The sequence below is a fragment of the Dipodomys spectabilis genome, unplaced genomic scaffold (genome assembly GCF_019054845.1).
Source record: "Dipodomys spectabilis isolate Male_0828 unplaced genomic scaffold, ASM1905484v1 ptg000001l, whole genome shotgun sequence".
NCBI lineage: Eukaryota > Metazoa > Chordata > Mammalia > Rodentia > Heteromyidae > Dipodomys > Dipodomys spectabilis.
Genome location: NW_024870678.1, coordinates 2,043,106 through 2,144,799, shown reverse-complemented (window position 1 = coordinate 2,144,799; position 101,694 = coordinate 2,043,106). Strand labels below are relative to the sequence as shown.

The 101,694-nt window shown below is 44.8% G+C and overlaps 1 protein-coding gene across 3 annotated transcripts; it reads left to right on the top strand.

The window, feature by feature from the left end:
• Positions 1-17,929: 17,929 nt before the first annotated feature.
• On the top strand, positions 17,930-92,436 carry Scml4 (Scm polycomb group protein like 4). Of its 3 annotated transcripts, none has more exons than XM_042673879.1 (8): positions 17,930-18,125; positions 56,895-57,106; positions 65,284-65,413; positions 68,517-68,717; positions 69,459-69,653; positions 79,094-79,375; positions 87,083-87,228; positions 90,588-92,436. In XM_042673879.1, exons 2-8 carry the CDS (start codon positions 56,954-56,956, stop codon positions 90,711-90,713), a joined length of 1,233 nt encoding a protein of 410 aa, XP_042529813.1. In that variant the 5' UTR covers positions 17,930-18,125; positions 56,895-56,953; the 3' UTR covers positions 90,714-92,436. The 3 variants fall into 3 exon arrangements, with proteins under 3 accessions (XP_042529813.1, XP_042529806.1, XP_042529821.1); XM_042673872.1 differs by having other exon boundaries at positions 65,272-65,413; XM_042673887.1 differs by lacking the exons at positions 17,930-18,125; positions 56,895-57,106; positions 65,284-65,413; positions 68,517-68,717; positions 69,459-69,653 and adding an exon at positions 75,775-75,991.
• The last annotated feature ends 9,258 nt before the right edge of the window (positions 92,437-101,694 follow it).

The following is a 101,694-nucleotide window of genomic DNA, read 5'->3' as shown; positions in this document are numbered from 1 at the left end:
ATCCTGAGAAATGTGTGGGAGGATGCTTACAATGAATAGAGATGCTTGTTATGACGGAAAGGAGAGAAAGGCCTTGGACCCCAGCCTGGCGCCTCCACGGGATATGCAAGAGTGAATATGGTCTTTGATTCCCATAGCAGGTGGGCGTGGCTTTACCTCTTTCATGCGGACAAACCTAGGCCCCCAGGAAGAGATGACCTTGGGCAAAATGGTTGTGTGCATTGAGGTAGACTGTGGGGGACCCCCGACCAGCTGTTCCTACCCCATTTCTTGAAGGGAGATCTGAGTGCCTTCTTTTTTTTTTTTTTTTTTTTTTGTCGGCCGTGGGGCTTGAACTCTGGGCCTGGGCGCTGTCCCTCAGCTCTTCAGCTCAAGGCGAGCGCTCTACCACTTGAGCTACAGCGCCACTTCCGGTTTTCTGGTGGTTTATTGGAGATAGGAGTCTCACGGTCTCTCCTGCCCGGGCTGGCTTTGAACCGCGATCCTCAGATCTCAGCCTCCTGAGTAGCTAGGATTACAGGCGTGAGCCACCAGCGCCCGGCCTGAGTGCCTTCTTATGCTTGTGAATGGCCAACAGATACCAGCAAGGCTCATCAAGCTCACCATTACTTCCATTAGGGAAGAGTAAGCACACGTCACTATGACCATACAACCATCTCATCAGAGGCTGAATTGGAAGACACTGACCTGGAATACAGAGATTCCAGGACTTTGAAGTAAGCGGAAGTTCTCTCTCTCTCTCTCTCTCTCTCTCTCTCTCTCTCTCTCTCTCTCTCTCTCTCTCCTGGTGGAAGTAGAAACAGGTAGGTCCCTCTGTAAAGCTTGGCGTTGGTCATTATAGGCTTGGTTATGGAACAGACGTGCTGTGTGCACACAGCATCCCCGCCCCCCACTGCACGCCTAAGAAGGTTCACAGATGCAAACTAGAAATAACTCTGATGTCCATCAACAATAGAAAGGAAAGCAGGTGTGGTGGAGCATGTTTGTAAGCTAGCTGGCATTTTGGAGGTAGAGGCAGGAGAAGAGCAAGATAGATCAGGAAAAATAATGCATGGAAAACAGAAGCCTGGAGGTCAGACATTATTTTAATGACTAGCTTGATTACAAGCACAAAGGCACTATTTTGTTGTTATTGTTGTTTGTTGTGGGGCCTGAACTTTGGGCCTTGGCACTGTCCCTGAGCTCTTCAGCTCAAAGCTAGTGCTCTACCACTTGAGCTACAGCGCCACTTCCAGCTTTTTTCTGCTTATGTGGTGCTGAGGAATCGAACCCAAGGCCTCATGCATGCAAGTACTCTACCACTGAGCCACCTTCCCAGCCCCATACACAGGCATTATTTTTCTAAGTTGTACACTCCCTCATAAGCTGCAACATTTAGCTACAAAAAAAATGCAAGGAAATGGAGCAGCTCTTTCCTTCTGACCTTGTCTGCTTGCCCAAATAATTATAATTGGTGTGCTTTTCGGAACTAAGCAAGAGTTTCCTAAAGAAAAACACTTATTCTGGAGAGTGAGAGGGGAACTCTTAGGGGAAATGATTCCTCTGGACAAAGAAAAATCCTTATCTCCTAGATGGATACCTTTCTTGAAAGGAGCATGCACAGAACCCATGCTTTGTTTGAAAGGATATTCATAAGACTATGTCACAATGACCCAAAGTTAATGAGCAGACCAACTTTGAAATCTCTGGGCACAACTGATAAGACAGGGTAACAGCAAGAAAGATTAAACACGCCAGGTGTAGGATCAAAGGGGAAACACTTACCTAAAGATGAATTTGAGCCAAACCCCAGCCTACCTTTGCACCATAAATAGCTCTAATGTTAACGCACTCATTGCACCTGTTATCAGATGGACCCACCCCAGGTCTGGGTTATATACTATCTCTCTTTGCTTTGCTTTGCTTTACTAATACATTTTCTTGGTCCTTACCTTGATGTGTCCTAAAATTGCACCAACACCATGAACTCTATACTTAAGGACCAGGTGGAAGTGTCTTTCCTTGTGGTAACATGAAGATTAAGAGTTTGAGGCCAGCCTGGGCCACATAGCAAGACCCTATCTCAAACAAACCTCAAAACAACCCTCCTCTCCCATGAAGCGAAATAGAATGGATCAATACCATGTTTTGCGTTTGCAGAAAGGTTGTGGCAGGCAGGCTCTGAGCTGGTCACCTGTGAGCCCTGTCCTGGTGCTCACATCCTCTTGCAGCCAGCTCCCCTCCCCGCTCTGAATTGGGTGATAGGTAGCACCTGGGAAGCAATGGAGTGCTGCATCCAGGATTCGGCTGTAAGTGACACTGCCACTATCCACCTTTGAGCATCAGTCTCCCATAGGCTGACCCTGGTCTTGTTGGGGAAGGGGGGGGGCTGTCACAAGCAGTCCCCTGGGGAGGCACATGGAAGCAATTAAAGTCTCCAGGGACCAGCCATGGGCTGAATTTTCAAGTGGCTGCTCCAGCCCTAGTTAAATCCTCAGAGACCATATAGCCCAGGGCACAGTTTGACTCAACAACCCTAGGGACCCAAAACCATATGTGTGGCTAAGCCTCTCCAGATCCGAGACTCAAAGCATGTGGGTGTGCTAGGGTTTTTGTTTTGTCAGTTGTGGGGTTTGAATTCAGGGACTGGACACTGTCCCTGAGCTCTTTTGCTCAGGGCTAGTGCTCTCCTACTTGGAGCACAGCATCTCTTCCAGTGTTCTGGTGGTTAATTGGAGATAAGAGTCTCAGACTTTCCTGCCTGGGCTGGCTTTGAACTGCAATCCTCAGATCTCAGGCTCCTGAGTAGCTAGGATTACAGATGTGAGCCACCAGCAGCCCGCTTATAAATGCTAGTTTTAAACAGCTCTGTTTTGGGGGTAATTTATTATATAGCAATAGATGATCATTGTTGCAGGGAACTCCATAAATAAGGATAGTAAATGCAATGAGGCTATAACCGTCAACCAACAACAGTTGTGCAAGAAACCACACAATTGTATTGTTTTACTAGGTAAAGTTAAACCAAAAACAAAACAGGTCAATCTAAGGTTCAGTGCTTGGGACGCATAACTAGAGGGTAAAATTTAAAAGTCAGGGAAACGATCACCATGAAAGCCAGGTTATTGTCTGCGTTGGAGGTGAGTGTGGGAGGAGGGGGTCTTGGGGCAGGCTCTTGACTGGCCAATGGGCAATTTCCTGCTCTGGTTGCTTAGGAGCAAGAGTATTTGTTTTGGAGGCATCTCATTAAGCTATAGATTTTTAGTTTGATCCCTTCTCCCACCTAAGCAAGAAGAGAATGAGAGCAGACAACTCTTTAGAGGAAGTGTACTGCAAAAAGAAACAGAATTCGAGTAGAAGCTGGAAAGCAGTGGAATCAAGTGTTTTGTGTTGTGTTTGTTTCTTTGATTTAGGATGAGAGAAACACCAATGTGTTTCATATAGAAGGAGATTACTCACTGGAGAGGAAAAAAGAGAAAGAAAAGATAAACTTCATAAGACAGAAGCGAATTGCTAGAGTTGGTGAGGTAGACAGACACCAGGCCCCAGGTACACCTTTACTAAGGGCTCTCCAGAAACAGAACCACTAGACCACACACCTGTAATCCTAGCACTCAGGAGGTAGAGGATTACAGATTTGACACTAGTCTGAGCTACACAGTGAGACTATTACTTTTAAAAGAAAGACGAGAAGGAAGGAAAAAGAAAGAAAGAGAAGAAAGAAAAGGAAAAAGAACCAAACGAAAGATTTACTTATATCTGTTTTTATCTATCTGCCCATTTATTTATAGTACACACAAGAGAACATGTGTGTATATATAATGTGTATATGTTTCCTATTGAACATATTTTTCTCTCTCCTTTTACATAGTATATGAATACATGCATCATTCTATAAAAATGTGTCTCTGTGTATATGTACATGCATATCTCCATAAAAATCCATATATCTACCTATCTCTCTATATCTGTGCATGCATGGGGGGTATTCCAAGACACTGGCTTACCAGGCTGTGGAATAGTGGCCAGCCTGAAGTCTCCAGGGAAAACTGGCATCCTGGAGCCCAGGGAAGAAGTGACCTTCAGTCTCAGGCCCCAGGAGGCAGGATTCTGTCTTCCTCAGGAGAGGTCAATCTTTTTCCATTCAAGGTCTTCACCAGATTGGAGGAGACCTACAGATCCTCTTGATTGGAGGAGACCTACATTATGGAGGAGGATGTGCTTTATTCAGTGTCTATTCTGTTTATTCCCTTTCAATAACATTTTGATCAGTATTTCACCAACAATCTAGAGACCTTAGCTTAGCTAAATTGACAAATCAGCCACTGTGAACACAAAGCTGGCGTGGATGATCTCTGCCCTAACATACCTAGGGTGGAGGAGTAAGCAGGGGCTGGTGGAGGATTAGACCAACTCTTGCCTTTGGTTTGCACTTAGAGCGCCCCCCTCTGGGTTGTCTTGAGAACATCTGTCTGTGCAGTGGGGAAGGAGGCTGAGGGGAAATCGCCCTGGGAATGATGCACAGACCCAGCACCTCCATCTCACCTTAGCAAGCAAAGCCCAAGAATGGTAATTTCCTGGAATGAGGAAGAGGTTTGCTTTAGTGCAGCAATTTGCATATATCATTCTTAACAAATTTTATATTTGAAAAGATGAACTTTCCACATCACAAAGGGGCTAGGACTAGGCTTCTAATGCTGGTTACCCATAGGAGCCAGTGAGCAAAGGTGCTCTACTAGGTGGTCAGGGTCCCCCTTCAGGACATCCAGCCTCAGGTTCCATTTTGCCTCCAGAACTACTGGGCGACTCAGGTGTCGAGTGCAACTCAGCTGCGTTATCTTGCTTTGACTGGCCTCTTTCTGCTGCTGCTTTCTCTTTCCTCCCTCTCGCCCAGTCCTGGGGCTTGAATTTAGGAAATGAGCACTAAGGCCCAATGAGATGGGGCAGGAGAGGGCTTTTCCCTCCATACTGGGCTTTCCTGACCTGAAGAGAAGGTCCCCAAAGCAGAAGCCCATTTGTCTTCTCCAGTAGGAGAAGACATTCAGTATGACATTCAATAGGACATTCTCCCCAGATTCACCCAACTCATATGAATGGGAAGCCAGGCACTGGCCCAGAAAAGATACACAGAGTCAGACATTTGGAGGATTTCATAACCAGTGGCTGATGTGTATATAATAGTGTGGGACTCACAAAACTGTCTTCTCACTTTGTATTCTTTTCTCAGATGATAAAGCTGTAATGCTTTGTCTGTCACTATGTCTGTCACACACAAGTGAAAACTGAGGACTCAAAGAATACACTGGTTTATTTCTATCGAGGACATTAAAATTCACCTCATCAGCCATGTATTTTAATGTTCTGCTAGTAGCAGAGCATTATGCAAATAAGTAAGAGAACCCCTGTTTCTCCATTAGTTTCACAGGGACTAAGGAACCCTGTCAATCGCTCTGTGATCTCCAGTGAACCACCACCTTTCCATTAGTGGCCAGGACCATGGCCAGGGCAGAATAAGCCATCTCCTCCCACTGCCAGTCCCTGGAGCATCTCCAACCTACAGTGTTGTCGCATCAGGACAGACCTTCGGAACCCTAAGTTTAACTTCACACGACCCTCTTTATTTTGCCATAGGGAGATCCTTTGTGACCTTATGTTGGTAATATAATTTTTCAGTCTCCTTACAATATGTAATGAGAACTATAAAAGTTGCCACATGGACAAATGAGATGGAGAAGGGACTGCAGTAAGAGACTCCACACACACCCATGTAACCGCAACTTGGGGCTCCAGAGGTGAATGTTTATAGGAAAGGAATTGAATCCGCCCTTCAGACTAAAGTCACTTGGCCAGGTGAGGAAGCCTTAATCCAGCCAGGGGTCAGAGGAGCAGCTGAGGAATCCTTTCACTGTGCTTTAAGGCCCTGGCTGTTAATAATCTTTGCAAGCTACCTCATCACCACCAGCTCCTTGATCAGCTGGGAGCACATTAGCAATTTCTCTTTGTGTTTAAGGTAAAAGAGTTTTGGGATAGATTGTTTTTATCACTGCCTCACATAGGAGTGAAAGTGAGTGCCTGTCCCTCCTTCCCTCCCTCCCTCCTTCCCTCCTTCCCTCCCTCCCTCCTTCCCTCCTTCCCTCCCTCCCTCCCTCCCTTCCTTCCTTCCTTCCTTCCTTCCTTCCTTCCTTCCTTCCTTCCTTCCTTCCTTCCTTCCTTCCTTCCTTCCTTCCTGGGACTTCTCCCCCTAAGTCATACATCCTTTCTTTCTATCCCATTTCCTTTCTGTTGGTCTTTTTCTTTTCCTCTCCTTTATATTCATTCATGTCTGTTTCCCATCATTTCATTTATTTCTATTGTGGTTTACGTTTCATTTTAAATGCTTTTCTATTTATTACTATTTATTTATCTTTCTATCACTATTTATTGCTATCTTGTTTATTACTATTTATTTTCTATTTACTATCTTACATTTAACTTTTTTTTTTTTGTTGGTCCTGGGGGCTGAACTCTGGGCCTAGGTACTGTCCCTCAGCTCTTCAGCTCAAGGCTACCACTTGAGCCACAGCACCACTTTTGGCTTTTTTTCTGCTTTATGTGGTGCTGAGGAATTGAACGCAAGGCCTCGTGCATGCGAGGCAAGCACTGTACCAATGAGCCACCTTCCCAGCCCACATTTAGCTTTTTTAAAAAGGTAGACACATACTTGTTAAACTCTGTGAAAACTAGATGCTATGACATACATGTTTTAAGAATGTCATACACTGTTTATATCATTTGAAGATAATTTTGTTATAAGTAAGGTGTTGTACAGAGGGGCTACCATTTTATAAGTCAGGTAATGAATATATGTGTTTTTTTTGAGGAGGATAATGTCACCCCATCTTAACTTCCCCTGAGTTCCTCCTCCCATCCCTGCCCACAAGTTGGATAGGTCATTTCCCACATGGTGTTTACTGAATAGCATGATTGCACTTGTTTGCCCTTCCTTCCCTGCTTTCTGTACCCTCCCCTTTACTGCCCCAGAGGGCAGGGGGAAAAAAAAAGCAAAAACAAACACCACTACCACCACCACCACCACCACCAAAAACCATGTTTCCATTTCCTGAAGTGTGTTTCGATAAATAGTTTTTTAAATGTTCAGAGAAGTTCTTCCCCTATGGGTATCCTCCTTTAGTCTGACTGAGTGTGAAGGCCTGGAATTCCTTAAAGGTTATCATTCTTTTCTTCTTTTCTGTTCTTTTCTTTATCTTCTTTTCTTTTTTGTGTGTGCTGGTCCTAAGTCTTGAACTTGGCCTGAGCACTGTCTCTTAGCTGTTTTTGCTCAAGGCTAGTGTTCTACCACTTGAGTTACAACCCCACTTCAGCTTTTCTTTTTTTTTTTTTTTGGTCGGCCGTGGGGCTTGAACTCTGGGCCTGGGCGCTATCCCTCAGCTCTTCAGCTCAAGGCGAGCACTCTACCACTTGAACTACAGCGCCACTTCTGGTTTTCTGGGGGTTTATTGGAGATAGGAGTCTCACGGTCTCTCCTGCCCGGGCTGGCTTTGAACCGTGATCCTCAGATCTCAGCTTCCTGAGTAGCTAGGATTACAGGCGTGAGCCACCAGCGCCCGGCCCCACTTCAGCTTTTCTATGGTAGTTAATTTGAGATATCAATCTCATATATCCTGGCACTGGTGGCTCACACCTGTAATCCTAGCTACTCAGGATTGTGATTCAAAGACTGCTAGGGCAGAAAAATCCCTGTGAGATTCTTGTCTCCAATTAACCATTCAAAAACCAGGAGTGGTGCTGTGGCTCAAGTAGTAGAGTGTTAGGCTTGAGCACAAAGAGACTCAGGGAAGCACCAGGCCCTAAGTTCAAGCCCCACAACCAGCAAAAAAGAAAAGAGTCTCATGTACTTTCCTGCCTATGCTAGCTTCTTACCTCAAGACTCAGATCTCAGCCTCTTGAGTAGCTAGGATTACAGGTGTGAACCACCAGTACCTGGCTGTATCATTTTTTTAAGTGGACATTTATTGGGTGCTTCTGGCACATCAGGTCTTGTCTAAGCATTTCAAATATATTCATTTATTTAACTTGTACAACTAATGTACTTTAAAAAATTGTATTTCTTTTCCAGGACTGGGCTTTGACTCAGGGTATTGTGCTTGCCAGGCAGGCATTCTATAACTTGAGCCATACACTAGCTCTTCATTTTATTTATTTAGTTTTTTGAGACAACCACATATGTAGTCCAAGCTGGCTTAGAACTTGATATATAGCCTCAGGTGGCCTTGAACTCATGATTCTCCTCCTGGGTGTTGGATTACTGGTATGCAACATCCTTGCTTAACCACACTAGTTTTATTTTAACTTTCTTTTTTGTCTTTTCTTTTTTTTGAAAACAAGTATTTTTCTTAATATATTTCAGTTGTATAGGGGAATTTCGTGGTGACAATACAAGAATATAATTCACTTCATTGACTTCAATGAATCATTCTTCATCAACTCTCCTTCTTTATAGCAATTTTTATTGTGATTAAGTGATTACATAAATTTCACAAATTTCTCAGTATTGTGGGATAGTGATAGTTAAAGTCACAAACACTTTCTACCTTTCATGGGGCAAATTGTCTTTATCGTGTTCTATAAAGTTTATGAGTTCTATGAGCTTTGACAATACAGTTATTTCTTCCACATCGGGTGATATGTACATGTCTTTCCCTTTGCTCAGTGTCAGCTGTTTCCTCTTTCCCACTCATTCCCTCCCTCCCATTGCTGCCACTGAGTTGCTTAGTTCGTTTTGATCAATGACCAGTGCAGCTGGTGGGTCCCGCTGTTGTATGTTTATTTATTTTTTGTCTTTTTTTTTGGTACTAAGGATTGAACCCAGGATGTTGCACTTGCTAGGCAAGCACTTTTCCACTGAGCTACATCGCAGCCCAACCACACTCCTTCACTCTCCGCCCCTCTTCCCTATTGACTTTTCCTCCTTGGCACTCATCACCATCTAATATATACCCATTTCATTGATTTACCTTTCTTACCCTCTGTCTTTCTGCAGTAGAAAGAAAGCTCTGTGATGGTTGGTCTGTTTGGTAAGCCAAGCCTAAGCCAGTGGCTGGCTCTCATGGGGCATTCATTGCCTGTTAGTTGAGTAAATAGCTGATAAAGATGTGCAGTTTTTGCCAGCATAGGTAAAACGCATGTCTGGTTCTCAGGATCAGTGAGCATCAAGTATGCCAGATGGCTAAAAAGGGCTTTTGTTATCATGGAATCTGTGTGTAACTGCTGTTCCCCTGGTCATTTATTTTTTTAAATCTCAGATCAGAACCCAGTAATAACTTCAAGAAACTCTTACCTATGGAGTTAGAACATTCTGAATCTAGAATATTGGATGCCTACAAGTATTTTAATGAATTAGTGTTTCTCATTTGTTTCTCATGTCACAAACATTTATTGAGCACCTAGTACAAAACAGGCACTGATTGATACTACACTATTCATTAGGTCAAGAAAAAAAATCCAATATCCAGCTAAAGAATAATTATTTTATAACCCCTACTTTCACTGTATTTGAGGTTGTATAATTTGTGGAGGGGAAGGGAAAAAACAAATCGTTTAAATAGGGATACAGGTGGATCCATTGCAACAATGAGATGTACAAGTCGTTATGTGGAAAAAGGAACTTTACAACTTTGGTGGGGGGGGGGAGGATGGGGTAGTGGGGCGGGAAGAGAATGGGAAGGGATGGGAAGGGGAAACAAAGGAGGAGGCTACAATGCTTGATAAGAAATGTACTCATTATCATGCCCATGTAATTGTAACCCCTCTGTACAGTATTTTCACAATAAAAAAAAGAAACTAAAAAAAGAATAATTATTTTTATAACAAATGTGCAATGTCATGGAAATTTTTTTTATTAGGAGTAAAAACAACAGTGAAGTTGGGTTTAAATATTTTAAAATGTGCTTATTTTTATTTGAATTCATGATTAAATTTTATTATGTTTTAAGGAAATTAAAGTATGGATTGATGGATGTCTTCATCTGTTGGAGAAGTAACCACATCTGTGTGGGAAGTCAAAAGTTACTAGTAGAGGTGGGCACCGGTGGCTCACACCTGTAATCTCAAGAGGCTGAGACCTGAGGATTATGGTTCCGAGCCAGTCTGAGCAGGAAAGTCTGTGAGACTCTTATCTCCTATTAACTACCAGAAAACCGAAAGTGGTGCTGTGGCTCAAAGTGGTAGAGCACTCTCCTTAAGCTAAAGGAGTTCAGGGACAGCACCCAGGCCCAGAGTTCAAGCCTCATGACAGGAAAAAAAAAGTTACTAGTAGAGAATCCAAGTGCCAATGTTGCACATCTGTAATCCCAGCTACTCAGGAGGTGGAGATCTGAGGATCGCAGTTTGAAGCCAGCCTGAAAAGTCTGTCAGAATCTTAGCTCTACTAAACTATCAAAAAAAAAAAAAAAAAAAAAACAACACCCAGGAGTGGAGCTGTGGCTCAAGTGGTAGAGCGCTAGCCTTGAGTGAAAGAAGCTTAGGAACAGCAACCAGGCAGGCCCTGAGTTCAAGCCATAAGACTGGAAAAAAAGAAGTTCACAAAGGTGCAATGCTTATGCTTAGGCGGTCATATAAAATAATATTTATTGCAATGGATTCCAGGGAAAGGAAATGAGATTTTTTTCTTTTTTGCTTTTTAAATTTTCTTTTCTGTTTTTGTCTTGTTTATCCATCTTTGAGTGAGTAAAGGGGGACACAGAAATGGAGGACAAAGAGTGAACAAATACAGCAGTGGTACTCACTAGACACTATGTTGACAATGAACTACACAATTTGTGGGTGGAGACGAGAGGGAAAAATGGGGAGAGAGCGAGGGAAGGGGTGACATTGTCCAAAAAGAAATGGACTCATTACCTGACTTATGTAACTGTAACCCTCTGTATATCACCTTTATAAGAACATTAAAAAGAAAAAAAAATACAGTAGAGAGCTGTCCACTCTCCACCTGAGGAGCCAGGACTGGGAGGTTGGCTACCAGATTGGTTGTCCTGGGCTGGAAAGCTCGTGGGTCTTGAGATGTGGTTAGAGATGCAGTATCTGGAAATGAGATGTAAGGTCTGGATGTTGTGGTAGCTAAGGTGTAGTTTTATCAGTTAAGAGCACAGGAATAGCCTCTGTATTGGTGAGAGATAAAGTTCACTGTGGGAAGGTGGAGATTTGGCATCTTTCTGAGCTGCATGGCATCCCCATGCTATTCCCTAAGTCTGTCCATGTCTTCAGAGCGCCTCTCTTCTCTAGCTCTTCAGATGACAGCAACACAATCCAATTCATACACGTGGCAAAATGGCAGACTGGGGTGCTTGAAGCCCTTGTTTCCTGCAAGGAGCCATCAAAAGGAGCCTTTGCCTTAAAAAAAGGCAAGCATGCCCTGGCAGGAGAAGCAAGCGTCTTACCTCTGTGGACTCCTTGGGGGTGTTCTGACTTGCCTTTGGCCACCTGCACTGATCTAGAGTCTTCTATTATTTTCTCTTTAGCTTCCCCCACCCCCTTGGACTTTTCCTCATCACGATCTTCTGAGCCTTCTACTGAATTTTACACTTCTGTTCTCTTATTTTCAGTTCCAAAAACTCTGGTTTATATTTCAATGTCCCTTTAAATGTAGCAACCCATTTCTCACGCTATTAATGTAGCATATAATATTAGGAATCCCAGGATATTTGTCATAACTTTTCAGAATGTTCCCTCTCTCATGTTTGCCTGTTTTCTCCAGATTCTTTTTCTCTGTTGATTTCAGGCCAGAGGCTCCGCTGTAGTGAAGCACTGAGGTTGTGACTAGAAGCTCTCTGACATGGTCACTAGTGGTCATTGAACCGTCTCACTGTGTCTCTTACCTGGCATATGTGTCCCAACTGTCAATGTAGGTACTTCTCATGACTGGTCATGGGTCCCCAAAGGAATCCTCTAGAGTCCCTCCTGCAAGCAGGCTGGCAGCTTAGAAGGGTGGGTGTTGTGGGACCTCTGCGAAGGGTATGAAGTTTCTCTGAATCCCATTTTCAGTCTAGCACCTTCTTCTTTGGCTGTGCATGATCCTGGAGACAGAGGAAGCCAGCTCCATGGGGCTGAGGAGCCGTCACACCGGCAAGCTGCACAGAGCCGAAGGATATCCTACTGTTCTGGCCTCTCACCTTCACTTTTGGATGCTGTGAGACCCCCTGCTTTCAAAGCCTGTCTGGCCTCCCTGTCAGCTTCCTGCAACCCCACTCCCCTTCAGAATAAAAGGCCACATTTCTCAGGTTCACCTTTTGCCCATCTGCTTTGCTTTTATCCATTTTCCTCCTTCTTCCTGCCTTCTTATTTGTGCGGTTTAAAATTTCTGTAATCCCAGCTATGCAGGAGGGAGAGATAGGAGGATCACTGTCCCACAAGATGTGTACATTTCTGGTTAAATTCTCTTTTACTTTTCAGGGTTTGGTATTCACATTTTTCAGTGTTCAGAGGAGGGTAAGTGTAGATTGAATCCTTTTTTATAAATTAGAATTTGTGAGAATTTGAGGGGACTTGTTCCTCCCAAAGCTCTGGGTTATTGTTGGTCCTCTGCTCTCAGACACTGCCATGATCAAACTGCCCAAAACAAACAATCCAGCTGCAGCCCACGGACTCCTCTGAGCCCCCAAACTGGAAGGAGCCCCTCATCCACTCCATCAGCTCCTCCCTTGCCATTTTCTGTCATTAAAAAAAATTGTCCTTAAGTAATCGTGTAAAGGACTGGCCATTCAACAACGCAGTTTATGAATACAATGCTTCTTGATCAATGTTGCCCCTTTCAACATTCTCACAAATTTTCTCAAGATGTATCTGTGCTTCTATCAGGTTCAAGTGACAGAACTTGCATGGATTCTTTTCAGATCAGGCCTGGTATTTACAGTTCAGGTCCTCCAACACACACCAACCTGAACAGTGCCAGGCACTGCCAGACCAGGCAATCCCAGGATCAAACACATTTTGGCAAGTGTCAGCCAGTCAACTCAGCCAAGTTACCCTGAGAGCACCAAAAGCCATGCCTTCCTTTCCGAATACCATCTTGCTGTCCAAGCTGTGGTTCTGCTAGACATCTTGCCAATGCAGGGCCTCAGTCCCTGCCTACAGGATTGCCTTTCTGCCTAGAATCTTGGCTTTCCCTTCCCGGGGAAGCCCAGCACTCTCCCAGCTATACAGCCTACTTCCCAAGATCCAGTTTCCCAAGTCTTTTGCCTGTTTTTGTGTGTTCTCTCTCTCTGGGATTCACCTGCATCCATGCAGGATACAAACCTGAATCTCTTCACCAGATTCTGCAAGACATTCAATCACATTAAGCATTTCATAATTTCTGTGGTCTTTCCTGAAAGTCGATGTCCGAGAGAGTGGCCAGGGTGGGAGCATCCAGCCCCAACTCTTGTTCATGCTCTTTTCTTCCAGGCCTGTGCAGCCCCATCTTCTATTAGTTATCTCTGGCTGGTTTTGGCTCCTTGACACTCTAAACTTTTCCTCTTCCTACTAGGAGCACCAAGATGCTTTCTCCAGTGTGTCTCTCTCCCAGGCAGCTCCATTGCCTCCGGAAGCAGAGGGCGCAAGCACTCTCTCCAGATTAAAAAAACGGACTGAAGCCAATCAGCATAACCTGGATGGCAGTCGTTGGTTCAAGGATGGGGTGTGGCCCAATTCCAACCAATGAGAGAAAAGAGATGTCAGCCAGTGGTCTAGGAACAAGAGTTCCTTGATACTCTTTGGAGGCTGTGCAAAGAAGCTTCTACACATTCCTTGTCTGGAGGGGAATAGGGGAACAGCTGGTAGCCATACTGTAACCATGAGGGAAACCAGGCTTTAGATCAGATCTTTGGCAGCATCAGCATTGCCTAAAACTCTCTAGACTCTCTCTAGAACAGTGAATGCTGCTTACTTTTAAGGCAAGTTGGATGTTTTTATTGTTTCTTTCCTTTTATCTTTTTCCCCAAGACCTCATCTCTGGGGTCAGATACCACCCAGGGGCTTATTAAAGACATGGCCCACATTTAAGTTGGTTGTCTGTGAGAAGAATTTATGAACCAGTTGCTTTTCATTCACCTCACAGCTGCTTTTTATTAAACAGAACAAAAATTTTCAGACTGCACCATCTGCATTCAGAGTCAAGTTTTGCTCCAAGGATAAGGGTGGTAGGCTTGCTTTTGGTAACTAAGGGATGTGGTCTTGGGGATGTTTCCTCAAACAAAGGGAAATGGAGCCTCAGGTGATCAATGGATTTATTCTAGAAATGGTAGCACCTCTCAAAAAGCTATTTTTTAAAATGAGATTTTAAAGAATGTAGTCTCTTTTAACGTCTATTGTTTCTCCCTCCTTCCTCTTTTTCTCCTTCCTCTCCTCCATCTCTCTCACCCTCCCTTCCTCCCTACTTTCCTCCCTCTGTGTCTGTCTCTTTCTCTTTCTCTCTATTACATACACACACACACACACACATACACGCACGCATGCACGCATGCATGCACGCACGCACGCACGCACACAGCTTTCCATAGCAGCCCAGACGCAGTATTTTTGTTGTAGTTGTTGGTTGTGGGGTCTGAATTCAGGGCCTGGGCACTGTCCCCAAACTCTTTTTTTTTGTTGTTGTTGGTCATGGGGCTTGAACTCTGGGCCTGGGAGCTGTCCCTTAGCTCTTCAGCTCAAGGCTAGCACCCTACCACTTGAGCCACAGCACCACTTCAGATTTTCTAGTGGCTTATTGGAGATAAGAGTCTCATGGACTTTCCTGCCAGGCTGGCTTTGAACCATGATCCTCAGATTTCAGCCTCCTGAGTAGCTAGGATTACAGGCATGAGCCACCAGCTCCCAGCTATGTCCCCAAACTCTTTTGCTCAAAGCTAGCACTTTACCACTTTGAGCCATAATGACACTTGTGGTTTCCTGGTGGTTAATTGGAGGTATGAGTCTCACAGTCTTTCAGGCCTGGGCTGGCTTTTGAACCATGATTCTCAGATCTCAGCCTCCTGAGTAGCTAGGATTACAGGCGTGAGCCACCAGCGCCCGCACAGTATATATACATACATACATATGTATATATATATACACACACACAAAAATATATGTATGTATACACATATATGTAACATACATATATTTACATATGTATATATGTATGTATACATATGTATATATATGTATATATGTAAATATGTATGTATATTATATACACAGACTCATATATGTATATATACATATATATAATCAGCTGAAATTGCATTCACTTGTTATTTTATTTGATATCTTTGTGTTTGGCTCCTGAGAGCACTCATAGGAGTTAGGCTGAATCTTAGCATTTTTCAGTTCTAGAAGTGTCTCAGCACTTCAAGGTTTGTTTCTCATATCTAATATGGGGAAACATCTTAGAGGGAAACCTAGCAAATAACCCAAAGTGCTTGGAAATCATCTATACGACTCTTTAGAGGAACACAAAGCAGAAGAAAGAACACACACACAGTGGAGAAACAACGCAGAAGGGATCCTGGGAATGTTTGTAATGTTTTAGCAGGAAAAGAGAACAATAGTAAAGAGAATGTAATGAATAATGGTAGTGTCTGGATGTGGTGGTACACACCTCTAATCACAGTATTAGAGAGGCTGAGGCAGGAAGATACAAGTGCTTGGGTTACATAGCAAGCCTTTATTTCAACAAATGAACTCACAAAAGATTTTCTTTTTCTTTTTTTCTTGATAGATGTCTAACTTTCAATGTCTAATTTTTCTTTCTTTGTGTGTGTGATATCAAATCTAAAAGTCTTGGCTGACATTGGTTAAGATCAGCATACCCAGCTGGGCACTGGTGGCTCAAACCTATAATCCTAGCTGCTCAGGAGGTTGAGATCTAAGAATTGTGGTTCAAAATCAGCCCAGGCAAGAAATGCCATAAAATTATTATTCCAATTTACTACCAGAAAACTGGAAGTGGAGCGGTGGCTCAGTGGTAGAGTGCTAGCTTTGAACAGAAAAGCTCAAGGACAGATTCCAGGCCCAGTGTTCAAGTCTTACAACTGACCAAAAAAGAAAAAGAAACCACAAAACAAAACAAAACAGAAAGAAACCACAAAACAAAACAAAACAGAAAAACCCACTATAAACTCTGTTTTTGCTTTTTAAACTGTATTTGGTAATACATTATTCATTGACTCTACCACAAGTCATCTTTTCTTTGATGGGAGTGACTTCATTTTATTCCATCACCAACTCTCTATATAAAACTGGAGTTTGTCATCCCTGAGTTGTTAACCCTATTCTCTTGGGGGTATCTGGGTGGGGAAGGACAGGAAGCCCGCCCCTGAGTATGTGATCACTATTCTGTACCCTGCATGGACCCCAAAATAATCCTTATGGTGGAGCACAAAGTGGAGGATCAGGGGTGAAACAAATGAGTGGCAGACAGTCTTTAAATCGGAAGTCTGTCTAACGCAATTAGGATGTAAGCTACCCCCACTAGACAGATATTTTATTTTCCTTTCAGAGACTTCAGGTTTATAAGTAGAATCAACAATTTTTGTTGTTGATAACAAGGAAAAATACTCTAATTCTACCTGCCAAGAATCGTTGCTATTAACATAGCTCCCATAGTTTGCAAATCATTGTTTTTTTTAAAATAAGATCTTATTCTATATATTATTTTGTAACCTGAAAAATTTAGCAACCACCTTGACCATGTCTTTCCAGCTTTCAGAACTGTGTGTGTGTGAGAAGGAAAATGTCTGTGGTTTCAAGTATATCTTTTCTCCTCCTTCCCTCCTCCTCTCTCTGCTGCAATGAAATCAATTTTTGAATGACCAAATTAAAACAGTTTTTTTTAAAAAAATCCAAATGTGAAGTCAAATAGCTGACTAGCTTTTTTTATTCTCAGTAGCTGGCCAAGTTGTGGTCCAGGTCTTTATTTGCCCTAGCTGATGCTTAGTTCTGTCCAAAGATGCGTGCTGCCCATCCCGGAGCCTGCCTGGAGGGGGATGTATTTGTACAAGAGATGCTTCATATAGTAGGAAATAAAAAGGAACACTCCAATATCGTGGAATCAATGAAACGGGCACTGGGGAGCCCTATTCTACTTTACAGGAAAGAAGGAGTGAAAAGTCCCTTACCAGTGGGAACTAATTTGCCATAAAGAGCAGATAGTTGCCATTTTCCTGCCTAAGGACCATCCCAGCCCCCACAGGTCTCAAATGCATTTGGGTGGGTAGAAACACACACAGACCTGAACCAAAGGCGGGGAGTATGGTCATGGCCCTACCTGTGGGTGTCGGTAGTTGCAGTTAATAGGTACAACATGGGTGCTTGTTTACATAGGCACAGTCCTTTGGTCAATAAACAGCAACCTGAACAAAGATGCTGCAGGAACATTGCCCGCCCCCTCCCCCCGCCCCAACTCTCTCCGCATCTTTCTCTCTTTCTTTTTCCTTTTTTTTTGTCCAGAGTGAATGATTTGCTTTGTCAGATCACCACTGTCTTCTAAGTCTGGTGTTGGCCCTCACTGCTGCAGGACTGGGACAAAGAGATGATGTTACAGTCTGGTTTCTATGGCAACAGAGGAGGAGTAATGCAAACTGAAATGTTGGAAACACCCATTCTGACAATTGTGACATAATTCAGGTTATTACAAGGACTAACTACCAAAAGAGCACAAGTGTCATTACCTTGCAGCTCATGTCGACAAAAAGCTACACTGCACATTTCGCTTAGTCGGTCAGCTAAGAGGAAGGAAACAACACACACACACATACACACACACACACACAACACACACACACACACACACACACACACAGAGGCCTCGTTTTCTGCATGTGAAATGTGTGTGTTCTTTAAAAGCCAGTGGTTGGCTGGTTTTCCGGACATGATGTGGTTGAGGCTGTCATCGTAATGGAAATTCATTGCTGTAGCTATGGTAAATCGAGTGTTCTGCCTGTGCTGAATGCATTAGTCTAATGAGATGTTTTCAGCCAGAGAGCAGGGCTGCCGGAGACTAACTGTGAGCTACTAGCACAAGGGTGGAAGATAGCTTTTGCAATACTCGACTCACATGTGCTGAAAGTCATCTGTCTTCAACCCTCTCCTGGTCTGGTCAACACCCTGATCAGGGCTGTGTGAAGGAGCTGTAGGTAAGGGAGATGCACAGCTGGAGGGTGTGTGTGACACGGGTACTTCTCTTCTGGCTGTCAGATTACCTGCTTTAGTTTTTCTGGGTTGCATGCCTACCGCCCTGGCAATGTATGAGTCTCCTGTACTAAAACCCCTGAACCCAGCAGGGAAACTTCAGTTCCTCTAATGCAAAATGCAATCTTTGATTTCTTAGCTAGATCTGAAAGGGAGATATAGTATTGAACAGTACAGTTTATCCATTTTGCATATATACACACTTACTATTCTTTAAAAACCTGTAAAAAAAGATATTATGTTAAAAATATGTAAAAAGAGCTTTTAAAAAATCCAAATATTAGGTTAGATAACTAGCTACTTTCATTTACCACCTTCTGCTTTGTTTTTTTTTAATTTAAAATTATTGTTTATCTGGGATAAAATATTTATTTAAAATTTGATTACTAAAATAAGTGCATTATGAATGTCAGTGTTGTTTCTTAAGTTGAATTTTGAATACTCTAGATGTTATAGTTCATATGTATTTGTATTAGTTTTCTCCTAATTCATCTGTTCTAGATAAGGATACTATTGTAGTTACTGGTATTCATTAGTTTTGCGGGGAGGTGAATGGAACACTGTGGCTATGGAGTATTTGGAGCAGTTTTCCCAAGTTCAAATTCAAAGTCACCTCTTCCTAGATAGTGCTCCGTGTGATCTGAACTAGTTCTTGCATGCTCTTCTGAAGCTTGAAGTATCTCTAGATTCCTTGTTGCTGGGTCAGGACAGGTTGGTGAGGAAACATAGGCTGCAGCGGTAAGTCCTTTTACCCCTCCGTGATGAGCTAAAGGCAAAGTTTGTTCCACTCTCTGTGACAGTACATGAGAGGTGGCTTGTCATGTTGTTTCTGTGACAGTCGTTGATCAGTGGCTTTTGGGGAATGAGGCTTGTTAGCTGATCTCACTGTGCAATCTGAGATGGTTGTTGTGGGCTCTGCTTTTCCATTCTTTTCTATTTGAGGAACAAAATAAAAAATTATTGTTATTATAAAGGTGATGTACAAAGGGGCTACAGTTACATAAGTCAGGTAATGAGTACATTTCTTTTGGGACCATCACTCCTTCCTCCACTCTGTCCTAGTTTTACCCTCCCCTCCCTACCCACAAGTCGAATAGTACATGTTCAACATAGTGTCTAGCGAATATCACATTGTTCACCCTTAGTCCCTCCATTTCTGTGCTTCCCCTTACATGCTCAAAGACAGATAAATGAACAAACAAGACAAAAGGAAAGAAAACAAAAACAGCAACAAAGAAAAACCCTCTTGTTTCCATTTCCTGGAGCTCCTTTCAATAACTATTATTTTGTATGATCAGATGCACGTAGGCATTACACCTTTGTGTTTTGAGGAACAAATTTTGAAGAGTGAAGGACCTAGCTGTTTTTTTTTCTCAGACTATAAAAAATAAAAAAATCTAGAATAAAGCATGAAATATAGAAATAAGAATAAAGGAATTCATAGCACGATAAAGTAAATTATCTAGAAGGTGCAGCATTGTGTGGAACACTTTTTTTGTGTGTGTGGTTTTATTAAAAATCCTTTGAAAACACCAGGGAATATTTGAATAACAGCAGCTGGGTGATGATTACCTAGAAAAAACAGTCCTGAGTATTGTCAAAATTTAAGTCGGTGTTAATATAGGTCTTTTATTCAGGGACATTGTTCAGAGACTAACGTCTACTTTTTAAACATATTCAGGACATAGTTTTTTTAAACAAGAATGTTTCCTTTAGCTCTTCAAATCACGCATGAGGAGGAACTCTGCGATGGTTTGATAAATACATACATCAGTCAGGCTGACTTGTGCAATTAGAAAAGAAAATACAGGTCCCACAAGAGCCCAGTTCTTTTATGCTTAAAATGTTCAACTGTTGCCCCAAGGCCACCTAGATCACGTTTCCTTTACTTCAAAAGAAAAAAGAAAGGAAGGAGTCAATGAGCAGTAGGTAATAGGAAGAAACCAACAGAGGAATGAGTTTGGCTTCCTAGCAGGTCTGTCTGCTTGTCTGGCATGGTGTGTTTTCAGCAAGCGAAACCAGCCACACTTTCACTTTCTGGTTCTGGGTGGGTGAGCGGGTCCCACAGTTGCAGTGGATCAGCTTCCGGCCATCAAGCCAAATCCACCCAGGACACCCCACCTCCCAAACTATCATGGTGAAAATCCCAACACTAATAGTGCCTTTCAAAATGTTCGTTAACGTTCTCTTCTGAAAAGAGACACGGAGACAGAAGTTTAATTTTTTTTTAAAGGCTAAATGATGGGCAACTCATGACCAGATTGTTTTAAATTTTCATAATATATTGACACTTGTTTTTTTTTAATCTACTTACTTAGTTTAATTTAAATCTCAAGTGTTGGCTTTCCAACACTTAACTTTAACAAGGTCCAGGCAAGACAAGAAGGAATATTCAGAGAGGAATAATCTTTACGTGCAAAGTTCACATCTAGAGGGTTTTTGGTTTGATTTTTGTTGTTGTTTTTTAAATTATAGAGTTGTTCTGCAGATCTGTTTACAATTTTGCAGGGACACTCACACACACACACATACACACACACATCCGTGCATCCCTGTGAATTGTGCTTGAGCACATTTGGTCTGGGCAGAGGAGATAACTATCTATGCTCAGCGCTTGCTCTTGGGGTTGCTTTGTTACAGCTCCATAGGACATTTTTTTTCCTTCCCTAAGTTAGTGCTCCTGGAATCCTCTGCTTCACAAGGGACTACAGTGGCACCAGGTAGTGGAGCTCTGCTCTCCCTCCTGGCATTCCACACATCGTCTGGTCTGGTTGAGGTATTAGAATTCTAAGCATCTCCTGCTTCATTCTTCCACCTGCCTCACTTATTGTATTTGTGGATAGGGCTGGAAAGACAAGGAAAGACCTCTTCCAGTTTAATCACCAAGGACTGTAAAGTCTGGCGTAATGTTTCAAGGATGCCATTTGGGAAAGCTGTACTCTTTAGAGTTAGCACACAAAGCTTCATGCTACTTGCACATTTCTAAGAGCACTTTTAAAACATACTTCTTTGGGTATCTTATTTCTTAATCCTGCCATCTCTCCAAAGCCTAATTTGAGATTTATGTGTTTGTTGCTTGCAAAGACAGACAGGTGAGAAGAAGGCTAGGGGGATTGAAAACAACCCCTGGGAGAAAAAAAATCCAATGATTTGGTGCAAATATAAAGTCACAGAGCCACCAGGATATCTGGCAAGCTATTCTAAATTTTAATGAATGAGTCACAAAAGCCATTCCGCAAGCTTTCAAAACTGCTCCTTTATTAATAAGATGCTAATTAACTTTCTTTGGAATTAGCAATTTTGAGTCCTGGGCAGTTTGCAGCCTGGTAGGTTCTCTGGAATGCTGCCAATTTTTAACATTTCTTTTCTTTGTCAACTCTACCAGGTTTTAATTGCATTATTATCGTGGCATTTTCTAGTGTGGTCCAATGACCAAGAAGATCACCCAATGAGGATAAAGTATTTCTGAGGCTGAAAAAGCAGCTTCCAATGTTTGGTTTGCCTTTGAATCGATCACTTTCTCTTTCTTCGGTTTCCCTTTTCTAGCTTTCCACCTCAAAACCCCTGGGTTTGCCAAAGCTCAGGACTCCAGGCTCCACTGTTAAGTGTCTTCCAGACACACTGGCAATCCTCGTAGCAAAGCCTGCATTCGTTGGTGCAGCTAGCCTGGCCCCCAGCAGGTTCTCATTGTTGCACTGAGCAAATCTTGGTTTCAGTTCTGGGGAGGGTGTTCCCTCGCCTTCCTGCAGGCCCTCCCTCTCTGCTTGTCACATGCAGAGATTTCGTTTGAGATTTGAAGCGGAACTGGGACTGGAGAACCATTTGGGACATCCCCAAGAGGTTTAGAATTTCATTTACTGTATTTTACGCAGATAATATCTGTGGAAGCAGAGGAGTGCCCGGCATCTCCGAGCAGCAGCATGTCTCACATGTGCACGCACCCCCCCACCTCCCCTCCCGCTTCCCAGTATATCAGCCTAAGCCAGCGGCGATGGGTGCAATCACCCTTCAGAAGTTATTGGACTCTTCCAGTATTCGCACTGCTGGACTCCTACATGTCAGTCAATACCCTTTGCAAGAGAGGAGCAAGGATCAGGGCTTCCCATTGGGCAAGGAAGCTGTTGGGTCCTCTGATAGAACCAAGAACATTCCTGCTTTAGGTGGGTCAAATGGAGATCAGAAGCAAGCAACCCTCTTACATTCTAGAATAAATCAGCTTCTCACAACCAGGAGGGCTCCTTCCACAGCTCAAAGATAAAACTCCTTCTGCCTCTTGGTCTTCCTGCTACTTTAGGGCAGGAAGGAATTTATCACTCAGAGGCGGTCTTCACTCAGCATTGAGCTCAGGAGTCCCCGTGACACCCTGAAGCTGGGGAGCATATTCTCAGACACTCCCTGTAGGCTTCCCTGGCCTGGCTTGCAGTTTGTACTCTCTACCTACTGTCTGCATGGTTTTACAGACAGAGAATGCAGGGTAATGACCTCTGCTCCTTTCTACCAAGTCTGGCATACCCCACTGAAAGTTTTGTTGGTGGGGGAGTAGGTGGGAAGCAAGTGTGCATTTCTTGTCTGGGCAGCTGCCTTTTATTTATTTATTTATTCAGACTGTCGGTCCTGGAGCTTGACCTCTGGGACTGAGCACTGTCTCTAAGCCTTTTGTGCTCAAGGCTTGGGTTCTGCCACTTGAGCCATAATACCACTTCTGACATTTTAGTGGTAATAGTCTCATGGAATTTTCTGCCCAGGCTGGGTTCAAACTGTGATCCTCAGATCTTAGCCTCTTGAGTAGCTAAGATTACAGACATGAGCCACCAGCACTTGTTGATCAGATAACGAACTTTGTTTCACCGTGGTGGGTATCCCAGACTACAGGCATACTCCTGCAGCCAGGCTAAGCCTTGTGAGAAAGATCGTGCTTTCTGAAGAGAGCACATAACACAGAAGCAGCTACAGAAGCTATCATGAGAACATTCCTGACTATGCCAGTGACAAGCAGCGTCAACCCTGTGCTTTGAAAGGCACATATTTATCTCCCACTTTGGGAGATAAATATTTGATAGCAAGAGCTTTTGCTCCTTTTTTTCCCCCTTGGGCTGATCTTACATAACAAAAGCCCTCATTCCTTCAAAATAGAAACACAATTCATTGAAAGTTGTCCTTAAGACATAGCTAGCAAGATCAATAGAAAGCCCATGGATTGGGAGAGGATCTTCACTAGCCATACAACAGACAAGGGTCTCATATCTAAAATATATCTGGAACTGAAAAAATCAAATCCCCCAACAGCAAATCCTCAAAGAAACAACTGCCCAATAAATAAGTGGGCTAAAGACTTACAGAGATACTTCTCTGAAGAGGAAAGAAGGATGGCCAATAGACACATGAAGAAATGCTCAACCTCTCTAGCCATAAAAGAAATGCAAATCAAAACAACATTGAGCTACCAACTCACCCCAGTTAGGATGGCTATAAGCAAGAGCTCTAATAACAACAGATGCTGGAGGGGATGTGCCAGAAGGGAACCTTACTACATTGTTGGTGGGAGTGTAAACTTGTTCAACTACTTTGGAAAGAAGTATGGAGGTTCCTCAAAAGACTCCACATAGAATTCCCCTATGACCCAGCAATCCCACTTTGGGGCATTTACCCAAATGATCACAAACAAGACCATACTAAAGCTACCAGCACAACTATGTTTATTGCAGTATTATTTACCATAGTTAAGATATGGAACCGACCCAGATGCTCCCCAGAAGATGAATGGATCAAGAAAATGTGGTATATATACACAATGGAATTCTATGCCTCCATCAGAAAGAATGACATTGACCCACTTGTTAGGAAATGAAAAGACTTGGATAATTATATGAAGTGAAGTAAGCCAGGCCCAAAGTAACATAGGTCCCATGGTTTCCCTTATTTGCAATAACTAGTATATGTCTGAGACAAGCAGAAAAGGTCAGATAAGTTGATAAACCCCAAGAGAAGGACTTAGGTGGTTTTTCTTTCTTGCTATTGCTGCTAACATATTCATAAGGTGATTTTTTGTTGCTTTGTATGTCCCTCTCCCCTCCCCTCCATTAACCCCTGTTTTCACCTTATTTGATATTGGTATAATTTGGGGAAGGGAAGAAAACAAATTGTTTAAATAGGGCTACAGGTGGACCCATTGCAACAATGAAATGTACGAGATGCTATGTCAATAAACAAACTTTACAACTTTGGCAGGGAGGATGGGGGAGTGTAGTCATGGAGATGGGAGGGCAGGGATGGTAGGGAAAAAACAAAGGAGGAGGCAACAATGCTTGATAAGAAATGTACTCAGGGCTGGGAAGGTGGCTCAGTGGTAAAGCGCTTGCCTTGCATGCATGAGGCCCTGGGTTCGATTCCTCAGCATCACATAAGCAAAAAAGAAAAAAAGCCGGAAGTGGCGCTGTGGCTCAAGTGGTAGAGCACTAGCTGAGCTAAAGAGCTGAGGGTCAGCGCCCAGGCCCAGAGTTCAGGCCCCATGACCGGACCCCCCTCCCTCCGTCCCCCCAGCCACACACACAAAAAAAGGAAATGTACTCATTACCTTGCTCATGTAATTGTAACCCCTCTGTATGGTATTTTCAAAATAAAACAACCTTATTAATAAATAAAAAAAAGTTGTCCGTAAAAATATATAGCCAGGGCAAGGAAGGGGCTCAGTGGTAGAACACTTATCTTATATGCATGAGGCCCTAGGTTCAATTCCTCAGCACCACATAAGCAGAAAAAAGCCGGAAGTGGCGCTGTGGCTCAAGTGGTAGAGCGCTAGCCTTGAGCTGAAGAGCTGAGGGACAGCGTTCAGGCCCAGAGTTCAGGCCCATGACTGGACCCCTCCCTCCCCCCCCAAAAAATATATGGCCATTCATGAAGACTGGTACTAAACTTGGGGACAGATGCTGAGCTGGACAAAGCAGAGAATTATTGTGAGGGGGCCTAAGTCCAGCTGAGGAAAATGGCACTAAACAAAAAAAGCAGTAAGAACCTGATACTGGTGATTCACGCCTGTAATTCTAGCTACTCAAGAGGCTGAGATCTGAGTATGGAGGTTTGAAATTAGCCCAGGCAGAAAAGTCCATGAAACTCATAATTTCAAGTGACAAGCGAAAAGCTAGAAGTTGAGATGTTCTATAGCTCAAGTGGTGGAGCACCAGCCTGGAGTGAAAAAGCTAAGGGACAGGGCCCAGGCCCTGTGTTCAAACCTCATCCTCATTCAAACCTCTTTTCCAATAAGGACCTGGTCATTACTCTCCTTTTGTCTACAGAGCAAGTTTAGGTATAATAATAGCTAATGGGGGCCCATAGTTCTCAGCTTGTAGATCTTATGCATCCTTTGGGTCAAAGGAAAGATTTTCTTTTCTCCTTGTCCACAGGTCATGTTGGGACATCCCAGCTCTGATGAGAAAACCAGGGCTGAAGTCAGCTTTGTATGTTTCCCTCACACATAGCACCAGGCCCTTCTCTCCCTCCACAGCCTGATGTGTTCTCAGGGTGGCTTCTCCAAGGCTGACTTTGGATTGCAGATGTCAGGCTGGCCTAGGGTGGCCTGAGGGTTTGAATCCTATTTTAACAGGCAGTCTTTTCTTGGTAGAAAGGCAGGAAAGAAGAAGCTAAGAGAAAAGAAAAGTACAAGATGAAAGCCAACTCCAGGATTCATGCTCCTGGTTTTGGAGACAGGATTTGGAAATTGTGTAACTCCTTTGGGGGCTGGCAATGTGGCTTAGTGGTAGAGTGCTTGCCTAGCATGCTTGAAGCCCTGGGTTTGATTCTTCAGTAACACATACACAGAAAAAGCCAAAAGTGGCTCTGTGGCTCAAGTGGTAGAGTATTAGCCTTGAGCAAAAGAAGTTCAAGCTCCTGGACTGGTGGGGGGAAAAACAAAAACAAACAACAACAACAACAAAAACATTCCTTTGAGCCTAACCATGTCTGCAATACTATAGGCCTATAAGCACTTTTTCTATTTCATTATAGTCTTCCACAAAAGGGACTCAACCTGCTCCTGTCTAGTTCTTTAGAATCTGATGTCCTCATTGTTGGGAAATTGGTGTTGTCAAGTCTTTATTCAATAGTCATCTATGAAGACATGCTGCTTATTCTAAAGAAAATAACTCAAAACTTGCATGAGGCATTGAGTGTATTGGTCAGTAGAGAATTCATGGTAGGACTAGATTTCTGTGATTTTTTTCAGTTGTCATTACTGTTTGGAATTAGGGGCAGTTGGTATTGTCTTCCTTGTGGTGGTGGTGATGGCAGGTTGGGGGAAGGAGTTCGTGTTGGGATGTAAGAAGCCAGCTGTGGGCTACCAATATGTTGCCCTTATATTGGGAATACTTTCTTTCAGATGCCAGTATGTGCTCCAGCATATTTGACTAGATCACTTTTTTTTGTTGTTGGTCATCAGACCTGAACTCTGGGCCTGGGCACTGTCCCTCAGCTCTTCAGCTAAAGGCTAGCGCTCTACCTCTTGAGCAACAGTGCCACTTCCAGCTTTTTCTGCTTATGTGGTGTGGAGGAATTAAATCCAGGGCCTCATGCATGCAATGCTAGCACTCTACCACTGAGCCACCTTCGACTAGATAACTTTCAAAATCTCATTTTCCAGGATTACAGGCAATTACCTATAATTCTAGCTACTCAGGAGACTGAGATCATGGTTCAAAGCCAGCCCAGGCAGGAAAGTCTGTGAGACTCTTCTCTCCAATAAACTACCAAAACCAAGAAAACAAGCAAAAAATAGAAGTGGGGCTGTGGCTTTTGTAGTAGAGTTCTAGCCTTGAGCAAAAAGAAGCTTAGGAACAGCACCCAGGTTCTGAGTTTAAGCCCCAGGACTGTCACTTAAAAAAATAAAACAATCAAGTAGAAAGCTAGCTATATGTAAGTGGTTTAAATGCTGGTGTTCAAACTACAGATAAAGCATAGAGACAGTGGGTGAGGGAATGGTTCTGTTGCTCCAAATCACTGCCCATAGTTAGACGACAGCTCTAGTTTCAAGTGTTTGTGACAAGATTTTAAATACTTAACAAAAATAAAATGGGTATATATGGGAAAGTTATATTGGTGCTTGATGTGGAAGTGGTTAATTGGTCCCACAGTGAGCAGCTGTACAAGTATGTGCTGTCTTAATGAGACCAGGTGGGTATGAACTCTCTCTGGGGTTGTGAAGTTAGAAAGTCAGTTTGGGCTGGAATGTGTGTGAAAATGTGCAGGGACCAGTGACACGTGATAATGTGGAGGACTGGTCCTTTCTGATTGGATAGAAGTCCCTAGGCATGGACCAGCAAAGAATGAGTAGCAGAAAGTGCTCTGAGGGTAGAGGAGGAGAAAGAGTTTGTTCCATACAAAAGAGTTTGTTCTACACAAACTGTTTCCCCTAGAAACAGTCCAAATCTTTGTTTCGGTCAAGAACTGAGAAGTTCTAATTTGCTTGGTTCTAGGCTTTTGTGAAATAAACTGGAAGTAAGAAGAAAAAACTTAAAATATATTTCTAGCCATAGGTCAGATCATTTTTATGACTCTATTTGACATTTCCATGTGTGAAGGGGAACATGTTTCCATAGGACACAGGCTCAGCTAGTCCATATAGGTTTCTAGCAGTGGACAGTGTGGATATCCAGAAGGGCCTCCTGAACAAGTTAGGCAAACCCAGGCCTCCTGGAACCAAAGTTTTCTGTATTCTGAGTGTGTTGCTATCAGCTTTCTTTCTTTCTCTTTCTTTGTGCTGGTACTGGACTTGAACTTGGGACCTCACATTCTTACTTGGCTTTTTCATTCAAGGCTAGTGCTCTACCACTTTTATCCATACCTCCACTTCTGGCTTTTAACTGATTAATTGGGGATAAGAATCTCACTTGAATCTGCTTAAGAGGTAGCTTCAGGGGCTAGGAGGTGGCTCAGTGGTAGAGTGCTTGTCTTGCATGCCTGAGGCCCTGGGTTCCATTCCTCAACACCACATAAGCACAAAAAGCAGGAAGTGGTTGTGTCGCTCAAGTGGTAGAGCGCTAACCTTGAGCTGAAGAGCTGAGGGACAGCGCCCAGGCTCAGAGTTCAAGCCCCACCTACCAAAAAAAAAAAAAAAGAGGTGGCTTCAAATCTTTTTTTTGTACATTTCTTATTGTAAAAATGCTGTACAGAGGGGTTACAGTTAAATGAACAAGGTAATGAGTACATTTCCTATAACAAAGGAGGAGGCAACAATGCCTTCAAATCTTAACCCTCAGATCTCAGCCTCCCGAGTAGCTAGAATTACAGACATAAGCCGTCAGTTCTCAGCCTCCAGGAGTTTTCTTTCTCATCCCTGAAAATGCAGGTACAGAACAGGGGTAAGAAGAATTTATATGGGGATGACAGATCCACAGAAACTCCAGGCAGTTGTCCACTCAGCTTGTTCCTCCATGGAAGCTAGAAGGTTAAAATAATAACATAATGAAAATTTAAAAAAACAACAACATCAAACCTTTGCTCTGAAGTGTGGTTCTTTTTGTTTGTTTTTAAATTTAATTTAATTAATTTTTGGTACTGGAAATGGAACACAGGATTTTGCTTATGCTAGGCAAGTGCTCTACCACTTGAGCCATACCCCCAGTTTTTATTTGTTTTTGAGGGTTTCACTATCTTTCACCATCAAACTTGCAATCCTTCCTGCTCCTGACTCCTGAGTAGCTGGGCTCGTAAGTGTGTACCACCATACCTAGAACTTGAATTTTGCTTTCTACACAAACCCCAAATCTCCAGACTGATAATTGGTTTAAAGGCCTCCCTCCAAAACCAAGGCTCAGACTGTTCCATGGTGTCTTAGGGCACATAGCCAGCTTAGCTTCGGGCCTTCCCATCTAGAATGGCCCAGTTGTCTTCTCCAGTGACTTTCCATCTTCTGAGGACCACTTCTGCCCTCAGAACTGCACAGAGTAGATCAGAATGGAGCTATGTGGTTTCCAATTCCAAAAGACAGTTAATGGGCTACTGGTGTGACCCAGGGCTAGTCCCGGCCCATACCTGGCCTCCAGAAACCTCTTGCTATTGCTGGGGATGGTGGTCTTATTAGTCCCCACTGCTAAGTGCTGAAAAGAAAACAGAGTATTGAAATGGGCTCAGTAAGCCCTAGTTACTATAATAAACGATAATGACTCCTTGTTTATGTTCATTGAGCATCACATACTGGAGGAAGGTATGAGAAGCACCAAATTCGCTTATCTTACTGAATGTATTTAATTCACATGGGAAGCTAATATGGAAAGAATTATCTTTATCTCCACCACCCAGGTGGGAAACTAAAGATCCCATTAAATAGCTGGCTATGTGGTTACATGAGCATCTGCCCAGTCTTTTATTCCTCAGGTAGAATGGTGGGCCGTGTGTGTGTGTGGGGGGGGGTCTCACCTGTGTGGGCTGGGGAGAAAGAACTCTTTCATTCCTCAGAGCCAGCTGCTCCTGCTTAGCTAGGCCTGGTAGTTCCAAGGCCATCATGTTCCAGAACGGAAATGATTCCATAGTATATCCACTTGGAAAGACAGTTTTTTGGTCCATAGCAAACTTCTTGTAAAGAAAGAGCACTCAGTACTGTCAGCTTCCACCTTCCTTTTTATTACAAGTATTTTCACACCCTGTTTATGATCCTGAAGTGAAATTCATAAATAATGCAACTCAATACCTGTAATTTAAGAAAAATTACTATGTTGTTCTAGTGGCAGTATAAAGCAGAATGAAGACTGAACAATTTGTAATTCTTAGTGCAAACATGGACTTTGGACAGCAGATCAGTGACACCTGCCTCCAGAGGCTCCATCTAAAGCAGATGTAACACGATCTGGAACTTGTGCTAGGAACAAGATTTTCCATAATGACATGGAACTTTTGGAAGCTGGTCCCTAGGTGGTAGTTTTGAGGTGGTAGAACTGGTGAGAGGTAGGGCCTGTGTGAGGTCATTGGGGACACTGTCTCTGAAATTGATGTGTTCTGTTGTTGATGTTGGTCATGGAGCTTGAACTCAGGGCCTGGGCACTGTCCCTGAGGTTTTGTTCTCAAGACTAGAGCTCTACAACTTTGAGCCACAGTTTCACTTCCACTTTTCTGGTGGTTAATTGAAGAGTCTACAATTGGAGACAGGAGTCTCCAATTAAGAATCTGCTTGGGCTGGCTTTGAACTGTGATCTTCAGATCTCAGCCTCCTGAGTAGCTAGGATTATAGGTATGCGCCTCTAGCATCTAGCTAATGTGTTTTATTTGTTTGTTTTTGTTTTTTGTCCCACAGTCTAAAATGAGTAAGTCATGATAAAACAAGCCTGGTTTCCTGACTCTCTCAGGCTTCCTGTGTTACCCTGTGATTTCTCCCTGTCACTCATAATCCTACCACAATGCCAGTACCCATGATGTGCTACTAGTCAATGGGCCCCCACCAGGGGCTCTATGTGGACAGAGGGCACTAACTGATCAATGTTAGATTTTCAGCCTTCAAACCTGAGAACTAAATAAACTAATTTTCTTTATAAAGTACTCAGCCCTCAGTATGATGAACTTTTATTAAAATATACTTATCTTCATCTTCTGTGGTAGCATGTACCCATTGTCTCAGAACTTAGGAGGCTAAGGCGGGAAGATTCCTCGAGCAGAGGGACTCAAGACCAGCCCAGGCAGCATGATGAGACCCCTGTTTTATGACATACTTAAATAGGTCATATATGATTTGATAAATGTTAAAAAATATGATACAGAAGGTCTAGAAGGTAGGGTTCCCCAAAGAGTCCAAACTAATAGAATATGTGTAAAGAGATCTGCTTTAACCGGCAGGCTTGAGACCCAACAAGAGCTGATGTTTTAGTATAGTCTGCAAAAACACTTGAGGTCCCCTTGTTAATGGAGTTCACTCTGATGTCTTTTTTTCCCCCTTTTCAGGCCTTCAGTGGGTTAGATGATGCCCATCCATGTTAGAAGAACTGTTTCAATCAATCCACCAGTTCACATGTTACTTCCATTCATAACCACTCCCTCAGACACATCAGAATAATGTTTGTTCAAATATCTGGGCACACTGTGACCCAGTCAAGTTGACATAAAATTAACTGTTGCAAGAGGTGTTTAGAATGGAAAATTTGAAAAGGACATATCTAAAGGTCAGAAATTTGGTAAGCATTCTTTGAGTCAAATGAGTCCTCGCCTGTCCCTCTCCTGGATGCTAAAGGACTGGATCTAAAATAGCAGATGGTACATCTCACTCAGCATGGGGATAGAAGCCTCTGGGTCCTTCCCATAATGTATCTGGGAAAGTCAGCCTTTGTTTTCAGAGTCGGTTTTGGAGAATGTCCCTGTCTGTGAATAATTCTGGGGACATTTGAGCCACCCTTCAGATTTCTACTGCTCTCTTGGGAGTGGGAGTTTCCCACAATGTGCAGCTGGCCAGTATGGTTATTGCCAACACTGGAGGCAGCCTACCGCTCTGCAGCCGCAAGATAGGCTCCCTCATAGGATCGAGGTCTCAGCACACTGTTTTCCAGACAGAATGAATGTGTGCTCTACATTTCTCAATTCCAGAAAACCCTGAGCTAAGTCTGGCTTAGTGGTGACACAGTAAAACTGCCAAGCTACTCAGATGTGATTTATATATGATATGACATCACAGGAGCCACGACAGTCCCACATCTCACGGCTATGAAGGATGCAGGACATTTTCATATCTCACCCGGGTCCCCACTGTAAAGACTAGGTCACAGCCTACGCCATGCCTCTGGTCCCTTCTCCCTTTGCTTACTTGATGAGTTGTAGAATAGTATCTTTGAAAGATACATATCTGGTTATTATAGTCTGTTCCTGCTGCTCTGACAAGGTAGAATGGGTGATTTATAAACACTGAAACTTGACTTTTCCCAGTTCTGGAGACTGGGAGGTCCAAGATCAAAGCATCAGCTTTTAGTTTGCTGTGTCCTCCAAAGGAGACAAATGTGTTTCCTCACAGGGCAGTTATAGTACTTTTTTGTTTAAGATCTGAGGATTGAGGTTCAAAGTCACTCAGGCAGGAAAGTCCATGAGACCCTTATTCTCAATTAACCACCAAAAAGCTGGAAGTAAAGCTATAGCTCAAGTGGGTAGAACACTAGCCTTGAGTTAGAGTTCAGGAACAGCACTCCGGCTCTCACTTCAAGCCCCAGGACTGGCACACGTGCACACATACACACACACACACACCCACACACACACACACACAGAATCTCAAATAGACTCCATTACTTACATTTGGTTGCCACATGTTTTGACCATGTTCTCCATTACACCATTCCAATATATCTATCATTCACAGTGATTAATTATAAATAATTTTTGTGCATACATCTCCAGTATATGTATAGTCATAGATTGCATAACACTCAATTATTATACACTTTATAAAACATGCAAAAACTAGAAATGACAAAGGTCACTTGAGTCTTTTGTTCTTCCCTATATAGTCTCAAAACCTATGCATATTTTTACTTTCTTCTCTTACTTCTCCTATGATAAACTCCTGTGTGTCGTTCAGGACACCAGTCCGCCCTTCATTCCTCAGGATGCTGATTCTCCACACTGACTTCGTAATAGCAACACATCTTTCCTTCCTTGTCAATACTCCAAGAGGGACTCCCTGTTCTCCTTTATCCTGTGATTTGGGTGGAACATGCTTCCTCAGAGAAGCAGGCAGCCAGACCTCCAGGAGGGTGGGGAATAATTGAGCAAAATGTGCAAAAGCAAACTTAATTCCAAATATCACACAATTAGGCTAATGCGATTTAGAACAACGTGATGGGTGAAGTTTGTATTTATTTTCCCCGTAGACCGTAATTAATTCATGAAAGTGCTAGAAGCTGTTAAGTTTTTTTAGCAAATGGATAATAGAAGTATTCTTTGGATAAAAGCAAAGACAGCAGCCTAGTCATTTTATACAAAGGCACAAAGAGAAGAGAAGATAATTACAGCTCCAGAGCACTAGTCCTCATCCAGGACCAGAAGGCCCACAATGCCTGGCCAGGAGGGGCTGCGGGCACAGATTACAGAGTTTTCTAGTGCCTCAGGCATGGTGAACTATTTTCCTGATATAGCCGGGGAGATTGCTTCACTCATTCCAGCCAGTGTCCAACAGGGAAGTGCTAATAAATATGACAATAAGATTGTAATGGGACAAGGGAGGCTGACGTGGCGTTTTGTTAATTTGTGTGCAGCATCAGCAGGAGCTTTGTAAGCCTTGGGCAATGAGACAAGTGCATGTTGCTTTGACTGTAGGCATTTTAATTAGCAGTCCTGGGAATATCGCTGGGCTGTGGCAGCTGAGTGTGACCTAGCCCCACAAAGTAGACCCAAGACAGGCCTTCCTCCAGCTCCTGCCTCTCCGTGGCCATTCAGAGGTCTTGACAGACGCAGAGATCCAGGGAGGGAAGTTTCTGAGAGGTGATGGAGGCAGAGCCTCCCTTGATTGGGGGCCAACAACAATTAGCAGCTCAGCATCCAGAGCACTTCATTTAATGAAGTGGTGGCAAAGATGGGAGGAAATGGCTTGATCCCAAGGAACTGGGTGCAGAGGGGTGGGTACTAAAGCCTTCTGCTCTCCCTCAGCTTTTTAGCTCAAGGCTGGCATTCTGTCATTTGAGACTTCTGGCTTTCTGCTACTTAATTGAGGAGAAGACTTTCACAGACTTTCCTGCCTGAGGTTGGCTTTGAACTTGGATCCTCTAATCTCAGCCTCCTGATTGCAGATGTGAGCCAGAGGATCTCCCAAGGATGTTTTAAAGTTTCATTTATTTTCTCTTTGCCTTACAAAGTTTGGCTTACATACCATGCAAGAATAAATCATAACTCAAAATCATAAATAAAAAGTTATGTTTGCAGGCCCAGCCCTTGAAATTTATGAGTATCAAACAGACAAAAATACAGACACATTTCACCTGTCCCCTAAGTGCTATTTTAGTTCCCTCCTCTTTCTCCTCCATTGTGCTACCTACTCTGGCTGCCAGCTACTTCAAACTCAGGAGGACTGCTGAGCCTAGAGAGGGAGCCAGCACCTCCAATGGGTAGGCAGCTTGGTTCTCAGGGGTACTGCCCCAAGCTCTCCCCAGCTACAGGCACCAAGGGGCGAAGAGCCAAGGACTGGCATACGGATAAGCTGTTGGTTGGTCTATGGTGCAGAAATAGCTAAGTCCATCAGTGCTGGGCCTCAGTCCCCAACTTTTTCACTTTGAGTTCTGAGGCTGGGAGATGGGGACATTAAATGGAGCTACTGCAGGCTAGGATGGGGGACTTAATACCCAAAAAAACCCATCTCTGTGAAGGTTCAGGCACTCAAGTGATGGCTCCGGAGGCCCAGTGCAAAATACAGGAGGAACCAGCAGGTTCTTCAGAATCAGCAGTGAGCCCCATCGAGGCTAGAAGTTGCACTCTGGGTGGGGGCTGTTGCATCTCACCAGGTCTGTGCAGAAGAAGAAACCAACTGGTGACATGACTTACTTTTGCTAGTTCATTAGTGGACTTGACATACCATCATTGAGCACTTATGGCAAGCAAGGTCTACCATATAACTCCATCCATATATACAGAGACAAGGGAAAGTAAGAGCCAACCAGGCCAGGAGGTGGGTCTTCTGTCTTTGAAGGACCTCCTGCCCCTCCTGCATCCATGTGCTTATTATTCTTTGTGAGCACTCAGGCCTGCCTTTAGTCTCCTGAACTTCTAGGTTGGGGGTTGACTCTGTGTGTGTGTGTGTGTGTGTGTGTGTGTGTGTTCTCTGTTTACAGTTCAGCTACTGCCTCCCCTGATAGCAGAGGTAAAGCCCTGTGGTATAGCCGTGGGGTTGGGACAGCTTACTTTGCCTAGAGGGCAAGTTACCACAAAGCAAAGAAGAAGATCTCTGTGTTGGGTTATCATGAGGAGCGCAGGGTGTACTGAACCCTATTTGATGCTGGGTCAGCACCTGCCCATTGTGGAGATGCCTCTATTTTGCTTGTCTGTCTGAGTTGAGAAGAAACATTTTTAGTTGGGAGCTGCCTGGACCCTCGTTGGGTGGAGGAAGTTGAGAAGACAGCAGGCACTGGTCCCTCCATGGTGTTACCTGCTTTTGTGACAAATCCTATTCTATTCAATGAGAAAAGAACAGATTGCTTCTTCTATTTCATTGAAGAATGAGGTTGGGATATTGCTAGGTATCTCATTGAATTTGTAGATAGCCTTTGGCATTATTGCCATTTTCACGATGTTAATCCTCCCAATCTAGGAGCATGGGAGGTTTTTCTACTTGCTTAGTTCTGCTTTAATTTCCTTTTTCAGGTTTTTAAAGTTTTCATCATAGAGGTCTTTTACTTCTTTTGTTAACTCCTAAGTATTTTATTTTTTGTGGGGCTATTACAAAAGGGGTTGCTTTCCTAATTTCAGCTGCGCTCTTCTTGTTATTGGCATACTGGAAAGCCATTGATTTCTGAGGGTTAATTTTATACCCTGCTACTTTGCTAAAGTTTCCAATCAACTCAAGTAACTTGGGAGCACTTCACTCCAGTTAGAATGGCTATAATCAAGAAATCTAGTAACAACAGATGCTGGAGGGGATGTGACCAAAGGGAATCCAACTGCACTGTTGGTGGGAGTGTAAACTTGTTCAGCCACTTAGGAAAGTAGTATGGAGGTTCCTCAAAAGGCTCCACATAGAGCTCCCCTATGACCCAGCAATCCCACTTTTGGGTATTTACTCAAATGATCACAAACAAGGTAATACCAGATCTACCAGCATAACCATGTTTTTCACAGCATTATTTACCATAGCTAAGATATGGAACCAACCCCAATGCCCCTCAGTAGATGAATGGATCAAGAAAATGTGGTATATAGATACAATGGAATTCTATGCCTCCATCAGAAAGAATGAAATTGCTCCATTTGTTAGGAAATGGAAAGACTTGGAAAAAATTAATTTAAATGAAGTAAGCCAGGCCCAAAGAAACATAGGTCCCATGGTTGTCATTATTTGCAATGACTAGTTCATGTCTAGGACAAGCAGAGAAGGTCAAAGGTTATGTACATATGAATATATGACATGATGTTAAGTGAAATGAACCCCAAGACAGGAACACAAGTTGTTTTTTCTTTCTTGCTATTGTTTTTAATATAATTAAAATTCACTCTGTGATTCTTTTGTTTCTTTTGTATGTTCTTCCCCCACAGTATAATCCCTGGTTTTACTGTATTTGATTCCTGTGCCCTGAATCTTGTATATACATTTTTTTAATTTGGGGAGGGGAAGGTATATAGCAGAATGCTTAAATGGGGATGCAGGTTGATCCATTGTGACGATGAAATATACAGGACACTATGTTGAAAATGAACTTTACAATGTCAGGCGGGGAGGGAGGAGTTGGGGAAGTGGGGAGGGAAGGGATGGTAGGGGTAAAACAAAGGAGGGTAACAATGCTCGATAAGAAATGGACTCATTGCCCTACTCATGTAACTGTAACCCTTCTGTACAGTATTTTTGCAATAATATCTATACCTATCTATCTATCTATATATGAAAAGAGAAGAAAGGAAGGAAAAACAAAGAAAAGAGTCTCTTGAGACATTCTTCTGAACCAAATGGGAACACTCAGATTAACAACTCATGTAACAGGGCTTTCTTCTCTGTTTTTGTGGCTTCATTGTCTCTGAACTCTCATTAGTCCTGGTTTTCCACAGAGAGAATTCCAGGGCCATTGTCCTATGGAGTAGGGTATTTCAGAACCAGGCTGATTTCTTGTGGTCTCACTGCTAGCGTTAGAGCTGCTGGCTGTATCAGGGGGCCTATAAAATAGTTCACTGCATATGTGAAATTTGACATCATTCTTTGCTGAGCTAAGTCAAGAAATTTATAGCTGAGAATGCAGAGTTAAGTTGAAAATGTAGCTTTGGCTGGGTCTGAACATAATCAGAGTTTTGAGCTATAGTTGACAGCTTTCATGGAATAGAAATACCAAACATCATAAAATCAGCCTACTTGCAGAGTTTGAGATGTGATATGAAGCAGTCCTGAAATGACTGTGTCTCTTGCCTTCATTTAAATGGACATGTTAAATTGCAGGACATGCAGCCTTCAAAAGGCTACAATCTCAATCTTTTTCACTAGGCAAACTGCTGAGTGGATCTGATCACACTCATGTGCTTTGCTTTTGTTTTTGCCAGTCCTGGGACTTTGAACTCAGGGCCTGTGCATTGTCCTTGAACTTCATTTGCTCAAGGCTCTAGCACTTGAGCCACTGGGCCATTCTGGCTTTTTCTGTTTTTGTGGTACTGAGGAAGTGAACACAGGGCTTCATGCATGCTATGTAAGCACTCTACCACTAGGCCACATTCCCAGTCCCTCATGTGTTTTCAACACATCCTGTATTTTAGATATTATCCTGGAACAAAAAATAAATCAGATGTCCAGGAGACAGGTTGGCAAACACTTTACTAAAACTCCTGATTATAAACCTTTATGCAAAAAGGTCTCTAGACTGTCTCTGAATTGAGAAACGACTCTGTGTGTGTGTGTGTGTGTGTGTGTGTGTGTGTGTGTGTGTGTGTGTGTGTGTGTGTGTGCGCTGCTGCTGGGGCTTAAACTCAAGCCCTCGTGCTCTTGCTTAGCTTGTTTCTCAAGGTTGGCCCTCTACCACTTGAGTCATGCCTCTATTTGGAGCTCTCTTGTTGGTTAATTGAGATAAGAGTCTCTCAGATTTGTCTGCTGCAGCTGGCTTTGAACTGTGATCTTTAGATCTCAGCCTCCCGAGTCGCTAAGATTTTAGGCCTGAGCCACAGTGCTCAGCTAAGAAAAAACATGGGGGTTGCCTAAACCCTTATTGTGGGGTGAAAGCCAAAGATAGCTCCATGCCTTCTTGCTTACTTCAACTCCCCAGTTCCCCACCCACCCCAAACCTCTTTTCTCATCCTTTTTTCCCTAGATCATGTAAAACAGACATCAGTGCCTGCTGTACAGACTGGTTGTGAAGATTAGATGAGCTGACTGTAAAGCCAAGCTCAGGTTATAGTTGCTATTTCAATAACCAAAGTCATTCTCCCTCTAGCTCCTTGTAGGAAGACCCATCTCTTATGCCTTAAACTTCCACATCTTCTTCAGGACCTGCTCTTTGTCCCTTTCCCCTTTGCCCATAGTAGGCATTAGATAACAATTCATTGAATGAATGGATGAATGAATGAATGTGTGAATGAATGAGTAAAGATTGCAGTAAAAGAATTTCCCTCTCCACTCTCCCATGTTCTTTTCATATGCAAGAGTACCTAGAAGCTTCTGTTCCAACTTGAAATGATCAGATAACACCTTAAAACTTTATGTGTGCAGGTACGGGGTGCTTGAACTCAGATACTTGTAATTTTGCTCAGCTTTCTTGCTTATGGTTGGCACTCTATGATTTGAACCATACCTCCAGCCCTTAAAACAACTTTTTTTTGCTGGTCCTGGGGGCATGAACTCTGGGCCTAGGTGCTGTCCTTGAGCTTCTTTTGACCAAGGCTAGTGCTCTACCACTTGAGCCACAGCACCTCTTCTGGCTTTTTCTGAGTACTTTATTGGAGATAAGAGTCTCACAGACTTTCCTGCCTGGGCTGGCTTTGAACCATGGTCCTCAGATCTCAGCCTCCTGAGTAACTAGGATTACTGGCATAAGCCACTGGCACCAAGCTAAAACAACTACTTTTTGTTGGTGGTGGTCGTGGTTGTAGGGTCTGAAATCTAGGCCTGGGTACTGTCTCTCAGCTCTTCAGCTCAAGGCTAGCGCTGTACCTCTTGAGCCACAGAGCCACTTCTGTCTTTTTCTGCTTATGTGGTGCTGAGGAATCGAACCCAGGGCCTAATGCGTGCAAGGCAAGCAATCTACCACTGAGCCACCTTCCCAGCTCCTAAAACAACTACTTTTAAAAGATAAACCTGGGGCTGGGAAGGTGGCTCAGTGGTAGAGCGCTTGCCTTGCATGCACGAGGCCCTGGGTTCGATTCCTCAGCACCACGTAAGCAGAAAAAAAAAAAAAAAAAAGATAAACCTTACAGAAGAAAAATGGAAACCCTAAAAATAAAAACAAGCCAGGTGGCGCTGGCTCACACTTGTATTCCTTGCTATTAAGAAGTTTGAATCCTTCAAGCCCCATGACCGACAAAAAAAAAAGAAAAGAAAGAAAAAAAGAAGTTTGAAGCCAGCCTGGGCAGAAAAGTCCTTGAAACTCTATTTCCTATTAACTAGCAAAATATCAGGCTAGTGGTGTGGCTCAAGGGCCTAGCTAGTACAAGATCCTAAGTTCAAAACCTAGTACCATCAAAAACACAGAAATAAAAACAAGTAAAAACCATTGTGATTGTACTATAAAGTATAAGGCATGGACAGCATAGGATGGGGCAGGAGCGGTGGTACATGCTTATACTTCTGGCTACTCCAGGGTAGTCTTGAGGCAGGACAATAAGAAGTTCAAGGCTAACCTCAGCTACAAATCAAGACCCTATCTCAAAAGAAACCAACTAGAAATTTTAAAACATAGGAAAGAAGCATTATGAAAAATTTGCGTTGATATATTAAACAAAAGCTTTGCAAAATAAGACTAGGCCATTATGATACAAGATAAAAGAGAAAGCCAGAAGAGTCTCCTAGCACTAAAATAAACTGAATTCATAACTATAAATGATTCCACAAATAAAACTTTGGGCTCAGATGACTTCACTGGTAAATTCTATTTGAGGAAGAAATTGTGTTTGAGGGGTAAATTATATTTGAGGGAGAAATAATGCTAATCTTACAAAACTTAAGAAAATAGAGGAGGAGGGAACATAATTTGTAGTTTTTTGACTCTGCCATAATAATCCTGTTACTATCCTTGGCAGGATACTAGAAGAAAAGAAAATTGTAAACAGAAATACAAGAATATTTAAGAGATTGTTAACAAAATGTATCTTGGTCAAGTGAAGTTTATGTCAGGAATTAAGGTTACTTCATACTGTTAGGTTTTTAAAAAGAGGTAGCCGAGTAACCATTTATGTTAGGTTTTTAAAAAGAGGTAACCGAGTAAGAACAGCACCAGCACGCACGTGGTATTCAGGTAAGGGGTAGGTTTATTCAGTAGACCTGCTGGGACCAGGCAAGGTTGGCACTCCACGTGGCTGGGAAAGGCCTGGGAAGGAGAGAGCTGGGAAAGAGAGGAAAGAGCTAGAAAAGAGCAGAGAGAGGGGTAAGAACAGTAGCATTCACATGGTATTCGGGTAAGGGGTAGGTTTATCCAGTAGACCTGCTGGGACCAGGCAAGGTTGGCACTCCACGTGGCTGGGAAAGAGAGAGGAAAGAGCTAGAGCAGAGAGAGAGCTAGAAAAGAAGAGCAAGAGCTAGAAAAGAACAGAGCGAGAAAAAGAGAGAGTCTGGGCCTGGGCTAGGCCTTATGTAGGGTATGGGCGGAGAAAGGTGTGGCCACATCAAATTCAGATGTGACCTCAGCGGATGCAGATGTGACCTCTTCCAGGTGTCCCAGTTGCCTAGGTAACGCAGGTACTGGGTGGAGACTTTGCTGCGAGGAGGGTGGAGTCTGCTCACCATCCAGGAGAGGACCTTACATTCCAGCCTTTTAATAATCATGAAATAGGGCACGGATTCTCTCTGGCTACTTCCTGCTGACAAGGGGCGCCGACAATAGGGGTAAAAGGCTGGAATTTGGTCTCCTCCCAGAGAAGGCAGTGAGCAGCAGCTGTCCCTTGGTGGTGTGAGTCCTTAGGTGAAGTCTGGAGAAGTCTCATGAGCATTGAGGGGCTGGAAAAAAAAATACTAGAGAGCAAATAAATGGCAAGCGGAAGGACTCGAGCTGAAAATGTTGTTAGAAACGTCCCTAGCTACTTCTGACATCGGGCGACTAGGTGGAGAAGTCAGGTGACAAAGGCAAGAATATAAATTCCTGTCCAGTTAATAGGTACACTGGTATGGACACTAGATGGGGACGCTTCTTACTTCTACTGACCTCCCAGCTCAGGTTAATTTTGAAAGGGCAGGCACAAAGTAGCTGATGTGACATTATCTCCTCTTACTCTTCTCCATGTTCCCTTGTTCCCCAGACTGGCTGAGTCTAGGTGCTCGTTGCTGGGATGGCTTGTCCCAGTTGGTATTCAAGATTTGAACTCAAGGCCTGGGTACTCTCCCTGAGCACTTCTGCTCAAGGCTAGCACTGAACCACTTTGAGTTATAGTACCACTAATATTCAAGGAGGTTTGAACTCAAGGCCTGGGCACTGTCCCTGAGCACTTCTGCTCAAGGCTAGCACTGAACCACTTTGAGTTATAGTACCACTAATATTCAAGGAGGTTTGAACTCAAGGCCTGGGCACTGTCCCTGAGCACTTCTGCTCAAGGCTAGCACTGAACCACTTTGAGTTATAGTACCACTTGCAGAGTTTAGCTGGGAGATGGAGTCTTAGGGATTTTTCAGCCTGGGCTGGCTTTGAACTGCAGTCTTTGCCTCAAAAGCCCTTTATTATTTCCAATTAAAGCAACAAGGAGATCAAGTAGAATAAGTAGAGCTTACCTGGTCCTTAACAAGAATTGCCAACAAATATTCTGAAATGACAAAACTCATTAGATGTGATGATAATTTTAGCACAGATATGCCCAGTATTTTAGAACCACGTAGTCAGTAGTAGAATACACAACACAAAAACGGCAAAACTTAAAACCTAAAATTTCGACAACGTTTAGACATCTTTGCTAACAAAGCATATCAGCTGGTTGGGCCTCCATTACCAGGGCCTGTGAAAAGAGCAACTTGTTAGCAAGGCACTTTAGAATAGATGGATGGAGTAGTAAACTTAGTGGAAGGTTAAGGGTCAGATGGGGCCAAACCCTTAACCCACCATGTGGCCAAGATGGCGAACTTCTGAAAGAATGCAAAGAAAGCCTGAACAAATAGATCAAGCCTACATTGGCTAGCCTTTGAGAGGGAACCTAGAGGGGGGTCCCTGGGACCCAGCCTGCGTCGCACTCTTCAAGGCACAAGCCAAAAAGTTGTAGAAAAAAAAGGGTAGAAACTTGCCCATGAATGGCAGAGAGAGAGCAAAGAGAGCCCGAAAGTAAACAGACTTCTGATCATTTACCATTGCAGTAGCAAAAACTGTACTTCTGAGAATGGCATAAAAATGAGGCTCTCTGGCTTACCAGGGAGCGCAGGAGACATTTCAAAGGGGTTTCACGGCTCAGGCGTGATTCATAGCACCCCATTAAATGAGTAGAGTCAGTCTGGTGAGTGAAGGAGAGCTGACCAGGCAGAAGCGGCGTCCCGACTTCCCCCAGAGCCCTCTAGAGAGAAATGGCCAAGCCCCCAAAGCCAAGCGTCCTCGGCTTCAGAGGTGACCGGCCTTTCAGCTAAAGGCCGTAGGAGCTCTCTGGCGTGGCGCCACGTCTGGACAGAGACTGAGTGACAGAGAGCCGTAGAGTAGTTTCACTCACCAGAGTAGAGAAGTGGTGTGGACGTGGATGTGAAGACCAGCAATGGTGTCGATGGGCTGTGTCTGCAGCAGACAGACTGGTTCGCAAAAGGCCGTCAGAACTGTGGGTATTCCTCAGAGCAAAAAGGGAAGAACAAAAAAAGAAAAAAGAGGAAAAAAACAGAAATCCCAGCTTTCCTGACTATAAGCCTTTATCCGAGTCACGGCACCATTTATGTTAGGTTTTTAAAAAGAGGTAGCCGAGTAACCATTTATGTTAGGTTTTTAAAGAGGTAACCGAGTAAGAACAGCACCAGCACGCACGTGGTATTCAGGTAAGGGGTAGGTTTATTCAGTAGACCTGCTGGGACCAGGCAAGGTTGGCACTCCACGTGGCTGGGAAAGGCCTGGGAAGGAGAGAGCTGGGAAAGAGAGGAAAGAGCTAGAAAAGAGCAGAGAGAGGGGTAAGAACAGTAGCACTCACGTGGTATTCGGGTAAGGGGTAGGTTTATTCAGTAGACCTGCTGGGACCAGGCAAGGTTGGCACTCCACGTGGCTGGGAAAGAGAGAGGGAAGAGCTAGAGCAGAGAGAGAGCTAGAAAAGAAGAGCAAGAGCAAGAGCTAGAAAAGAAGAGCAAGAGAGCTAGAAGAGCAAGAGCTAGAAACGAACAGAGAGAGAAAAAGAGAGAGTCTGGGCCTGGGCTAGGCCTTATGTAGGGTATGGGCGGGGAAAGGTGTGGCCACATCAAATTCAGATGTGACCTCAGCTGATGCAGATGTGACCTCTTCCAGGTGTCCCAGTTGCCTAGGTAACGCAGGTACTGGGTGGAGACTTTGCTGCGAGGAGGGTGGAGTCTGCTCACCATCCAGGAGCGGACCTTACACATACTTCTTTTTTTTTTTTTGTCAGTCGTGGGGCTTGAACTCTGGGCACTGTCCCTCAGGTCTTCAGCTCAAGGCTAGCATTCTACCACTTGAGCCACAGCACTACCTTCAGTTTTCTGGTAGTTTGTTGGAGATAAGAGTCTCACGACTTTCCTGCCCAGGCTGGCTTTGAGCCTTGATCCTCATATCTCAGTCTCTTGAGTAGCTAGGATTACAGGCATGAGCCACGGGTACCCTGAAAGGTTATTTCATATTCTAAATTGTCAATGTAATTCTCCATAAGAACAGAATAGCAGAGAAATTATACGACCAATTCAAAAGATGTAAACAAAGCACATACAAAATTCAATGTCTCTTTATTCTGGAGTAAAGTCCTTCATCAATATATATCCTGTAAATTTTTACTCCCTATCTGTCTGTGTCTTACTTATTCACTCAATAAATAATGTCGGGTGTGTGTGTGTGTGTGTGTGTGTGTGTGTGTGTGTGTGTGTGTGTGTGTTAGTACTAAGGCTTGGACTCAAGACCTGGATGCTGCCTCTTAGCTTTTGCACAAGGCCAGCACTCTATCATTTGAGCTACACTTCTACTCATAAGAGTCTTACGAACTTTCCTGCCCAGGCTGGCTTGAGCCATGATTCTTAGATCTCAACCTCCTGAGCAGCTTGGATTATTGGCCTGAGCCATTGGTGCCCAGCTCTTCAAGACATTTTAAAAAAAAAAAACATCTTCAGCAGGGCATGGTGGCACACACCTGGGAGTCTCGCACTTGGAAGGCAGAGGTACAAGAACCCCTAGGTTGAGGCCAGTCTGGTCTATAGAGTATCTGTGTCTCACAAAAACAGTGTATTGGGTAGCTAGCTAGCTCCCTGGTAGCATGCACAAGGTTTAATCCTCAGCTCCTCAAACCAACAACCAAAACCCAAACGGAAACTCTTAAAATACCTAGAATAGGAAAAAATTCTTTTTTAAAATTTTAATTTTTTATTTTGTTGTCAAGGTGATGTACAGAGGGGTTACAGTTACATAAGTAAGGTAGTGATTACATTTCTTGTCTAACTTGTTACCTCCTCCCCCATTTTTCTCCCCCCTTTCTCCCTCCCTCCGCAGGAAAACAGTTCTTAAACTGATATAGGGAATTTATAAAAACTCAAATTCAGCACTATACTTACTGACGAAATACCAAGAAATGTTTCCCAAGGCAAAGGAACAAGCGAGACCATCCTTCCTTGTACCCTATATTAGCTAATTGAACACCAAAAAGATTATAAAAAGAAACACAGTTTTTAGAAGAAATACTTTATTTGATTCACAGATAAAGAAATATTCAAAAATCTTACTCTATCTGGTCAACTAGAAGCAGCTTACTAATGGAATGCAAAGTTAATGCTCAAAATCAATTGTTTCTACATTAAAGAAATAATTGGGAAAAATGAAATGTAAGTATTATTTACAATAATATAAAAACATAGTGATAAATTTAACAAAGTATCTGCAAGATGTGTGCAACAAAAACTGTGAAACGATTTCTGTGATAAACTAAGCAATTTCCAAATAGATGGAGAAATATGCCATGTATTCAGATTGTAAAATTCAATATTATAAAACTTTTCAGTTTTTCCCTCAAATTACTTACAGATTCAATGCATCTCCAATTACAATAGATAGAAAGTCAAATGCAAATTGCAAAATATTTTTTTGTGTGATACTAGGGATTGAACCAAGAATTTGTCCACTCACCAATCTTGTAAAAAGGAAATAAAGCTGGAAATGCAAATTACCTGATCTGATGACTAATTATAAATTATAATAATCTATAGAATTTGGTATCAGCATGAAGACAGACACATAGGTCGAGTGGCTAGAATAGAGATTCTAGAAATAGACTCCAATTCATGGCACTCAATTGGTTCTGACAAAGAGGCTGGAACAAATCAACAGTAGAGGAAAGTCTTTTTGAAAAAATCCTGTTGTGATGACTGCATATCTGTATGGGGCAGTACAAATACTGGTCCAGTCATACCATGCACAGTAATTAATCTAAGATAAATTATAAAGCACAATCTGTAGCATATAAAACTGTCCAATCTCAAAATAAGAAGAAAACAGGAATATATTCATAATTTTGGAGTGTGAAAAATTTCTTAGACAGGAATTAGAAATAGGTGGTTATAAAAGAAAAGGTAGCTATATTGGACTTCAACAAAAAGTCGGCATATCTACTCTCCAAAAGACATTACTAATTGAGTGAAGAGGTAAGACAAAGATCAGGGGTGAATTTTTGCATGATATATTTTTGACAAAGGACTTGATTCCAGAAAGTATTCTTTTTTCTTTTCTTTCTTTCTTTTTTTTTTTTTTTTTGTTTGGTCATGGGGCTTGAACTCTGGGCCTGAGCGCTGCCCCTCAGCTCTTCAGCTCAAGGTGAGCACGCTACCACTTGAACTACAGTGCCACTTCCAGTTTTCTGGTGGCTTATTGGAGATAAGAGTTTCACAGAAAGAAGTACAAAATGTCATGTCAAAACCAGCTTTACAATGTCGGTGGGGGGTGGGGGGTGGGGGGGTATGATTGGGTGGGAGGGAGGGGGGAGGCTGGGAAGGGAGGTGAAGGGTAAACAAAGGAGGAGGCTGCAATGCTTGGTAAGAAATGTATGCATTATCCTGCCCATGTAATTGTAACCCCTCTGTACAGTATGTTCTCAAATAAAATAAAATTAAATTAAAAAAAAAAAAAAAAAGAGTTTCACAGACTTTCCTGCCTGGGCTGGCTTTGAACCGCAATCCTCAGATCTCAGACTCCTGAGTAGCTAGGATTACAGGCATGAGCCACTGGCGCCCAGCTCAGAAAATATTCTTATAGCTCAATGATAAAAATAGGTATACCAAATTGTATGGGGAAAAGACTAGAATAGGCACTTTATTATTTATTTATTTATTTATTGCCAGTCCCTGGGCTTGAACTTAGGGCCTGGGCACTGTCCCTGAGTTTCTTTTGGCAGCACTCTACCTTAAGCCACAGCACCACTTCTGGCTTTTTCTGTTTACGTGGTACTGAGGCACTTCATAAATTCTAGGCAAAGATTCTACCACTAAGTCACATTCCCAGTCCATATTTTTTTTAATTTTTTGAGAATTGTTATTATAAAGGTGATATACAGAGAGGTGACAGTTAGGTAAGTCAGGTAATGAGTACATTTCTTTTTGGACAATGTCTCCATTGTTCTCTCCCTCTCATCCCCATTCACAAGTTGTATAGTATAGTTCATTTTTAACATAATGTCCACTGGGTACCATTGCTGCATTTTTTCAATCCTTTGTCCCCCCATTTCTGTGCCTTCCCTTACCCTCCCAAACACAAGACAGAAAAAAACAACAATGAAGAAAAAAACATCTTGTTTCCATTTCCTGGCATTCTATACGTATTATTTTATATCATAAAGGCACATAGGTATTGTGCCTTTGTGCTCCTCTCCTAAGAATATCCTCCTTTTGTCTCACTGTGTGTGAATGCTTAGAGCCCTATATAGTTTATCATCTCCCCATGTATTTAGATCTAGCTTCTACATATGAAAGAAAACATGCATAAAATAGGCACTTTCAACACCCTAAAAGGTGATTGATGGGCTGGGAAGGTGGCTCAGTGGTTGAATGCTTGCCTCGCATGAATGAGGCCCTGTGTTTGATTTCTTAGCACCGTGTCAGCAGAAGTGGCTCTGTGGTTCTAGTGGTAGAGCGCTAGCCTTGAGCTGAAGAGCTGAGGGACAGTGCCCAGGCCCAAGGTTCAGGCCCTACAACTAACAACAACAACAACAAAAAAGTGATTGATATCTCTACCTATCAAAGGAAAACAAATTAAATTCTACCTACAAGAGCTTAACGGGAAAGGCATGGTGCCCCCAGTGGAGAGGATCTGATGAGTCAGCCCTCACATTGGAAAAAAGGAACAACCATTGGAAATTATGTGGCAATTCCTTATTATGTTAGACATCAACCTAGTTGGTGTCAACTGACTGACCCAACAATTCTACTTCAAATACCCCAGGAAATAAAACATAGATCCACAAAAGATTGAACAGGAATATTACTGGCAGACTTTTCCCAGACAGCTGAAAACTGGGAGCAACCCAAATGTGTGGAGGATAAGATTGTGCTACATGCATACATACATACCCAGCAACAAAAGGACCTGAGCCACCAAGGCACTCAGAATATGCTCATAGGCTAACACAGCCAGGAACCAGTGCATAATTCCACATAGATGAAGTTCAAGAACGGCAAGAACTAATCTACAATGGTGAAAATAGAACAGTGGGCTGGACTGCTTCTCCACCAAGTGTGAGTGCCTGAGTTCAATCCCCAGTACTGCGCCTCCCCTCATCTCCCATTCCCTCCCCCACACAAAAAGAAAAATTTCTAGGTGAGTAGTGGCTGCTCAGGAGGAACCAGGTTGACTTAAAGAGGCATAAAGCAATTTGCTAAGGTGATGAAAACATTAATCATTTCAACTGGGATATGAATTACATTAGAGTAAACATTTGTCAAAACTTGTAAGCTTAGCTTTAAAGACCTGGGAATGTCTCTGTATGTAAATCATACCTCAATTCATATGAATGTGTTTTGCTTGGAATATCTAAACTTAAAGGGAAAATTCTATTTGTACAAATTCGCTGAGAGGTAAAAACATGACACTATTACAAGAAAGACCATCAGATCTTTTCTCAGGGGACTTAGCATGGATCATGCATTTAGAGGATTGCAAAAGACTGCAATAGAAATTTATGCTGAGATAATTGACATAGCATAATACCTGATTAAATTAAAGGCATTATCTCCCCCACTCTGCATTTGGCAGGTTGACACATACTAGTTGTACTGGGTGAAATAGTGTCCCCCTTAACATTCATATCTACACAGAACTGCAGAATGTGAATGCCTTTGGAAAGAGAGCCTTTGAAGATGTAATTAGCTAAGATGAGGTCATACTGGGTTACGGTGGGCCATAAATTTCAATGACTAGATTGGTAAGAAGGCTATGTGGAGACACAGGCACCCACAGAGGGGGAAAAAGGCCAGTGGGCACTGCAGGAAGGCTGGAGTGAACCAGCTGCTGGCCAAATGATGCGGAGGCGTGCTAGCAACCACCAGAGAACGAGCAAAGCAGCCTGCAACAGATTTCACATTGTCTTTTGGCCTCTGAGACAGAACCAACTGCTAATACCTTCCTTGCCCACTTCTGGTCTCTTATGTAGGAATCCATTTCTGTGATTCTAAACTACTAACTGTGAAGTAATTAATCAGGATAACATTAGGAAAGGAATATCAAAGAACAGTTGAAGAATTCAAGCATCTGTCTGGTGCATTCAGATAGACTGGAATCAAAAACAAATAAAAATATGTCTAAAATGACATATAGTTTTAAATTTCATGTATGTATTTATACACCTCCAAATATCAAATTCTTCTTATGCACAAGTTGGAAACGTGTAAATGAGATTAATTGAAGATCTTGTTGGCCAGCTTTTATCGTGGTTTTCGAATGCATTCATACAGCCTGTCTGCACCTGGGGTGAGGGAAAGGGGTGCAGAGCATGCTCCTCTGGGTGGCTGTGGGACAGAGAAAACTGTTTCTCAAAGAGCAACTGTGTTCCAGAATATGGAATTCTTGTGATTTATTTTGCTAGTCTGGATCAATTAGATGAAGGCTTATTAAATGCCCCAACCCGAGCATTTCCATTTCAATTGGTTCAATCCAATCCAATCCAGTGCAAACCAAATTCAATAAGCATCTATTGAGCACTGTCTCTGGAACATCTTTCTGCTGTGATCACAGCTCTGGTTCATCTTTATTGACTGCCTCTGCCCCTCGGGTCTCATAGCAAAGATACTGTTTGGAAACCTATTATGAAATATATCAAGCGATTGGTAACAAGACCATCATAAAAGAGATGGATGGCTGGGATGGAGACTTTTCCTGTACTGACCTTCCTATTTTAATAGACTCTAATGTCCACACTTAAATTGAGGTTCTTAGAGTTTGGGGTTTGCTGCCAGGTAGAAAGGTGTCACAGTCCTGCTATTAAAAAAAAGTGACAGGAAGAATGAAAGCATAAAACTAAGACTCCATCAGATTCTGGGAAGATGGGCACATTTGTCCTGTCCCATGGTTCTTCAGTATGCACCAGGCATGTGCTTGGTTTGTTTTCTAGAATGTGTCCCGTGGGTCTGCAGAATGAAGGTCCACTGGTTGTAATACTTGCTTCCCATTCACTTTTTGTTGCTGCTGAGGAAGGAAATCCACAATCTACTGTTTATCCCTCTAGAGTTAGACTAGATCTTCAATAATGAGAATTCTGAGGAATCATCTTTTCAATCATTTAATTTAAATTCCTTTTTTTTTTGCTTGAGATAGGGTCTTGCTAGGTAGTGCATACTTACTTTGAATTTACTCTGTGGCCTAGACTGGCTTCAAACTCATGATCTTCCTGCTTTAGCCTTCTATCTGCTGGGATTACAGGTATGCATCACCATGTCCAGTCAATATTTAGAATCCAGCTATTCTGTGGAACATAGGGTTATTGCTTTGTGCTTTTGTATTGAGCTGGCCATTAGACGGTCTGTTTTCCCATTAGCTTTTCCATATATGACTCATAATCTAAATGAGATGGCGTGCCATTAACTAAAACTCCTAAATTATTCTCACACCAGAAAGCTTTCCTATTGAGGAAATGTGCACGTTTCTGAATAGTATTTTATCGTTTTAAGATTTTATATAATTGATTTGATAGTCTTTATGACTAAAAGTCTTGGCCTCTCTCTTCTGTAGCACTGGTTGGAGACTAGAGTTATCTGCTTACTTAACGGGCCTGCCTTTGAGATCTCTATGTCATCAGGGAGACTATGACGTCACTGGATTCAGTCTGCAGATCCATGTTGTCATTAACCATGCAACTTGCAATCTGCATGCTGTCTCATGAGTTGATTCTACTCAAAAGTACGAGACTGTCAGAGACATGAAGTCATCCCAGGGAACATGTTAAACACTGTGCAGGAATCAAAATAGACCAGGAGTCAAAGCATCCTCTGATTTCCAACCTCATTACCTTACCACCCTACTTCACCCCAGGACATGTAGTTAGATTAAGTGTAGAACTCCAAGAGAATTTGCTCTTTGGCAGTCAACTTCACATTTTATGTACTCACTGGCTTATTTGATCATCAGTTCTGCAGCTCATTATTATGGTTATTCACATCCAAGATCCAACTTGTTTTGAAAACTGGGATAAAATATGTCCCTTCTGCTCTTTTAATAGTTTTCTATTTCGCTGAGTCCCCAGAAGTTTTCCAGGAGCAGCTTAGGGATCCTATTTCCTAGACCCCCAGCTGCCCCTGGGGTGCTCATTATGGAGCCTGAAGAGATCTGAACTTTTTTGGGGGGGAGGGGTCCGGTTGTGGGGCCTGAACTCTGGGCCTGGGCACTGTCGCTCAGGTCTTCAGCTCAAGGCTAGCGCTCTACCACTTGAGCCACAGTGCCACTTCCAGCTTTTTTCTTTTTGTTTATGTGGTGCTGAGGAATCGAACCCAGGACCTCAGGCATGCAAGGCAAGCGCTTTACCACTGAGCCACCTTCCTAGCCCTGAGATCTGAACTTTTTAAAACACATGCTGGAGGCCTTGTCTCCCTATGTCAGGCCTAACTTATCACAGCTCTTGTATTCAGCCACCTCTAATTTGAAATCCCTCCCTCTTTCTATACAAAACAGAACTAAAACTGCTCAGGAGTCCTGTTGGCGTCTCCCTATCCCCTGCTGACTACCCAGTTCAGTTCGAGCGGTGGGTTCATTCCATCCTGGATCTGCTTGCCCTGATGACTAGCAATGTATCCAAGCACCTGCCCTTGTTCTCTTTGCCTTTTGTGACTGTGTTGTTTGGCTCTGTGATGTCCCCTCCTTGCTTCTGCACGAGTACTAGGCTTGTCCTAGACAGCTTATCCTTGTCCCTGGGGCCCGGCACGAATGCCTGCATGCCCAATAAATATTCATAAAGCTATAGATTTCCACCAGGTAAACTCTGAAAGCTAATTAAGAATTGATTTAGCTTTGGTTGCCTGGCCTCAGGAGACCTTTGAGATGGGGAAGACCTGCAAAATGATCCAGGAAGCCCCATTTGCTGGCTGCTAATCCATGACAGAGGACAGAACAAAAAGGTGAGATTCTACTCCCTCCCTCCCCTTTTTTGACCTTTACTTTGGCAACTAAAAAGTGAATATCTGCCATCGTGTCAGGGTATTCCTCTCCCTCCTTTCATTTCATGAGTCAATCAAATATTGTCTGAGGATCTCTGTAAGCCAGACCCAGTGAGGTCACAGACACCTCCACCCTGCCAGACACAGGGTGTGTGTCTCAGGCTAAGTATAGGCTCCCAGTCTTTTTGAGGAGTATGACAGATTAATTAACTAATTATCTTGAAGTAGCTGTACAAAGGGGTTTCAATTCAACATGTCAATTTATGAGTACAAAGCATCTTGATTCATGTCAGCCCTTCCACCATTCTTCTCTGTTTCCTAATCCCATCCATCTGCTCAGGTCACCCTGTGCTCTGTTCACATATGTATGTTGTATATTATGGAGAAGTTAGCTGTTAAGGTCTAATATCTCCAAGTGGAGGCAGAAGCCATGGGTAATGGCACTCCTTGAAGTGGCAGAGGCTGAGAGGGAACTACCTGGTGACTTGTGGCAAGACTGGGAGCCTTCTAGACTGTTATCTGCACAGGTTTGACAGTTCTCCCCCCCTCCTCCTTGGCACATTACAATACTTGCCTTAAATGTTTGAACAGAAACTTAGCAAAGTGATATGAGTGCATGATTCATTCATTCATTCATCCATTCATTCATTTATTCATGCTCTTGTTGTGACTTGGTACTATGAGCTGGGTGTGCATGTAACAGTGGGCACCAGGAACAGTGCTCACAGTTTGGGGACATGGGTGTGAGCCAAGAATGGACATAGGCTAGGGGACTAGGATTCCTGCCTTTCAGCACTAGTGTTCTCTGAGGGAAAAGAAGAGGGGCTTGTTCCAGGAAGAGTCTTTGGGCTGCAGACTCTGTCTTTGTGGTTATTGTCCCTGTCCCTGTATGCCTTGAATGTTTGCAGTGTCTACCTCCTCTGCAGGGGTGACCAGCAGCAGACTGAGAATGATCTGTGACATGGGATTGGACAGTGCTGCATGCCAACAAGACCCACAACATGCTGGGGGACTCGTGGCAGGGGAAGAGAGAGTGGAGGTGGCTGCAGCTTTGCCTCTCCTTCCCCTGACTCCTGACAGTGCCTGCGTTCATCTTCACATCCCCAGTGTTTAGAATAGCACCTGAATAGTAGGTGTGCAGATAGATAAATAAGGAGAGAATGAGAATAGTCTGTTTCTAACCAATATTTTCCCTTTTGACTGATAAGAATTATGTAAGTTTATCTGTTTTGGGGAGGGCAAGGGGGAAGCACAGAAATGGTAGGACCAAGGGTGGACAAATGTAGCAGTGACGCTTACTAGACACTATGCTGAAAATGAATTACACAACTTGTAGTGAGATGGATGAGAGGGAAAAACTGGGAGAGAGTGAGGGAAGGGGTGACGCTGAGCAAAAAGAGATGTACTCATTATGTGACTTATGTAACTGTAACCCCTTTTAATGTCCCCTTTGCAATCATAATTAAAAAATAATAATAATAAATTGTGTTTTGAGCCTGGTCTTGTAGCAGCTGTTAACTGTGGGCGATCAAAAGGTGATCAGTATGGGAAAACTGCTCACAGAGGTATTGACCTCTTCACCTGTCTGACATCACTCAGAGACAGCTGAGACGCCTTAGTGGCCAGAAGTGAGTTCAAGTCAGGTGGCTCACACCTGTAATCCTAACTTACCCAAGAGGCTGAGATCTGAGGATCACAAGTCAAAGTCATTCTGGGTAGCAAAGTCCATGAGACTCTTAAGCTCCAATTAATTACCAAAAATCTGTAAGTGGAGCTGTGGCTCAAGTGGTAGAGCACTAGCCTTGAGCCAAAGAAGTTCAGAGATAGTGGCCAGCCCCTGAGTTCAAGCCCCAGACCAGCACCAAATAAACAAACAAATAAATAACTTCAGTGGCATTTAGTTTTCTTTCCTGGAAGATGGAGGAAAAGTTTCCTGGGTGTCTTGCTTCCGCCTGTTCTCTTCACCCCTTCTTTTGTCATATTCAGTGACAGCTTGACTTTCCTAATATGGAAAGATCCTGGGGTGCTCTTGGTGAAATGAAAGTGGAAGTCAACCAGTGAGCTATGACCATGTCCAGCCAGCATGTGAGGACGGAGACCCACCGCCTGCCTTTCCTCCTAGCCTCCCAGCTTTGCAGAGAGCAGAGCCCTTTCTGATATCAGGGTGCTGTTGGAAGGTTCACCTCTCCTAAAGTGGACGCTGCCTAGATGAGAGGCAGGTGCCATACTGTAGACACACCAGCCCAGGAGCCTACTATTGTTTAAATGCATGCTTTTGCTCAGAAATCAAATGAGCCAGCACTGGTGGCTCATTCCTGTAATCTTAGCTACTTAGGAGGCTGAGATCGGAGCATCACGATTTGAAGTCAGCCCTGGCAGAAAAGTCCATAAGACTTTTATCTCCAATTAACCACCACAAAACTGGAATTGAATCTGTGGTTTCAAGTTGTAAAGTGCCAGCCTTGAGCACAAACACCAAGCAAGAAAAGAAAGGCACTGTTTCAACCCCCAGTACTGACAAACAAAATGAAATAATCCTGTGTGATGTCTTTGAGATGTGACAAGATGGTAAAAAATAGAGCTCCTATTGTCTCTGCAAGAACAAACAAACAAATAACCAAACACTATCACATAGGGATGTATAAATTATAAAGGGCTCTCATGGGCATTCTCCCATGGGAATCTCCATGTCTGGTAAAGTGTACCTGGTCAATTCTGGTATTTCCATTTGGCAGCTCAGGACACTAAGACCCCAGGGTCTACTTACTCCCCTCACAAACCAGCCTTCCTGATCCTTGCACACCTATGGTCCTTGTCTATTGGAGAGGCAAAACTTTCAGCTACCAATCACTGAGGTCCAAAATCAATGTCAAGATCACTATGCACAAGGGATAGTAGGAGAAAAACAAAGGAGGGGTAATAATGTTCCATAGGAAATGTACTCATTACCATACTCATGTGAGTGTAACCCCTCTGTACAGTATCTTTACAAACAAAAAGATCACTATGCACTTGCTCTTGACTTTCACTTCTAAAATGTGTCTGTCCTCAATGTCCACCAAGGTGTGGGCATTGGTTCCAATGTTGTTTCATATGAATTTTCTGTTGACTGCTGTCTGGTGCTCATGTGGCTTGGGAGACATGGTGGCTCTTTCAGAGGCAGTGAGTTCTTCCAGGGAAAACACTGAGTCTCTAGCACTAAATGACTCAGATACTTTTTTTTCCCCCAAAGGGTATCATAATGAAGACATCAGAGTTATACTTGTCTATACTTCAGGGAGAATGACTATGTGCCTGAAAATCCAGGGAATGTTTGTGTTGGAAAGGTTGTTGCCTTGGGAATTCACATGGACCCCAAGACTGGTGACTGGTTCCCCCTGATGAGCAGTTTTGTGATTGGTGTTATTTGACTCTTGTCTTCTTCTTGTTTGAGTTTTAAGGATTTTTCTTGGCAAAATCCTCGAAGGAATTTAGGTCTGCAGTTGTTTCCCCCCCCCCCCCCCCCCCCCTCACACACACACATACACAATCATCTTGAAAGTTTGCTTTATAGATAAAGGCTGAGCAAGGAGCAACCCAAACACCAAACCACGAGGGCTTTCGCAAAACTAAACATAAAGTAAAAATAGAGAACAAAACAGGAAACAGTGGTTTGCTAAAAAAGAAAAGCAATACTTGTAGTTGCCTGGCAAAGTCCCTTCCCTTGCTTGGCAGAATGCAAGTTCAGAGACGTCCCCTGCCAGCACTGCCCTGGTGCTGGCTGCACTGATTTTTTTTTCTTTTTCTTTTTGGCTGGTCCTGAGACTTGAACTCTGAGCCCAGGCTCTGTCCCTGAGCTTCTTTTGCTCAAGCTAAGCACTCTACCACTTGAGCCACAGTGCCACTTCCAGCTATTTCAAAGTAGTTTATTGGAGATGAGTTTCATGGATTTTCCTGCCCAGGCTGGCTTTGAACTGTGATCCTTAGACCTCAGCCTCCTGAGTAACTAGGATGACAGGCATGAGCCACTGGCACCAGCCTGCATTAATTATAAATGATAGACATTTGCATAGGTTCTGGAGGACATTACACTGTCCTAGCCAACCAGGCATCTCCAACTCCTCCCACGTCAGCTATCACTTAGCATCAGTACCATCTCTTTGCAGCCACCAGAGCTGTGGAGACGTGGCCTGAGAGATCAAATTTCCCCTTTTCCCAAAACCTGCTCCACTGCTAGCTCTCTGCCTTTTCTCCTGGCAACCCAGAATGAGAATTTAGGGGTTTATGCAAAGAACCCTGGGGTGTGATCTGCACTCAGCCCACTAATAAATGATCTCATATATATAGCTCTTCCTTGTCTGCCCATCTAGATCCAAGGACAGCTACGCTCATCTCAGAACCATTGTGAAAAATACAAGAGGTGGAGTAGGTAAATTTTGGCAGACTTGTTTGGCTACATGTGATGCCCTTATACTTTGCTGGGGTGACCTTCTTTGTGGAAAGTGGCTACTGACCCATGTTCGGGGATACTCGGATCAAAGCATAGTGTTGGATGTGGTGGCTCATACCTGTAATCCCAGCTATTTGGAAGGTGAGATTGGGGGTAGGACAGTTTGAGTAAAGCTAGGGATAAGGTTAGGAGAGCCACTAACAACCAGTAAGCTGAGTGTGGCTGTAACAAGGTATCAGTAGGAAGATCATGGTCTGAAGTCAGCCTCTGGCAAGAACATGAGATCCTACTTAACAAAAATAACTAAAGGGGGAAAATGTCATGATTGTTTATAACCCAGCCACAGAGACAGGAGTGAATGGCTGTGTATTTTTATTACCATTTAAAAAATAATCATCCAAAGCGAAACTGAGACACTGAGTTGCAGGCAGCAGCATCTTGTGGTTGGTGACGTTGCTTCAGTTGTGTTTGGAGCCGGATTCCATTATCTTCTTTGCTGTTTCCTCCCTTATTGTCATCTCCTGTCAAAGATAATGATCTTTGAAATGGCACTAGGGAGCCAGGATAGCGACCCCAGGGGCCCAGTGCATGGTAAATGCCCTAGGGGTGCCCTCCCAACTGCTTCTCAAACTGATCTGATCTGGGTTGTCCTTGCAAACCAAGTAAATGCTCTGTTTGTTTTGTTTTGCTTTGTTTCGTGTCTGGACTAATGGTTAGCATCTCTTCTGCTTGTGAGTGATTTGCCACCTCATTCCGTAAGACTGGCACCTGCCGAGATGCAGACTCCGAGGACCCCAGGGAAGCGAGGCCGGCCCCCCCTGCACGCCACGCCTGGGAAGATGGCTGTTCATAATCTTTATTCTGTTTCCACTGCTCCTTTACCAGCCCTGAAGATGCCAAAGAAAAGAGGGCGGAAACCTGGGTACAAGGTACGACTCCATCCTCTCCTTCTCCACAATGGTACAGGGCTGGGTTCCCCAGGAACTCGGGCAGAACTGGACTCCAAAATGCCATGAAGGAGAAGTTGGTAAACCCAGGATCACAAAGAAATATGTCTCAGTAAAGCATGGGACAGACAAGGCCGCATGCTTAGCACAGGGCAAGCTCTTGTGTGCGTTTTTATAAGAGGAGAAAGCAAACTAACCAGCTGGGGAATTATAAGGAGAGAAGATTTTAGGGGAATAGCTGGATTCATGTGGTTAAACGTCACTGTGTGTCAGAGCCTGAGCTGTTCCCTTTTGGTTCTGGCTGGAGTGGTTCTTGGAGCCACTTTCCGGAACTCATTCACCATTTCTTTTAGTGGAAGCAGATGATGTTCCTGAGACATTGAAATGAGTACTGTGAGCAGACCAGTATCAAAGGATGTAGAAATGTCTTCTGGAACATGGGGAGCCAGTCATGAGAAGAATCTAGGGTGCTAATCAGAGTTTCCTGCTTAGAAATGGGTGTTGATGTCACGTTTGGCTACAAAGAGGCATATGAGGGAAGATTAAAATCATAGGACTCTTTTTATCTTTTTGTGCTGGCACTAGAGCTTGAACTTAGGCCTCATGCTCTCATTTGGCTTTATTCACTCACTTGAGCCACAGTTCTACTTCCAACATTTTGCCTGTTATTTGGAAATTAAGATGGAAATTAAGATTCTCAAAGACTTTTCTCTCCTGAGCTGGCTTCAAATCACGATCCTCAGATCTCAGCCTCCTGAGTAGCTTGAATTACAGGGTGAGCCACTCATGCGTGGTTCTGGTAATTCTTTTAAGAATGAATGATTTGGAGAATAAATAAGGATATGGGCAAAATTGCATAAACCAACAGAATCCAAGTGCATGGCTCCTCCCCTCTTGTTTTTTTTTTTTTTTTTGGTGCTGGTCCTGGTGCTTGATTCAGGGCCTGGACCCTGGGCATTGTCTCTGAGCTCTTTTTACACGGGGCTTCTCCTCTCATTTTTTTTAAAATAAGTTTTTTATTGTGAAAATACTGTACAGAGAGGTTACAATCACATGAGCAAGGTAATGAGTACATTTCTTATCCAGCATTGTTGCCTTCTCCTTTGTTTTTCCCCTACCATCCCTGCCCTCACACCTCCACAACTACATCTCCCCCCCCCCCCCACCCGCGTAAATTGTAAAGTTCTTTTTTTTTGACATAGCATCTTATACATTTCATTGTTGCAATGGGTCAACCTATTTAAACAATTTGTTTTTTCCCTTCCCCTCCACAAATTATACCGACATGAAATACAGTGGAAATGGGTTATACTGTGGGGGAGGGACATACAAAGCAACAAAAAAATCACGTGGTACCTTATAAATACATTAGAAACAACAGCAAGAAAGAAAAAAAAACACTGTGTCCTTATCTTCGGTTTCATTTCACTTAACATCACATTATCTGACCTTTTCTGCTTGACTCAGACATATACTAATTATTGCAAATAAGGGAAACCATGGGACCTATGTTTCTTTGCGCCTGGCTTACTTCACTTAATATAATTTTTACTAAGTCTTTCCATTTCCTAACAAATGGGCAATGTCATTCTTTCTGATGGAGGCATAGAATTCCTCCTCTCATTTTTTGAAGGGCTTAATGGAGAAGAAAGAACACTAAACATGGCCTCCATGAGCATTTCGGGCATTAGAAAATGAGTTGTGGAAGTTTCTTCCCATTTATTTTTTCCTGAAATCAAGGCTTATGTTTCCATCTTGAGACCTGAATACTGAAACCAAAATGCAAATTGGCAATTAACTTTCATATATTTAGAAAAATGTATGGAAATTATTTCAGGTCAGCAGGAAGAACTTCTGGAAGAGTTGGTAATGAGTTCAACCTTTATTCCTTTCATTCTCCTAGTTCTTCCAAATGTTGGAGAATAAAAGCAGCAGGTTGGGGAAAGGAGGGGGTTATCCCAAGCTATTTTGGGGTCATTCATTTTAGTTTAGTTTGTTTTTAGTGTCTTTGTTTGGCTCTCAAAAGATAATGTTTTCTTCACTGGTTATTTTTCTAACAAAAGGAACCTCCTTTGTTCATGATACCCATCCCCCAGCTTTTGAATTATGTCTCTTACTGAAACTGGCCCAGGACAGGTGTCATCCAGATAGGTCCCATACCCTTACCAACATCTGGGAATTATATCTGGTGGCTGAAGCAGGGAAGCCTTTCTGTTTATAGAGCCAGGGAGCAGGTCCAGTCTCTGAAGAAAACACATTGAAACGTTCTCTCTCCTATTTGGCCTTCTTCCTGATCCCTTGGGGGCTGTGACCCAAGAATGAGAATTAACAACAGACTGAGAATTTCTGGGGCCAGCATGAATGGAAATTCACTCCATGGAAGGAACCTGATTTTGCAATTTTCCTGTCTCCTCAAATGGGCAGTTTCCAATGTTCTTGACACTCAGAACAAAAGCTTTTGGGCTGGCTGGCTAATGGTATGGAGCCCTTGTAACACAGAAATGTCTAGGCTTTTTAAGTCCACTTCCCAAAAAATTACGGAAATGGATGGAAATCATTTCAGTTGGAGAGTCCCAGATAACTTCTCAAGCCATGATATTAATGTTCTAGAATAGTTCCAAATCAGCGCCTATCTGCGATGACATCCCTGCTGGTAGAGCATGAGGACAGTCTGCGTAAAGCGAAAGAGATTCCACATAAAAGAGCGTTCATTATTCTCAACTCTATTTTACTAGCACGCATGAGTCGTCCAACTGGGGTTTCACTGTGACTTTTCCCCACATGTAAACGACATATCCCCATCAACTTCACAGCCCCTATGGCTCTCCACCCTCACACTCCCCCTTCTTAAAACAATTTCAACAGATTTTATTGTTCCATTCTCAAAACTACACAGACCATAGTCATCCCCATTCAACTTCTGTTAGCCCCTCCCTGCTTTGGTACCCAACTCCCCATTGGAGTCTATTTACTTTCTTGTCATTCATTTCTTCTTGTGGAAAAGCCACCAAGGAAATGGAGCATTCTCACTCCACTTTCCAAATGACCTCTGATTTGTTCATTTTAACTATGTGGGACACAGTTGGAGAGCCAGAATTTCTTTTGGTTTTGTTTGTTTGTTTACCCAGGTCTTTCTTCCCTTAAAGAACTTGTATTTATTATTATTATTATTACTATTATTATTATTAGTGTGTGTGTGTTTGTGTGTGTATGGGGGCTTGAATTCAGGGCCTGAGCACTATCCCTGAGCTTCTGTATTCAAGGCTAGCACTCTACCACTTGAACCACAGCTCAACTTCAGGCTGGTTAACTTTGGTGATTAATTGGAGATGAGTGTCTCATAAACTTTTCTGCCCAGGCTGGTTTTGAACTGTGATCCTCAGATATCTGCCTGTTGAGTAATCAAAGTTGGGATTGTTTACAGGCATGAGCTACCATCACCTGGACCAAACACATTTCTTTTTTGGGGGGGTCCGGTCATGGGGCCTGGGCGCTGTCCCTCAGCTCTTCAGCTCAAGGCTAGAGCTCTACCACTTGAGACACAGCGCCACTTCTGGCTTTTTTCTTTTTGCCTGTGTGGTGCTGAGAAGTCAAACTTAGGGCCTCATGCATGCAAGGCAAGCGCTCTACCACTGAGTCACCTTCCCAGCCCCAAACACATTTCTTATAAGCTCAGTTCTCAATGTTACAGTCTTGCATTTGAAGGGGAAAGCACTACAGGATAAAAGGACAATAATTTATTTTTATTTTTATTTTTGTCAGTAGTGGGGCTTGAACTCTGAGCTTGGGTGCTGTCGCTGCACTCTTCAGCTCAAGGTGAGTGCTCTACTGCTTGAGCCACAACGCCACTTCCAGTTTTCTGGTGGCTTATTGGAAATAAGAGTCTCATGGACTTTTCTGCCTGGGCTGTCTTTGAACCTTGATCCTCAGATCTCAGCCTCTTGAGTAGCTAGGATTACAGGCGTGAGCCACCGATGCCCGGCACAATAATTATTTTCTAATAGGATAATAATATATGAACATTGCAGAACAATATAATGATGTAACACCACTCATAAAATAACTAAAATTCATTACATAAATAAAATGATCATAGTGATATATTCACATTAATAATATTACATAATGAAAGAATATGATTTGAGCCTTTATCAGGCTCATCTCTAGGAGTCTGAGGATGCCTTTGTGCGCACTCGATCTTGCTGGGTGGTATTTGTTACTTCGGTCTGGTCCAAGAATGGACCAGGCTTCTCCCTTGCAGACCAGACCCAAGCAATGAGCCAGCAGTGGCCTCGAGCTGCTTCTGAGTGTTGAGGATGACATGGGTGAATTGCAGGCAGTAAAAGAAGGTCAGAGCTGCAGCAAGATGTCAGGCCCTGGAGTTCAGAGGTCAGGCCCCTCCCAGGGCCCATCTGTGCACCACATTGCTGGGGGGGGATTACCACTGTGAGAATGACACTTTTTATGGCCTCGCTGGCCTTTTGTTACCCTCCACAAAGGAAACAAAACCCTCTTAATCGTATTTTCTACCAAGAGATGCTCCACCATTCCAGGAAGCCCTCTTTATTTTCAAATAGAACACTTACCAGCAAGCATCTTGTGTTAGGTCATTAGTTAAGAAACTCTCCCCAGATCAACAAGGGACTTTTCCTTACATCTCATGATTGAAGAGCCCACCAAGGTCTCTTTAAGGAGGCCAGAAGGGCCTGCTCCAAAGATTTACTCTGGTTTCTATATTGTATGTGCTATAGATTCTAATGACTTCAGGTGGTAGTATTTCAATCTATGTGGGTGCATGTGTGTATGTGTGTGTCCATGTGTCCGTGTGTGTATGTCCGTGTGTGTGTGTGTGTGTGTGTGTGTGTGTGTGTATGCATGCATATGCATGCCAGTGCTAGGGTTTGAATGGGCATTGCCCCTTAACTTTTTTCACTCAAGGCTGTTGCTTCACCACTTGAACCATAGCTCCATTTCTGGCTTTTTAGTGATCAATTGGAGATAAAAGTCTCATAGACTTCCTTGCCTTAACTGGCTTCAAACAGAGATCCTCAAATCTCAGCCTCTTGAGTAGCCAAGATTAAAAGCATGAGCCTCCTGCATCTAGCTGGGGTTTTATCTTGTTTGCTAAGGCTATGAACTGAATAATAGTTCTTGAAGAAGACAAAAAAGAATTAGTTTCTTAGGGCACATACTAGTTCTACAAATGGAAAAGAAAGGTGAGCTGATCCTAGATTCCCAGCGCCTTTGTTGACCATTCCAGCTGGGATCTTCTTCCATTATCCCATCCTGACTCTCTCAGAAAGCAAAGAGTCATCCTAGCCAGATCCTGGGTGAGCTTTTGAATTTCAGGTGAGAGTTCTCACTGTATCCATTTGTCTAGGGCTGTTGGTCTTGGAAGCTCTTGTACGTCACAACAAGGCCTTCCGGATGTCAAGTCTTTCAGTCTGGGGCTGCCAAGAAAATGCCTCTCTGTACTTGCTCAGTTCATTCTGAAAGTTCTCACTCTTAGTATTTTACATATGAACTCTACTTTAGGCTAGTTGGAGATTTACAGAAGAGTTGCAGAGATAGAGCTAGTACTCTATACTCTCCAACTCTTGTTTCCCCAGTTCGCATCTTATACCTCCAAGTGAACCAATGATAAAGCATTAGATTATATTAAGTCCATTATTTTATAGTTTGCTTCAGATATTCTCTATTCTGTTCCAAGATTCTTTTCAAGATGCCATATTGCATTTAGCCATCATTTGTCTTGATCCCAAGGCCTCTCCTTCCATTATTTCCTAAATTTATTCCAATCAGGAATGACCCATTTTAAGATTTCAAGCCAAAGTACAACTCCTCAATTGCACTCCTCAGTTCTCTTCCTTCTCTATTTCCACTGTCAACTCTTATCTCCTAACATACTATGCATCATGTCACTATCTTATCTATTTTCACCCCCTCCACCGTTAGAATGTCAGTCTCATGAAGGTTCTGTTTTCTTTTTATTTCAGTGTCACAACCTTTCTTGTTAAGTTGCTAATTCTTCTTCATCATAATCATCATCATCGTCATCATCATTGCTTCTGATACTGGGGACTGAACTGAGAACTGAGCCTCATGTATTCTGGCAAGTGCTCTACCTCTTGAGCCATGCTCCACAGTCAGACAACTTGCTAAATCTGACAACCACTCAGGTCTTCTGGGATCAGAACCTTGGCTGTGGTTAACCGCAGTCTCCTCCTGAAACACTTTCTGCATTTGGCTCTCACAATGCATTTGGCTCTTTTCTTTCCTTTCCTCCCACTGGACACTGTCTCCTGGCTCTTTGGCTCCTCCTCCTCATTGCTCCAGCTTCTCATGTTTTGGAGTCTTGCAGGGCTTAATGTGGGCATCACCCCTCTCTGACATCTTAAATATCATCTCTGTATTGATGATTCCCACATACTGTCCTCCATTTGGACTGTCTCTAGATCTTCACACTCAACTATCTATTTAACATATTGACCCAAACTATCCCATGATCTTCTCCATCCCCCTCCACTTTGCTGCCCCTACCCTAAAAAGCTATCCCTGTTTGGGCCAATTGTAGCTAGTTTCTCCCATAACCCCATATCCAATGTGTTGGTCGATCCCATCAATTCCACCTTCACATTCCCTCCAGAATCCATGTACCACCCATCACCTCCTGTAACATTACCCTGATCCAACCTACACCATCTCTCATGCATCCTACATTAGTGGTCCTCCCACTTCATCTTTTCCAGCCTCTTCTCAAGACAGCAATCTGAAAGATTGTTGATTTTTTGCACCACACCTTTGTATGAGGAGAGCTCAAGACACCTCTCTTAATATATCGCTGTTAAGGTTCTCTGGCCCCTTCCCTCTTCATTACATCGTTAGCACTTACTCAGCACACTTACACCAGTTCATTTTATTTGCTGTCTATCTCCCCCTAATAGAATTTCAATTCTATCAGGACAAAGATAAATTTGTTTTGTTGACTCTTTTTCCCTGTTGTATTCCCAGCAGCTTCAAGAGTGGTTGTCATGAAACAGGCTCATAATACATGTTTTCTGAATCCATAAACAAATGAATATAAAATGATTGGATAACTTGCAGTGAGGAGACAGTATAATACAGAATTGTTATAATACTGTTTTATCATACTCTTATCTTTATTCTATTCTCAAAACCCAGGAAGAAAATTCGAAGATGGATGGGGATGGTATATATGTTAACAATGGGACACACAAACTTGCTGCTTAGACATGGTCCATGGACCGCAGTCTTGGTCCCTCCCAGGAGCTAATGGGAAGTGCAGAATTCCTGGTCCCACATGAAATTCCTGGAATTTGCGTTTTAACGAAACCCCCAGGAGTCTGCTCACAAAATCTGACAAGTGCTGATGTTGAGCAGTGCTCACCCGTAATTGTGTGTTAGAACCAGTGCGTAGGTCTCACAGACTAACCCCTCTCTTATCTGGAATGGGTTCAGCTGTAACAGTGGTGACATGTTTATTCCTTACCATGGGGCAGAGAGCTAAGCTGGTCTCTGTACCAAGCGTGGTGCAGAGTGATTTGTTAATACTGATCGCATCCTTGAGGCATCTCCATCTCAAGGCTGCAAGAGCAAATTTCAACTCCTTGATTGTGGTGGCAGATGAGACTCCCCACAGCGAGCGCCTGCTGCTCATTCCCGTCCACATCCAGGCCAGCGGGGGCCATGCTGCAGGAAATAGACACCCTGCTGCTTGTGTCCTGTGCCAGGGTCCAGCAGGATTCAGTGGTCTCTGCAGATTGAGGAGGGGTCAGGGTCAGTCTCTGAGTGATGGGGGTCCATGGAGAAAGCCTCATGCATGGGGTTCTAGGGAGTACAGGCGTGTGGGGAGAAAGCATTTTGCATTCAGAGGGAGGATTAGTTTCCACTCTTGATACCTTTGCACATTCCCCCACCAGTGCCCACCACTGTCATTTCCTGGGTGGCTTTGCTGTAAGGAGGTGGTTCAGAGCTGACCTCTGAATGTGACCCCCAATGGGATTCTTGAGCATGATCTGGAATTGGCAGCCTGTCAAAGCTGCAACATTAGAAAGATGTGGAAACATGGTTCAACTGGTGTACAAGGAAAGAGTGTGAGACAGGTGTGACTTTTGCTGACCACCCAGGCTCTCTTACAGCTCAAGCCTCCGGTTCTCATGACTCCATTAGCCCTCTCACCTCCGCGGAGCACCCCAGAGCCGGACCTCAGCTCCATCCCCCAGGATGCAGCCACCATACCCAGCTTGGTGGCAGCGCAGACTCTCACAGGTAGGTGAGCAGGTAAATAGATGGCCTGTTCTCTGACAGCTACTTTGTGAGCTGAAGAGCTGCCAATGGAAGGATTTGATGTGGTAGCTATGTCATGGATTCTCTGAGATTACTCTGTCTTGTAGTTTGGATTATTTGAAATTCGTTTTGCAAAGCATTTCGGGTTCAGCGGATTGCTTTGGGGTAGGACAAGAATCTGTTCATAAGAGTGATCAGATTTTTTTTTTGTTTTTCCGGGCCAGATTTCCATGGTAACAAGTATAAGCCTGCTGTTTCTGTTCTGTGTTTGTCCTTTCAGATTTCCAAAGATTGCTACTCTCTCCGAGTCCTGTCCTAGTACCCTCCAATCTGGTCAGAGTAGCGAGCATCTCAAACTGTGTCTTCAAGAGAGAGTCTACTCCCTCCCCAACAGTCTTATCCTAATGGTAACAGCAATGTAACTGGGTCAGCTATGTGCTGAGTACACACACACACACACACACACACACACACATTGCACACACATACCCCTCCCCACACACACACCTCAACCCCACTTTTTACTCTGTTGTGCTTAAGTAAAGACCAAACCCATTAATATGGCTGACAGGGCTCTGCAGGCTCCATTCCCCTGTGACCCTTCCTACTGCTCTACTGTCAGTTCGAGGGGCTGGCCAGAGGGTCTCAGCACATGCTTGTCCTCCATCTGGAATGAGTTCCCCTTCTGCTCGCCCTATCCTTGTCTTTCACCTCAGCACAGACATTCCACCTGCCAGAAACTCCTGTCTGCCTTCCCTGCCAGCTCCTCTCCCATGTGAACTGCCAAGCAGCTCCCGGGGCTCTCAGCCCCAGCACCTCTGCTCTCCCCTCAGCTCCTGGGGAAACCTGCTCTGTTACCACGGAACTGCACAGTGCCTCAGGCTCCTTCAGGAAGGGAGGCTTCAAAAGGGAGGAGGACTCTGCCTGATCACTGAGTAGCAAATTCTTTTTTCTTTTTCTTTCTTTTTTTTTTTGTCAGTCATGGAGATTGAACTCAGGGCCTGGGTGCTGTCCCTGAACTCTTGTGCTCAAAGCTAGTGTTCTACCACTTAGGATTACTGGTCGGCTGGGCTTTCTTTGAATTCTTTTTTTTGTCTGTCGTGGGACTTGAACTCTGGACTTGGACACTGTCCCTCAGCTCTTCAGCTCAAGGAGAGTGCTCTACCGCTTGAGCCACAGCGCCACTTCAGGTTTTCTAGTGGTTTACTGTAGATAAGAGTCTTATGGACTTTCATGCTCGGGCTGGCATTGAACCGAGACCCTTAGATCTCAGCCTCCTGAGAAGCTAGGATTACAGGTGCGAGCCACCGGTGCCTGGCTTTCGGCTTTGAATTCTTGATGTTGTCACACACACACACACACACACACACACACACAAGAACATGAGGATACTTTGAGGTAGAGGTCAAGAAAGTGTATTAGTAAAGGAAAGCAAAAGAATTCTAGAGAAAGCACACACTCAGACACAGGGACAGGCACGTCTGATCACACGGGCAAAGTGTGCTTTCACCACAGAAGTATTTCTAGTGAAGAAGCAGCTTGAGGTCTGGCTCAGCTTCACCCCAGGATATGTGTCTCCCTTTGTTCTCACAGCTGGTAATAGTTGGTCTTTCTTGCTGTCTCACTGTTTTATCACCTGGGCTGAGAGACTTCAAGGTTTGGCCTGTTCACTCAACTTGGGTCACTGATGTCTCAGGATCCCTTTAAACAAAGGCTGGGTTATGCCACGTCCTCCTTTCAACACAGGTGTCCATCCTTGAGATTAAGTCTTTTCAAACACGTTTTGTGCCAACGAGACTCATTTTTCCCCAAGTGCTTTGTTTTTTGTTTCTTTCTAGGACAAGTTTCTCTAAGATATCTTTGCTCAGTTCTCAGGGACAATGAGTATTATTCCGGAAAGCAGACAAGGTCAGATGGAGAGAGCTGCCCTTCTCCCATTTTTTTTTCCTTTTTACTAAACATTGTGGATTAGGGCTGCGTATAAGTCTTAAAAAAAAAAAAGAACATAGTGTCTGTGTGCTTTTAATCAAGTTATTCATTACACAGTGTTCATCTCTGAATTCCTGGTTATCTCCCATGTCTCATTTTCCCCAATCTGACCTGCCTCCCCCGCCGGCCACCACAGAACCACAGAAGCTGCATCTTCTCCTCCTGTTTCCTCCTGACTCACACAAATGTACTGTACTTGGAAAACTAGTGTGTAGATAGTCTAACATTTTTCTATTTTCCTACTTACATTACACAGATTTGATCCTTTCCTGTAAATGTATGCAATACATTAATATAGTCGAGAAGAAAAATCCTATCAACAAACATGATTTGGGGATATATGATCAAAAAATTTTTATGGAGAAAGATCCATTACCTAGAACGTGTAGAACCTTTGATTGGGCTGAGCTAAATGGCTTCTTGAACATTTATTTCCTCTGAGATTCTAAATACTCTCCTTAGAACCTCATTGAAAATATAGTCTCTTGAGCGATTAGCAGCACATCAATTTTAAAAAGAATTGGTGATACTGAGGTTCGAACTTAGGACTTTGTACTTGCTAGGCAGATGAGCCAGGCTTCCAGACCTTTATTAATTAATTAATTTATTTATTTTATTTAATGGAAACCATATAGCCTATATCTCACCATATAGCCTAAGCTGGGGTGGAACTTACCATGTAGTTGAGGTTCAACTTAAACTTGATCCTCCTGCCTCTACCTCCTGAGTGCTGGAAGTACAGGTGTGCACCACCATACCCAGCCAGCATGTCAAGTTTTTAATTCATGGAAGGTTCACAAAGAAATGACAGCCTTTCTGTTCCTTTAGAGGAGGAAGAAAATATTTTGTAGTGTCCTTGCCCAGCATGGAGATACATTTAAATACCTGGCTCACCATCACGGTGTCCAATTCTGATCTGAGTACTTTAGCAGACCCACCTGCCTCTCTGCTCCCTGCCTGGGGCTCCTTGCCCTGACAGTTTCCCAAGTTTGATTCTTTTACGTCTTTTGTGAGCCCAAGCCTGGGACCCCAGGGGCGGGGGGGCGGCCTGCTGCATGTTCGGTCAATGCAGGCATTGTGCTCTCTGTCCTCACAGTCTGCCTCTACATCAACAAGCAGGCCGACCCGGGGCCATATCTGGAGAGAAGGAAGCTGCAGCAGCTCCCAGAGCACTTCGGACCCGAGAGGCCGGCAGCCGTCCTGCAGCAGGCCATCCAGGCGTGCATCGACTGCGCCCACCAGCAAAAGCTGGTCTTCTCCCTGATCAAGCAGGGCTTCAGTGGTGAGCTGGTGGCAGGTGAGGCCCAGGAAGCTTGTACAAGCAGGGCCATCGGGGGGTGCCTGAAGAGGATAGCAGGGAGGATGTTGGGTGTGGCCAGGGCCTGAGCTCCTAGGAACTTTGCGAAATCATCTGTGAAATCATCTCCTAGAAATCATTTCTCAGGACTCCAGAATTTGCTTCCAGGTCTGGACAGGAAGACTGGATACCTGGGTCCTTCCCCTTGAGTTGTCCCTGTCTCCCATCCTCCACTTACAATCCCCTCAATAAATTTTATTGTTCTACCTTTATGATAATCCATAATCCAGCCATTTTCACTACCTACAATAACCAGGGTTGCTCTTTAGAAACTCAAAGTTCCCACATGCCTTTCCAATGGCTCCCATGTTAGATCCCACAGATCTAGGTGAGTTGTCCCTGATTGAAGGAGAAGGAAGAAAGGTTAAAGAGTACTCCAGGTTGACACACAGAGGCATGAATCAGGCTGAGGTCTCGTCTAATAAATGACTAATAAGTAAGCCTTCCTTTTGCGAGAGCCATACAGGTGAGCTAGACCCCTCGGAGGTGGAGAAGCTGTGCTGGACATATGCTTTGAGAACTAAAGTGAATTAAGTTGGCCTTGGTTGGGTGGTTCAGAACACAGCCACCTTTAGAAGCCCTGGATCCTCTGACCCTTTCTGAGCTAGCCAGTAGGGTTGTCTGCATGGCACTATTTTGGGGGACCCTCCCCACACTGAGTTGCCATCTCTGCCTTTCCAGTGTCTGCCTCCTTTGATGGAAAGGAGCATGTGAGGAGCGTGCCAGTGGTGAACAGCATTGGCTACATCCTTCGCTTCCTGGCCAAGCTGTGCCGCAGCCTTCTATGTGACAGCCTCTTCAGCCACCAGCCCTTCCCCGGGAGCCCTGGGGCCTCTGAGAAGGCCCAGGACAGAGAGGATGTGAGAACAGACTTGGGTAGGTCCCGTGTGACTTTCCCCACTGCAGGAATCTTATCCCAGGCTGGCAGGTGCAGCGGCGGTGGGAGGAGCTGGAGAGTTTTCCTTGGAGGCTGGGCACTGCCTCTCTGGGAACACAGAACCAGCTGGGATTTGAGGGCATCCAGACCATCCTCACCCCCTACGGGAGCTACTGAGAGCTAACTGCTCGCTTTGAGGCCTGGGTGGTTAGTTAAGACTTTAGACAGAGGCGATATTACATCTTATGAGTGATTTTCCTCCCTCTGGAGCTACAGAATGGAGACATCGCCAAGAACCCAGAGCCAAAGACTAGATGAAGTGAGTGACAATGTCACATCTCTCCCTGTGTGAAGAAGCAGGGGACAAATGTTTGTTAGAGGATATTGATTGGGTTGTGTATCAAATAATCCTCTGTCAAACATTGGGGTTTCTCTCTCATCATCCAAGATTTGAGCTACTTTTTGTATCAGAAGCCTTGGAATAGCTCAGGATGAAAAAAGACTGGTGAACAGAGGAACAAGGCCACATAGACAAAGTTGACCCAGTGTTGTTATCCTCAGGGCTCCATGCTAACAAGAGGTGCTCCTTCCTGCTTTGAAGCCCCCAGCCAGCGGTGCACCAAGAGTCCAAGAATGTCAAGATGCATAGAAACTTTCACCTGTTTTCCTTTCTCTGAAAGCTGAGTTGATCTGTGAAACACACATGGGCAGTGGAGCCAGAATGGAGCCGTTGCACTCCTCTGTAACTAGCTATCAAACCTTGTGTGGCAGGCATGGTGGGAAAGATCTGTCTTGGATGAGACAAATGCAGGTACATAGGAATGTTTTTGAGGAATAAAGTGATGATGACAAGGGTTAGGTAGGTCTGTGCTCACAGGAAGTTTAGAGCATTAAACAACAAGCTGCATCTCTATAGGTATGGTAGTACTTGACTTTAATCTTAGCACTAGGGATACCGAGGCAAGAGGATTGCTGGTATAAAGCCAACCTGAGCTACAGAGTGAGACTGTTGGGGTGAGCAGGGAGAATGGTTGTATCTGAAGCTCAGGAGGACAGTAGAAAAGGATCAATTATATACTCATCATAGATTTTCTTGGATACCATTGAGAACCTTGTTTATGCTTTTGCTCCAATCTCTCTGAGACCTTGGAAGTGGAAGAAATTAGGCCTTTATAAGGAAGGAGCCTAACTGAATAAGGGTGGAATGCTGTATACCTCTACACCTTTCTCCATGTCTATGTATAAGCTAGGACGTCTCCTTGTCTTTCTGGACCCATTCTTGCCTTGGATGAGAAGTTGGAGGTGCTGGGATAGAATGTTCCCTCTGGTTTGGACAGTTTTACAATCTGGCTTCTCCTACAAACATTAGTCAATCCAGAAACATATCTCTTTGCTTCTCCCTTCCCCCTACCACTATCTCCTCCCCCCACCCCCTCCCCCCCTTCTGGTCTTGAACTTACAATTCCCCCATGTCAGTCATCCTTCTCAGCTCCCAAGGGCTGGGATTATAAGTAATGTGTCACTGTACCTGGTCTTGAAACATACATAATACGCATGTGCGTCTATTGGGGTAGTAGAGGTTTGAACTCAGGACATTGAGCTTGCTAGGCAGATGCTCTACCCCTTGATTTATGCCCCCACCTCCCATATTCTTAAGTGAATTGCCTTTCTACTAAGTCTGGCGGGGAGACTAGCAGGGCAATGGGCTTTCATTCTCAAACCCTTGCCTCGTGTGCTGACCACACCGGTAGGCCGGGGTCATAAAGACACACAGCTGGTGTTCCTTTCCATGCATCCTGTGGAACCAGTTCTTTCCTGGCTGTGGACGAAATTTTAGGATAAACCTTGTGATTTTTTTTCTGATTCCTTTCACATTATGAAATGTAGTCAGAATCGAATATGCCCAGGTCAGTGTGACGACCGAAGCTGAATTCCACTGAATTTCCTCTCCCATCTCACTCGCAGTTCATGGCCACGGCCAGAATACCTTCATCTTGATTTCAGAACCCTGTAGGAAGTGTGTGTGTGTGTGTGTGTGTGTGTGTGTGTGTGTGTGTGTGTGTGTGTCTCTCACTTGGCAGTCTTGCTATGGTTTGACATCACACTCCCTGATTCTGCCAAGTATCTTCCACTAGTTATCCATGCTGCTGGCTCAGGCAGGATCTTCGGGGATCTTTAGCTACTCGACCTTGTGGACCGGGATGGGCAAATGCACCTCTTCTCTGGATGCTCATGTCCACTTCCTTCTTCATCAGAGGCCCCCAGGGCCACTCCAGCTTCCCTCTGCAGAGGCTGCTGGGTGCCAGCATCTCCTCAGAAGGGAGCTTATGAAGTCATCTATGGTGGCTCCCTCTTCTGATGGCTCCTATCTGTGACTGAGAAACACTGCCCCAGGTGCAGAAGGAGCCCTGAATGTGCCTGCCTTGGCCTTGCCAGCCAACATTAGCCTTTTAGCTTTTCCCTGGGAATCCATGGGAATCCAACCTATCTCCCAAATTTCAGATGACAAATAGCGACTGATTCCCATGGTCCTGGCAAAGCCATTGAGGAACCAGACTAGCTCTTTCTCCTCAGCATGCATTTTCTAGTCCACCTGTTTCTCAGCCTGTACAAGCCCGTGTGTACAGATACTAGAGGTGGGAGGTATCTACTGGCACACATGTGGCTGTCCATCCCTCTTTTTGCCAAGCATTCGTGGTGGTCACTTTGGTATGTGCTGTCCATTGTCATGCAGCTGCAGCCACAACCAAAAGGAAGATTTTGATATTGACATCTGTCCCCAGGAGAATGGTAGCAATGTCTCCAAGCTGCTGTGTCCAGCTTGGAGACAAAAAGCGGCTGCTCTTCCCTGGGAGCAGGGCCCGCTCTTTCCAGGGCCCCCTTCCAGAGGATCTTTCTCCCGTGAACTGAGAACACCAGGCTTCATCACACACACACACACACACACACACACACACACACACACACACACACACACACACACACACAGTGTTTTTGGCTTGAGCCCAGACTACAGTCCCTTCCCTCTAAGTCTATTCACTGACATTCAAACATGCCTTGTGATCTCCAGAGACCTTCTGAATGCATTAGAAAAAATGGATGCAGATGGATGGATGGATTGGTAATATTGGTCAAAATTCACGAGATGATTCTGGGGAAAATGATGTTTTATTTTTGAGTGTTGAAGTCTACAGTATAAATAGACTCTAGTTGCTCCTTCCCAAAGCACAGGAACAACCTGGTAGAAATCAGGGTCTGGTTCATCAGGGCTTGTAGGGAGCGGGGAGGAGATGGGAGAGACCTGGGAAGTTGCATTTCTAACAGGCTCCACCAAGGCTCCTGACACCACTGTGGGCCAGCAGAGTCTGGCTTATACAGGGAAATCCATTTCAGGTTTTCAGTGTGTTTGCACTCAGGCACTTTGTCATGGAGTGTCCAGTGTGCTTGGGCAGGGGTGCTACAGGTTTACGGCAAGAGAAACACACCTGCAGATGCGGAAGGAGGGTAAAAGAAGGAAAGAATACAACAAATTCCTCACTGTGACCTCGCAACAACCTGCAGTAGGGTCTCTGTTTGCCCTGTAACCCCTCTATAGCTTGAATAATATGTCTATCTATTCTCCCTGCATAGCCCTCCACCCATCCATTCACAAGGACTTTTTTTTTTTTTTTTTTAATGTGTATGCCAGTCCTGGGACCTGAACTCAGCAACTGAATGCTGTCCCTGAGCTTTTTTGCTCAAGGCTAGCACTCTACCACTTGAGCCACAGCTCTACTTCTGGGTTTTTTTGGGTGGCTAATTAGCAATGAGTCTCAAGGACTTTCCTGAGTGGCTGGCTTTGAACTATAATCCTCAGCTCTCAGCCTCTTGAGAAGCTGGGATTACAGGCGTGAGCCACCAGCGCCCCTCTTCACAAGGACTTTGATCCTGTCTTAGACCTCAGGACTCTGGGTCCATGGCTCCTTTACTCTGCTAGATCCATCTGAGGGAAGTGCCAAGCAGAAAGGAACTCAGGGATGTTAACTAACTTGACATCACAAAACCCACCAGAGCACACTGTCTGCCCTGCCAAGAGTAGGGGCTCTCCTTGGAAATCACAAGTGCTATAGCTGAACTCTCCTGCAAGGTCCAATTTGAGTTGTTGCTTTCCTTCCTGCTCTGAAGTTCGAGTGGCAAGGAAACGAATGGTTAGGTCTTGTTGAGTAGCTTCTTTAGGGTACAGAGGGGTGGGGGGGGGAGAGAGGAGGGTCCTTTGCTCTCCAGGCTTGTCTCTTGTTTTCTTTAGCTGATGGTCCTTGGGTCCCTCATGGTGTTCCATCACAGCCAAACTATACACACAGCATTTAGAAAGCAAATCTGTTCCTCATTTAATGACAGACACAGGGAATGTCTTATCTTTCTGAAAGATGGCATATTTCTAAGGGAGACAGGCTATCCGTACCTAATGACAGAGCCAGCAGCTTGCTTCACCAGAGTGACAATGTAGTAGGCTCCCTGCCTTATCCACAGCTCTGCTTTCCATACTTATAGTAATGCAGGCTCAACCATAATCTAAAAATAGTAAATAGAAAATTCCAGAAATAAAGAAGTTCTGTGTTTTCATTTGCATGTCACAGTAGTATGATGAAATCTCACACTGTCCCACTAGGTCTCATTCGGCCCAATGTATCTTCCCTGCGTATGCAACCCTCTCCTTAGTCACTTAGGGGCCATCCATGGTCATCAGATCAACTGTGTCAGGGTTGCAGGACTGTGTTGTAGGAGCCCTTACTAAACAGCCTACGCTCCATCACAATACCGCAGTCATTTACACGCTTCATTTCTCATTTACAAAAATTCAGTACAGAAAAGGGTTTTTAATTTGTTGCTGTTGTTGTTTTGGGACAAGTCCTGGAGCTTGAGCCCAGGGCCTGGGCACTATCCCTGAGCTCTTTTGCATAAGGCTAATGCTCTGTCACTTATGTCACAGTTCCACTTCTAGCTTTTTGGTGGTCATTTGGAGATAAAGAGTCTTGTAGCCTTTCTTGCCCAGGTTGGCTTTGTATTGTGATCCTTGAATCTCAGCCTCCTGAGTAGCTAGTGTTATAGGTGTGAACCATGGACACCTGGCTTAGTTCTATTTTTATTAACCACTGCCATGAATCTCTTACTGCACCTAATTCAGAAATTAAACCTTAGGTTTAATTTAATCATAGTATGTATTTGGAAGAACATACGGTGCGTGTAGAACATAGCACCATCCACAGTTTCAGGCATCCCCTGAGGATGTTGGAGCCTGTACTTCATTAATGAGAGATTGCTGTTCTAGAGGGTTCTGTGAGCCTGTGCCTCATTCATAGAGACTGCTGTTCTAGAAAGTTTTGTGAGCCTTCCTCCAAGTTAAAATGTCCCCTTGGAGCTAAAACTTATCTGATGACTCTTATTCCAGGGACTCCCAGCATTTTTTTTTCTGATTGAGGACACTTTTAATTTCTCTAGCTTATGAAAGATGACATAGAGGTCATAGAGAAAATGGAACCATGATGACAGGGGCTCACCCACCTTCCCCTTCCCCTGCTCATGGGAATCCTGCAGGCCCAGGCGCAGAGGCTGGCAAAGCTACCAGGTCATGTGGAAGATGGCTGTAGAGGCTGCTCTCCTCTTGAGACTAAAAGGGCATTTCTATTTCCAACAGCTGACTTTAGTCAAAATTGTCTTTGGTCCAAGTTTCCAGTGGAGTAAAATCCACTGATGGCTTAGAACAAAGTCTTCAGCAAACCAGAGGAGGACGAAGGAAGTTCAGGTGTCAGGCATTAAAATTATGGTTGGTTTCTGTACATACATCTCATTAGGGGAGAGGGGGAAAAAAAAAATAGGAAAGTACTTAAAGGGACCAGAGGGGAGTCAAAATTGATCCTAAGAGCTGAGTGATCCAAGCTAGAGACAGGCTTGAAGAGAAAATCCATACCGGCCAGAGACCAAGTTAATGGAAAATTTAATTGAAAAGAATGAAATGCCGGCCTCCTAGGTGGTGTGGCCTGGTGCCCTTTGAACCGGGAAGGCTGGGCCACCAGGCCCCAAGGGCCCTGAGGGAACACACAGGGCTTATCAGCAACAAGCACAGGGGGCGGGGCTGAGCCCCACAGCAGAAAAATCTGCCAGCCTCCACCACAGCCTCCCTGAAAGGCCACAGAGGAAGAAGGAAATCTGGTCTCTGTCACCAAGAGGTCTCTTGCAGGCCCTGTGGCAGGGTCCCCGCTCTGTGGCTCACACACATCAGTCACATGCTGGGAGCCAGCAGCTGCCTGAGGAGCGAGCGTGGGTGAGGCTGCCTGGTGGCGGGGACACCAGACCCCAGGTAGGACATGCGACACTTCCTCTGGGCTGAGCAGAGAGGTGTAGCTCCCCAGGACAGCGGCCGCTCCCTCCTGGCTATCACCTCCTCTGTAATTGCCTCCTGCTTCCTGGCAGGATTCCCAGCCTCCATCTAGGAGGTGGCACCTGCCTGAGCTTTGGCAGGCATGGTTCCACAGCTCACAGCCACCCACCTTCCAGCTTGTGGGTTTAGGGCTGGGGCAGATCAAGAGGCACTGCCGCCTCTTGAAGTGACCGGTTAAGCCGGTCACACTAGAGCCTTCTAGGCACTGCCTGGAGCCTGGGAGCCTGGGGCTGGCTGGGCTGAGCTGAGCTGTCAAGGGACAGGCCAGGGGTTTATTTTGAGAAAGGCCATGGCTCCCAGCCTGGGGGTAGGTGGAACTCGTGTGTGTGTGTGTGTGTGTGTGTGTGTGTGTGTGTGTGTGTGTGTGTGTGTGTGTGTGTGTGTGTGTGTGTGTGTGTGTGTATGTGGGTCCCAGCCTGGGGGTAGGTGGAACCATGTGGGGGGGTGGGGAGGGAGGAAGTAGATGTGTTTAGAGACCGCATCTACATCTGGACTTTGTGGCGATGGTGGTCTGAATAGGTTTGGTGTGAGCCATTATTACTGAGGCTCAGGGTGTTCTTAGGCTAGGAATACAAACCAAATGGCAGTTAAATGAAATCAATTGTCGCAGCTCCCACTGGTGTGAATCCTGAATGCAGAGAGCTAGGCTTGGTTAAGGGTGTGTCTTGCACCCCAGTCTCTTGGGACTTTCTCTTCCTCTCCCTGGGTCTTGGTTTTCACCTTCCTGCCCCTTTTCCTCCTTCCACTTCTCTTCAGAGGTTCCTTGCGTTCCAGGGGCTCCCCCACTCCCGCCCCCACTCTAGGACCTCACCAGGAGACCCTGGATGCCTTGCAGGTTTGAGTAGGCTTGCATGTTGTGGATGCTCTCTGCACTCACCAATGGGCAGCAGCCAGGTAAACAAATGAGCAAGGCTGAAAGAGAAATGCCAGATTCTCTTCAAAGTTCTTAAGATACCAGCGTTTGCCCTGAACATGGGACCCATGCCTTTGTGTATTCATCTGTGTCATTTAAGCACGTGCTTGTGATTATTTTTAAAAAATGAATATTCTTTTTTTCCTTTTGCTAGAGGAAACGCAATGATTTACAAAGTGTCCCCAAACCTCTCGACCACCCTGCTTTGCTGAGCTGGTGAATAAACCTGTGGTGGATTGAAGAGGCCAGGGCGCAGGCAGCTGATTGCTCGTGGAAAGGGGTTTTGTAAGGAGCCACAAGGTCATGACCTCGAGCACAGCATCCTTGTCTGGCAGCCCATGTGGTTTCCAGGAGTCCATCCCCTAAGGGTCCTGGTTCTGGTGATTTCAGGTCTTCTGGCCCCACCTGCTGTTCACTCTCCAGGCAGCCCCAGAACCACTTGTGAAGTATGACCGTCTCTCCAAATAAAAATTCATTTCTTTTTTGAAACCAATTTTTCAATAATGGGGTTAGATCCTAAATTTGTCACTGTGCAATAAAATTCTTAAGCTACTAGAAATTCTGCATTCCTTCAATTCATCTACTCATATGTCGAATGACTTCCTGTTTTTGAATAGTATCAAGAGTATGTATCCAACAGTGATCATTTAAATTAAAGCACGAAGTGTTAGAGTTCGATATAAAGAAGAACTTTCAGTCGATAAGACTTATAGTGCAATACCCTAACTGTAAAGGAGGGTAAATCTCTTTAGGAAGCTTTTAAATAAGAGGCCTGCGGGGCACTGGTGGCTCAAGCCTGAGAAGGTAGGATCTAAGGATCATTCAAAGCCAGCCCTGGCAGGAAAGACTGTGAGACTCTTTTTATCTCCAGTTAACCACAAGAAAGCTGAAAGTGGTGCTATGGCTCAAAATGGTAGAGTTCTAGCCCTGAGCAAAAAAGCTTAGGTACAGTGCCCAGGCCCTGAGTTTAAGCCACACAACAGACAAAATAAAATAAAATAAGAGTCCCAATATGAGCCTTAGCTCCTGCCTAATGACAAAGTTTGAGTCCAGCTCAGTGCATTCTAAATGTTAGTGTGCTTCCTTCACAACTCTTACTCAGTAACATCAATAAAGCTGTTTACTCCATTGATTTAACTGTTCCCGTTGATTTAACTGTTCATTCATTTTTCTTTCTTCTTCTATTTTTTTTAATTGAGCTAGGATTGAACTAGGGCCTCACACTTGCTAGCTGGGCTCTCTACCACTTGAGATTTTACACCCCAAACCCTTTTTGCCTTAGTTATTTTTCAGGTAGGATCTCACACCTTTTGCTCTATCAGCTGTAACAATTCTTACTATACTTTAGCTAGCAGTCCTTTATCAGATACAGGATTTGCAGATATTCCCTTCTGATTTGTGAGCTGCTTTCATTCACTTTCTTGCTGATGTCCCTGGTGGCACAAACATTTTTTATTTTTGATGAAGTCCAGTTTACCTTCTTTTTCTATTGTTCATGTCCTTGGTGGAAAATTGAAGAATACTTTCCAGATCCAGGGGTCATAAAGATTCATCTCCCAATCTCTGCCCTCTGTGTCTCCTTCTGGAAGTTTAATAGTTGTTAAAGAAACTGTTCTGCCAGGTGCTAGTGGCTCACACCTATCATGTTTGCTACTCAGGAGGCTGAGATCTGAGGATCATGTTCAAAGCCAGCCAGGTCAGGAAAGTCCATGAGAATCTTATCTCCAATAAACTACTCAGAAAAAGCTGGAAGTGGTGCTGTGGCTCAAGTGGTAGAGCATTAGCCTTGAGCACAAAAAAGCTCAGGCCTTGAGTTCAAGCCCCACCACGGACAAAATAAATAAATAAATAAAAGTCTCTCTTTTGGGTGTTTTATTTCCAAGTCACCAATAGCGGAGATAGGCCTGTCTCCCAGTCCTGTCAGTGAGGCTGACATCTCAGCCTGCCCTCAGCGTTACTCTGGAGCCATCAGGTCATTCCTCCCCCTCTCCCAGCCTCCTAGAGAGGCCTGACTGTGTGGTCAGTGAATGGTTTGCTGAGAATGGGGCTCAGATGTCTTCCCAGGCTGCCGCCTGATCTCTGCTTCCCTGCACCCTCTTCTTGCTTAGCCAAGACCGTCGTCACCGAAGAGTGCCTGGCGAGCCCGGTGGGCATGCACCGCTGCAGCGCGGACCCGCCCACCTCCACCTTCACCCACAGGGGCTCCTTGACCTCCTCCTCCATCTACTGCAAGAGGCTGACCTCTGGAGATGGCCACCTCGGGGGAGGCCCAGCCTCCACCTCCAGTGGTCCCCGTGCCAGCCCGGTGTCCTCCGGGGGTTCCTCCACGCTGAGGCCCCTGGCCTCCAGCCCCAAGAGGAATGGGACTTCTCTGGAAGGAAACCGATGTGGTAATGTAATGCATGCCTGGCCTCCCTGGAGCAGTCCTTCGCCCTTGCCCCAGGACCTAGCATGGGGAGGGGGTGTGGCCGTCGGAATATGGGACCACTGGGGAGTCAGAAATTCTCACTGACATTTCCCTTATTCTCAGCTCCTGGCTATGAACAAAGAAAATGCTGTGTTAGGGACAGAGAGGCTGTAGAAATAATAAGTAAATTCCAAACTGGATACCAGCTCAAATGCCACAGGTTTGTTCAAGAGTCCAAGGTGCAGAGACCCAGGCTCTATGCATTTTGTGGCTCTGTCTTCCCAGCCATGCCCAATGCCCCAGGCATCTGGCCAATGGCAAGGGAGGGAGGGAGGGAGGGAGAGGAGCTCAGCTGCCAGGGAGCTTGGATGGGCGCACATCACCCCTACCCACACTCCCTACATACTACTGGTGTGACCCCCTCCTCCTCCTCTTGCTCCTGCTCCTCCTCCTCCTCCTCTGTCTCCTCTTTCTCTTCCTTTTTGGTACTAGAGAATGATCTCAGGGCCTTGTGTTTGGCATACAGGTGCTCTATCACTTGAGCTGTGCCTTCCAGGGCAAGAGCCGGTTGTTCTGATTACACTTAACCACCAGTAGCTTCTCCCAATGCTTCCTTCCAGCCAGGCCTGGGATGTTTTCCCATACTTCATTTTCACCTAACCAGGCCATTCACTCTCTTGAAATTAGACCCTAAGCTGTAGTCTTGCCACACATTCACGGAAGGAGAAGTCCACACTCCATCTTGCTCCCTCCACCTTGCTCTAAGAAAGCTCTAGATGTGCACCAGCTCAGGACTTCTCTCAGGACCTTGGGTGAGATCAGGGAAATGGAGCCCCTCTCCTCCCAGCACACAACTGTATTCTGCATGTTGTGTCAAGGTTGCTGGTCTTCAGGAGTACCTCTTGGGGCTGAGGGATTCTATTAGAAAGGAAGGTTTGGGGGAAAGATACAGGGTAGGCATAGGCAACCTCAGCAACCTCTCACTAGAAATGAGATGTTCATTTTTTAATTCTACACAGATCCAACAAAAGGAGGCTTGTTGGAGGCTTACATTAAATGGACCTTTATTGAGCACATACTTGGACACACCTGTTATTTATGATTATCTGTTATTTTATAGGAACTAGCTATTAGCTAGGTGCCAGTGCCTCACACACACACGCACGCGCGCGCACACACACACACACACGAAAGGAAGGAAGGAAGGAAGGAAGGAAGGAAGGAAGGAAGGAAGGAAGGAAGGAAGGAAGGAAGGAAGGAAGGAAGAAAAGAAAAACAAAAAAGAACTAGGTGTTACTACATCCAGTTTACACATAAGTGAGGATAAATAGGTCCATCAAGTGTTGAATTAGGATTTGACTTCAACTGAGTCCAAAGCCTTTCAACTCACCCAAGAAATCTTTGAGCTGTGCTTGCTGAATTTTGGAGATCCCTCTGAACTTATAGGGGATGGAAAAGAAGGGATGAGAGTAGATAGATCTCCAGATTCCCTCACTACTCTTTAACCAGGGCTGCATTTGCAGAGTGGGGTTCTCGGTATTCTTTGCTTGAATGTTTTTTTGTGGGTGTTTTTGTTGTTGTTGTTGTTGTTGTTGTTTGTTTGTTTGTTTTTGCTGGTTCTGGAGCTTGAACTCAGGGCCTGGACACTGTCCCTGTGCTTCTTTTGCTCAACGCTTGCACTCTACCACTTTGAGCTACAGCATCACTTCCAGCTTTTTCTGAGTAGTTTATTGGGGATATGAGTCTGTGGACTTTCCTGCCTGGGCTGGCTTGAACCTCAGGTCTCAGCCTCCTGAGTAGCTAAGATTACAGGCGTGAGCCACCAGCACCCGGCTGCTTGGAAAAAATATGCACAGCTAAGGCTCTCTGGAAGTCCAGGGGCTCTGCCATGTTGAATGGAGTGGCAGTGTCTTAAGGTTAGGACAGTATTCTTACCATCCCTCACCGACCTGCCAGCCTGGGTCCTGCTGTGGGCCCTCAGGAAGGCTACCAGAGTTTTCCCTTCCCCCAGGGACTCCTCCATACCACTCAGAAATCACATCCCAAGTGAAATCCATTGGCATCAAGAAACCATATATTTTTCAGAGGGTTTGACCTAAGTCATAAACCCTGGAAGAGACCTAGAAATGGATTCTCTTCCTATGGTGCTAATCAAAATAGTTTAAAACCACAGAAGCCAGAGCACGGCATGAGGCTGCAGACAGGAGGATGGGGATGGATGACATGACAGATCTCTGAGCCTCCTTCCTGCTCATGTGCGCACTTACCCCAACCTCCTGTGGTTCTGATATATCGACCTCGCTTGGCTGCCAGGGCGCTGTGAAGGTGTGCATTCACTGGACTTGTTTTCCTGGTGTTTGCTGATCTCCGGTGAATATTTGAGAGCTCTTCCTTGCCTTTCAACCAAGGTATAATCACCAAGAGCTGTAAAGAGGTGTCAGAAAAATGAAGCTTCCAGATTTGGCCTTTAACAAAACAGAGCGTTCCCAAGCACGAGTAGGTCCAAGATTCTGAAGAATCAAAACCAAGAAACAAAGAAAGAAAATGAGTCTATCATTGTTATCACAACCCAAATGGCCAGATTTTGCTCTGCTAGGTCATAGACACTTGAATGAAAAAAGAAGGACGATGTTCAGCTTCAGGGAGGCTTCGTGTGCAAAGGCAGAGGAAGGGTTTCATCATCCTGGGGACAAAAGAGTTTTGTCAGGGATGTGGGGAACCTCACCCTGGAAGATTTGGGGTCGCTGTCAGCCAGACTCAGTAATCATTGCACACCCTGTTTCTGCAAAGAGGCATCACCGATGGCTGTGAAATTCAGGCCATTCCTGGAATTACATATCCGAAGATAAATAGCAACTAGCTTTCAGTTCATTGAGGCTGTTGAAGGATTTGCTATAGTAGCCCACTTCATCCACCACACACCCAGCCAATCTGGGATGGGTTTTCACAGGAGATGAGGTCACCCTTGCTAGCCAATGCTATGGAACACACCAGGCCAAGGGTGTGTCTCCAGTCTGAGGATGGAGGGCGAACCAGGCAGATATGGGCCCTGTGCTCAGACAGCGGAATTCCAGACAGATGTTAGCAAATTAGTGCACACATTTAGTCCCAACTGTCATTACTGCTAGGGGTGAAAAGTGGGGCAACTGGAAAAGCCTCAGGAGAGGCTGGTATGGGAGTCAGGAGAGGCTTCCCAGAGCAGTGCCAGGGAGCAGTAGGGATGTGCAGCAGGAGCTGCTATGGAAAGCAGGTGTGAGTGGAGACTGCGTAGAAGTCATGTTGTTTGTCATGGGGTTTGCTTCTGGCTGAGAAGAAATGCAGTTCAGCTCAGCCTGCCTTCAAGCCCATGGTTTCTGTGGCCATGCTCCATCCTCACACTGGCAGGGTGGCTGGGCTTGAAGGAGTCAAAGAAAACCCTGATTAAAATCTAATGAGTGACCAGACATTCTTCTCTCTCTCTGGTCCTTCTCACCTCGTCGTCTTTTGGAAACTCTTGAGGAGACATAGTGAAATTAGAAACAGTTTTTTAAAATCCACCATGGTTTGGTAGTGCCTGATCTCATCTAGATGGTGAGCTAGCCACTAGGAAAGATGCACTTTACCAGGACCAGGTAACTTGAAGATGCCAGCCTTTCCCTTTACTACCCTGTCCCCTTCCAGCCAGCTCCAGCTGCCAGAGAGCCTGTGAGGGATTCAGAGCATGAAGCAGCCCGAGGAAGGGTCTCGTTGGCCTTTATGGGCCTCTCTTCATGGTGCTTCTTGTCACGCTCCAGCCCTGAGCTGCAGATTCACTTGAGCAACCACAAATGATGTTCACAATGTATAGACAAAGACACAAAAGCCTATCTAGAATGATGGGAACCAGGAAGGCGCTCAAGCCTAGCTGTGGCTCTTCATCTGTGTGTTTTACGTGAACACATGGACCAGGCCTTCAGAGACGTGACCACAGTGAACTGGGGGGAAGTAGATATTTCTGACTCCGTGCTCATCACCAGCTCCACGCTCCCACACAACTCCATTGTTAGCTACAATTTCCCCTGAATTATGAATGAGCACAAGGCAATTATGTGCATTCTCCAGGGAATGTGGAAGACAGAGAGAGCTTCACAGACATGATACAGGTACCTGTGCTATGGAAGGGGCTGGGATTGCTTTTCAACTCTGACTCCCAGCTATTCTATTTCTGCTCACTGGGAGTTGGGCTGTAGGAACAAGATTTAATTATCCATCCATTCACCACAGGGTTTGGCTTTATACTGCCTACCAGGCCTGGGGGGAGCAACAGGACCAAGCCCCAGGCTCCCTGCTCGGGACAGAACTGCTGTCTCTTAAGGCGAGCCAGCGTTTTGCACCCAGTGTCCACATGGGAGTGAGATTTGTTCCATCCATCACAGCTTACTGTTGACCTGTCACGTCTGCCTGCCCTGGCTATGTCAGGCTCAACCCATCCATCTTCCTGACACCTTTGCAATAGCTGGGGGGGGGGGGGGGGGATTGTTTTATTTTTCTCTGTGAGCATAGACTGCAGCAGGCAACAGCTTTGCAAACTTGCTGCTGCTGCTGGAAAGTTCCATTTTTCTTCCTTTTGCAGTGAGTTTTATGTGCTTTGGGTCAGGCGCCAGTCCTGAGGTATGACATAGGCTTCTTGCGTGGCTATGAGGCCCCTCAGAAACACTCCTGAGCCAGCCTGGCTGCTTGCCAGCCTGGAAAAGTGAAAAATGCCCACAGCAAGCATCCAGTCCCAGGCCCGGGGCCCGCTTGCCGGTGCGATGTCTCTTGTCCCCCATAGGCCGCTCCTCATAGGCCAACCAGCCCCCCTCTGCAGAGCCCAGGACAGCTGGTGGGAAACCCCACGTCCCATTAACTGGCCTGGGGTTCCCCCTTCCCACAAACACAGGAAATTAGATTTGACCTCTGCTCTCATCGCTCTAAAATCAGTCTTGGACGAAAGACTTCCTGCCTTTGTAGTCAGATGTCTCGTGCCACCCTGATGAGCGCCTGGATCCCAGTGGGGACTCCAAAGGCAAATGCGTGTTTTGTGACCCGCTCATCGCCATGTTGAATGCAGATGTCCCCAAATAGACTGAAGTCTTCTTTCCACAAGCATTCAGCAGTTTCCCAGCGAGATGCCCCAGGCCATACCACCTTCTGAGACTCTTCCAGGCCCAACAAGGAAAAGGCAGGGAAAAATCTCCAAGACAAGCCAGTGCTCAGCTAAACTGTCACATAGTTAGGACAGGCTGAGAAATGCGAGACCATGTTTTTCTCAGCACGAAATGTGCACCTGGCTCTTTTCAGGCACATGAAAAGGAACAGAGGGGGGAAAAAAGAGAAAGAGCGAATGACTGCAGAAAGCCACTTTGTCTTGGATGAAAGGAAGGAGACACACAGGCTTCTCTGCTGATAACTTAGCATTCCTCTGCAGGGAGCCTCTGCCTTTTTCTAGCCTTGAAGTACGATTAAGGATCATCACGCAAGGCTTCTGTGTAAATGACCTCGACTGCTTCTGTACAGCATATCGATTCATTTCACAGTTAACGATCCCACCTTCCAAGTATATTTACTCGACAAAGAACCATGAGGGGTCAATGGAATGCGACCCCTGTAATGAGAGCAACACATTTGGATTTTTCACCAAATATCTGGGATCTTGGACAGAGAAGGGATGCCATATGTGTTTGGGGAATGAACCGGGAAGTCCTTGAGGAATTAAAACCTAACTGGAGGCTACATGACTAATTGTGCTACAAAGCAGAATGCAGAAACATCTTAGGAGAAGAACAAAGAAAGGTTTGAAGTGAGAGAAGCAGGTGACCCTGAGCCTGCAGGAAGGTCAGCAGTGGCCCTCCTCAAGGCATTGTGTGTTGGGGGAAAGGGGAGTTTTGATGGATGGTGGGAAGGAGAGAGGAAAGCATCTTCTAGAGCCAAGAGTGGAGAAAAAAAAGTAAGGAAATTGTGGCCATAATTGGCCCAGATGAATGCACAGGAGAGCAGGGAGCCTCCTTAGGTGGAACAGCTCACTCAGGCCAGCCAGAGGCCCTGTGGTAGCCCATTTCTGTCCCTAGATCTCTCTGCCACCAAAGCTCTTTGCTGCCTTCTTCTAGAAAGGAAAGGTACCACTGAGGCTGAAGACAGTCCCTGGCCTTGAGCCCCAGTGTACAGGCAAGGGTGTACAGGGAGAGTTAGTACGGGAGCTGGGCAGTCAGAGCTGAGACTCAGGGACCGTGGGATGCAGTGGCAGTCACCTACACTAGAAAGAGAAGAGTGAGAGCAAGAAGACCATGAGAAAATCATTGCATGGGACCCTGAGGTGTTCTCACCCAACATCCAGCAGGGATGAAAAGGAGACTCCTAGCAAGAGAGGTGTCCTCCCAAGTGTGGGGAGTGAAGAAGAGAGGAGGTAGAAGTGGGAAAGCTAGGAGAAGAAGCTGGCTCTAGAAAAAGAAGATGAGAGGGGCTGGGAAGGTGGCTCAGTGGTAGAGCGCTTGCCTTGCATGCATGAGGCCCTGGGCTCGATTCCTCAGCACCACATAAGCAAAAAGAAAAAAGCCAGAAGTGGCACTGTGGCTCAAATGGCAGAGTGCTAGACTTGAGCTGAAGAGCTGAGGGACAGCGCCCAGGCCCAGAGTTCAGGCCTCACAACCGGACCCAAAAAAACAAACAAACAAAAAACAGAAAAAGAAGATGAGGTGGTTTTAGTCATATGTTTTAAAAAAAAAAAAGTCAATTGCTGGGCCCAGTGTGCCCCAGTATGCATGAAATCCCAGCTACTTGAGAGGCAGAAACAGTAGGATCAGGTTCAAGGGACATGGGGCAAAAGACTACCTGAGAAACAAAAGCAAAAAATGGCTGAGGTCATGGTTTAGCCGTACCTGCCTGAACAAGGCCCTGAGTTCAAATCCAGAATTATTAAGAAGTCAATCCCTAAATACTGCCAGGCATCAAACCCAGGACTTCCTCCTTCGTCTATTGTGATTATTTTCCTGGGAAATTGCCTTCGTATAGCTATTGACCAAGGTTTGGCTATAGGCCAGACAGGAGCAGGCCATTGGCAGTGAAGGATTCACCATGGAGTGGGGAAGACCAGAGTGCATGTTCTGACAGCCTTAGATGGCTGAGGAGGTGTTCTGTGTTTATGTGGGCCGCAAGCACTGTGACATTGTCTTTCTGCACAAACAGAGTCAGGGCTTCTGAGGATGAGATACGAGTTAGCCCTTCCACAGAGACCAAAATGCACTTCCTTCTGGCACATCTTCATGATCTCAGTGGGAGGCTGGTAGAAGCAGAAAGGGCCTGACACCATTTGGCCTCCCAGCCCTACAAAAGCCCTGCTGGCCATTCATCTTGACTTCTTGGCCTATTTACCCAAGTGTCAGTCATCCGAGGCCCTGGGCCATACTGAGAGAGAACTAAGCATAAGGCTCTAGAAAACTGTCACATTAGCCTGTTGGAGGAAACATCTTTGCTGCTGCTCCCGTCCCTGGGAAAGCAGGGCTTCTGCAGAGATGGGACGGTCAACGCCTTTCCATGTGCCTGTCATTCACTGCCTTTCCTGGTAGAAGAGGTCACGTGGGCCCACCTGGAACTCTAGAACAGTGAGGGCTTCTCCTGGCCACACAGGGTAGACTATCAGATGGTGCTAAGGCCTGACTCGGTGGCTTATGATCTCCTCATCTCTCATTCCACCCAGCCTCAAAGCCTTCTGCAGATGGACGAGAGGCCAGGAGACCAAGGAGCAGAAACCCTTCCACCTGGACAGTGGAGGATGTTGTCTGGTTCGTGAAAGACGCCGATCCACAGGCCCTGGGGCCTCACGTGGAGCTCTTCCGAAAGCATGTATGCCAGTGGACAATCTGGGTCGGGGGGGGAGAGTTGGGGATGGGGAAGGAGGTTCAAACCCCCCCTAGATGTTGAGGGACTGCATGAAGCTCCACAAGGCCCTGAAGGGAGCCAGAGCCAAGAGGGACAGATGCACCCACAGGCGTCTCGGCAGCACGGCCACTCGGTTTTGTTGTGAAGGGATATTAGTCCCATCTGCTGCCTGTGTTAGCCTTCATGAGAAATGTCTGTTGTCCTGCCCATCCATCCATCCGTCTGTGCCTTCAGCACTCATTTAAAGACACCCGAGTTATGCCAGGCAAACTGACTGTCAATTTCTAAACTGCTTTGAGGATTAAATGAGAAGTTTCAGAACAGCACCTGGATCCTAGTCTTCAGTGAACAGGTAGTGTTCCAATTATTTAACTCACTCTGAAGTATGACAAAGATGGCAAGTGCAAAAAGGCAAAAAAAAAAATGAATACCTTACCAACCTTACTATATTAGTTTGGGATTTCTGCCATAACAAACAGATACAATGTGATAGCTTATTGTTTTTGTTTTTGTTTTTTGGGGTCCGGTTGTGGGGCCTGAACTCTGGGCCTGGGCGCTGTCCCTCAGCTCTTCAGCTCAAGGCTAGCGCTCTACCAGTTGAGCCACAGCGCCACTTCCATCTTTTTGCTTTTTGCTTATGTGGTGCTGAGGAATCGAACCCAGGGCCTCAGGCATGCAAGGCAAAGCGCTCTACCACTGAGCCATCTTCCCAGCCCCAATGTGATGGCTTAAAACACTGTAGATGTCTTATTTTGTTGTTCAGTAGGTCAGGAGGCTGTTCCTGTCCTCATTGGACTGTTTCCCTTTCTGCATGGTCTGCAGGGAATCTATTCACTAATCTACTATTACCCTAGCTCTACTATTACCCTTTTATATATCCACACTGCCATCTTTAAAGCCATGGAACAGAAGCCTTTCCCAGCTGCCTCTCTGGGGTCCTCTCTTCTAATACCTTCTTCCACTCTGTGTGTGTATGTGTGTGTGTGTGTGTGTGTGTGTGTGTGTGTGCATGTGTGCGTGCCTGTGCCTTGAACTCTGGGCCTGTGCTCTGTCCCTGAGTCTTTGGTTCAAGGCTAGTGTTCTATCACATTGAGCCACAGCACCACTTCCGGTTTTCTGGTGCTTAATTTGAGGTAAGAGTTTCATGGACTTTCCTGCCCACCCAGGTTGACTTTGAACCACTATCATCAGAGCTCAAACAAAAAAAGAAAGAAAGATAAAAGCCCATCTAATTAGCACACTTAAACACACCTGCAGCAGTAGAGCCCTCCAGCACTCACCTAACATGTCTGGCAGATCTCTGGGATTGAGATGCTTGCAGAGAGAGGAGGCGGCACTTTCTCTTCCTTCCAGTCCCTCACTTCACCTAGGGATTCAACCGTGGAAGCCGTGCTCGGAAGTGGGGAGTTTGTTTCGAAGTCCACACCTACATTTATTAGGCATATATTTGGTTCAATTGACCGCAGGAGACCTAGGACCATACCCAGGGCGGTGTCTAGACAGATTTGGGCAGGGGAGGAGTTTCTTGGTGGTCCGGTATGGTGAGTCTAGCAGGTGGGATAAAGAGGGAAGGTGAGGAAATAAGGCTGCTAGAGGGCTACAGAGAAGCCTTGTTCTCTGTGATTTCACCAGGACACGGAGAGTGCGGGAGTGCTCTAGCTGTGCTCATTCTCCCCACCTGAGTGCTCACGGTAAAGTACAACCTTTGTCTTAACTAACCTGAAAATGAAAATACCCTCTAAAGAGGAAGGGAGCCAGCCAGATTGGTTTCTACATAGAAATTCCAGATGAGACCAGTTTAGAGACCAGTGGGAGCCATGCCCAACATGAAAGGACTGGCCCATTTCCTCCTGGGATGAGCAGGTGCATAGTTTTATGTGTGCCACCTAGAGTTATTGACAGGATTGAAAAATATTTGAAATTTCTTATTGAGTGTACTTAGTGGCTCTGCAGTTGGCGAAAGGGAGGTGGGCCCCCAAGAGACGAAAGAAGAGACTCCATGTCAGCCTCTGGAATGCATTGGAGTGGGGTGGGATGGAGTGAGGTGGTGTAGAATGGAGTGGGGTGGGGTAGAATGGAATGGAGTGGGGATGGGTGGAATGGAGTGTGAGTGGGGTGGAATGGAGTGTGGGTGGGGTGGAATGGAGTGGAGTGGGGTGGGTGGAGTGGGGTGGGTGGAGTGGGGTGGGATAGAATGGAGTGGGGTGGGGTAGAATGGAATGGAGTGGGGGTGGGTGGAATGGAGTGTGGGTGGGGTGGAATGGAGTGGAGTGGGGTGGGTGGAGTGGGGTGGGTGGAGTGGGGTGGGATAGAATGGAGTGGGGTGGGGTAGAATGGAATGGAGTGGGGTGGGTGGAATGGAGTGTGGGTGGGGTGGAATGGAGTGGAGTGGGGTGTGTGGTTGGAGAGGAGTGAGATAGGGTGTACAGGGGCTAGTGGACTTCACTTTTTTGTTGTGCTTGTTCTGGGGCTTGAACTCAGGGCCTAGGTACTGTCCCTGAGTGTTGTTGCTCAAAGCTAGTGCTCTACCATTTGAGCTACACCTTTACTTCAGGCTTTTTTTGTGTGTGTGTGGTTAATTGGTGATAAGCATCTTTTGGACTTTCCTTCCTGGTTTGACTTCAAAACATGAGCCTCAGATCTCAGCCTCCTGAATAGTTAGGGTTACAGGTGTGAGAAACCAAGATCCAAGTTCACTTTACTTTTTGTTTCATTCTCCCTTGGTTGGATATTGGTTACATAGCTGGGATATGATATTTGATTCATTCATTCAGAAATATAAAAGATCCACAGAGAAAATAGGAACGGGAACACATATTTCTTTGTGTGTGTGTATATATTCCTTGTGTGTGTGTGTGTGTGTGTGTGTATGTGTGTGTGTGTATGTATGAGAGAGAGAGAGAGAGAGAGAGTCCCAGACTAGGACTTGAACTCAGGTCTTTGGGCTTTTTCTTGGCTTTTTCTCTCAAAGCTGGTGCTATACCACTTGAGCCACAACTCTACTTTTGGATTTTTGCTAGTTAATTAGAGATGAGTCATTGGATTTTCTTGCTTGGGCTGGCTTTGAAGCATGATCCTCAGATCTCAGCCTCCTGAGTAGCTAGGATTACAGGCATGAGGCAGTTTAACCCTGGGACCAAGGGAATATGGCCTTCAAGTAAGTCCATAGGGCTTCACTGCATCCACATTACCTCAACAACAATTTGACCACTCTAACCATGTCCTTGGTTTTCTTTCTCTCTCTCTCTCTCTTTCTCCCTCTTTCTTTCTTTCTTTCTTTCCTTCCTTCCTTCCTTCTTTCTTTTCTGATTCTGTTCCACCAGGAGATTGATGGCAATGCTCTCCTGTTGCTGAAGAGTGATATGATGATGAAGTACCTGGGTCTGAAGTTGGGACCCGCATTGAAACTCTGCTACCACATTGACAAACTAAAGCAAGCTAAGTTCTAATGCTCTTCAAAAGATAGAAGCAAAGCCCTACACCTCACATCTCAACTTGGTCTTCTGCCTTACCAATATCCAGCAAACAACACGGAATAGATTCTCCTCCTCAAATTAAGTGGATATATATATGTATATATATATATATATATATATATATATATATATATATTCTGTCTTTGCCTTTAAAACAAATTCAGTGTGGCTCTTTTTGAAAGAATTGTCTGTGTTAATTACTTACCAAAAAAATTACAAAAAGATGGTTATTTTTAACATTCTTGGTATCTTGGTTGCTGTTGGCATGGGTGCTATTTGTATAATGAGAGAGTGGGGAAATGAATGTCACCTACGCCTACCACCAACTTCCACTCTGACTCGGAACCTGTTTTCCTAAGCCCTGCCAGTGGAAGCTGTCTCTTCAAGATGATGGCCTCACCTTGCACTATCTGGAAAACTTGAATTCTTTTTGCTCTCCAAGAGCTTTTCTGGTCCTACCTATCTGAAGTTCTGTATTTCCCCACTAGGGGGCAGACTGCTAATGAAATTCCAGGTCCTGCTGAAGGCAAGTGGCAGCTTATTCAGAATGCAGATTTTCTGTACAAGCTCTAGCCTATAGAGAAACAGGGGATTTATCCCACAGTCGGCACCACAGATTGCAACTTGGGAAGAAATAATCATCAAGAGAGTTCTAGTGCATATCCAGTGTACTGACTGATGCCCGAGCAGCAAAGACAAGAATTTGGAAGCGCGCTGGCACCAGATGGGGCCTTGGAGTCCCTTTCCTGCTGAAGTCCTTACCCAAGCGTTGATGTGTTGGCATGCTGAAGAATCTTAGTGACATTTAGCCATGGTGTTTTCTTGGAAAAAAAAAAAGAGGAAAAGAAAGATGTCTCAATGGAGCTTCGCGATGGGAGAGTGTTGATTTCTCGTTACATGGCTGAATTTTGTAGTTGTATCTGTGGCTAATTTTTCTAGTCCTCAACAAATACACAGACATGCTATTACTGGGTTTAATTTAATTTACAAATAGGTTCTCCTTTCATGCCGTGGAGTAATAGAAAAAAATTGATTTTCTTTTGCTTCGCAGCTGTGTCCAGGGAAAGACTATGAATCCACTTGCCAGGCAGGGGTGACCCTTTGCTGCATTCTCTACACCCTTCTCCTCTCTCTCTCGTTCTCTCTCCCTGTTTCCCTCCTTTTGCTCACGGAACTGGAAACATATCTTTCACACAAAGCCACTTTGGCAAAGGCAAATGCTCTTCCTTAATGCAACATCTTTAGAGATGGCGATGAGAGAACAAATCCCAGAACGGGTAGAGGAGGACTCATGACTCTGTTAGCCAAGTATGGATCAGAGAGGGATGTGGCCTGAGCAGGTCTCAGATGGTGAGGGGGGCTGGGTAGGATCTTATCTCCTGTGCTGGGATCAGCTGACCTTTGCTGAACCTAATCCTCACACCTCCAGAACAGCCATGGGTAGGTCTTCATGGTGACACTCTCATCAGTTTAGGAAAAGAAATATTCCATGCCAAGCTGTGGGGCTCATTTTCATCATCCACATTTTAAAAAGCACATCATAGCAAAAATCTTTGTTAGATACACAAATGGTGGCTGGATACATGGTGTGACAGAGGAGTCGATGCCCCACACAGCGGCTCTCCAACCCAGTGCTACCATTTCCTGTGAAGCCTGTAGGCCAGAGTGCCTGGGCCCAGCATAGGCCAGCTCTGACTTTTTAAAAATCTCACCTGCTGGGTGCCACTGGCTCACACCAGTCATCCTAGCTGCTCAGGAGGCTGAGATCTAACAAGCAAGGTTTGAAGTCAGCCCCTGGCAAGAAAGTCCATGAGACTCTTATCTCCAATTAACCAGCAAAAAAGCCAAGTGTGGAGCTGTGACTCAAGTGGTAGAGCACCCGCCTTGAGCAAAAAGATTGAGAGACAGCACCTAAGCCCTGAGTTCAAGCCCCAAGGCCAGCATGCGTGCGTGCAAACATGCACACACGCATTTGCACACATGCACATACACGTGTGTGCACACATTCACGGGCATACAAATCTCACCATTCATAAAATGAATGCTGCCAGAAAAAAGAATAACTTGCCTGTTTTTGTACTGAAATGCAGTTAGCAGACACCAGATTATTGGAACCATACTGCAACTAATTTTTATCCCTCTTAGAAAGCTTGTCAAACCAGTCAGCTAAATCGCTTCCCAAATGTACAGTGCACCAGGCCATTTCCCTAAACAGACCTTGCAGGGTCAGGCCCGAGAGGTCAGCCTGGCCCCAGGGAGCGCTACTAGAGGGGCCTCGCACTGACAGATATGTATTTGTTATTCTATTGAGGTCACTTTGTTTCAGGTTGTGTGAATAAGGATGTAGCTTTGCATAATTCCAAATTAAAGTGTGTGCATGTTCCCGTTCCAAACATTTCCAATTACACTTGTCTGTTAAACACTTGGAAAAAAAAATCAAGAGAAAATTCTATTGCCTGAGGTATTTTCGGTATATTCTGAAGGACGTATTTCTTTTGCAGGGTTTAGTAAAAGATGTGGGGTTTGTGTTGGGGTGTGTGTGTGTGTGTGTGTGTGTGTGTGTGTGTGTGTGTGTGTGTGTGTGTGTGTGTGACTGTCTGTCTGAGGGCCCCTGTATTTCCTGATATTATTACATCTACTTGATTTAAAACATCTCCTCGGTTTTGTGACATGGAAGTAGACCCCACTCCAGTCGACCTAGCCCCCTCTTACACCAGCAGTGGGTGCCTAAAGGCAGCTGGCAGCTGGTTCTCTGCCCACCTCAGCCAGCTAACTGGACATGCCAAACCTGGGATCCTGGCCACCAACGAGAGGCCTCACTGGGGAGCAGGTGGGAATAGGTGTGTCTGGGCCTGGTTTGGTCCCAGCGGGGTCACCCTGGGCTCCCTGTGCTCTCTTCCTCCAGGCTGCCAGCCAGTTTCGTGGTCTGTAGAAAGGATGCAGTGGAAAACTCAGAAGGGTGTCTGAGACAACTGGCTAAGCTGGCTTCCTTGAGAAGGGAACCATGCATTTCCTGTGAAAACAGTAACTGTCTTTACCCATGATGCACAAGAATCTATTTTTGTATGTATGTGCTATATGGAAGATTTCTCTTTTAATTAAAATTATTTTTTAAATTGTTTGAGCAGACTTCTGTCAACTCTCTGAAGAAAAGTAGAAACATCCGTTAGTGAGCAGGGATTGGGATTTAGTTGTTGTCAGAAGGTCCTGAAAGATGAAAGTCTGCTCTCTTTCTACAGAAAGAGATCTTGGTATGCATGAGGAGCAGGTGTGTTCCAAAGGGCTCCTTTTCAACTTGCCCAATGGGATGGAGCTCACATTTTTATCTAAACCTTGGGTAATAAGGATGGGATTGTGAGGAGTAGAAGAATTGGGGGGAGGCCAGTAATGGGGTTTGAACTCAGTGCCTTGTGGTTGGTATGCAGACAGCACTATTGAAGCCACACACACACCCTAAACCTATTTCTTTTTCTTTTTTCTTTATTTTTTCAGGTAGGTTCTTAAATTTTTGCCCAGGGCTAGGCTCAGACTGTGATCCTCCTATCTATGCTTCCTTTATGGCTTCCTGACGGCAGATCCAGCTTATTGATAGAGTTAGGGAAATCTTACTCTTTTTTTTTTTGCCCAGGCTGGCCTTGAACTGTGATTCTCCATATTTCCACTTCCCAAATAACTTAGATTACAAGCAGAGCTGCCTCACCTAACTTTATCTCTTAAAAAAACCTGCAACATTTTAAGAAGGTGGTATGTGTGCAAATCTGTTGGTCTGACTGTCTTTCCCCTCCTATAAACATACTGTTGAGCACTGAGCACTTGGTTTGGCTCTCCTGCTGTCTTGCCATGGGCTTAGAGTCCCTGTGGCATTCAAAGGACCACACTGAGGGCCCCTGGGGGGAATCCAGCAGATGGTGAGACTTCCAGAGGCATAAACATTCCTGTTTTCATTTTGCCATGTTAAACCCTGCAGCAGCATCTGCCCAGCCGCCCCCTCCTGGGCCTGCTTGCTCCTGGAGAGCCTGGAGCAGAGGAACCTAAGCCTCAGCTCTCTCTCCGCCTGGCCTCATCCAAGACCAGCCCTTCATGGACAATTGGAAGCTGCATTTTTGGCCATGTAGCATTTACTTGAAAGAAACTTACTTTGTATTTATTGCCACCAGTTAAAGATTATGGAGACAAGTCTGCTAACAATTTGCTTTGTGTAATTTGTCCTAATGCTAATAAGCAACAGCTGGGACACTTCCTGTGGTAAATTCCTTTGTGGTTTGGTTACAGTGGTATCATCCCATGTGGACTCCACCAAAATTCTGTGTTGAGAAGAGCTCTCACTGGGGTGCCCCCAGCTTCAGGAAATTTCCCCCGTCCAGGCAAGCAGAGGAATTGCTTCCCCAAAACCTGGACTCCTGACCCACGTATCGCCTAGCAACAGCATGATCTTTGATTTCCTCCAGGGAAAGGCCCCGGGCAGGAAGAGGTTAAGGACACCTGTCCCCAGGTGTGCTGGTTCAGAATTGGTGCTGAGAGGGTGAGGGGCTAGGAGGATGTAAGTAGAGACACATCCTTGAGGTAAGAGGTGGCTCAGCAGTCATTGAACAACTCCACTGGACAGCAGATCCTACACGTACCACTTGCTGTCTCTGTTACCGTTTCAGGCTCTGCTCCACAGCTCAGCCATGTGGTCTGTGCCTCAGCCTTGGCTTTGCATCATCCATCCCAGCCCAGGACACTCCCAAAGCCTCTCTTCTCCTAACAGCTCACTTGAAATAGGAGGTCCACATCAGGTGTCATTTGCTGATGACCTTCCCTTCCCTTCCCTTCCCTTCCCTTCCCTTCCCTTCCCTTCCCTCCCCTTCCCTTCCCTTCCCTTCCCTTCCCTTCCCTTCCCTTCCCTCCCCTCCCCTCCCCTCCCCTCCCCTCCCCTTCCCTTCCCTTCCCTCTCTTTCTTTCTTTGCCAGTCCTGGGGTTTGAACTCAGGGTCTAGATGCTGTGTCTGACCCTGAGCCATTTGATCAAGGCTAGTGCTCTACCATTCAAGCTACAGCTCCACTTCTGGCTTTTTTTTGAGTAGCTGGTTGGAGATAAGAGTCTCACAGACTTTCCTGGCCTGGGCTGGTTTCAAACTGAAATTCTCAGCCTCCTGAGTAGCTTTGATTATAGGCGTGAGCCACCAGCCCTTGGCCCAAAGGCCACTTACATCAGCAAGGCAGCATCCTCAAAGCTCACAATGCCTCCCGCTCCCCACCTGCCAACTGCGGCTTCCCAGAGTCCTGAGGAGCTGCAGTGTCTGACCCCTGCCCTGGAGGGAGTTCCTTTCCTTAGGAAGTGGCTCACTTGGATAACAGCTTCTCAGAGACACACAGTTGAATCAGACACGACATTTGAGATGATGTCAATTTGGAAATCTTTCTCCCTTTGACAGAGATCATCCGTACATTTAGCAAACCGCATGATCCAAACTGATTCTGGCCGGTGGTTCTGGCATTCGTTCCCGGAGTTCTGACTGGAAGAGGGGCTGACTACTCTGTGTTCAGGTGAAGCTCACCAGATTCAACAAATCCATCACACTTGTGATTTCTTTTAAATAATCCTACTTTTTAAAAAGACAATCTCAGAGCCAAAGATGGCAGAGGTAATCCAGAAGGATTTTCAGTATCATTAAGAATACGAACTCTCAAGTGAATGAATGGAAGGCATGGCCCTATGTCTCATGAACGGTTTTGAAAAAACCAAAACACTGCATTGTTGAGACCCTGTATCTTAACTGTCTGCATCTGTGAGAGAATGAGCCAAGGAAGCTGTGCTCCCCGCAAAGCCAAGTTCTGATTGAAGACAGCAAAGTAAATGCTGTCTGTTGTGAATTTATGGGAGAGATGCAGGACGCAGTGCCGAAACCCACACCCACATTAGGCCTTGTGCTCCTGGGTGTGGACCAGCAAGCATGTGTGTGTGATGACCAGAACGGCAGTGAGAACTGGGAAAGGTTACAGCCGATTGCACAGGGAAACTTGTTTTCTGGAGTGTTGCCTTCCATTAAGAAGAGCTATCTGCTGGGCACTGGTGGCCCGTCTTTGTAATTCTAGCTATTCAGGGGGCTGAGATAAGACAGTCATGGTTTGAAGTCAGTCCAAGTAGAAAAGTCCAAGAGATTCTTTATTTCCAATTAACCAGCCAAAAAGGCAGCCTGGAGATATTGCTCAAGTGAAAGAGCACCAGCCATGAACAAGAAAGCTGTGCTGAGTTCAAACTCTGGTCAGGAACAGTAGAAAAAAAGAAAGAAAAAAAGAGAGAAAGAAAAAGGAAGGAAGGAAGGAAGGAAGGAAGGAGAAAAAAAGGAAGCAAGCAAGGAAGCTAGCTATCTAAGGCCGGGTATGGTGGCTCTACTTCCATCTGTAATAACTACTTGGGAGTCAAGATAGGAGGATCATGGTTTGAGGCCAGCCCAGGCAAACTCTTAGTGAGGCATGCTATCTCAAAATACAAACCAGTGGTGGTGGTACACACTTGTGAATCTAGTTACTCAGGAGGCAGATGTAAGAGGCTCTAAGTCTGAGACGATCCCTGGACAAAATCATAAGATCCTATCTATTTGTAAAGTGACTAAAGAAAAAAGGTCTGGAAGCCTGGTTCAGGTGGTCGAGACTTCGGGTTCAGAAAATGTTCCATCACTATGACTACTTCTCTCCCTCCTCCTCTTCCTCCTCCTCCTCCTTCTACTTTTTGTCTTCCTTTTTTCCAGTTGTGAGCCTTGAACTCAAGGCCTGGGCATTGGCCCTGACCTTTTTCACTCAAGGCTAGCCCTCTACCACTTAGAGCCACAGCTCCACTTCCAGTTTTCTGGTGGTTAAGTAGGGATAAGAGTCTCAGGAACTTTCCTCCCTGGGCTGGCCTCGAACCTCGATGCTCAGGTCTCAGCCTCCTGAGTAAAGCTTGGATTACAGGTGTGAGCCACTGGTACTGGGTTGCTTATTAACCTTTTTCTTTGCTTTACCTGTTCTTGGTCTTCACCCCTGTCCCTTTTTTGTACATATTCAATGTATTTTTCTTTTAATTTAATTTTTATTATTATTATAAAAGTGATGTACAGAGGGGTTACAGTTACATACGTAAGGTGATGAGTACTTTCTTTTTGGACAATGTCACCCCTTCCTTTCCTCTCTCCGTTTTTCCTTCCCATTCCCACCTACAAGTTGAATAGTTTATTTTCAACATAGTGTCCACTGAGTACCACTGCTGCATTTGTTCACCCTTTGCCTCTCCATTTCTGTGTAGTTTCCATCCTTGAGGACAGTTTCAAAACAGGGTACTTCTCTTCCCCACCCCTCCCCGTAATGGTGGCACAGGAGCCTAGACAAAGAATTTCGTGATTGGGGTTTTTCTTTTGCAACATAATACCAAACTTTGTGTTTCACTTCTAATGAAATTACCTTTGAAGCTTGGACATGTGTACCAAGGAAGTTGTCATTGCTCAGGTATTTTTAATACATTGTTTTCAGGATTGTCTTTAAGAGGTAGCACACACAAAAATGTTATTAGAAGGCCTCCTCCTCCTCCTCCTCCTCCTCTTCCGACTCCTCTTCTTCTTCTCCTCTCCTCCTCCTCCTCCTCCTCCTCCTCCTCCTCCTCCTTCTCCTCCTCCTTCTTCCTTCTCCTCCTGTCCTCTTCTTCCTCCTCCTCCTCCTTCTTTACTTTTTGAACAAGCTAGGTCATTGGGCTCCCATCTGGTGAACAGCAGGGACATCACATTGACGTTTAACATGATCTGCCCTTGTACTCATGTTCAGCTTCTTACTTGGTACCAATGCTCCACAATGACAGCCATAACTCACTTTTTAACTGGAGCAGGCCTCTCGTGTTTGGGACTGTGATGTATAGATTACTGGGCGGGCAACAGTATTCAGACAGGTCACATTTGGCATATTTGCTATGAAGTAAGCTCATTGCTCTGTCTGTGGGTACAGTAAACCGAGGTGGTTGTGTTTTGCAAACACAGAGATTAGTCCACCTCTAGGAGCCCCACAAACCTAGAGCCAGGAGGAAGAAACTTGGGGGAGAACTACATGGCTCATCTCTAGGTAGAAACTTGGAGAGAGTGGGGCCTTCTCCAACCATTCCCAGAGGTTCCCCATTCTTCTGTGTGGGGTGGGGGTGAGGGACATCATGGCACACAGCAAATGAAATACTCTCCAAATCACGTCCCCTAGGGCCTTCTCTGGGCCCACATTTAAAATGATGGGTCATTGGGGTGATTTTTTTTCTTCTGTCCATTATAGGGCTTGACCTCTGGGCCTAGGTGCTGTCCCTCAGCTCTTCAGCTCAAGTCAAGTGCTCTATCACTTGAGCCACAGCGCCACTTCCGGTTTTCTGGTGGTTTTCTGGTGGTTAACTGGAGATAAGAGTCTCACGGACTTTCCTGCTCAGGCTGGCTTTGAACTGCCATCCTCAGATCTCAGCCTCCTCAGTAGCCAGGATTACAGGTGTGAACCATCGGCACCCGCCTTGGGAGGAGGTAGATTTTTTTTAAAGCACTGTTGGTTCCTTTCCTGACAGTAGAGGTGATGGAGCTTTGCTGTGGCAGTATCTTCTTCTGATTTAGGATTTCCAACTTCTGTCTGATCTTCTCTCCTAAACCCACGGCGCCTCCTCAGAGCCAACCAGCGCCACATCCTCATGCTTCCTTTAACTTTTCCTCTCCAACTCATCCTTCTGCTCTCCACGTTTCTTTCTTTTCCCTTGATTATTTTCCTCCATTCTCCCTGTCTCCCCTCCCGGGCTCAGCTGATTCCTGTCTGGCTTCCATCAACCCATTGTCAACTGCTCCCAGCATGCTTGTCTCTGTCCAGTTTCTTACCCAGTCTCCACTTGCCCTTTCTTTTTTTGGGGGGGGGGGTGTCCGGTCATGGGGCCTGAACTCTGGGCCTGGGCGTTGTCCCTCAGCTCTTCAGCTCAAGGCTAGCACTCTACCACTCTTGAGCCACAGCACCACTTCCGGCTTTTTTCTTTTCTGCTTATGTGGTGCTAAGGAATCGAACCCAGGGCCTTAGGCATGCAAGGCAAGTGCTCTACCACTGAGCCACCTTCCCAGCCCCTCCACTTGCCATTTCTATTCTACCCCTGTCACTCTATGCTAAGATGTGAACAACACTCATACCTTCTGACCGTCCCGTTCTGGGCTCACCCTGAAGTCTCACATCCAGCACAATCCCCATCCCACTAGGTGTCCCCTCTGTCTCGGCCCTTCCTGCCTCACCAAGGCCTGGATGTGCCATTTCTCCTGTAGTTTGCAAGGACCCCAGCATCCAGGAGGATTATGGGCATCCTACTGTTACAGAACACACACCAGTGGCCAGCCCTGCTCAGCCCTCTGAAATGTTATTTTCACAGCACTTTTTAGAGTAGAAGACAGACTAATGCCTCAGAGTTGTAGAGGAGGGTCCAGTTCTTGACTTCCCCAAATGACATGCTATCTGTGCACAGTATGCTCAGTGTTCAGGTGCTGCTCCAATTCCTAGTGTATTTAACATTGGAGTAGCATTCTCAAATCCAGATTATAATCTCTAGAGTGGTCCATATTAACAGGAGTGTGCAAATACTGAGACATAGAATCTGAATATCTGTGGTTATTTTTTAAAGACTCAAGCTTTCCACATCAGATTTAATAATGGGGACATTTTTATGTGGACATTGACCTGGATTAAACCAGAAGAAGAGGGGAGGGAAGGAGAGGGAAGGAGAGGGAGAGGAACTTAGGTCATGCCCCAAACATTGGACAATGACTTAACATCAGAAGTATTTCTGGGGTGAGGTTTTGGTTTTAGACATTTACTATTCTCCTGAGATTGTGAGGTATTAAGTGGCTTGAGTCTGAAGATGACGAGAAAGTTCCCAAAGGAAAATGTGGTTTGGAGGAGGGAGAAAGGCAACAAAATCATGGAAAAGGAAGCTGCTTGTCTAGTCCTCACCCAGCACAACCACACATCCTCAAGGTCTTTCTAGAAGTCAAACTTGTCCTTTCTCAGTACCTCAAAGTTTTTTCTATTCAAGTGTGGAAACTTGGGATGGAGAGGGTTGAATTCCTTTTCTATCCATTGTGTCCTAAGCCACAATATTTAATTTCCAGACAATATCCAGCCTTTTCTTGGTCACTTGAGGATTCTTTTAAGGAATTCCTCTCATCCTCAAGAAAATTTAAACCATCAGTTGCTTTATACAACAAACATTTCCATTGGTTGAGATTTTTAGTCATTGGTCGAGATTTTTAAAAATTTCTCTCTATACCTACCTGGACATGATTTTGTATTAATAAAATTAATAAAGATTTTCTACTTGAAATGCATTGGAGGATACATTTACTCTTTATTTTATATACACAAGAAAACCAAATAAATTGATCCAATAAAATCTTTCCATCCATACTCATCTTTGGCGGCAATTTTTTGTTGGTTTCACTAACAGTGCAACTTGGATTGTTAAATGCCATTGCAATGTCTCCAGAGCTCCCGGAAGTTGAAAGATGTGTTGCACTAGCTCTGTGAGGCTGTGTCCGTGACAAGCCCCAGGCTAGACCAGGAGCCATGTGGATAAGTGGAAAGGAGCCGTCCACTCCATGAGTGGAGGGAGGGTGACAGAAATGCCAGGACTTTTCGTTTTGTAACTTGCCAGGGGTTTATTTGCAGAATCTGTCTTTCAACTCAGCCTTAAATTAATCTCTTCTTTATTCCATCTCACCTGCCTCTGTGCCCACTTGGAAAGCTTCCAGTTCTCAGTCCCAGGGGAGACCCAGCTGGCCTGCTCCTTGGGCAGAGGCTTGCTTTCATCCTGCCGAACATGGAGCGGCCAGAAACCCACGGGACAGATAGCTCAGCCCTGTATCAGTCGGAGAGAAACAGGGTTCAGTCCATTCCCTTTCTTCTACCTAGATGCTCAATTCCTGTCTTCTAATTAAAGACTTGAAAAATTG

Excerpts from the sequence above, each read along its gene's own strand:
- Scml4 (XM_042673872.1), top strand. The coding sequence starts at position 56,954 with ATGCAGACTCCGAGGACCCCAGGGAAGCGAGGCCGGCCCCCCCTGCAC. Across the intron at positions 57,107-65,271 it reads GGCGGAAACCTGGGTACAAG|GCTCTCTTACAGCTCAAGCC; the intron begins GTACGACTCCAT and ends CTGACCACCCAG. Across the intron at positions 68,718-69,458 it reads CAGTGGTGAGCTGGTGGCAG|TGTCTGCCTCCTTTGATGGA; the intron begins GTGAGGCCCAGG and ends CTGCCTTTCCAG.